At 48.0% G+C, this 124362-nt stretch overlaps 6 protein-coding genes across 12 annotated transcripts; 5 read left to right on the top strand and 1 right to left on the bottom strand.

The window, feature by feature from the left end:
- Positions 1-8061: 8061 nt before the first annotated feature.
- On the bottom strand, positions 8062-11535 carry snai1b (snail family zinc finger 1b). Its single transcript, XM_027025277.2, has 3 exons — positions 11269-11535; positions 9934-10461; positions 8062-9490 (listed from the first exon to the last, which is right to left on the bottom strand). Exons 1-3 carry the CDS (start codon positions 11342-11344, stop codon positions 9309-9311), a joined length of 786 nt encoding a protein of 261 aa, XP_026881078.2. The 5' UTR covers positions 11345-11535; the 3' UTR covers positions 8062-9308.
- Positions 11536-25463: 13928 nt separating this feature from the next.
- On the top strand, positions 25464-32419 carry LOC113586896 (tumor protein p53-inducible nuclear protein 2). 2 transcript variants are annotated; one of them, XM_027025299.2, is made up of 4 exons: positions 25464-25738; positions 28300-28663; positions 29447-29576; positions 30269-32419. In XM_027025299.2, exons 2-4 carry the CDS (start codon positions 28540-28542, stop codon positions 30528-30530), a joined length of 516 nt encoding a protein of 171 aa, XP_026881100.2. In that variant the 5' UTR covers positions 25464-25738; positions 28300-28539; the 3' UTR covers positions 30531-32419. The 2 variants fall into 2 exon arrangements, with proteins under 2 accessions (XP_026881100.2, XP_026881098.2); XM_027025297.2 differs by having other exon boundaries at positions 29075-29576.
- A 1766-nt stretch (positions 32420-34185) lies between these two features.
- On the top strand, positions 34186-50778 carry LOC113586881 (glutathione hydrolase 7). The gene is made up of 15 exons (XM_027025275.2): positions 34186-35189; positions 41745-41971; positions 42198-42349; positions 42507-42621; positions 42936-43003; positions 43430-43503; positions 43956-44149; positions 44331-44418; positions 47827-47954; positions 48110-48198; positions 48448-48600; positions 48918-49035; positions 49508-49645; positions 49918-50017; positions 50380-50778. Exons 1-15 carry the CDS (start codon positions 35018-35020, stop codon positions 50553-50555), a joined length of 1992 nt encoding a protein of 663 aa, XP_026881076.2. The 5' UTR covers positions 34186-35017; the 3' UTR covers positions 50556-50778.
- A 2375-nt stretch (positions 50779-53153) lies between these two features.
- ncoa6 (nuclear receptor coactivator 6) lies at positions 53154-65868 on the top strand. 3 transcript variants are annotated; one of them, XM_027025271.2, is made up of 15 exons: positions 53154-53332; positions 54834-55142; positions 55451-55606; positions 55943-56083; positions 56561-56683; positions 56767-57660; positions 57774-57917; positions 58136-59570; positions 59686-59804; positions 60212-63625; positions 64040-64087; positions 64244-64274; positions 64637-64678; positions 65008-65159; positions 65345-65868. In XM_027025271.2, exons 2-15 carry the CDS (start codon positions 54878-54880, stop codon positions 65395-65397), a joined length of 7017 nt encoding a protein of 2338 aa, XP_026881072.2. In that variant the 5' UTR covers positions 53154-53332; positions 54834-54877; the 3' UTR covers positions 65398-65868. The 3 variants fall into 3 exon arrangements, with proteins under 3 accessions (XP_026881072.2, XP_026881073.2, XP_026881075.2); XM_027025272.2 differs by having other exon boundaries at positions 54819-55142; XM_027025274.2 differs by lacking the exon at positions 64637-64678.
- Positions 65869-66650: 782 nt separating this feature from the next.
- On the top strand, positions 66651-72595 carry zgc:114123 (uncharacterized protein LOC569174 homolog). Of its 4 annotated transcripts, XM_035522268.1 has the most exons (16): positions 66651-67154; positions 67231-67262; positions 67338-67517; positions 67638-67763; positions 68028-68090; positions 68471-68635; positions 68909-68989; positions 69196-69334; positions 69581-69699; positions 69843-69888; positions 70026-70159; positions 70340-70447; positions 71098-71165; positions 71245-71272; positions 71395-71522; positions 71981-72595. In XM_035522268.1, the coding sequence occupies exons 1-16, from the start codon at positions 66929-66931 to the stop codon at positions 72147-72149; spliced, it is 1812 nt and encodes a 603-aa protein (XP_035378161.1). In that variant the 5' UTR covers positions 66651-66928; the 3' UTR covers positions 72150-72595. The 4 variants fall into 4 exon arrangements, with proteins under 4 accessions (XP_035378161.1, XP_035378162.1, XP_035378163.1 ...); XM_035522269.1 differs by lacking the exon at positions 68028-68090; XM_035522270.1 differs by lacking the exons at positions 67638-67763; positions 68028-68090.
- Positions 72596-93298: 20703 nt separating this feature from the next.
- On the top strand, positions 93299-123713 carry plcg1 (phospholipase C, gamma 1). The gene is made up of 32 exons (XM_035522360.1): positions 93299-94347; positions 101263-101415; positions 101915-102008; positions 102191-102238; positions 103301-103385; positions 103570-103653; positions 104204-104226; positions 104379-104436; positions 105165-105266; positions 105929-106047; positions 111912-111997; positions 112517-112637; positions 112974-113142; positions 113236-113358; positions 113438-113539; positions 113638-113825; positions 114371-114571; positions 116173-116292; positions 116533-116713; positions 116937-117014; positions 117289-117392; positions 117484-117577; positions 117902-117968; positions 118125-118288; positions 118786-118882; positions 119112-119336; positions 119519-119667; positions 119977-120091; positions 120551-120712; positions 121049-121137; positions 121557-121798; positions 121950-123713. Exons 1-32 carry the CDS (start codon positions 94131-94133, stop codon positions 121990-121992), a joined length of 3903 nt encoding a protein of 1300 aa, XP_035378253.1. The 5' UTR covers positions 93299-94130; the 3' UTR covers positions 121993-123713.
- Positions 123714-124362: the final 649 nt, after the last annotated feature.

Here is a 124362-nt window from a genome sequence, read left to right as displayed (position 1 = left end):
AGGTTCACAGAGCCTCTCCCAGACAGAGGGGGTCGCGGGGCGCTGCTGATATCCTGCAGTGTTTGTTCTGCTCATATCTGTACAGTTTTCTCCCCTTTGGTAACTCTAAGTCCTGGTGAAAGATCAAATGCATATTAGGGTCACTGGGAAAGAAAAGCCCCATTTCCCCCTCACTTAGAGCTCTCCCACCTCACCCAGCAATAACAAATCAGAGATCCTCAGTACCTGCTGATGTAGATGTGATGGAAGTGTGTGTGTGTGTGTGTGTGTGTGTGTGTGTGTGTGTTACAGCTATATAATGCCCCTGTGAACCATGTAAAATATTAGTGATATACCAGTAATTCTAAAGCTTCTTGGGGCATATGGTGACTTTTTGAGAAAGAAGAATCTGATATAGAGACATAAGTCATGGTAAGAGGACACGTCATGGATCTCTCTCTCCCTCTCTCACACACACACACACACACACACACACACACACACAGCATTTGATGAGGAGATAAGAAGCCTAAGGGTATGGATTTCAAGCAGGTGCAATTATGCGGCCATGGCTTCCCTTAAAGACATGACAGGACAAGGTAGGGAATGAGTGTGTGTGTGTGTGTGTGTGTGTGTGTGTGTGTGTGTGTGTGTGTGTGTGTGTGAGAGAGAGAGCACACACAATCTGTGCTCCTTGTGCTGGCTCGTCACCAAACCTCAAAACTGTTTTCTCTCTCTCTCTCCCTCTCTCCCCCCCCCCCCTCTCTCTCTCTCTCTCTCTCTCTCTCTCTCTCTCTCTCTCTCTCTCTCTCTCTCCCCTATCCCTCAGAGAGGTGGAATGCACCAGAACAATAGAATTCTCAGCAGGTCGGTTTGAAGCAGCTCCAGGCCTGTGCAAGTCCACGCAAGAGAACAAAAGCGCACCTTGCTCTTCTCTGCGTGTTTAACACCTCCTCCCGAGGGCCAGAATAGCTGCGGTGCAGCGGCACAGGTGAGCTCACTGCTGGTCCTTTACACCAGGTGTGTCGCATGCTGCAGAAACACGCCTTAAACTACACCTCAGTGAAAAACAGACTCGTGGTCCTTCACTCTACTGATCTGTTCTCTCTCTCTGTCTTTCTCTTTCACTCTCTTTCTGAGTGTTGCTGTGATTGTCTTTAAACAACACGATGTAGCTATAACAACATTTGAAGCTGTCGAGTAACATCTGTGCATCCTCATCCAGCTGAAATCTCCTCTCTCGTCATTATTGGTTCTGGTAATTGCCACCCACTGTTCTTTTCTTCTGCTTCTGGCCAATAAGAGGACGCATAGGGTCTCAGGCCACGCCCTAAAGCCCTTTGGGGAACATGTTGTTGGTATGGTGGATTTGTGGGACTCTTCAGGAAATGCCAGAGTGCCGTTTGTTTCATATCTACAGTAAACAAGCCATCAGACATAACCACAGCATGCAAGTACAGAACATTACGGGAGGCCATCTGGAGTGACAGCAGTAAAACACTTGTGCACACGCACACTGCTTGCACACACATACAATGAAATGACTTCCGGATGCCCTGAAAATTGTTTTACACACAAGACCACACACATACTCACAAGCTTAGTGAAACTTTGTGTTTATGCACCAGTGAATGAATGTGCATGGGTGTGTATATGCAAGTGTAAGTTATCATACGCAAATGTAAGTAGTAGATAATTTATGTAAAAATGTTTCATATGTATGCGCAAGTTGTTTCATAGGTATGTGTAAGCATGTGTGTGTGTGTGTGTGTGTGTGTGTGTGTGTGAGTGTGTGTGTGTGTGTGTGTGTGAGTGTGTGTGAGTGTGTGTGAGTGTGTGTGAGTGGGTGTGAGTGTGTGTGTGTGTGTGTGTGTGTGTGTGAGTGTGTGTGTGTGTGTGTGAGTGTGTGTGTGTGTGAGTGTGTGTGTGTGTGTGTGTGTGTGTGTTTCACTGATTTTGTCCTAAATGGCCTCCCACAGAACAGTGCAGCAGTCAGAGGAAGGAACACCAGAGCACACAGAGACCTGCACACAGAGACCTGCACACAGAGACCTGCACACAGAGACCTGCACACAGATGGACGTCCAGTATCTGTGTAACACTTCTGTCCTGCTTGTGTGTAATTATTTTTCATGGTCTCTCATGTGGCTGCATCTGTTATATGGGTAAACTGGGTTTGATCTGTTCCCTGACACAGCTGGTAGTGAGCGTGTAGAACCGTAGTTTCTCTCTTGTGTTCTGAGCAGGTTTTTCCAGGCAGCCTTTCTGATATCTGGACACCTCAGAAAACACACAACTCACTGCACTTTTGTTAAGAGAATTTCTTCTATGTTGGCAAAGTGGTAAGAAAAAGAGAAAACATGACAATGGAAATATGAAAATGTTCTGATCTCGCATGCTGATATGACGTTAGGACTTTGGGAATTCCGTGTTAGGAATTGTGCTTGGGAATTCTGCTGTGTACTGTAACATATCGGCTTAGGCGGGCTTGAAACTAGAGTGAAACATCAAAGCCATGCTGAAGAAGTGTGGCATGTGTTAGTAAGACAGGTGGTGTGTCAGTAAGACAGGTGGTGTGTCAGTAAGACAGGTGTTTTGTCTGAAATGACTTGACCTGTCCAGTGTCTGTGTCCTCAAGCTCCCCTCCATGCGTGTTAAATTTATTCTTCACTCCAGCAGTTATTTACAACTGACGAATAGTGTGTTGACTAAGCTCAACAAGCTGTGGTGAGTCTGAGTGGGGAGCTTGAGAAGGGAGACTGTCTTGGCCTCGGGCTCTCGGCAACCTGAGTGTTTCTTCGGCCGGTTACTGGTCACTCCAGGCGTCTTATGTGCACATGAAGATGTCAGCTCTTGCCATCAATCTGTTGTTCTCTGTTCTTCTCTCTCTCTCTCTGTCTCTCTCTCTCTCTCTCTCTCTCTCTCTAAACCTGAGGAGGCTACACACTCCAGCCTGCAACACACACACCTATCATGAGACACATTCAGTGCTCCATTGCCAAAACGGAGCCAAAACCCATAACTGTTACACTCATCCTCTCACTCTTCTGCTCTTCCACCAAGCGCCATCGAAGCCCCCACCCTTCACATTTCATCATCCTCCACTCCAGTTCCAAATCGCTCACGGACATCATGCACAACCTATTAGCTCACTAAGTGCAGACCAGCATGTGCTGGAAGCCCGGTGGGTGAGGATGGGTGGATTGGATTTTACTCCAACATTTAACCCCTACGTGTGGTGCATGGTATGGGCTGAGAGAGAGAGAGATTTTGTGAGAGGGGGATAGAGAGAAGGGCAAGAAATGAAAAAGAAAGAGAGAGAATCTGTATGGTGGTTTGTCTGAACTTTTCTTGTGGCCTAATGGCAGTGTCACATATGCAGAACTCCGACTTCACCCCGACCGGGAACTCTGTCCCTCTGCCCTCCAAAAGACAGACATCATGTGTCCTCAAACACAGTCTGCCAGGACCCCCGTGATGAAGACAGAAACCCCACGCGCCATCCAGATTCCCCAAATTTCACAAACTGACTCTAGTCCAGACATGGCAGGATTAGGGAGAGCCAGAACTGAGGAGTTGCTGAAGCCCCTCCACACTCTGTAGCACTGCGTCCGGGCCGCCCACACACCATGGCAACAGACACGTTTTAAAGCTTTTCACCATGACGACTTATTTTAAGACACCAGTGTCCATGTAGGTCAGTGAATCAGCTAAATGAACAGGGATAGCATCATAAAAACACAGCTCGTTACCTGTCAGTGCCAGTCATCACTAATGACAGGTGAGTGTCAGCTCGTTACCTGTCAGTGCCAGTCATCACTAATGACAGATGAGTGTCAGCTCGTTAACTGTCAGTGCCAGTCATCACTAATGACAGGTGAGTGTCAGCTCATTACCTGTCAGTGCGAGTCATCACTAATGACAGGTGAGTGTCAGCTCGTTACCTGTCAGTGCCAGTCATCACTAATAACAGGTGAGTGTCAGCTTGTTACCTGTCAGTGCCAGTCATCACTAATGACAGGTGAGTGTCAGCTCGTTACCTGTCAGTGCCAGTCATTACTAATAACAGGTGATTGTCAGCTCGTTACCTGTCAGTGCCAGTCATTACTAATAACAGGTGAGTGTCAGCTCGTTACCTGTCAGTGCCAGTCATTACTAATAACAGGTGATTGTCAGCTCGTTACCTGTCAGTGCCAGTCATTACTAATAACAGGTGATTGTCAGCTCGTTACCTGTCAGTGCCAGTCATTACTAATAACAGGTGAGTGTCAGCTCGTTACCTGTCAGTGCCAGTCATTACTAATAACAGGTGAGTGTCAGCTCGTTACCTGTCAGTGCCAGGCATTACCAATAACAGGTGAGTGTCAGCTCATTACCTGTCAGTGCCAGTCATTACTAATATGTGATTGTCAGCTCGTTACCTGTCAGTGCCAGTCATTACTAATAACAGGTGTGTCAGCTCGTTACCTGTCAGTGCCAGTCATTACTAATAACAGGTGAGTGTCAGCTCGTTACCTGTCAGTGCCAGTCATTACTAATAACAGGTGAGTGTCAGCTCGTTGCCTGTCAGTGCCAGTCATTACTAATAACAGGTGAGTGTCAGCTCGTTACCTGTCAGTGCCATAGTCATTACTAATAACAGGTGAGTGTCAGCTCGTTACCTGTCAGTGGCATAGTCATTACTAATAACAGGTGAGTGTCAGCTCGTTACCTGTCAGTGCCAGGCATTACTAATAACAGGTGAGTGTCAGCTCATTACCTGTCAGTGCGAGTCATTACTAATAACAGGTGAGTGTCAGCTCATTACCTGTCAGTGCCAGGCATTACTGACATTCTATCTATATTCTCCTCTTTCTCATTCTTTGTGTTTCTTTCCCTCTCTCTCTCTCTTTCTTTCTCTCTCCCTCTCTCTCAGGCTGTGCTGTGCTGCTCCACCCAGGTGCCTTTTATCACTGTTGCAGGATGGCTGCTGTTTATACATGGCTGACAGGCTATTTCCTGTGTCCCAGGAGCCAGGGCTCGTATGGAGCTAAGGAGAGAGAGAGAGAGATAGATAGACAGATAGATAGAGAGAGTGAGTAAGAGACAGAGAGAGAGAGAGAGAGAGAAAAAATGGGGGGAATAGGGGAGGAATAAAAATGACCCCCCCCCCCCCCCCCCCTTTAAACTAGGTCAGCAAAAACGAGTCTGCCCAGGAGACTAGAAACAGAGTGTTGCAGTGCTGTGTGTGTTAGGCAGAGCTGATGGGGAACTCTCACACACTCCGGCCGTCGGGCAGTAACCAAATCTGTCCAGGCCTCATGCTGTCGGGAGCTCTGTCATTGTGGAGAGAGGGGGAGAGATGCATCATGCACAGAAACACACTGGCACAGTTTCAAAGTCACACACACACAGAGAAACACACTGGCACAGTCTCAAAGTCACACACAGAGAAACACACTGGCACAGTTTCAAAGTCACACACGTACACAGAGAAACACACTGGCACAGTTTCAAAGTCACACACACATAGAGAAACACACTGGCACAGTCTCAAAGTCACACACACATAGAGAAACACACTGGCACAGTTTCAAAGTCACACACACACACAGAGAAACACACTGGCACAGTCTCAAAGGCACACACACAGAGAAACACACTGGCACAGTTTCAAAGTCACACACGCACACAGAGAAACACACTGGCAGTTTCAAATTCACACACACAGAGAGAGAGAAAGCGTCCAGACGGCCCAAACCCTGCGACATCAGGGGGCTCGGTTCCGATCTCTGTGGCTGTTCTTGCTCGGCCAGTCGCAGCGTCAGTGGAAAAACGTCTCTCTAAATTTAGCCTTCCACATGTCTGCCTTTTTCCCTTCTTCACCCCAATTCCCAGATGCAGAGCTTGCAGTTCAACCTCCAACTGCAAGAAACACAAGGGCCATGTTGCACCGGAGGAGGGGGTTTCTCAGCGTAGGAGGCACCTTGTGGCTGTGAGATCAGTCAAAACGTCTTTGGTGTGTGTGTGTGTGCATGTGTGCACGTCTGTGTGTACATGCAAGTGTTTAAGCTTGTGCATGTGTGTGTGTGTCTGTGTGTTCATTCAAATCCTTAACCTTGTGTGTATGTGTGTGTGTGCATGTCCATGTGTACACACTAGTGCTTAAGCAAGTGTGTGTGGGCATGTGTGTACATATGTGCATTCGTGTGTGTGTGTGTGTGTGTGTGTGTGTGTGTGTGTGTCTGCATTTGTGCGTATGCATTTCGTGAGCATGACACATGTGGTCCTTGACTAATGTGACATTCCAACCCCATTAGTGACAGACACACAATACACAGTGCCGACAGGCTCCCAGAAACGCTAGCTGCTCTTTAGTGAGTCCGACAACACACACACACACTGCAGCCTTTCTGCACCCCTCACAGGTAAGTAGGCGCGCTGTAGCTTCCTGCAAACTCCGCCCCTCACAGTGGAAGAGTTGGTCCTTACATCATTCCTTCTCATCCATCACGCCACCCACACACATTTTTTCACCCCCTCAGAACATGACTCCCGGACTGGAGGGGTTTCAGCCCCCTCTCCCACTCCCCTCCACAAGCCTCACACTCCCCTCCACAAGCCTCACACTCCCCTCCACATCTCACATGTCTGAGTCAGTGTCTGGACGACAGACCAACCACATCAAACCAGAGTAGCCAAACCCACAGACCTTCACCCACCAGAATAATGTGTCTCCCTGCTAACACACACACACACACAAAACAGACAAACAGACACACACAAACACAAACACACACACACACACACACACACACAATCCCAGTGCTCTGTGCCTTATAAGCAGCTGAGGAGCAGAATTGTTGCTCCAGCAAGACTGGCTGGCGTCAGTGAACAGGTCACCAGGGCATTGTAGATCCCACATGTGGTTCATGGAAAAGAGTGGGCGGGAGCAGGGGGCAGAGAGAGAGAGAGAGAGGGCGGAGGCGGGGCGGAGGCGGGGCGGAGGCGGGTCTACACCAGGAAAGCCCCTGAAGTTCAGGCCAGGACTGAGGCTTGGTGTGCTGGGGCTTCCCATGTTTAACTGATTCCAGCATGGGACAGGAGTAGAGCTGGATACACTGGTTTGAGTGGTGCTGGCCAGCCACACATTTCCTCTGCTTGGGAGTGTTTTATCTCTCTCAGTAACAGTACTCTCTCTGACTAACAGTACTCTCTCAGTAACAGTACTCTCTCTGACTAACAGTACTCTCTCAGTAACAGTACTCTCTCTGACTAACAGTACTCTCTCAGTAACAGTACTCTCTCAGTAATGGTACTCTCTCTCAGTAACAGTACTCTCTCTCAGTAACAGTACTCTCTCTGACTAACAGTACTCTCTCTCAGTAACAGTACTCTCTCTGACTAACAGTACTCTCTCAGTAACAGTACTCTCAGTAATGGTACTCTCTCTCAGTAACAGTACTCTTTCTGACTAACAGTACTCTCTCAGTAACAGTACTCTCTCAGTAATGGTACTCTCTCTCAGTAATGGTACTCTCTCTGACTAACAGTACTCTCTCTCAGTAACAGTACTCTCTCTGACTAACAGTACTCTCTCTCAGTAACAGTACTCTCTCTGACTAACAGTACTCTCTCTCAGTAACAGTACTCTCTCTGACTAACAGTACTCTCTCAGTAACAGTACTCTCTCTGACTAACAGTACTCTCTCAGTAACAGTACTCTCTCAGTAATGGTACTCTCTCTCAGTAACGGTACTGTCTCTGAGTAACAGTGCTCCTGATCTGTGTGGCGTCTGTCCCTTGATTCCCTTTGCCATTTTTGTTTGTTTTCTCCATCTTCTCTTTCTCTCTCTCTCTCCTCTGTGTGTCAGCTTTGCTGTGTCGTTAGTATTCAGGTAGCTGGAGTCAGAAGCATGACAGGTGTGCACAGGTGTGCACAGGTGTGCACAGGTGCTTCACACGTCACTCAACACATCTTTTGGTCCTGCATGCAGACACACACACCTACACGCTACATCAAAATCTATTAGCAAAGCCACACAACAAACAGAATACATCCAGTCATCAGTCTTTTGCTCTTATGACTCAGTAAACAGACTGTTTTCTTAAACAAACATAAATTAGTTTATTGAAAAAGAACACTTTGGTTGGCTATACAAAGGTCTGGCGATACAAAGGACCCAAATAACAAAAATAATAATTCTGCATAGCATTCCTGTGAGAAGACTGCTGTACAAACTCACTTCGCCAACAGCGCATGGACACACCAATTTATTTCACTATGGCAGAAGTCCTGAAAAGTTGCGCAAGGTTTGTTTGGCTTGATTCACAAGGTTTACCCTGCTCTCCCTGGACCAGGCGTCCTGAAGCACCCAGCATTTACTCGGATTAAAAGACATCTCCACACCATGTCTTTGGTTTTGTCACCTACAATCATACAATCGAGTTCGCCGTAGTTGTTTACTAAGAGAAAATCCAGCAATTTCGCTTTTTCAACAGTCGTGCTTGAAACACTTTAGTGCACAGACGAATTGGAGTGAAAATCACTTTTTATTGTAGCAGAAAAACAAGAAAATATTGCAGACAATGACCATCACCAAACGCCTGGGCGGGAAATACAAATACAAGCGTGTAAGTGGGGCGTGCTGGGGACTGCGGCCAGAGCGATGTGGCGTCGCTAGGCAGCGTGTGACAGCGATCCGTTGCCTTGCCTGGTGTCAGGTTGCAGCATTGCCAGAAACCAGGAGAAGAGGCTGCACGTGTGGAAAGACTCTCCCGCTCCGAGGCATCTGTCAGCACCACTCCTCCGCAACCGCGCTACTCGGACAGCTGTCTCAATACGTCGCTGTAAAGTGTGTGTGGAGCATGGTGAGAGACGACCCCCGCCCCAGCTCACACACACACACACACACACACTCCTGCAGCTGCACGGGAGAGGGCTGGACCTGCCGGTACTGATGGGCATCTTGGGAATTAACTGCAGAACATGCTGCACCTCCACCAGCAGCTCCGCCTCCTCCACCAGCAGCTCCGCCTCCACCTCCATCAGATCTGAAATCTGAAAACATTCTGAAGCGTCCAGGCAAGACACACTGCCTCTCTGTAAACAGTCTCTCAGTGTGAAAAAACAGTCAAGAAAAACACATGGAAATCTCTGCTTTGATTCGCACGCAGGCAGCAAAAGGCACTTAAGACTGTACTGATATATAAAAACAAAACAAAACATCTTTGGTGTAATCCAGCTGTACAGCTTCCTTCCAAACTCATATGTATAGCTTCAGTCAATGGAAAGTTGGTTAGATGGTTCTGACATCTCCCACTGTGTGTGTGCGCGCGCGCGAACGCAGCTAGGCAGACGAGCAGCAACCGGAGACGGAGTGTTTGTGGAGCAGTGACATGCGGCTGAAGGTGCGTGAGCAGGTGTTGCACTGGTACTTCTTCACCTCCGAGTGCGTCTGCAGGTGAGCACGCAGGTTAGAACGGTCAGCGAACGCCCGGTTACAGTGAGGACAGGAGAACGGCCGCTCACCTGCAAACACACACACACACACACACACACACACGTCACACCTGCAGTCCAGCAAGCTACGACAACACTCCTGCCTTTCAGAACTGCTGTACATTTTCTGCATTAATTATTATAAAGGATATACGTGAGCACCTGTGTAAAATTACTTCTGAAGATGCAGATTGCTGTAGTTTTTAACTGTGACAGATGAAGTTCATCCACCACAGCCCAGAGCCCAGCTGACTGTGGGTGTGTTATTACCAAGACATCATTACACCCTGAACTATGATCCACAGTTCCCACCTTGTAACATGCTAATGACACAGAAGCTACGGGCTCCACGTGAACCGTGTCTATAATAAGAATTCCAGTCGTGTGAATCATTCGCAAAACACTACATGCTGCTAATTGGTAACGTCACCGTGCTCGACCCAGCGTGTGCGCGTTCGAGTGTGTCCACTCACCGGTGTGTGTGCGAATATGTCCTCTCAACAGCCAGGGTCTGGAGAAGGCCTTTCCACATGTGTTGCACACGCAGGGCAGCGTGTGGGAGCGGATGTGCATCTTGAGCGCCCCCAGGCTGTTGTACTCTTTGGGGCAGTGTTTGCAGCGGAACGGCACCCTGCCGGCCGGGCCGGCCGGGGCGTTCTCGACGGCGCCGAGTCCGGGTTCGGCCGCCGCGCAGTGGCTCAGCTGGTGGCGCGAGAGAGCAGCAGGGCTGCTGCACGACTTCGCGCACCGCCCGCACCGGAACCGCTCGGCCGGGTCGGGACTGGGGGGGTCAGAGGTGCGTCCCTCGTCCTCCTCGCCCGAGCTGGACGGGGAGCTGAGGTCCAGCGGTCGGTTGGGGGAGGGTGCGGAGGGGGCCGAGTACAGGGGCAGGCCGACGCTCCACAGGAGGGTGGGGGAGCAGGTGGAGACCAGGGACCCATCTGTGGTGGTAGGAAGTTCAGCGAGAGGGTATCGCTCAGGCACAAGTGCACAGAGAGGACCTGGGGGAGGGAGGGAGAGAGAGAGGGGGAGAGAGAGAGAGAGAGAGAGAGAGAAGGGGAGAGAAGGGGGGATAGAGTCAGGTGGTCGTTCACTAAAGTCTAATCCACTTATATGGTGAAGTTGTTTTGATGCTCTGGTATCATGTTACAGTGGTATTACCACAAAGAAAAGCCCCCACAACAGGCATATTCGATTATTGTATTTACTCCCCAAAAAGCCACAACCGACTGACATTTGTGCCTCCAGCATGAAGTTCCAGTAACACCGACATATTTGAATTGTCCTCGGAATACGCGTTTTAAAGTGGAAATACCTGCGCGTACTGTGTGCGTAAGAGGGGCGTGGGTCTGGCCGTTCACCAGCTATGCACTAATGGGGCGTATTAACACCGCGCACTGGAGATTCAAGAGGATGTCACCTGTGGCTTAGAACAGCTCCGAGCTGGACGTGAGCCGCTTCCCTCACGAGCTCACGTAGCCACAGCACCGATTACACCGCGTGCATAATCATTACAGCTCCTGATCTGGTTACGCGATGTAAACATTCATTCCTGCTTACAAACGATTTTCTGATCTGTTCTGTTTGCAACGTCTTACACGTTTGTGGTAACGATAAGGAACAGCCGACTACTTTTTAATAAATATACACAAACTTTACTCTATTGACATTAAAATAAACGTTTGTGAAACAAAACAGCCAATACGCCCACACACACACACACACACACACACACACACACAAACGCGCGAGCGCTTTTTAAGCCCCTCATGATTTAACTTGTGGAAGTTGGGAAAGTTCTGACTCACCGTTCTGGCTCTCCAGTTCGCTGTAGTTGGGTTTCTTGTTTGTAAAATACTTCTTGACCAAGAACGAACGAGGCATTTTGCAAGCCCGATCCCGTTATTCTCGTGCGTAACGTAAATCCGCGGCAGTCCGTGCTGACCGCTCAGATCTCACCGCGGGCTATAGGAGCGATGTCAACTTCCAAGACAAGTTACAACCAAAAAAAAAACAAAACAAAACGTCTTTCAAAGCTGCTCGGACAGACGGTGCGCTCGTATTTGGCCAGTCTGAGTGCGGTCCATCCTGCGCGGGTCTTCATATAGCGCGGCCGGGTGCGCAGGGGTAGGGCTGGGGTTCTAGCCCCGCCCCTTTCCCATTGTGAGCTCGCGCCTGCAGGTGCCCCAGGGAACGATCTGCGCGCTTATTGCCCATCGATGAGTGTAAATGTCATTAATAGGCGATCATTACGCGCACCTCTAACAGGATTACGCCAGTGAGTTTGATGAGCTTTAATCAGTCACCCAAAGATCAACACAACTGTAGCGTGCAAACCATTCAAATCAGGAAAAAAAAGTTTATTGCTTTGCCATACTGCCAGTCACGAGACTGTAAATCCACTGTGCTACGTCTTTGCGTAACTAGGCCGGGTCATTATAACGTTTGTAATTATATATGCTATGCCAGAAATCAGTCAGGGCTGTTTACAACTTCACCGAAAAAAACATTAAAGCTTGACATAAACCATTCCCTTTATGGGCTCACAGCGCCCCCTGTCGGCAAATTTACTAGCAACCAGGACCTCTACTAAACCGGAGGAGCTGTCCACGCAACTCCATAACTAACACACACACACACACACACACACACACACACACACACACACACACACACACACACACACACACACACACATATATGTTCCAATTTAGTAAAGGATGGTTCATATTTTACATGTTACTTTTTTATTCTACCCGTCAACCTACCGGGTCCATAGCGCGCAAGTTTGAACAGTACGCAATTCAGTTCTCACGGAAGAGCAACTTTTACGAGCGCATGGAGGATACGCTCCCGTCTTTCCTCATTCTCTCCAACAAAGAAGCTCGCTCTCAACTCATGTGTCCTACAACAGACGCTCGCTCTCAACTCATGTGTCCTACAACAGAAGCTCGCTCTCAACTCATGTGTCCTACAACAGAAGCTCGCTCTCAACTCATGTGTCCTACAGCCGGACACTGCGGGAGTGCGTTTCACGCGCATGAAAAGAAGCGCTGTTCTCCCGAGCGTGCTCGCGGCGGGGAGCGGGTGAACATTAACGTGGCTCGCCCGAACAATGTCGCGTTGTGCACGCCTGCGTCCTGACAGCGGCCGATCGCTGCGCCATCGGTCGTGCCGGTGCGCAATCGGGCCGGTGTTTACCTTCGCTTTGAATCTTAAAAGCGTGAGATAGTTGGAAAGTGATTGACTTTTAACCGCAATGCGCCTCATTGTTCCATTGGATCTGCATGTGACGGTGTTAAGTGGTCTCGTTTAGTATTCGGGCGGCTGTGCGTGTGTAGTGGCGGAGGGGGGCTACACCTGTCTATGCGCGCTATTGTCCACGCCGCCCGGAATGTCGCGCTATGCCGAACAGTTCACACGTTGATCATGCGTGCTGGCCGACGCCTAAAAGACGGAGGTCAAACGGGCCAGACTGCTGTAAAAGTCATTATAATGAACAGAGTCATAAGCACTGGCGGAATAACTGTCGAGTCTAAGATTTCTGCCCAACTTAAACCTAATTTCGCCTTGGGCATATTTGCACGTCTAATTCGGGAGGGGACATCTTTGACACCAGTGCAAAAGCTGATGAATACACTGAATGGCAGTCACCAGTCCACAGTCAGTTAGCATTCAAACTTGCATTCAAACTGGGGTACAGAGGTTCAAGACAATTCAATTTGTGCATAAATGGCAGTGTCTACAGATCTGTGTATGGACATCGTCTGATAGTTCTGTAGTGTCTTCAGATCTGTGTATGGACATCGTCTGATAGTTCTGTAGTGTCTGCAGATCTGTGTATGGACATCATCTGCTAAATCTGTAGTGTCTTCAGATCTGTGTATGGACATCATCTCATAGTTCTGTAGTGTCTTGTATTTGATACTCCTTTATTTGATATTGTTACATTCTACAATATTGGCACATTCGCCTATATAGTCCCTTGTTATATGTTATATTTTTTAATGTGTTTTTTAATGTCTTGTATGACAGTGATGCCTACAGAGATACCTACTGTATGACAGTGACAGATACACATAACTGTAACTGATTTGATTTTTACACCTGTCACTCAGGATTAGAAAACAGCCACAGGTCACAGGTCAGAGGTCATGCTTTTAGTCCAGAGGGAGTGTGACCCCCTAGCCCGGACAGCAAGACGACCAAAAGCATAAAAATGTCCTCCGCTAAGAACAGATGTTCTCCTTGTGTTGCTCAAGGGGATACAAGGCAGCTATACAGAGCAAGCACTAATAAACTCTCTGTGGGAGCACTCCAGAACTTTAGACCTGTCTCCTGCATAGGGCTGAGTGACTGTTACTGTAGCGCCATAGCGATCAGGGCGTTGTGGCTGGAGGTGTAGCTTTGTCTTTGGTACATTTCTCTAGGAGTATATAGATGTTTGCTTAGATTCGGTTTTGCCTGTGTGTTTGCGTGTGTGTGTGTGTGTGTGTGTGCTTGTTCAAACATACATTTCTGTAAACTTGAAAGCAATTCTGTTCACACAATTAATTGTAGGCACACACTGACTGGAACGTGTGCAGTGCAGCTCAGGGGAAGGACACCGCAGGTAGGTTGGGGTCTACCACTGGCGGGCGCGCTATGCGACCCGCGCTCTTTGATGCAGGATGACTTGAGAGATGCCAGTTGCCTGAGAGAAGGTTGCTGTCTCTCGTCAGGGTAAACGATGGGCCCATAAACGCTCTGGTCTTCACGCCGGGTCAGGCCTGCTCTCACGAGACTTTCACACTTCTCCCCATCTCACAAACAAACACAAGCTTCATTCTCTTCGTGTGGGTTTTGACAAATTTAGCTCAACCAAGCTGACATCAGTCAGATAATTAATTACATTTAATTTCACTCATAATTGAATTACTTTAAATTAACACATCACATGGGTCAAATCAGTTGATTGGACAGTGGCATCTCAGTGGTTAAGCTACTTGACTTGACACTGTTGGGCCCCTGAGCAAGACCCTTAACCCTCAATTGCTCAAGTTGTACTCAGTCATAATTGTAAGTCGCTTTGGATAAAAGTGCCTGCTAAATGCCATAAATAAATGATTGCTTACTGTGTAACAAGTGACTCGAAACAAGTGCATGTCTTCCACTGGAGATAAGGAGTGTACACACACTTACAGTCACGTCTGTACACACACCTAGAGACACGTCTGTACACACACTCAATCACGTCTGTACACACAACTACAGACACGTCTGTACACACACTCAGTCACGTCTGTACACACACCTACAGACACGTCTGTACGCACTCCTAGAGACACGTCTGTACACAAACCTAGAGACACGTCTGTACGCAAACCTAGAGACGTCCACTTGGTTGTCAGTTTCCGAGCAAGTGTGAGTGTAAAGTGGCGACTCTTTGCTGGTTCGAGTTGTTTGTGGTGGACGGGGGGGAGGGGTCTGTTCCTCTGGTCGTCTCAGCAGGGAGTAGATAAGATACTGTAGACGCTATGCCTCTCACTGGCACAACCCCCTTGGAATTTAAGCTCAAACATATGGCCATCAACTCCTGCTGTTTCTCACAGGGAGTCCAGGAATTCTGGTTTAATGACCTCTGGGGGCTTAATGAACCCCCGACCTGGGCCCAAACCTTACTCTGCAAAAACAAATATACAAATACAGCCATAAGCTCAGGTGTCTTGTGGGGAGAAGGTGTTTGAAGAAGTGCATGTGTGGAAAAAGGCATTTGCAAATGTTTACAATGTGATTGTTTGCAAAGTGGTTGTTTACAAAGCAGTTTTGCATTAAGACACAAAAAACAACAGTGTTTGCAGGACAGTTGCGGAACAACTGAAGGAAGGAAAATACTTTTCAATCAGTGAAAGTACAAAACAAATGAACAGACTCCATATCTGTAGGTGTTTGTAACCATATATTTTTATAACTGTAGGTGTTTATAGTATTCTACAGGCAACACTACACATACAGGGCTTTTGTATAGTAACAGAAACACACAAACACAAGCATTGTGTGCATCAACACACAAGCACATACACACACAAGTAATGTTTATTCTTGTAATCAACTGTAAACATTAAATAGGTATTGACCCTGGTTTTGACATGCTAGGTTTTGGTCAATAAATCCTATAAAGGTCAAGGAGTCCAGCTGTAGCGTTAATTGTTGTTGTTGTTGTTGTTGTTGTTGTTGTTGCTGTTGTTGTTGGGCGCACGGTATGCAGTGGGTGAGGGTGAAGTAACGCTGAAGTGGGGGGTTGCGGGTTGGAGGTGCAGGTTTGCATTTCCACGTGCACTCTGGTGTCATTTGTACCATCCCCTTTCATCAGGAATATGAGACAAACGTGTGTCTGATTGGCAGACATTACAGGTGCACTAAGACCACAGACAGGATTAGAGACTGACTAAGACCACAGACAGGGTCAGAGACTGACTAAGACCACAGACAGGATCAGAGAGTGTCTAAGACCACAGACAGGATCAGAGAGTGTCTAAGACCACAGACAGGGTCAGAGACTGACTAAGACCACAGACAGGATTAGAGAGTGTCTAAGACCACAGACAGGGTCAGAGACTGACTAAGACCACAGACAGGATTAGAGAGTGTCTAAGACCACAGACAGGATTAGAGAGTGTCTAAGACCACAGACAGGGTCAGAGACTGACTAAGACCACAGACAGGGTCAGAGACTGACTAAGACCACAGACAGGATTAGAGAGTGTCTAAGACCACAGACAGGGTCAGAGACTGACTAAGACCACAGACAGGATTAGAGAGTGTCTAAGACCACAGACAGGGTCAGAGACTGACTAAGACCACAGACAGGGTCAGAGACTGACTAAGACCACAGACAGGATTAGAGAGTGTCTAAGACCACAGACAGGGTCAGAGACTGACTAAGACCACAGACAGGGTCAGAGACTGACTAAGACCACAGACAGGATTAGAGAGTGTCTAAGACCACAGACAGGGTCAGAGACTGACTAAGACCACAGACAGGATTAGAGAGTGTCTAAGACCACAGACAGGGTCAGAGACTGACTAAGACCACAGACAGGATTAGAGAGTGTCTAAGACCACAGACAGGGTCAGAGACTGACTAAGACCACAGACAGGGTCAGAGACTGACTAAAACCACAGACAGGATTAGAGAGTGTCTAAGACCACAGACAGGGTCAGAGACTGACTAAGACCACAGACAGGATTAGAGAGTGTCTAAGACCACAGACAGGGTCAGAGACTGACTAAGACCACAGACAGGATTAGAGAGTGTCTAAGACCACAGACAGGGTCAGAGACTGACTAAGACCACAGACAGGGTCAGAGACTGACTAAGACCACAGACAGGATTAGAGAGTGTCTAAGACCACAGACAGGGTCAGAGACTGACTAAGACCACAGACAGGATTAGAGAGTGTCTAAGACCACAGACAGGGTCAGAGACTGACTAAGACCACAGACAGGATTAGAGAGTGTCTAAGACCACAGACAGGGTCAGAGACTGACTAAGACCACAGACAGGATTAGAGAGTGTCTAAGACCACAGACAGGATTAGAGAGTGTCTAAGACCACAGACAGGGTCAGAGACTGACTAAGACCACAGACAGGGTCAGAGAGTGTCTAAGACCACAGACAGGGTCAGAGACTGACTAAGACCACAGACAGGATTAGAGAGTGTCTAAGACCACAGACAGGGTCAGAGACTGACTAAGACCACAGACAGGGTCAGAGACTGACTAAGACCACAGACAGGATTAGAGAGTGTCTAAGACCACAGACAGGGTCAGAGACTGACTAAGACCACAGACAGGATTAGAGAGTGTCTAAGACCACAGACAGGGTCAGAGACTGACTAAGACCACAGACAGGATTAGAGAGTGTCTAAGACCACAGACAGGGTCAGAGACTGACTAAGACCACAGACAGGGTCAGAGACTGACTAAGACCACAGACAGGATTAGAGAGTGTCTAAGACCACAGACAGGGTCAGAGACTGACTAAGACCACAGACAGGGTCAGAGACTGACTAAGACCACAGACAGGATTAGAGAGTGTCTAAGACCACAGACAGGGTCAGAGACTGACTAAGACCACAGACAGGATTAGAGAGTGTCTAAGACCACAGACAGGGTCAGAGACTGACTAAGACCACAGACAGGATTAGAGAGTGTCTAAGACCACAGACAGGGTCAGAGACTGACTAAGACCACAGACAGGGTCAGAGACTGACTAAGACCACAGACAGGATTAGAGAGTGTCTAAGACCACAGACAGGGTCAGAGACTGACTAAGACCACAGACAGGATTAGAGAGTGTCTAAGACCACAGACAGGGTCAGAGACTGACTAAGACCACAGACAGGATTAGAGAGTGTCTAAAACCACAGACAGGGTCAGAGACTGACTAAGACCACAGACAGGATTAGAGAGTGTCTAAGACCACAGACAGGATTAGAGAGTGTCTAAGACCACAGACAGGGTCAGAGACTGACTAAGACCACAGACAGGGTCAGAGACTGACTAAGACCACAGACAGGATTAGAGAGTGTCTAAGACCACAGACAGGGTCAGAGACTGACTAAGACCACAGACAGGGTCAGAGACTGACTAAGACCACAGACAGGATTAGAGAGTGTCTAAGACCACAGACAGGGTCAGAGACTGACTAAGACCACAGACAGGGTCAGAGACTGACTAAGACCACAGACAGGATTAGAGAGTGTCTAAGACCACAGACAGGATTAGAGACTGACTAAGACCACAGACAGGGTCAGAGACTGACTAAGACCACAGACAGGGTCAGAGAGTGTCTAAGACCACAGACAGGATTAGAGAGTGTCTAAGACCACAGACAGGATTAGAGAGTGTCTAAGACCACAGACAGGGTCAGAGACTGACTAAGACCACAGACAGGATCAGAGACTGACTAAGACCACAGACAGGATTAGAGAGTGTCTAAGACCACAGACAGGATTAGAGAGTGTCTAAGACCACAGACAGGGTCAGAGACTGACTAAGACCACAGACAGGGTCAGAGACTGACTAAGACCACAGACAGGGTCAGAGAGTGTCTAAGACCACAGACAGGATTAGAGAGTGTCTAAGACCACAGACAGGGTCAGAGACTGACTAAGACCACAGACAGGGTCAGAGACTGACTAAGACCACAGACAGGATTAGAGAGTGTCTAAGACCACAGACAGGGTCAGAGACTGACTAAGACCACAGACAGGGTCAGAGACTGACTAAGACCACAGACAGGATTAGAGAGTGTCTAAGACCACAGACAGGGTCAGAGACTGACTAAGACCACAGACAAGGTCAGAGCAAGGTCAAATGAGGTAGGTTAGGTACCTGGATCTGTTAAGTTAGGTTAGGTTAGGTACCTGGATCAGGTGAGTTAGGTTAGGGTTGGACCTGAACTTTGCTGGCCAAAAGAGAGACTGTTTGTGCAAACCACAAGACTCTCTCATATCAGGTGGCATGTCTGGTTAAACTCTGAGACTCTCTCTGAGGACTAGTGGGAATGTTGAAGTGTGAACCCTCCTGACATCCACTGGACTCCAGGAAGTTTTAGCCATAGCTGTACATGTTTCAGTGCCTCTCATGTTTATGTCTGAGACCACTGTTTTGGGATGTCCTTCTCAGACCTCTGGCTACTCATCACTGTCTATAGTGGCAAAGGGGTGCTGATAAACCACTGTTGTCATGGTTACGGTATGTAAGCCACTACTAACACTATGGATCCAGCAGGGACCAGACTATGGGATGAGCTTTATTTCTCAGCAGTGTTACGCCATCTGCTGGCAGATAAATGTAACATCCGTTTTTGACAACTAGGAGGCATCAAAACCACAAAATATGATTACACAGAGACGCTCGTGAGGTGTTGCGTCTCTCAGCGAGTCTCTTTTCTGTTTCATTCCATGCTTGGTTTTTACCTTTCATTTGATCGTATGTTATTCTTTGCTTTATCTTTTATTTTCCGTATTTTCGTAATTTATTTATCGTCATTTTATTCTAGATTTGTTTTATTGCTGTTGTATCCTCTTGTAAAGCACTCTGGGAAACCGCGTGCTGTGCGTTTCTTGTCAGTGAAACGTGACCTGAACAGCACGCGCTTCTAATTAAAGCTTCTGCAAGCGCGCATAACTTTAGTTTTGCATGTTTGGGCTCGTGCCGCGTCAGTATATTGATCAGGTTGTACGTCTTGCATATCGGAAGGTCACAGAGCTTTTAGTATGACAGGCACGCGAGGAGGCGCGAGTGTCCTGTTTCGTACCGACGTTACCACGGCGATGGACATGTTTCCGGTATGGCCGGTCAGGTTAATCATCAGTAGTGTAATGATCACAGGGTTTGCCCTTCTCACGCCTTCCTCAAACACATTATTCTACTTCATGAGTAGATCCCTGCTTGTGAGCGTACTCAGAAGCCCCTCTGTACCTGCGTACACACCTGCGTACACACCTGTTTATAGCCTGCAGCACGCTTGTGGGTAGGAATCAGGCCGGTATGCAGATGGAGCTGGGAGCGGGCGAAGGCGGGGAAACTGGGAGGCAGAAAATATTTCAGGAAGAGACAGACAGGCAGTCATGTAATTTCAGACCTTCGTGCCACTTGTTAGTGTGTTTAAGTTTTGTGTGTTTGCTCACATGCACGTGTGTGTGTGTGTTGCGAAGGGGACGTAACCCGTAGTCATGTGCTAAATTTGCTTAGCTACTTTGCATGTTGGCTCTTGGTGGCCACTGTTAACTCATGTTTCAGAAAACAAAGGGAAGTTTGTTCTTCTCATGATAAGACAGGGAACAGTTTCAACCTTGTGCTTGATTTAAGATGCTGAACAAACCTGTTAGCAGAATTTAAAGCAGATTAGTTATTTTTGATTGCCAAGACACATTTCTTACAATTATGGTCCATTTCCCAAAAACTAAGCACAAATGCACAGCTGCTCACTCATATCCACAAACATCAAACTATCCACAAACATCAAACTCTCCACTCACAACCACGTCACCTCTCATTTACACCAAACTGTCTTCAGATATCACAGAAAGGCCATAAAATACACAAATACATGCCCACAACACACTGGTGAGATCAATACAACAACCTGCTACTGCTACAGCGAGTAACAGAAACTACGATCCAGAACAACCTCTTTACATGACGAACGCGGTATAAAAACACAACGTGTACAAATTTTCAAAATCTCTAATTCCTCAATATACTGTAGTAAACTGAAATTGGGTAAAAGACAGCTGATAAAGAAGATGGAATTCAGGGAAAATAATCTCCAGGCATTTACATAAACCAAAGACAAACAGTACATACATAATGAACCTCGCATTTATTCTGCCTCACCTGCCAAACCAGAGAATTTCATTAACACCACAGGCAACATTAGATCCAGACAGGCAGGGGTAAAACCCCCCACGCTTCCACACCGCCCCACAGCGTCCTGCAAGGCCCAGAGGAGAGGGCCACTCGGTCGTGGACTGTCCACCACCAGGCCAGAACGGAGAGCGCTCTCCAGGGTTCGGAGGGGAGAGAACACAGGTAGAAAGATGCCAGTGAATGCAGCCTCAGTCGTGAACCAGGACGCAGTGCAGACAGGTGTTAGCTGATACTGTCCCAGATGCCATCACACGGCCTACGCTACAGTGCATAGCGCTGTGATACACAACTGCACTCAGACACCTGATACCATGTCTGAGAAACTACACTTGCACATACTTCAGTCACTGGGTTTTAACTTTTGGCGTTTCATTGGAAAGGAACACGACAGGCCCGATTCATTTTCAACTTGATCCGTCGAAAAATGTGGTCGGTGGTTGAGATGCTGACTGCAACAACACCCTGGACCAGTCCTTGATCCTCAGCAACTCTCCTCTGTCTCCCTTGTACACGATGGATGTTGTTATCAATGATCATATTGATGATTTCCAGCTCCTCCATTACGTGGCTGTCTCTCAGTTCTTCTAAAACAGAAGTCCAGTAAACCAGGCATTTTACAAAATAAGAGCATGCTGTAACTCCAAATGGACTGTATGTGATATGAATTTCAGACAGCACACAGGATTACAGAGCAAACCGCTCACTGTACATGTATGTGTTGTAATAGCACAGAGTGCAGCACGCCAACATTACAGTAGGCAGTAGACTGGTACAGATTCCACTGGCTCAGATCCTCACTCAGCTTCCGTTACATCCCATAGACAAGGATATGGTCCAACAGAGATGCACAAAACTCACAAGAAACTATCCATCTCCTTGTCCTACATATATGCTGGTTCTGTCTTTTGGTAGGCTGCATCATGGTTTAATAATAATTTGTTCACCATGGCGGTGTAGGGTGGAGGAAGGAACAGTGCACAGCCCAGCTGAGTACTGAGCATGCGAGTAGGTTTGTGAGGAAGATCAGACCGGTGTGAAGGATCGAGGTTATTCAGGGCTTTGTAGGGGTGTAGGTCGTGAGTATACAGGGTTGAGATGTTTCCTTAATAGGCTCAGTCAGAGTGTGTAAGAGACTGAGAAAAACACATAAAATGCAAAGCGCACACAGACTGATGGAACGAAGGGAAACTCTCTGTTCACCGAAGGGTTATTTTTAACCCAAACACAGTGTTTTGGTTCGCAAAGTTCATCTTCCCACAGAGTACAGAGTGAGCCCTCTGCACAGTTTTAGTTTCTGTTCCAGTTGTTTCTCCGTGTGTGTGCGTGTACATGTGTGCGTGTCTACACTCTCCTCTTTAAAGACTCCGTGCTGTCTGCTGCTTCAGAGTCCCTCAGCTGGGACTGTGTTTGGTTTATGTAAACACACATCATGATTTTTAATGTTGTCTCATCCGGGATCGTGTGTGTGTGTGTGTGTGTGTGTGTGTGTGTGTGTGTGTGTCTCACCTTGGATCTACACCACTCTCGTTGAGTCAGCAACAGCCAGTGTGTTTACAGTTGCTCCTCTGGAGAAGGTAATTCCAACAAAGGTAATTCCTGACCGAAGAAGAGGCAACATAAATATATCCCTCTCCCCACTTCTCTCTCTCTTGTTACTACAGAACTAAGTAGCAATGGTATTTACTGGAATGTTGTGTGTGTGTGTGTGTGTGTGTGTGTGTGTTACACTGGACTACATGGCAGGATGTCACTGGCATGGAGTCTCTGGCTCACTGGCACCATTGGAAAGCCCTGGTACAGAATGTCCCATTCTGAGACAAAACACCGAGACAAAGCAACACTGAAACAAAACAACTGTAATGTTTCAGGCAAGAAAGAGGCAAGAGGCAGAATGCAAATGCAGGAGACTATTTAATGAGCGAGAGTAACAAAAACACTGAAGGCTAATAAACAGAAGCAAGGGGAAAACACTGAGGAAAATAACACATGAATTAAGCAAACAGACGCACGGGCGAGGACAGTATAGCGAGCGTACTCTAAACATGACGGAACAAACCTAGCTTACCACAATAACAGACAATATGGATGACAAACCCCAGGGCTTAAATAACCAAAACAATTAAGGACTAACCAGACACAGGTGAACATATGACCAGGGAAAACCAAAACAAGGACTGGACTTGAGGAACAGACGAGGGGCGGAGAAAACGAAACCAAGGAAGAGAACAAGAAAGTGAAGGAAAACAGACACGACAGGGAAACTTTGGAAACAGGGATGTCAGGAGGGTGGCCAATCGTTACAACACTGAGACAAAACAACTATTACATCTATTTAGCAGTCATAAGGATCACCTTGGTCAGTTAATAGCCATTATCATGTATACAGTTATCCATTATCAATATATACACAGTTAGTTTGGCACATGCTGTGCTGTGGGTTTAGGGCAGAAGATGATTTTAATACCATTAAAGCTGGATTCCAGGATCACCATTTACATTCATGTTTGGCCAAGCCCCATTTAGAAACTGGCCTTTGGCCCTGATATGGGATCAGTTTCCATTATACACACTCTGATCTCCACTGTAATTAGGAGAGCCTTAGATATGGTCCCAGATCAGACTCCATGTGGCCATTATGCCATGAACTTGACAGAGAGGAATGCTAGCTGCTGGTGTTGTGTTGCACCTGGTAACCATAGAGGCCAGAGTCGGCCAGCTGATTAGTTCGAGCTTGAATATCACATTCCACAGGCGAGGAGGTTGATGCGAAGTTCAGCTGGGCTGGTGTCCTGCTCTTTTAACGACTGACGTCACGTTCGCTAAAAGTTTAAATCCAGGTGTGGTAGGGGTAATAACCTGTTTGGGTGCGTTTGCACTCAAATTTGTACTGTTTGAGGATCTCAGGTATTCATTGGAACCACCTGGACACGTGTATCATATGTTCACAGTATATACCTCATTAGGTGTGTCGAGGTCTTTCCAACACATCTTAACCCTGAATATGACTTTGGAAATGAAGAGGGAGAGTTCATTTTAGGCTGCTTAAGACTATGCCTGTTGTAAAAAACTCTTTAAATAAATAAGTAAAATAAGCTTAAAATAGGGTCCTGCAATGGACGGCCGTCCTGACCGGGGTCGGGTCCCGCCTTTCCCCCTGTACTGCCGCGGTGGCTCCGCCCCCCATGACCCTATATTGAGTTACGAGGGTTAGCAGACGGATTAAACAGGTTCGTAGGTTGAAGCGTGTAGAGACGTACGTGTCTCCAACAGCCATGAAGCTTGACAAGGAGCTCGTCCTGCAGTCTAAGGGTGTTACTCCTAAACCAAGTATTTACAAAAATAACACAACCAATCAGGGCGCATCCTTGGTATTTTTGTCAGATGTTCAGGAACATCACAGGGTGTCACAAACATGCACCCATCGCATACCTTGCATTCAGGTCAGCCCTGAGGAAATGTATCTTTGTTTAAGACAGTCCACATTCAGGTAACAAGCATAGCCCTGTGTCAGTCAGCTCTCTACCCACTCACTACAGAATTACACCCCAGCACCCCCTTCTGCACGAGCTGTAAGAGGGCAGCGTCTGTGTCAGCCCGACACTGCGATTAGCATCCACCCAGGTCCGGTGACACACTCCAGCAGGGTGTAGGGCGGCTGTGATGAGAGATGAAAGTGAGGAGATCTCGCTGAGACATGAAAACATTCTCACTGTAGATTATAATTTTTTTTTTTTCCCAACAGACATTTTTTCGTTTTACATCAGAGGGCCGTACCCTGAATTTCAAGTGGGGTCTATGCATATTCAAGAGATGTTTATTAATTTTTAATCATTCTTGTTATTTTAACTGTATTACTCCACTGTGTAAAAAAACATGCCATTTATCTGCACAATTCCACACTCCAGAATGAGGTTAAATCGCTTTGATGTATCATTCCTTAATTATTTACAGCAAAACAATAGGTTAATGAATTTTTGAATGGCCTCGTTAATGTATTTGTGGATAGTCGAAGTCAGCAACCAAGGGCTTTAAAATTCCTGCGAATCCTATTGGCTGTTGAAATACTGCATACGGATCATAGTGCTGTGATTGGCCGATTGCAGGTGCCGCTGTGGCAGCGAAAGCTCCTCCTTCGCTAAGAAGGGGTGGAGAGGGCGGGGACAAGCGATATTTACAAACAGCACTTAAAGAGACAGGACACACGTCCCACTGGCTGTACTGGAGTCACTGGACCGCCTTGCTGGCATTGGTAACACAGTATAGTATCGCAGACACATCAAAGGGAACTGCAGCGACCACAAATCGTGCTAACGACGGAACGAGCGTGAGAAATACAGGGCGATGCCTTACAGTGCCTCTGCTTATATGAGCAACAGTGAATCAATCCTAGTTTATATCTTATCAACCCTGTGAACACGGTGACAAGTGTCCCACCCCCCACCCTGTTACCCTGGGGCTCGGTCGGGATCTTGTGTAAAATTCTGATTGGCTTACCACCCCCGGTGGGCGGAGACGGGGCGTGGCTAAGGGCACTGTGACCTCACAATCAGCTGTTTTGTGCGTTCTGTGCTCTGATCCGGGGATCAGCTGGGCGAAGCAATAACAGCAGGAAAATCATCTGCAGAAAAACATCAACTTGGCGGATACAAACTGCAGATATTCTAGTAAAGTTTAACGTTTACACGGAACACTTCTTCTAAGAAGAAACGCCGTTGTATTTTTTTTTTTTTTATCGTGGGGCACTTACTACCTCTCCTAAAGCTATGCTTTAAGATTTATTTAGTCCTTTTTACTGTGTTTCGTCCACACGTTTAGCTACAACTTTTTTTTTATTTTTTATTTTTTTAACAAAGGCAGGTAAGATGTGTACGATCTCCAGTTTCTTTGTGTCTAGTCGTGTGAAACATGGTTTTGTATTCTAACGGCCCCGATGTAAATGCATCTAGATGAAAAGTACTGAACTCTAGTATAATATCCTGGCCGTAAACGTTCAATGTACGGGTCGAACGCTCTTTTTAACGTCTGCCATTAAGAATCTAACCATAAATGGATGGGTCGGGCAGGATTTCGTTTGTCGACATACCTTTTATAGGTCAGCTCTGTCATTCTGATACCGTCACTGCCTTGCCCTACAATAGCCTCGTCCGACATTAACTTTACACTGCTGCATGCATGTTGTTTTTCCTTAATTTCAGGCTAAAGATTCCGAAACAGTAGATTTTATTTTGGTGAATGATAGACGTGTGGGTATGACTGGTGTTTAATCGAGTGTTTGACGCGTCCTATTGTTTTGCTCGCTGTGATGGCCACCCTGGGGTTTAATTAAAGCCCCTAGCCCGAGCCTGGATGCGGTCCAGAGCCCACGCTCGGAGCCGAGTCCCGTCACTGTGTAGCCTTCCCACTTCCATATCGTGGATATGCGGCTTTCTATCGCGTCGTTTCCATTTCATTTCCGTCGTTTGACAGCGTCCCGTCTGTTTGTGCTTTTCCCTGTCTGTCACTCGAGCCCAAGGCTTCCCTCGACACTTCAGTCGTTACACCTCTCGACTCGACGGCTCTGGCGTCCAAACGCCGTTAACACGACCCGTTAGCACACGGTCCGGTGAAGTCCGGTCCAGGTTTTTCTTTTGTCGTGTATTTTTCCGTCCTCCGGTCTTGAGGAGGCGGGGCCTAGCTGCGCGAACCACGTCAGTGACGTAAACGCGCACCCGCCCCGCCCCCGTCCACGTCGTAGGCTCCGCCTTACACGGACGCCTTCGAGAGTGACGATAGGCCAGTGAATTGATGGACAGCTGATACAGGCGTTCCAAATCACACATGGACATGTTTACCTCACGAGCACGGCGCACGCTCGGAACAGGACGCGCGCGCGAACGCGTGCGCGTTAGTCATTAGCGATACGGGTTCATGACGCACAAATGACGCCATCTCTGTCTGACGTCACAGGAGGATACCATAGTTTATGTATGAGATGTAATGTCAGATATTAGGAACTGTCATTAAAGAATAAACTAATTAATAAGTGACGTGCGCCAACAGAACCAACCCCAAAAATGACCAGTAAAAGAAAAGACAGCTTTGTTCTTCTGGACATGAGGGAATGACAAAAAATAGTTTAGCAGGCCAGCATGAGAGGACGTCCTACATTCGGTTGACATAAAGGGCAGTTACAACTTCACATGAAGACGCAAAGCTCAGAACAGTAAACAATGACATTCTACTGTCATTCCATGTAAGACGCTATATAGATCGGACCGTGTCAGGCCGTAATATAGATCAGTTAGCCACTGTACTAGTGGTCAGCCTACAGTCTCACACTTAGCAGATGTTCAGAGGTCCTCTACGTTACTTGTGTTCAGAGGTTAGAGAATCTGAGTTGAGATGTTTCCTTCTCTTACTGAAGTAAACAATAGTGTTACTGTTACTGTTGTCTACTGCCATGATGTCGATCAATTCAAAGCATAATTTAATAAGCTGTGGCTGGTATTTGTGTATCTCAGGGGCAGGTCCAACATGTGTAATGTGGGTGTGCGCTGTGACCTTGGCGACCAAAAATATTGATAGCATTTATGAATAACTTAACTGTTAGTATACGTCCTGGGACACTTTTCCTGACTGGCCAGTTTATTTATACACAGTGGGGTGGGGGGTGGGGGTGGGTCTAAACAGTGTGTCTAAACACATACATGGACAGTGTCTGAGATTCAGAGATTGTTTCTCTTTCTTGTGAGATGGCTGTTCCTCCACTGTGCTTGTTTGCACTTCAAGGTCAGAGTGCACTTTTAGGTCATGACAGAAAAAGACACACAAAAAAAGACAGAAAATCTGTGTTGCTTACTCAAAAGTTATGTAAATGGATGGTTGTATTTAATGGCTCTTATAATACTGCAGTAGATCTCTTTAATATAATCTATAATATGTGTGGTAGGACGTGTCTGCGTTGGTGTAATGTAACAACATTTTAAAAAAGGTCAGAGATGATAAATGTAAACCCACAAACACATCCTGGAGGAAACTCAAGAGCAGATGTTCCTGTTTATACGGGAAACAGAATTCGCCACACAAGATATCGCAGTGGAAATATAATGTCTTTTCTTACTGATTTTCTTTCTGGTTGTTAGTGATGTTCCATGAGAGCGTGCAGGACTAGACTGGGTGGTGCCTCACACGCCCACGCCGCTCCAGACACAAGATGAACATGTTCACCATAGACTGATTAGATCACCTGAACCACAGCTGGGCAAACTAGAACTGGATGCTGGTTCTGTTTTTACGGGTTTCCAGAACCAGAGCGGTTTCCAGTAGCAGGGAAATTACATTCCAGCCCACAGACAATTCCGATGGTGTGACATGTGAATGTGCTATCATTTCCATTCACTTGCTCTTTCTCTGCTGTTTGTCTTTTTTTCTTCCTGCAGGCCTTTGTAGTAAAAGAAAGACCATAAGTTTGCACTTTGACAGTTGGACAACTCTTCCAGGACTCCTCGGAGACTTGACGAGCATCCAGTCCAACACACCGTGCCACTCAACAGCCTCAGAAGACCAACAAAAACCAGTGACTGTAAATACGTTATTGCATTTTTTTCTCTAAGAAAAATTCCACGGCAGCTCACGCTCAGGACGCCTTCGGATTCTGCCCTTTGACCTCAGCGTCAGCAATGTTCCAGCGCCTAAGTAACCTGTTGTTTGGTGAGGTGGAGGTCGTCTCCGCTGACCTTAACGGGCCCAAGCCCTGCGTCACTGAGGCTGATGAGGAAGGATGGCTCCTAGTAAATCTACCTGGTAAGTGTGTGAGGAACCATGGGAAATGTAGTCAGTAGGGTTCATACTATAATGTAAGTTTATGTATGAAAAGGTTTTAGTGTGGATTTTGATTTCCTTATTTATTTTGCATGTCACATCTTCAAAGTCATGAAATATTTACCCAAGATGTATGCAAAGTAGACATACGTACATAAAACTAATGATAGTATTCCTATGTTTTTATGTCCTGTTTTTGTTTTTTACCTTCTTCCAACCCTGCTCCATATTTCGCTCATATCCCGTGACTGGTGTGTGCATGTGCGCTTTATCCCCGCATGGCTTTTTATGATGGTTTTGTCCATATTTTCCCGTGTATTATTTGCTCCACCCCTTCCACACCCCCAATTTCTTTCCACCCCTCTGCGCCCCCACCCTGCACCATGTGCCCAGGTAAAGACTGTACCATGCTGGGTGAGGGCGGGGCAGGGGCACCAGCTATAGCACAGTCGCTTCCCCACAGTGAATTCCAGAGGGCGGAGTCAGAATGTGACGCATTCAATCCCTCTCGGACACACGGCCCCGCCCCTTCCCGGTGCAGGAGCCGCAGGACTAGAGTGGGCAGGGCCTTGGCGGCCCGCCCTCCTTCCCCTTCCCCCAGCTCCGCCCCTTGCCTTGGCTCTCCCTCCCCTCACGTCTCGGAAGCAGTGAATGCGCTGTCCGGCCCCGCCCGCTGCATGCGGGGCTCCGCCCCTGTGTCTCCGGGCTCCCGCGGCTGTATGGACGAGAGCTGGTTTATCACGCCTCCCCCCTGTTTCACTGCAGAGGGCGCTCCGGCCCAGGCTAGCCCCATGGAGGACCTCCTCATCGAGCACCCCAGCATGTCCGTCTATGTCGCCTCTGGAAACCTGTCGGTGGTGGAACAGAGTGCAGCCAGCTTGGCTGGCAGCGTGAGGTAGGCGCCCACTCCACTCCTGAACACGTCCCTCTACGTGGCCTAATATTACACATGTTGTTACACATGTTGTTACACATGTTGTTACACATGTTGTTACACATTTCGTTACACATGTCGTTACACATGTCGTTACACATGTTGTTACACATGTTGTTACACATGTTGTTACACATGTCGTTACACATGTCGTTACACATGTCGTTACACATGTTGTTACACATGTTGTTACACATGTTGTTACACATGTTGTTACACATGTCGTTACACATGTTGTTACACATGTTGTTACACATGTTGTTACACATGTTATACCATCACATGCCTTTACATATCTTTTTCACTGTACATGTATCACGGCAATATCATGTCATATGACATACTGTTATCATTAGTTTACTATATGTACTGCAATATTGCTGTATACCATGTAATCTCTTTACAGTCTGAACTTGTGTGTCTATCATGGTTTCATGGACTTGGCCCGTTTCTGACTCACTCATGTTGAACATAATTTGTCACAAGTGGGGCGCTGTTAGCCCTGAAATATCTCTGTCCCAGGGACGCTGTGTGTTTTGTTCTAGATCTCTCACTACATGTGTGTTTTTAGTTAGTTTTTTTTTTTTTAACTTCTCAGTCTCCTCTTTTCCCATGTTATTTTCCATCTTCCTCTTTCTTTCTGTCTTTCACAGCACGATGTCTGAATCAGCACTGCCCCCTGTGGCCAGGAGCAGCAAGCCCACCAGGATGGCCCGCGGAGCTGCCCACCAAGCGCTCGCCAAGGTGACGCAGGCGTCCCGCGTGCAGAGAGCCAAAGCCCGCGTGGAGCGCCGTCCCCTGGGACGCCACCGTATGCAGAGACAAAACCACGTTTGCCAGCAAATCCCGCGCCACTCCGCACACACCCGGAATGCCTTCCTGCACCAGCCGTGCCAGCGAGGTCTCTGCCATTAACGAGCGCCAGCCTCACACTGGGGGCATTACACCATCCTCCTCCCAGACACCCCGTGGTCTCTCCACGCCACCCACCGTGTCTCTCCTCTTCTTACCTTCTCATGTTCCTCTGTTTAGATGGTGAAGTAGCTTAGCCCACAATATTACTGTTTCACATAATTTAGGAGTTTTAGTTTAAGCACTCAAAACCATTCATTAAGGTCTCATCTCTCTCTCTCTCTCTCTCTCCCAATCATGCCACACACATCTGATCACCAAGGACCTTTTTAGCTTTTCCAGTTAGTGAATGTTGCTCCATCATAAACAGTAGCAGGTCTGTGGTATCTTTCTCATGTTGTTTATGCTCAGTTCCTGGCCAGGACCATCTGGCCTGGTGAGGCCCTCTAGTGGTGAGAGAACGTCTAAGCCTAACACCAAATCCACCTGAAGTGTGTGCGTGTGTGTGTAGAAACGCATATATATATAAAACAGTATAGTTTTAACACTTCTGGATCAACTCAGGTGCATGTTTTAACTTCTAACACTGAGAAGTGGGCACGTTTTCTCAACACACTGAATGGAAGAGAGAGATAGAATGTAAAAGGACTTTAGTATTGGGAAAGCAGGCACGGAGGCAGAATTAGAGAGGATATACTTCAGTAACATATCCGAACCTGAGCATTTACACACTTGCCGCTTGACTAAAGACTGAAACTGTATATTAGCTTGGCTCTTTTGTTTCGTGTTCTTTTAAGACGGCTTTGGGTGGAATATTTCCCTTAAGACACTGTTCCAACAAAAGGCCCCAAAACATTTCACATTGTGCTACTCTGAAAACATTTGTACTAAAAAGGCTTTTGGTTGAGACAGAGTATTGTTATGACACAGTGAAACAGTGATAGTACACTTTAATGAGTGTACTGAGAAAACAGAGACATTATCTGCTCCAGGGACAGTCAGAGGTTGCTATGGGTTACAGGGTGTGGTGGTACATATGTGCAGGATGGTTAATGGACAGCGACTCTAAGATGTTTTGTTGTGTTGTATTTTGGGATTTGTTCCATCCTCGGACCGCTGCTGTCACTGTCGAGCAGGTCATAGCCTCCTCTCACCACTAGAGGGCCTCACCTGTGCAAAACACAAAAAAAACCAACGACAAAAAAAGCAAAAAGTAAAATTCACAAAAATCACTGTGATCACTCAAGGAGGAGCTGGAGGAGAAAGGTTACTTCTTTTCTAGCTTGTCGAGCAACACTGGAGCGCCATCGCATTGCAGCTCCATCTCCATTGCAGAGCCAGTTGTCACCGGGCTGACATCCATGTTAAAGATCCATGCAGTCAGACGCCAGAGTAAGAGTACTCCAGAAAACCTTAGTGCGCGCGTGTACTTTAGTGTTAGCAGGGAAGATGCCCACCTCTGCCCACACACACACACACACACACACATATACACACATACACACGTGTCCTTAGTGCGCGCGTGTACTTTAGTGTTAGCAGGGAAGATGCCCACCTCTGCCCACACACACACACGTGTCCTTAGTGCGCGCGTGTACTTTAGTGTTAGCAGGGAAGATGCCCACCTCTGACAGCTGGAAACCTCTGCCCACACACGTGTACACACACACACACACGTGTCCTCATACACAGTCTGGTGTGCTCTGCACACACACGCATGTCCTCGTGCACAGTCTGGTGTGCTACACACACGCGCGTGCCTGCTGTCCTTCCTGGCTCAGTGTTCTCCACATCGCGCTTCCGCCTCAGTGTCATCCTCACAGGTTCTATTTAACTCTGGTGCTGAAGGTATATGAACATATACTGTACTACTGTCTGTATATTGTTGAGACTTGGATGTACGTTTGCACTGTCTTACATTTTATGGTAAATCAGTTTTTAGCTGTGTGCAATTTTTTTTTTTGTTGGTTTGTTTTTAACAAGCGGTAAAGAGGTTGGAACGTAGCTGCAGATGCTGAGGTGCATGAGTTAGAAAAGTAGTTAAAAGACAAACGATTTGAAATCACTAGCATTAATGTACATAATGCGGAGCTCTTTAAAGTGCAGCGTTTGAATGGCGTGCGTGCTGACGTACTTTAGCGCTAAATGATGTCACCATGTTTCGACTGCAGAACTGAGCTGAACCGGTTGGTCAGATTCCCTGAACACCGCTTCGCTTACCTAGAGATCTTATTATTAAGTGAACCTACTCCTTAACGGTCAGAGATTAAAGTCCTGTGACCAGCCTGTTAGTGAACCTTTAGCGAAAGACCGAGAGCTCCCACGTGTCCTGTACTGTAATGACCTGCCCTGATTGCTGACGCCTTCAGACACGTCAGGAAGTAATGGAACACCTAAAGAATATCCAATAACTACATTTATATGTATGAAACGCATTTAGTTAATATATATTTTTGGATTTTTTTTTCCTTTGAAAATAAGTGTATGAAATGGATGTTTATTTTACAGGGATGACTGTCATGGGCGGGTTTTTTAGTCGAGACATCAATTCCGTTTCCTGTCACATGGTGCTTCTCACCTGCTGGTGTAACAGCTGTATGCGAGTGTAGAGACATCACAAGGGAAGCGAAGTAGGACGGGCGGTAGCACGGCCCAGCACGGTTAACGTTGCGGTTGGAATCGGCTGGCCTGCGTCCTCCAGCCCGGGACACCGCGTTCACTGCTGGTGGTGTTTGGAGATTTAGTTTTGTCTCTTTGTGCGTACGTGGTTAACGCAGTGTGCGGGGCAGCGGTCTACGCTGCTGGGGAAATCGCGGGGGGGCAGTGAAGTGTGATGTGAAAACGGAGAGGGGGTGAATTTAAAACGTATATAACAAAACATACTGATAAAAGAAAACTAAAAAAAGAAAGTTTATGTGCTTGTATTTTATCCCATATTATTAGAACAGTTCACTGTATTCTATTGTCAAAAACAGGGGGGTGGACTATCAAATAAGGAGACTGCTCTTCTGTTTGATCCTTGCACCCTGAAACTATGGCAGCTTTTGAAACGTAAGGGTTCACCTGTATGGAGGTATCCCCTCCAAAGAGTACACCCCCTTGAAAAAAAATACAAATAGATTATATTTAAAAAAAGAATGGTGTATCTTATATTTATGGTGGTTGTGCCTTTCACTGTTCTGCATGGTTTTTGTGATATGCTGACTTTTTTATCCCCGTGGAGTGTGATCAATAGGTCTGTAACTAGTAGAGGCCTGTGTCGGTAGGTCTGTCTGTAGTAGAGACCTGTGCAGACCACAAAGATGGGGCTCAACAATCCATTCAGAAATGCAGGTACAAGACAAAAAAATGTAATAATAAAAAGCACTCAGGATGAAACTTCAAGCTTTTCTCATTTTTCACACCCCACATCGGGATGTGTGCGTGCGTGCATGCGTGTGTGTGCGAGTTGAATAAGAAGTATGTCCTGAATATCGTTCAAGACGAAATACGAGAACTCCCTATGATTGCAGTAAAACCGGAGCTGCAACTTTAAATGCAAGCTGTGCGCTCAGTATCACTACATCAGCTGTGAAGACGCATGTCAATCCCTTTACCCGCTCTCTCCCCTCAGCTAACCACACACACACACACACTACCTCTCCCCTCAGCTAACCACACACATACACTATACACACCACCTCTCTCCTCAGCTAACCACACACACCCCATACACGTTTACACGTTTCTCGCGGATAGACTCGGAGTGATGACATTCGAGAGCCGCGAGGTTAGCGCGACAGCTGCGCCTTTAAGGAGGCCACGCGCGATGATGTCTGGTCTTTAACGTGACCACTGCATCGCTGTATAGCTCCAGCTTTTCACCACGACAGAACCTAAATGCAGTGCCTGCAGCAAAGCTAGTCCGTGGATCCTGCTTATTTTGCCAGAGTCGACATGCGATGAGCATACCTTGCACAAGACGCGTCTGTCGGCCAGATTACAGGAGCGTTAAGAGAGTTCATGCTTGCTTGTAAACGTGACCGGCGCTAATTAATTTTAGTATGATTTTGTAATTGACAAGTGCAGTTTCTTTTGGAAATAGCTTGCGTCTGCCCTCGGGACACCCTGCATTTACGTTCATCTCGCGCAACGCGTAAGCAGGGAACGTGTGGCATTCACCAGCTCGCGTCATTATAGACGAATGCACGGAATTGAAGAGATTTCCCTCTCTGTGCACAGGCCGACGCGTTTGCGCTGTCCAGGGGGAGTCACGTCTGATGTCACGTGGAGCGAAACGAGCGTCGCCAGACCAACCACCGGTTCCTCGCGCTGACAAACCTGCTGTAAACGCCGTCATAATCACAGGCTGCGCGGAAGAGGCTCGGAGCCTGGCGCACTTTCCCTGGGCGTCTAATCTAACGACGTCCTGTTGAGGATTACTAAAAGAAGCAACCCCGCACGAGACGTATTTGCGTTTGGTCCTTTTGTGATCGCGAGCTCTAGGGTTTTCCACGCACGCACGCACGCGTCCGCCGCTTGCTGCCGGAGAGCGCTCCTCCATCGGCGCCATGGCCGATGAACACGCCGGGCTCGAGGCAACGCTGGGAGGCGCGTACTCGCCGGTCGACTACATGAGCATTACGAGCTTCCCTCGCTTGCCCGAGGATGACGCGGTGTCCGGAGAGCACGCACTCAAGTCGAGAAAGGACGAAGATCACGTGCTCGGCGAGCAGGACACAGGTAACGCCCGTGAGCCTACGTTCAGTATCACTGAACGCGAGCGAGTCAGTGATGCGTATGGTCCGACAACTCATTCTACAAAATGAATGTATACAGGCCCTACCGGTGCCGCCTCAGAGCCGATATGACCACGCGCCCTACCGGTGCTCCCTCGGAGCCGATATAACCACGCGCCCTACCGGTGCTCCCTCAGAGCCGATATAACCACGCGCCCTACCGGTGCCGCCTCAGAGCCGATATGACCACGCGCCCTACCGGTGCTCCCTCGGAGCCGATATAACCACGCGCCCTACCGGTGCTCCCTCAGAGCCGATATAACCACGCGCCCTACCGGTGCCGCCTCAGAGCCGATATGACCACGCGCCCTACCGGTGCTCCCTCAGAGCCGATATAACCACGCGCCCTACCGGTGCTCCCTCAGAGCCGATATAACCACGCGCCCTACCGGTGCCGCCTCAGAGCCGATATGACCACGCGCCCTAGCGGTGCTCCCTCAGAGCCCATATGACCACGCGCCCTACCGGTGCCGCCTCAGAACCGATAAGACCACGCGCCCTACCAGTGCCGTCTCAGAGCCTATATGACCACGCGCCCTACCAGTGCTCCCTCAGAGCCGATAAGACCACGCGCCCTACCGGTGCTCCCTCAGAGCCGATAAGACCACGCTCCCTACTGATGCTCCCTCAGAGCCCATATGACCACGCACCCTACCAGTGCTCCCTCAGAGCCGATAAGATCACGCGCCCTACTGGTGCTCCCTCAGAGCCGATATAACCACGCGGCCTACCGGTGCCGCCTCAGAGCCCATATGACCACGAGCCCTAGCGGTGCTCCCTCAGAGCCGATAAGACCACGCGCCCTACCGGTGCTCCCTCAGAGCCCATATGACCACGTGCCCTACCGGTGCCGCCTCAGAGCCGATAAGACCACGCGCCCTACCGGTGCTCCCTCAGAGCCCATATGACCACGCGCCCTACCGGTGCGGCCTCAGAGCCGATAAGACCACGCGCCCTACCGGTGCTCCCTCAGAGCCCATATGACCACGCGCCCTACCGGTGCCGCCTCAGAACCGATAAGACCACGCGCACTACCAGTGCCGTCTCAGAGCCTATATGACCACGCGCCCTACCAGTGCTCCCTCAGAGCCGATAAGACCACGCGCCCTACCGGTGCTCCCTCAGAGCCGATATAACCACGCGCCCTACCGGTGCCGCTTCAGAGCCGATATGACCACGTGCCCTAGCGGTGCTCCCTCAGAGCCGATAAGACCACGTGCCCTACCGGTGCTCCCTCAGAGCCGATATGACCACGCGCCCTAGCGGTGCCCCCTTAGAGCCGATATGACCACGCACCGTACCGGTGCTCCCTCAGAGCCGATAAGACCACGCGCCCTACCGGTGCTCCCTCAGAGCCCATATGACCACGTGCCCTACCGGTGCTCCCTCAGAGCCAATATGGCCACGTGCCTTACCGGTGCCGCCTCAGAGCCGATATAATCACGCGCCCTACCGGTGCTCCCTCAAAGGCGATATGACCACGCGCCTTACCGGTGCCCCCTCAGAGCCGATATGACCACGCGCCCTACCGGTGCTCCCTCAGAGCCCATATGACCACGCGCCCTACCGGTGCCGCCTCAGAGCCGATAAGACCACGCGCCCTACCAGTGCCGTCTCAGCCTATATGACCACGCGCCCTACCAGTGCTCCCTCAGAGCCGATAAGACCACGCTCCCTACCGATGCTCCCTCAGAGCCCATATGACCACGCACCCTACCAGTGCTCCCTCAGAGCCGATAAGATCACGCGCCCTACCGGTGCTCCCTCAGAGCCGATATAACCACGCGGCCTACCGGTGCCGCCTCAGAGCCGATATGACCACGAGCCCTAGCGGTGCTCCCTCAGAGCCGATAAGACCACGCGCCCTACCGGTGCTCCCTCAGAGCCCATATGACCACGCGCCCTACCGGTGCGGCCTCAGAACCGATAAGACCACGCGCCCTACCGGTGCTCCCTCAGAGCCCATATGACCACGCGCCCTACCGGTGCCGCCTCAGAACCGATAAGACCACGCGCCCTACCAGTGCCGTCTCAGAGCCTATATGACCACGCGCCCTACCGGTGCTCCCTCAGAGCCGATATAACCACGCGCCCTACCGGTGCCGCTTCAGAGCCGATATGACCACGCGCCCTAGCGGTGCTCCCTCAGAGCCGATAAGACCACGTGCCCTACCGGTGCTCCCTCAGAGCCGATATGACCACGCGCCCTAGCGGTGCCCCCTTAGAGCCGATATGACCACGCACCGTACCGGTGCTCCCTCAGAGCCGATAAGACCACGCGCCCTACCGGTGCTCCCTCAGAGCCCATATGACCACGTGCCCTACCGGTGCTCCCTCAGAGCCGATATGGCCACGTGCCTTACCGGTGCCGCCTCAGAGCCGATATGATCACGCGCCCTACCGGTGCTCCCTCAAAGCCGATATGACCACGCGCCTTACCGGTGCCCCCTCAGAGCCGATATGACCACGCGTTACCGGTGCTCCCTCAGAGCCGATATGACCACGCACCCTACCGGTGCTCCCTCAGAGCCGATAAGACCACGCGCCCTACCGGTGCCATCTCAGAGCCGATATGACCACGCGCCCTAGCAGTGCTGCCCCTGAGCCGATATGACCACACGCCCTACCAGTACTCCCTCAGCCAATATGACCACGCGCCCTTGCGGTGCCCCCTCAGAACCCATATGACCACGCGCCCTACTGGTGCTGCCTCAGAGCAGGTCTGTGTTGCTGCTCCACCAAGATCCAGTGACTTCATACACTTTGTACACAATTATTAGGCAAGAGAGTATTTTAGCCATATCATCATTTCTATGCATATTTTCCAACCAAAGCTGTATAAACTTGACTGTTTATTGGCTTTAAGCACATCTGGTGATGTGTATTTGTGTAATGAGGGAGGGTGTGGCCTAAGGAGATCAACGCCCTATATGAGCCAAAAAAAGACTGAGCCAAAAAAAGATTTAACTGACTATGAAATGGCAAAAATTGTGAAAAGGCTTTCAGAGGGTTGCAGCACTCTTAAAATTGCTAAGATATTGGGATGTGATAACAGAACTGTCAAACGTTTTGTTGCAAATAGTCAACAGGGTCGCAAGGAATGTGTTGAGAAAAAAAGACAAATTAACTGCCAAAGATTTGAGAATCAAACGTGAAGCGACCAGGAACCCGTTATCCTCCAGTGCTGTCATATTCCAGACCTGCAACCTACCTGGAATGCCCAGAAGTACAAGGTGTTCAATACTGAGAGACATGACCAAGGTAAAGAAGACTGAAACCTGACCACCACTGAACAAGACACACGAGGTGAAATGTCAGGACTGGGCCAAGAAATATCTGAAGACAGATTTTTCAAAGGTTTTATGGAGTGATGAGACATATGTGACTCTTGATGGACCAGATGGATGGGCCCATGGCTTGATCAGTAATGGGCACAGAGCTCCACTTCGACTTGGATGTCAGCAAGGTGGAGGTGGGGTACTGCTATGGGCTGGCATTATTAAAGATGAGCTAGAAGATGGAAGATGGATTCAAAATGAACTCCAGAAGTTGTTTAGAAGACAATTTCTTCAAACAGTGGTACAGGAAAAAGGCTGCATCTTTCAAGAAGACCATGATTTTTATTCAGGACAATGCTCCATCGCATACACTGAAGTACTCCACTGCATGGCTAGCCAGTAAAGGCCTTAAAGATGAAAGAATAATGACATGGCCCCCTTCCACACCTGACCTAAACCCTACTGAGAACTTGTGGGCCCTTTTTAAATGGGAGATTTACGGTGAAGGAAAACAGTGCAGCTCTCTGAACAGTGTCTGGGAGGCTGTGGTTGCTGCTGCACAAAAAGTTGATCGTCAACAGATTAAGAAACTGACAGACTCCATAAATGGAAGGGTCCATAAATTGGTCAGTTTTTTTTAAATGTCAGAAATGTTTATTTGTAAATTTTGAGTTGTTTATTTATTATTTTCACTTTAACAGATGAAAATAAACAAGAGAGATGTAAAAATGTCTGTATTTCCTTTAGTTGTATGATAATTCTAATAGTTGCCCAGTAATTCTGCACACACATATATTCTCCTAAGAAAGCAAAAACCTCACTTTGACATTCTTAAATATTCAGGTTTGAGGTTTATTAATATTTTGGACTGACCAAGAGCACTGTAGTTGTTCAATAACTAAACGAATCCTCAAAAATACATCTTCCATAATAACTGCACACAGTATATGTTTCTTTTTTGCTGCACTTTTTGGCAAAGCCAAGTCAGGCTATAGCCTTATGATGATGAAGAAGATTTTGACTGTAATTGTTGCCTAAAGCATTTGATGTTTGCAAGCTGTATGAATTCTTGACCTTTTAGTTTTTAAAGTGATGGGATGGTGAGGTGGGAGGAACTCAACAACCACGGGATGTGTGTGAACCGTGTGTTTTACTTGGTAGCAATCAGAGTTGCGTCTTTGAAGAGATGTGGTCGTGTGTGGAGGATTGTGGGAGTGAGCACGTTGAAGAGAGCGTAGAGACGCTAAACCAAGGAAAGAGAGGATGGAGAAGTTAAGCTTTTCTCAACTTTATGCAAATTAGGCAAGTTTGGCAGGACTGCAGCCAGTCAGCTCCGCGTGAGATGTTTTCGTCATGCTGCAATGAGCCACTAGCCGAATTCAAGATGCTGTGTGGGTTCGTGCGTAGACCGTTTTTGACACTGTAGGAGTAGAGAGATGTATTTCAAAACGACACTGCTGCGTGGAAGGAGGCTCCTTCACCAAAAAATGCCTTTGTGTTTTAGTGACACACCCACAGGGTTAGACGCAACAGGCGAAACAAGTTTGGCTTCATTGCAGTGGTCTGTGGTTTTGTTTTGTTTTTTGTGTTTTTGCTGGAGTTGTTTAGTTCAAGTTGAAACATCAATGCCTTGTCATTATATATGAGTTAAAATATTATTAATATATATTATATATTTATTAACCAGTGGTTTACTTAAGGCTGAATTGTTCAGTTTAGTACTATTAGAAATTGTTTAGCTTCATGTGCTCAGCAGTATGTAGCCACATAGAAAACCAAAACACCTCAGCACTTTTCCATTCGTACAGCCTGGGTCACACTCTGCTCACACGTGTTTCCCCAGACCCAGATGGGTAATCACACACGGGTGTCTCCCTCAGTCCGGTATGGTGTCGCACACGGGTGTCTCCCTCGGTCCGGTATGGTGTCACACACGTGTGTCTCCCTCGGTCCGGTATGGTGTCACACACGGGTGTCTCCCTTGGTCCGGTATGGTGTCACACACGTGTGTCTCCCTCGGTCCGGTATGGTGTCGCACACGTGTCTCCCTCGGTCCGGTATGGTGTCGCACACGTGTGTCTCCCTCGGTCCGGTATGGTGTCGCACACGTGTGTCTCCCTCGGTCCGGTATGGTGTCGCACACGTGTGTCTCCCTCGGTCCGGTATGGTGTCGCACACGTGTGTCTCCCTCGGTCCGGTATGGTGTCGCACACGTGTGTCTCCCTCGGTCCGGTATGGTGTCGCACACGTGTGTCTCCCTCGGTCCGGTATGGTGTCGCACACGTGTGTCTCCCTCGGTCCGGTATGGTGTCGCACACGTGTGTCTCCCTCGGTCCGGTATGGTGTCGTACACGTGTGTCTCCCTCGGTCCGGTATGGTGTCGCACACGTGTGTCTCCCTCGGTCCGGTATGGTGTCGCACACGTGTGTCTCCCTCGGTCCGGTATGGTGTCGCACACGTGTGTCTCCCTCGGTCCGGTATGGTGTCGCACACGTGTGTCTCCCTCGGTCCGGTATGGTGTCACACACGGGTGTCTCCCTCGGTCCGGTATGGTATCACACACGCATGTGTCTCCCTCGGTCCGGTATGGCATCACACGCGTGTGTCTCCCTCGGTCCGGTATGGCGTCACACACGGGTGTCTCCCTCGGTCCGGTATGGCGTCACACACGTGTGTCTCCCTCGGTCCGGTATGGTATCACACACGCATGTGTCTCCCTCGGTCCGGTATGGTATCACACACGCATGTGTCTCCCTCGGTCCGGTATGGCGTCACACACGTGTGTCTCCCTCGGTCCGGTATGGCGTCACACACGGGTGTCTCCCTCGGTCCGGTATGGCGTCACACACGTGTGTCTCCCTCGGTCCGGTATGTTATCACACACGCATGTGTCTCCCTCGGTCCGGTATGGTATCACACACGCATGTGTCTCCCTCGGTCCGGTATGGCGTCACACACGTGTGTCTCCCTCGGTCCGGTATGGCGTCACACACGGGTGTCTCCCTCGGTCCGGTATGGCGTCACACACGTGTGTCTCCCTCGGTCCGGTATGGCGTCACACACGGGTGTCTCCCTCGGTCCGGTATGGTATCACACACGCATGTGTCTCCCTCGGTCCGGTATGGTGTCGCACACGTGTGTCTCCCTCGGTCCGGTATGGTGTCGCACACGGGTGTCTCCCTCGGTCCGGTATGGTGTCACACACGCATGTGTCTCCTCAGAGCCGGACCTGTTCCTGAAGTCGGCACGGCTGCAGCGACTCGCCTCCTCCGCCTCGGACCTGGCAAGCCCCGACAGCTTGCCCCTGCAGGAGACCACGCAGGACCCCTTGGCTCAAGACTGCACCTGCACTCAAGACGGCCTCACGGTCATCATCATGGCTTGCCTGACCTTTGCCACAGGGGTCACCGTTGCCCTCATAATGCAGATCTACTTCGGAGACCCTCAGGTACCGACTGGACTGGAGACTGAAGGAACTGTTTTGTGCTTCTACTTCCTGTTTGGAGTCATGATCATTGCAAAACACGTGCAATTAAACTATGAAATGTCTTTTAAAGTCATTTTCCAAAAATCAGCAGCAAATATCACATTATATTGCACTTGCATTGTATGTAATATACGTATGCTCATAGAGCTGTGCTTGTGTTCAGTTTTCACACTGTTTGTTCTGTCAGATCTTTCACCAGGGCGCCGTGGTAACGGACGCCGACCGGTGTACGTCGCTGGGCCTGGACGTTCTGGCGGAGCAGGGCTCCAGTGTGGACGCGGCCATCGCTGCTGCGCTCTGCCTGGGCATCGTGCACCCCCACTCCTCCGGGATCGGCGGGTACGTGAGAAAAGGGCTCCGCACCATCGAAACCGGCCATGTCGGCCAGAACGAACTTGCTGATGCGTGTGACGGGCAGGGTGCGTTGCGGCACACGTACAGGGAGGAAGCGGCGACTTTAGGGCGGAGCTAAATGTCTTCTTTTCTGGCTGCGCAGTGGGGGAGTGATGCTGGTTCATGACATCCGGAACAACAAGAGCCGCGTCATCGACTTCCGCGAAACAGCGCCCTCTGGTGTCCGGGAGGAGATGCTGCTGAATCTGGAGCGGCAGGTAACGCGAGCGCTGTTGTCAGATATTCAGTGACAAGAAAATAAACGAAAGGAAAAGGTTCAGACGCACCTCAGCTGAACTCAGGACACGATATGAGGTTTCACTCTGGGACCTACACGGCCCCAGTTAAAAATCTAAATTTGTAAAAGTAGCATACAGCCCTAATTTACAGGTCGCAGTTCTAGTTGTTCTGACCTCCTGAATGGAACTTGTCTTTTGAGTTGGCTGATGTGTGTCTGGCCCTCGGGGAGCTTGGTGCGTCCCCATGCCGTAGGGTGTCCGCTGTGACGACTCTTCTATTTGTGTTCCTCCAGCCAGGTGTGCTGGTGGCTGTTCCGGGCATGCTCAGTGGCCTTCTGCAGGCACATCAGCTCTACGGAAGGTACACACACACACACGCACGCACGCACACACACGCACGCACACACACTGCCTTTGCTGATAATCGACCTATTTATAATAAACAGGAAATGCAGTGTCACTGCTAATGACCTGGACAGGAAATCTGTTAACTGTGGATTCCCACCTGTTTTGTGCGTAGAGTCTTTTGCACAACTGTCCCCAAAAATCTGAAACAGTATGTATCTTGCAGATCGGATATCTTTTAGGTTTTCAGTAACTCACCCGTGACTTACTGGACCTGTGATTCAGGCCAAGACCAGGCTCTGGACAATAAAGAACATTCTTGTTTAAGAATAAAGACCATTACACCAGCTGTAGCAGAACTAGGAGCAGGTGACCTGTCTGTGGTCGTTAAACGAAACGTCAAGTCAGACTGACACTCTTACACTGCTGTCGTCTCCTGCAGAAAGCCATGGGAAGAGGTCATCGCTATGGCTGCAGAGGTCGCCAGGAAAGGATTCAACATTACCCATGATCTGGGTGAGTAGTCTGTAATAGATATTTACATTAAACACACACACCCACATGCACGCACACACACACTTATAAAACTTATCTTTGAGGAGTGTTATCAGAGATTGTTCATTAATGTTCTTTTTATAAAAAAGCAACAAATACACAAATTTTCCAATATTGAAAAATATTTCGAAAACCACTTGTCATCAGGGGGACCAACAACACAACAAAATGTTGATGTTTGTATATCGTATATCCACTATGTGGACATTAGGTTCCCACAGAGAGCTTAACACATGCACCTATCTACAAAAACACCCCCCCCCCCACCACACACACACACACCACACCTATAAACCAATCCACACACACACCCATCCACACATACAAACACAGACATACGTGTGTTCGTAAGAATGATTTCAGAAATGTAAGTGTAACCTAAGACAAAACCTGTTTGTTTCTGCCCTCCTTAGCGGACGCTCTGTCCAAAATAAAGGACCAGAATGTTTCGGACGCATTCCGAGAGCTCTTCCTCCCGGACGGCCACCCTCCTCCCCCTGGTCTGTTCACCACACGGCCTGACCTGGCGGCCATTTTGGACAGAGTTGCGGCCAATGGGATCTCTTCATTCTACAAAGGAAACCTGACCCAGGAAATGGTGTCCGTGGTAAATGACCAATCACACAGCACGTTGCTCTATGCAGCTAGTCAAGAAGTATTGATTTATTTATATATATATAGGTGATTAGATATTTATTATAATATTTGGATGATTAGATTGTTCTCAGGCCACACTAGGTGAAACGTCATTAATCCTGCTTTGAATATGGATATGGTTCTGTGAGCAGGTTCAAGCTAACGGCGGACTCTTGACTGAGGAAGACTTCACCAACTACACCACTGTCCTTGATCAGCCCGTACAAAGCCTGTATCAGGGTAAATGTCACTCGCCTTCATATCCAGCGTTAGAGTTATAGTAATGTTATCATTAGTGTAGTGTTATATATTTATATTTATATTTATATTTATGGCATTTAACTGACGCTTTTATCCAAAGCGACTTACAATTATGACTGAGTACAACTTGAGCAACTGAGGGTTAAGGGTCTTGCTCAGGGGCCCAACAGTGGCAACTTGGCAGTGATGGAGCTTCAACCAACAACCTTCCTATTAAAAGTCAAGTACCTTAAACACTGAGCTACCACTGCCCCTTTGTTATCATTAGTGTGCTATTAGAGTAGTGTTGTAATTAGAGCTAATGGTAACACTACTCTAATGATAACACTAAACTAATGATAACACTAATGATAACACTGCTCTAATGATAACACTAGAGTAGCGTTATTATAGTAGTGTTGTCATTACAGCAGTGTTATCATTAGTGTGCTATTAGAGTAGTGTTGTAATTAGAGCAGTCTAATGATAACACTACTCTAATGATAACACTAAACTAATGATAACACTAATGATAACACTGCTCTAATGATAACACTAGAGTAGCGTTATTATAGTAGTGTTGTCATTACAGCAGTGTTATCATTAGTGTGTTATTAGAGTAGTGTTGTAATTAGAGCAGTCTAATGATAACACTACTCTAATGATAACACTAAACTAATGATAACACTAATGATAACACTGCTCTAATGATAACACTAGAGTAGCGTTATTATAGTAGTGTTGTCATTACAGCAGTGTTATCATTAGTGTGTTATTAGAGTAGTGTTGTAATTAGAGCAGTCTAATGATAACACTACTCTAATGATAACACTAAACTAATGATAACACTAATGATAACACTGCTCTAATGATAACACTAGAGTAGCGTTATTATAGTAGTGTTATCATTAGTGTGTTATTAGAGTAGTGTTATCATTAGAGCAGTGTTATCATTAGTGTTATCATTAGAGTAGTGTTATCATTAGAGCAGTGTTATCATTAGTTTAGTGTTATCATTAGAGTAGTGTTATCATTAGTGTTATCATTAGAGCAGTGTTATCATTAGTGTTATCATTAGAGCAGTATCATTAGTGTTATCATTAGAGTAGTGTTATCATTAGAGCAGTGTTATCATTAGTGTTATCATTAGTGTTATCATTAGAGTAGTGTTATCATTAGTGTTATCATTAGAGTAGTGTTATCATTAGAGCAGTGTTATCATTAGTGTTATCATTAGAGCAGTGTTATCATTAGTGTTATCATTAGAGCAGTGTTATCATTAGTGTTATCATTAGAGCAGTGTTATCATTAGTGTTATCATTACAGCAGTGTTATCATTAGTGTTATCATTAGAGCAGTGTTATCATTAGTGTTATCATTAGAGCAGTGTTATCATTAGTGTTATCATTAGAGCAGTGTTATCATTAGTGTTATCATTAGAGCAGTGTTATCATTAGTGTTATCATTAGAGCAGTGTTATCATTAGTGTTATCATTAGTGTTATCATTAGAGCAGTGTTATCATTAGTTTAGTGTTATCATTAGAGCAGTGTTATCATTAGTTTAGTGTTATCATTAGAGCAGTGTTATCATTAGTTTAGTGTTATCATTAGAGTAGTGTTATCATTAGTGTTATCATTAGAGCAGTGTTATCATTAGTGTTATCATTAGAGTAGTGTTATCATTAGTGTTATCATTAGAGCAGTGTTATCATTAGTGTTATCATTAGAGCAGTGTTATCATTAGTGTTATCATTAGAGCAGTGTTATCATTAGTGTTATCATTAGAGCAGTGTTATCATTAGTGTTATCATTAGAGCAGTGTTATCATTAGTGTTATCATTAGAGTAGTGTTATCATTAGTGTTATCATTAGAGCAGTGTTATCATTAGTGTTATCATTAGAGCAGTGTTATCATTAGTGTTATCATTAGAGCAGTGTTATCATTAGAGCAGTGTTATCATTAGTGTTATCATTAGAGCAGTGTTATCATTAGTGTTATCATTAGAGCAGTGTTATCATTAGAGCAGTGTTATCATTAGTGTTATCATTAGAGCAGTGTTATCATTAGAGCAGTGTTATCATTAGTGTTATCATTAGAGCAGTGTTATCATTAGAGTTATCATTAGAGTTATCATTAGAGCAGTGTTATCATTAGAGTTATCATTAGAGTTATCATTAGAGCAGTGTTATCATTAGAGTTATCATTAGAGTTATCATTAGAGCAGTGTTATCATTAGAGTTATCATTAGTGTTATCATTAGAGCAGTGTTATCATTAGAGTTATCATTAGTGTTATCATTAGAGCAGTGTTATCATTAGAGTTATCATTAGAGTTATCATTAGAGCAGTGTTATCATTAGAGTTATCATTAGAGTTATCATTAGAGCAGTGTTATCATTAGAGTTATCATTAGAGTTATCATTAGAGCAGTGTTATCATTAGAGTTATCATTAGAGTTATCATTAGAGCAGTGTTATCATTAGAGTTATCATTAGAGTTATCATTAGAGCAGTGTTATCATTAGAGTTATCATTAGTGTTATCATTAGAGCAGTGTTATCATTAGAGTTATCATTAGAGTTATCATTAGAGCAGTGTTATCATTAGAGTTATCATTAGAGTTATCATTAGAGCAGTGTTATCATTAGAGTTATCATTAGAGTTATCATTAGAGCAGTGTTATCATTAGAGTTATCATTAGAGTTATCATTAGAGCAGTGTTATCATTAGAGTTATCATTAGAGTTATCATTAGAGCAGTGTTATCATTAGAGTTATCATTAGTGTTATCATTAGAGCAGTGTTATCATTAGAGTTATCATTAGAGTTATCATTAGAGCAGTGTTATCATTAGAGTTATCATTAGAGTTATCATTAGAGCAGTGTTATCATTAGAGTTATCATTAGAGTTATCATTAGAGCAGTGTTATCATTATAAGATGATGAGAAGGCCAGTGTCTCAGGTAGTAAAGATGACATTTAACAGCACATGCTGATTCAGGACAAGTGAGTCTTAAATGTCAGTTTATCCATATTATATTACATATGAAAATATTTGTTTGTTTAAAGTATATTTGAGTAATTGCTGTGCAACGAAATGCACAGAAACGTGAAGACGGTTTATACACGTCAGTACTTAATAAATGGAATATGAATATTCATATATGAACATGAACCCGTGGTACGCACACACTGGACACATGTAAGATTCATCTTGATGAGGGTCTGTACTCTACTGCTTAGGGTGCCATTACTATACCAGCAGATAACAGCTTTAATCATCATTATCCAGGGTAGATCTAAAAAATCTGCTTCCTGAATGTGTAGCTCCTTGTTAAGGCCAGGGTTTGGAGTAGCCATAGGGGGAAAAGATTTCTGCTTACTGCTGCTTTTATCTGGTACTGTGTAGATTACCAGATAATGACTCCTCCACCACCCCATGCTGGGGTCGCTTTGCTCACTGCCCTCAACATCCTGGAAGGCTACAACATCACCAGTCAGATGCCGAGGAACAGCACCCACCTCTGGATGGCTGAGGTACTGTGGCTTTTGGGTTTACCTATATGTGATGCTCTCCCACAAGTGCTGCATGATGGTTAGTTTCACGAATGCAGCATGTTCACATGTCTGAATAATCACAACAGTGAGATAACGGTGTCTTTTATTTGTCACGTTTTCTGTTTCCTGTGTAGTCTCTTAAAATTGCCCTGTCCCTGATTAGTGAGCTCGGAGACCCCTTGTACAATTCCTCTGTCTCTGAAGTTGTGGCCCAGATGCTAAGGTGATGTTCACAGTAGCTCATCACACCTTACATACAGAGAAAAGACTTTACACTTCAAACACAACGAACAATAAGGTGTGAACATGTAGGACAATATAGGAAATTTAGTTTATACTTTTCCTTTTAATTTTGTAATATATTTAATGGAAGCACTTTTGTTGTTGAACGTTGAGGAGCTACCAGTATCCTATAACAATGAGGACACTTTACCCACAGTGGGGAAAATAACACATTGTTTTTGTGTTCCAGTAAAAGCCAGGCGAGTGTATACCAACAGACGATCAATAACAGCCAGGCTTCTGCGCCTGGCCAGTACCCTCCTAGCCAGTCCCTGGAGGAGGCCTCTCTGGCCAGCCAGGTCATGGTCATGGGCCCGGATGACTTCATAGTGTCTGTTATGAGGTAGGTGGCGTACAGAAGCTGGTTTCCACGCTTCCCTTTGGACATCGTGGAACCAGCTAGTGAGGGAGAATGAAAGGTTGGGAATTAGTTTACTTTTCTGACAGTGCAGAATGCTGACATTTCACCAGGGCTGGGTGATATGGATTTCAACTGAATTGACATTTTTCCAAAAATGTGATATGATATATCATGATTGGTCTTGAAGATCGAAGCTCAGGACCAAATTGTGTGTTTGTTTGGTTCCCAGATTGGTTCAGCTAGCCCCTCCCCTTTAACGCAGTGTACTCAATACCACAATGGCCTGTTCTCTCACACAGCTCTCTGAATCAGCCCTTTGGAAGCCGCATTGTCACTCCCTCTGGGATTGTCCTGAACAGTCAAATCCTGGACTTCTCCTGGCCCAATAAGACCGGAACCTCCCTCCCACCCAACCCGGTACAGGACCCATGTCATTCACTCTGCTAACTTCAGTATTAACTCATGCTGGAAAACTGCAGTCTATCCATTCCAGTACTTTTCCCTGGGTGAATAACACGATGGGCAACACATGATTTTTATTGTTTAGCTTTACATTTTTACATGTTCAGCATTTAGCAGATGCTCTTATCCTGAGCAGCTTACAAAAGTGCTTTGTCATTTCCTCATAGATACATCCTGGTACAGTACAATAGGTTAAGAGTCCAATATACCAAAGAACTAGAATACTGTAGAAATACAGGGATCAATACTGATGCCTAGAAGACCTGCAGAATTATTTGGCCTATTTCAAGTAACCTTTAATGTCATTCCTTCTCATTGTTCCACTATACTGACACTTTCTATTCAGAACAATTACTAGCATAGTAGTTTATATTACTTTTCTGTAAATTGAGATGTTGCCTCTGCTGCCCCCTGTGGTCATCTCCAGCACAACAGCATCCAGCCAGGGAAGAGGCCACTCTCCTTCCTGACGCCCACGGCCGTGAGACCCTCGCTAGGCGTCTGTGGGACCTACATGGCCCTGGGGTCTTCCAGTGGGGACCGAGCCCTGAGTGGCATTGCCCAGGTCCAAACTTGCAGCTCTGTGAGGCTCCACAAGGGGGAGCTATTACAGCTATTGTGTTGTTATGCTTTTGTGCGTCACCTGAAAAGTAGGAAATTGTAACCTATGTATTTTTATTTTATGATAAGCACAATGCTTAATGAAAGATTACATAAATGTAGTTGAATAATAATAAAAATAATAATAATAACTATTTTCAATAATAACAATTATGTTAGTATTCACATACAAGTGGAATCATTAAAAACTCATTCAGTTTTTGTTTTCTGTTGCAGGTTTTGCTGAACGTCCTGTCATTGCATAGAAACCTCAGTGAGAGTCTGGCGTGTGGACGACTTCACCCACAGCTACAGCAGGACCTTCTCCTGGTGGACGGTAAGTCTTTCATTCCTACGTTTTCCTTCATTCGGCTCCAGGGAGTTTTCTGATCTCCGGTAATTGCCCTCGAGTCCTGCTTTCTCCCCCAGAACGTGAGCACTGGACTGCTCCAGAGGTTCTAGCTTTTGTGAAACCATCCTTTTATTCTTCTGCACTTTACTACTAACAAGCGTTCTCCTGCCTGTCTGTTCAGCAGCATGAACACCACAGTTGAAATGAAACATGGAAACAGTGTTGCACTGTGATGTTGCACTGTAATGCTACACAGTTGTACTCCCTCTTTGTAACATTCTACTTTTAATGATCAGGTAGATCCAGACAGCCAGTTACTGCCTGACCCTAACACTCTTTCCCACCAGCTGAGTTTCAGAAGGCAGACGTGGATGCCCTCCTGCAGAAGGGGTATGAGGTGGAACAGGTGGATGTCATATCGCTGGTAGAGGGGACGAGGAGGACAAATGACCTGATCGTTGGAGTGAAGGATCCCCGTAGCACAGATGCCTCTGCCCTCACTATGTCCATATCCATGCCTTAACCCCGCCCCATCTTACATGGCCCCGCCCACCACACCAGCCCCACCCCCTGCCTTTCCTGTGAGTGGAGAAGAGAGAGGCAGGAGAAATGGATCATAATAAACCCTCACTTCTTCATGTGTCCTTGACCTTAGGGTGGTCAGAGCATGTCTGCTGTTACACACACACACACACACACACACACACAGAACATGTCTGTGGGCCACACACACACACAGTGTAATAGAACATGTCTGTGGGCCACACACACAGTGTAACAGAACATGTCTGTGGGCCACACACACACACACACACACACACACACACACACAGTGTAACAGAACATGTCTGTGGGCCACACACACACACACACACACACACACACACACACACACAGTGTAACAGAACATGTCTGTGGGCCACACACACACACACACACACACAGTGTAACAGAACATGTTTGTGGGTCACAAGCTACACACACACACTGTGTAACAACGCATTTGTGGGCCACATGCTGCACGCGTGCGCACACACACAGTGTAACAGAACGTGTCTGTGGGCCACATGCTACACACACACACACACACACACACACAGTGTAACAGAACGTGTCTGTGGGCCACATGCTACACACACACACACACACATTGTAACAACGTGTCTGTGGGCCACATGCTACACACACACACTGTGTAACAATGCGTCTGTGGGCCATGTGCTGCACACACACACACACACACACACACACACACACACACACAATGAAACACAATGCAACAGTGGGCCACATGCTGCCCACACACACAATGCAACACAATGTGTGGATGTATACATTTGAATACTGTTCAGAGCGTGTGTGTGTGTGTGTGTGTGTGTGTGTGTGTATACACTTGAGTGCTAATCAGTGTGTGGTCCAGGCCACAGATGTGTTTACATTATGGTTCTCCACAGTCACACCCTTAACATGCTGTTCACCTTACCTACTGCACACAAGTTCAAAATACTTAATGTGTACATCAAGAAATATTTAATATTAGCTTACTTTTTTCATTTTCTAATGATCTCTGTGATCTGAGCACTAACACCCTGTGAAACTGGACAGATAGTGACCAAAATGATTCGTTTGTTCAAACTACACTGGTGTGCTGTGCTCAGCATGAACCAGTTATATGGAATATTTGAATATCTTGGAGGACTGGGCTGGGAGTAAAAAGTGACATTCAGTTAAGCCCATGTAAAGATTCCTATGGCTGTAACACTGTAAAAATACTTGTAGTGATGGCTAGTTCTCACTCAGAATGCTAAACATTATGTGCTGGTCATTTTAGTGGGTGTGTCATGGTATTGCTGGCTGAAATGTCAAGTTTTTCCTCAGGAAAGATCGAAATCTTTACGGTTGAATAAAGTAAGCAGCTGCTTTTCCCATTAAATGATTGAATTAGTCTTTTAACACCTTTGTGACTGTTGGCATGACTTGTTCTTGTTTTATTTTTGTAGATATTTGCACTAAAGATTTTTTTTTATATAGTTTTTTTTTTCCCTCTGTCTGGGGATCCTCATTCAACTAACCATACTATAAAAGGCAAAATGTTACATTTTTGTATACAGATTTAGTAAAGTGTGTAGTGTTTAAGATTGTATCATGTATTATTTTTTAGTGAGTCAGTTGATAATGTGAGTTGCACTTGGGCAATTGTTTGGCTTGGTAATCGGTACTTTGGCTTGAATCCTGCCTGCCTGATTAAACTGGTGATGTATTTACACAGTGGGAGAGAGGTCCCCAAATCAACAATATAAATGTTTAAATTAAAATGTGCTTTTTTTAAAATGTCACAGTCATTACAACATCCTTGTTCTGCCATCCCAGTATGCCTGAAAGAGTATTGCCTCATATTTGCAACTGTACGCCAGTGTTTTAAAATTTATGATTGTGCGATATTTGTAAAGCTTGAATTTCTTGGTAAGGATCATGAACAAAGAGAAATAAACGCTTTACCTGAATTAAAATGAACGGTCACTCACACCTGTAGAGAATATTTCACTAGTTAGGAAAAAAACAAACATCTGACCTGTTCACTTGAGATGGGAGTGTGAAAAACATATTCACGCACTTTTAACAAACGTTTAGTGACTATAGCCCATTCGTGGCCGTGTAAATCTCGCTATAGTTGGTACGCTTTGGACTACAGTTAAAACAGCCTACGGCTTCCCCACCAAGTGGACTTTTTGTGTGTGTGTGTGGCTGGGAGTCAGCGCGCTGAGCTCACCTTTATAGGACAGCTCCGAGAGCCTCTACCATTAGGCCAATTTGGGGGCATTTTGCGAGCTAGCTACGTTACATAAGAGCAGACTACGTGCAGAATGTTGGAAGCCATCATTTGTAGAAAAACAAATCCGCGCAGATCTTTGTGAAATCTGCAGTACGTACTCAAACGCCCTTGATTCACGAAACGGTCACAGAAAAGACTACAGCCAATTGCCTTCCTTTACACTAGGTGGCACGGCGACATTTCTACGCATACGCAGCCGCCAGTTCCGTAAGATACGGCGTATTCGTAGCGTTGCCGAGGCGAATAGGGCGTTACGGTACAGGGTCCTCATATGTATTCACAGTAAATCACAAACGGTCGTACACTCCGCAAGTCATTTCGTGAATACGGATGCATCTCGATTCAGAAAGAAACCCACTCGCTCAGACTGCGATTTGTAAATCTCTCCCGTTGGCGAGCTGCCGCGTCGCTAGCGCTAGTTAGCATAGACGGCTTTCTTGGAGTCACTTTCCAAATGGACTGATAAGGTAAGGTCCACGCAGCCATGTTTTGACTCGCTTACCGTTACGGTTAGTTCCCGGTTACCGTGGGAATGAGAGCCTCGTCAGACGTTTCGGTGGCCAACGCTACGAGCTAACGCTAGCGGGCTAACTCAGTCCTGCACAGTGACCGAGCTCAGCCCCGTTAGCCAGCGCTGCTAACGCTAAGATATCTGTTTAGATAGCAAGTCAGCTAGCGAGATTAAACCAGCTAACGTTACGGAGCATAAGTCGTTCTCACGAAGAACTAGTTAAATAAACAACTTGGCTAATGTTGCTCGCTAGCTAAACCACTCTAATATGCGTCCTAGCACTAGTTAGCCTGCTCTATGACTGTGAGAGGATTTGTTCTCCGTTTCTGAACAGCTTTGTCATTATTTGTGAAACCGTCGTGTAGCCCGCTAACCTAACCTACCTGAGATGAAAGCTCTCCTCAGACTATACGGCAGTTAGCTTGTGCCGGTCGGTGATGGCTGGCTAATTTAAAGTCTTCGCACTCCACCTGCTTGGTTACTGCGCTTCAGCAGCTACATGCACCCGAGAAGGCTGGCGGCCTATTTCACCATCGGACTGGTTGACTAACACTATTTCACCATCGGACTGGTTGGCTAACGTCACCTCACCATCGGACTGGTTGGCTAACGTTACTTCACCGTCAGACTGGGTAGCTAACCTAATCAGACTGCGTAGCAAATGCTAGCTGTCAAGTCACACGATGCCTCTTTGGCTTGCGGCTGCATCTAAAGTAGTTACCACCTGTTTGCAGTACTGTTGCCAATTCCTGTATTGTACTTTTGGAAGAGGCTGTCGTCCGTGCTGAGGAATAGGTTAGTAGCTTGGAGGTTTTAACCACAAGATGGGAGTTTTCTCTCAACGAAACGACTGCTCTGTGCTTTTTACGTAGCAGTTTAAACAGTGGTGCCTGCTTCTGAACCTTAAAAAGACATGCACAAATGGGGCACCTCCTTGTAATATAGTCTACATTCCTGTTTAGATGCAGAATTTCCATCTTTTAAAATCTGATCATCTCTTTTCCTTAGCCACAGGATAATCTTTATTTTATTTTTATTTTTTTATTTTTTTAATTTTCAGGCCTTATTTTTGTCATATGGTTTTAATGCACATATGCTAACTAAAACCTAGTGGTTATATAAGAGTTTTTTAACCCCTTTTTTTGATGTGTGGCTGAGGAACCCATGTGCTACCATTTGAGTTTTTGTCTATCAATTGAATGGTTCATTCAGTGAAAATATTGGATGTTTGTGTTTGGGCACTAAGATTCTCACTGGCTGTTCAAAGGAGGGGAGTATAATTAAGGCTGTGTGATCAGAATCGAGTTGATTGCTGTTTCTTCTTCAAAGGCGGGCTTATTCTGTTACTGCTCAGTTCTGGTAGTAACGAGTCATGTTATTGTGTTTACTGGTAAATCATAAAGCAATGTGAACTCCTCCTTTTTCCTGGTTGGTTCTGAAAGGGGTTGTTTTTCTAGCCGCAGCAGAGTCTCAGGAGACCGCAGAGCTCTACGTAAGGTCGATGGCACAGCAGCCTGGCCCGTCTGAGACCTCCTGGTGCACAGGATCTCGTGGGGTCCACTTACCCTCGGAGCAGGACTCTGGAGTAGAGGACGGAGATGACTTCTGCAGTCGCAATGGCGAGACCTGCCCGTCTTGGCCTCCGAGTCCACATGTAGAGGATGCCACCACTATTTTTGTTGCTTTCAAGGGGAACTTGAATGACAGTGACTTTCAGGAGAAGCTTGACATCATCTTGAATGGGATGCCTGAGTTGCTTTCCTTGGGTGAGAACACTTCAGGGTTCTTAAGGCCTCAAAACATTTTGTCAGCATATACATATGTAGATCTCTGAAATGCTAACATTTATGATGTCCAATGAGTTAGCACCACTTTTCTACTCTACAACAAGAGATTTGTTTGTGGGATTAACTGAAGTCCAGATCTCAGAAGTGTCCAGGACACATCCTGTCTGTTTCTAATATGTAGTTCCTGTCCTGATTACACCCCCCATTAAGATGGCTCTGCCGCTCGCGTGCCTTTCACCCTGGGACTCTTCATCTACTCATACTGCTCTGTTTGGTTTTTGGAGAAGGTCCTGAGAGGCTGTCACTTCAGCGAGTGGAGCCATGGAACAGTGTGCGCGTCACCTTCAACTTGCCCCGGGAGGCTGCTGAACGGCTCCGCCTCCTCGCACAAAACAACCAGCAGCAGCTGCGAGACCTGGGCATCCTCTCTGTGCAGATAGAAGGTGCGCTGTGGTATTTGCTGGTAGCTTCAACAGTGTCTAGATGAAGAACTGTGTAAACACACTGTCCTCAGTACATCATGTATTTGCCAGCCCATGCATGCTGGCTGTGGAACTCTTTAAAATGAAAGTGTCTGTGTCAAAGTATAAGTGGTGATACTTTCTTTTAAACCTTAATGTGAAAAAATGTTTTAGATCTGGGTTTTTTTTGTTTGTTTGTTTGTTTGTTTAGTTAGTTTGTTTACAGTTAACACTTTGCTTATGAAGTCATGTTGCATTTTTAGCGTGATGTCTGCAAACTGCCGCAGAAGTTGATGGGTCTTTGGTTTATCTACATAGGTGAAGGACCCATCAACGTCGCAGCTGGGCAGAACAGAGGTCAAGAAATGAGGGTGAACGGGCCACTTGTTGCACCTGGCGCACCTGGCACACCTGGTCAGATGAGAATGGATGTGGGCTTCCCCATACAACAAGGCCCTGGTAATTTTACTTAGGAGAATATTAAGGGGGGAAAACTTTAATAATTGAAATGTATATATGTATATTATGTAATTTGTTTGTTTATTTTATAGCTTTTAGTTATTTTAGTTTTCCAAACTGTATCCAGTTATATATTCAAGTTCCAACCTTAATATAAAATAAAAACCTTCTGTTATTATTTTATACTTACTACCACAGTTATGCAGTGGTCAAAATGCATACTTCTGTCAGAGTGTTTAAGATTGGTCTGCTGCCACAGTGTTAGATCTGTTTGTTAAAGACCAGGTAACTGAAGGAGGCACTGCACAATGCTTTCAAATGTGTAACTTTGTCTTCTGGCAAATGGTAATCATGTTTTCAGTAGGTTGATGTGTGTCCTGACCTTGCTGAATGAGGTTGGGGACCTTGATTGACAATACTGTGTTTTACTCACTGAAGTTCTGTAATCATATTCCATTACGGTTTTAAATGTTTTAGGGGGGATAAGGATGAGCAACCCCTCGATGGTGCCATCTGGACCTGGCATGGCTGCACAGGGTATGGTGCCAGGTAGCAGTGGGCAGATGCATCCAAGAGTGCCAAGACCACCAAACCAAACAGGTGAGAGGGTGACAGAAGTTTGAACTATGACCCTAACCACGTCAGACTGAGCCATTCAGCTGAACATTTTTCTCCTCTACCAGACTCGATGGATCCCATGCTGTCAGGGCTAGCTCTGCAACAGCAACAGCTCCAGCACGCGCAGGTGCCCCACGGTCCCCCCAGTGCCATGGGCCCGCAGGTACCTCACGGTCCCCCCAGTGCCATGGGCCCGCAGGTACCCCACGGTCCCCCCAGTGCCATGGGCCCACAAGGTCACCACCTCCAGACCATCCAAGCAAATCGGCAGCTCAACCCAGCTGCCATACAACAACTTCAACAACAGCAGCAGCAGCAGCAAGCCCAGCTGGCACAACTAGGCGTTGCTCGGGGCCCTTTTAACCCCTCTAGTCAGATGTCTGGCCCTGCTGGCTGGAACCAGATGCCCCCTGGTATGCTTCAGCCACCGCCTGCCCAGGGTGCAATGGGACCAAACTGGAGGAAAGGTCCCCCTCAGGCCCCTATGGGTCAGCGCCCTCCTTCCTTGGCCTCTGTACAAACCCCAAGCCATCCGCCACCTCCGTATCCCTTTGGCAGCCAGCAGGCTGGGCAGGTCTTCAACACCATGGCTCAGCAACAGCAGCAGCAAACCGGGCCGAACCAGTTCGCAGCCCCTCAACCCAAAGGTCCCCAGGGAGTGCCAGGAGTGGTTGGTCAGAGGGCACCTCCTCCCTTGCCTCCTGTGTCTGCTCCACAAAGCAACCTTGCTTCCAAGTCCCCTGGGTCCTCGTCCTCTCCCTTTCAGCAGGGCTCACCCGGAACACCCCCTATGATGGGACAGGGCCCAGGTCAGCTGGGTCCACGTCCCACAACTCCACAGGGGTTCCCACAGGGAGTGGGATCCCCAGGTAGGGCTGTGTTGGGACAGCAGGTTAATGTTCAGCCAGGATTCATGGGTATGCCCCAGCATGGACAGGTTCCCCAAGGTGGCATGGGAGGTATGCTACCTTATTCTTAATATGAAAACTACCCTATTGCTTTTGTAATTAAAGGTATAACTGTAGTGTGTAGTGAAAAGCACTATAAGGGATTTTTGTTGCTGCTGTTCCAGGTATGCAGAAGCGTATGCCAATGGGTTTTCCAAATGTTCCTGTAAGTCAGAGCTTTGTGCAAGGACAGGGTACGGCTAGTGGAGCAGGAACCCAGACCGCTCCAGCACCACAGCTACAGAACACTCAGAATGTGGCACACCCAGGTGGGAATATGTATAATGCTTTGGACCAGTTTCCTTTATGTTTGGCTTTGGGCTAAATTGTAATGTCAGTTGTGATAGACCATAGAAAGCCATCATTTAGTCATCATTGATCTTGATCTCTTTTTGGTTTATAGGTTAAGCAGATTAAGACATCGTAATGTCTTGTTTTTTGTAAGTTTAAAATGTTCTAGAAAGAGTCTAACTCTTATTTGTTACAGGAGTTCAACCTTCAGTCTCAACACCAAACCACATGCAGTCCAGTTCCCTCCACCCTGGTGGAATTGGCCACCACAGCGGAATGGCTCCCCAGACGCCAGCCACCTCATGCGGCACCATGGGGCCGTCTCAGTCAGGCTTGCAAACCCAAGTGATGGGCATGCAGTCACAGCTTCAGACTCCGCCTGCAGTGTCTTCCCAAGCTCAGATGGTGCAAGGCCAGGTTGGGGGTCAGACTGTTTTGTCTCGACCCATGAGCCAAGGTCAGCGAGGAATGACCCCCCCTAAACAAATGATGCCCCCGCAGGGGCAGGGGTTGGTGCAGGGGCAGGGGCACCAGGCTTTATTGATACAGCAACAACAACAGCACCAACAACAACACCACCAACAGCAGCAGCAGCAGCAGCAGCAGCAAAATGTGACAATGGAGCAGATGACAGCCAGCCATATGCAAGGTAACAAGCAGGCTTTTGTACCCAAAGGTCAGCCTGGGGTCATGCAGAGTCCAATGATGCGAGGCCCATCGCCAAATTTGCAAGGTAACATGGTGCAGTTTCAATCTCAGCAACAAATGACTCCACAACAACAGCAGCAAATGGCTCAACTACAGCAGCAACAGCAGCAGATACAGCAACAGCAACAGCAACAGATACAACAGCAGCAGATACAGCAGCAGCAACAACAGATACAACAACAGCAACAGATACAGCAACAACAAATACAGCTGCAGCACCAGCAGCCACAGCAACAGCAGTTGCCACAGCAACAGCTTCAACAGCAGCATCAGCAAATGGCTCAGCAGTCGCAACAAATCCCAATGAACGGCAATCCCGGCCAAACGTTGGGCATGCATGGCCCTCAGATACGACTTCCAGGACATCATCTGGTCCAGCAGCAGCTACAGCAACAGCAGCAGCAACAACAGCTTCAGCAGAAACAGCAGCAGCATGTGATGCAACACTTACAGCAGCAGCAACAGCAGGCGCCTGGCCAGCAACACCCACATCCGCTGGTAGATGGCAGTGGAGGCACAGGTGACATAGGTCAACAACAAATCCTTCCTGACATGCAAATGCAGCAGCAACAGCAGCAGCAGCAGCAGCAGGGCATGATTGGAGGACCTCAACACATGCAGGTGGGCAATGGCCATTTTCTTGGTCATGGTATGCCCTTTAATCCTCAGTTTGGTGGCCAGATGCCAATGGGTGGACCCTGTGGGCAAACAGGTGTCTTTCCAGTGAGTAAAGATGTGACTCTGACTAGCCCCTTGTTAGTCAACCTTCTCCAGAGTGACATTTCTGCCAGTCAGTTTGGTCCAGGTGGAAAACAAGGAGCCAGTGGGGTTGGTGTTAACCAAGCCAAACCAAAAAAGAAGAAACCACCTCGTAAGAAGAAACCCAAAGTAGGTGAAGGACAGCAATCTGTTGAAGGACATGGGTAAGAGTCCAGTGCATCCTGTACACTTCGTATGCAAGAAACTTTTATGGGACATATTTTAATGATTCCTGTCATGATGTTCAAATAACTTATCCTTTTCTCTCCACTTCTATAGTGGTCTGGATTCAGTTCCTCAAGGAATTGAGGAGTTAGATATGCAAGGGACAGGCACTGATCAAGGAGTCAGTATAGACTCTTCCAACTCAAAACATCCAGAATTCACCAATAGACCAGGTAAGAGAGTCCACGGATGCTGGCCAGTAATAATGTCAGGTCATGATAACCTTGCTGGGCTTCTTAATCTCTTGTGAAATTGTTTGAGAATTTTCAAGTTTTGAGCTCATGACTATATGCTGATTTTTTGGCTTTAACCATCACAATGTTCATGATATTCCTGCAAAATTGTCAGCATGCAGGCTAATAGTGATCACCCTTTATTGTTATCTAGGAATTATTACATGTAAAGTGCACTTGGGTAGTATCTTATGAAAGAACACACAAGTGTGTATTTCATGTGGTGCATGTGATGAACAGGCTTTTTGCCATGTTAATCCCCATGCCTGGTACATTTTATCTTATTTTCACTTAATATTCATTATGTTCTGTACTATTAAATGATTAATAATCTATTCCCATTTTAGGATTCTCTGGCCAGCCAGGAGACCAAAGGGTATTACAACAAATGCCTATTCAGTTCATGTCCCAACAACAACAACAACAACAACAACAACAACAACAACAACAACAGCAGCAGCAGCAGCAGATGCAGCAGCAGTTACAACAGCAGCAGCTGCATCAACAGCAGCAGCTGCATATGCAGGGTATGCAGATTGCCACAGGTCAGTCTGGAACCCCACAAGGACCACAACAAGGACAGCATCAAATCCATCCACATCAACTACAGCCACCACAGCACCTGCAGCAGCACCAGCAACCACAGCAACAGCCACAACAACAAGCACCACCAACAACACAGCAACAGCAACAACAAATGATGATGCTTAAAATGCAACAGGAACAAGCAAAGAACAGAGTTCCTCTTCAACAAGGCGGACATCCCGCCAGAAATCTGGTGAATCCTAGTGATCCCGCACAGAGAATGCCTGTGTCCCAACACAGCAGCATGCCAGTGATGATTAATTTACAAGGACATGGTGGTGTCCCTCCTTCTCCAGATAAAGCTAGGGGGATGCAGCCAATGGTGAACTCGCAGCTAGCTGGAGCAGGAAGGAGAATGCCCCATCCAGACATTGGACAAGGGAACCCAGGAATGGCAACAGAGGAAACATCAGGGGCTCCTAACTTGCAGGACAGGGCATCAGTAGAAATGACACCATCTCAAGCTGGGAATGGCAGCCAACAAAATGTTGTTAGCCAAGGTCCTAATACTCACTTGTTAAAGTCTGTGCCTTCATCGATGCCTCAGCAACCAGGAGCTAATGCACAGCAGCAGCAGTCCCAGCAAGTAGCACCAATCGCCAGCTCACATAATCTTCACTTTCCCAGTGCCCCTTCAACTTCGCAAACCTCTCGCCCCAAGACCCCAAACCGAGCAAGTCCTAGACCTTATCACCATCCTCTGACCCCCACCAACCGTCCGCCCAGTACTGAGCCTTCAGAGATAAATCTCTCTCCGGAGAGACTGAATGCATCGATCGCTGGCCTTTTCCCTCCTAAGATTAACATCCCTCTGCCACCCCGACAGCCTAACCTAAATCGAGGTTTTGATCAGCAGGGTCTAAATCCCACCACTCTAAAAGCTATTGGACAGGCTCCACCAAGCCTAACGTCCCTTACAAACAACACTGCTACCAGTGGCAATAATAACATCCAGCAGCCATTTATTACAGGTGGTGGTGTAGCAAATGTAGGTGGGAAGCAAGAAAAGCCGCCTGGAGGGGCTCAGGCTAAGCGGGCCAGTCCCAGTAACAGTCGACGATCTAGTCCTGCCTCAAACCGGAAAACGGCCACTCCGAGCCCAGGAAGGCAAAAGGGGACAAAGAACCCTCTAACTTCACCATCACATCAACAACAAATGACCGGGTCCCAAACGACGACGACTGGTTCTTCGGTGCCGCCCAGTACCAGTGCACCCATGCCATCTGTAGGCACTCTAGAGCAACAACAGAGCCTAAATCCTCTGCAGACGCTGGCTAGTAATTCTGATGCAGTGAGGGACAGCCAGGGCCAAGCAACACAGCCAGAACAGCGTCAAATAGTCCAGGCGCCAAGGGATCAATCCGCTCTCAGAATGGCAAGTCCGCGGGTACCATCTCAGGAACTAAAAAGTCAAGAGCCCGGTAATGTGCTTGAGCCTCCGTTATCTGACGAGATGCACCAACCTCAGAATCCACCACCACAGGAGCTTGGCTCTGTAATTTCACCAGGCTTCACGGATGCCCCAACATCCCTCAATCAGTTGTTGGACAAGACAAACCCTCCATCCTTGTCCATGAAACCACCCAAAGTCACTCCTACAGGAGGTGGAGAACTGGTGCAAAAAGAGAGCCCTCGATCTTTAGCAGATCAAGAATGCCAACATAAGCCTGGTAACCTGCAGAACATTGAAAGTGGGCATACTTTACCTGTTGGTGAACCTGAACAAAAGCCCAAGGTTGCCTCTATGCCAAGTCCAAATTTGGTCCAAAGTAGTAGTCCCAGCTGTCAGTCACCCTGTGTAGTATCCAGCGTTAGTTCCACTTTGCTTATTAGTCCTGCCACAAGTTCTTGCCCACATCCCAACCCTTCTGTTAGTCCAAGTCCCAATGCTAAGTCTATGGCAAATATGTCACAGACAGTCCTGCAGAGACCCACATCATCTGGACCCACTCAAAATAAGATAACGGTCTTTGTGACATCCAATGCTATTAGTTCTGCTGCCAGCACTGCATCTGCAGTGCCCCCAGTCACAGCCTCTACAGTGCCCAGTAAGAACATAAGAACCCCAGAAATGCGCCAATCCACTCCCACTCAAACCCGACCTCCCCAGTTCATTACCGCACCCGTGTTCATCAACCCGATATTTCAAGTCTCAACTGCTTCTGTCTCATCAAGCCCCAATGTGGTGTCTCCATCTGTCACTGTGGTAAGGCCCATACAAGTGCCTGCAAATATTCAGCTCGCTACTGCTCCAGTTTCAGCTACGGCTTCTGTTCCAGCACCTGTCGCTATGGCAACACCGCCTTCTGCTGTAAGCATTGCTACTAGTCAGCAGGGCCGCACTATGATTGGACAAATACAAGTGCAAATGTCTGCAAGTCAGGCTTCCCCAATAACCACAGTCGCGCTCCCTCAGCAAACAATCCCTGGAATTCCGATGCAAGAGAGCACTTCTGATGCTTCTGCCTCAAAACCGAGCGCCATGGGACAACCGTCTCTCCAGTCCGGCTCGTCCACGTGCGTGTCTTCGTCCTTTCAGATATCACTGTCCTCTCCGCCTGTCTGCTCTAGCCCAGGCGCTGCATCCATTGCTCGCAGGAGTCCCCTCTCACCAACAGTAACCATCACCAAGAGTGGTCAAGTCCAGACAGTTTTGAGCAAGACGTCCATTCCCCAAAGTGGTGACAACCATCAGATGCAACAGCAGGGTACAACCCAGGCAGGAAAAAACGCAGACATCACGTCGCAGGTCTCTTCTCGTGTGATTACAACCGAATCCCTTTCCTGTCAACAGCCTCCTCCCACAACCGTCTCTTCTGCACAAACAACACTTCAGCAAATAGCACCAGCACCCCCAGTTCCTTCCCCTGCACCTGCACAGATCCCTGCACAAGTTTGTTCCTCTTCTCCCACACCTAAGCCTTCTGGGTCCACCGGTACTGTCACGGTACCTCTGGCCAGTCCTATTACCACTTCACCCCCCACTAGTGAGTCTGCAGCAGCACTTCCACCACCTCCTACTGTCCCGGGGAACATTGCACCTTCCACCGGCCCTTCAGTAGTGTCGTCTCCACCGCTCCCTGTCATGGAGCAGACACCTACTGCAGCAATGGAGATGACATTGCCTGGCCCAGTAGAGTCTGTGGAGGCCTCTGCAGAAGTGTCAAATCTCTCAGGTATTTACATTTTTCTGGGATGGAAAATATTTTTCCTTCGTTCCTGTAGAAGTCCTGTTCACACAGCAGCCACCGGACAGTCTTGTAGGTGTACGGTTAAGAGTCAGTGAGTAAGAGTGGGCAGTGGTAGCACAGTGGTTAAGTTACTTGACTTGTAATTGGATGGTTGCTGGTTCAAGCTTCACTGGCATGTTCCCACTGTTGGGGCCCTGAGCAAGACCCTTAACCCTCAATTACTCAAGTTGTACTGAGTCATAATTGTAAGTCGCTTTGGATAAAGGCATCAGCTAAATGCCATAAATGTAAGAGTATGTAGCCTAACCGTTGTTTGTGTTGGCCATCGTTTTGTTGTGTGTGCAGTGTTGTAATACTTTTTAAAGTTTTAAAGACTTTGGTTGTATCTTCTAAATCCAGCCGAGCCTGATGTTACCCAGGAAGAACAGCGTTTGAGTGACCAGCCTGGTAAACAGCATAAACATCTAAACACAGTTAACATGATCACACAGTCACCACAATAACAAATAATATTTGCACAATTGTGTAAAGATCCTGCTTTTGCTTACCTGAAGCTGTGGTAGCTGAAGGCAGTAATCTGTGTATGTATATTTTTTCTTTAAGGAGAGGCAGCCACGTCTGTGGCAGAACAGGGGTAAGACAAAATCTCAAATTTTAAACAGCTAAAAATCTATCAGGCATTAACCTTTCATTCTAATGTCATAATCGTCTGCTTTCACCCTTTCACAATAACCACCGTCTCACTTTTGTGTTCACACTCTAATGTCTAACCGTTTCTGTAACTTGTCTTTTTGTCTAATTCTTGAACTTCAGTCCGTATGTTGTTATTCACTCTGATTGGCCGATCTTATTTCATGGGAATCACTAACTTTGGTGTCACAATCATTGAGCTCATTCTTTGACCGAATCACAACTCAAATTTGGGGATTAAGGAAAAAAAACCATTGTTGTCCAGCATCAAAGCAGTTTACCGCTGTTTTTCCACTTCTATAACAGATGGGCAAAGAAAAGAAAGACGCCCATCGACTTAGTCCCAAGGTATGTATATACCACACCTGTAGATCACAAGAGTGTGTGATCACAAGAGTGTGTGCTCGGGCCAGTGGCCCGGGAGCAAACACGGCCGTGAAGAGGACGGACATGATCTGTGCTAGATGAGGAAAAACAGCAAGTATCAGTACTCTCTTGTAAAGGGGCCCCTTTTGCTAGTATAATCCATGTCCAGCCTTAGACCCACTGATACCGATGACCAGGCGCTGCGTGTTGACTGCTACCTAAGAGTACAGCGCGCACTGTACTCTAGCTTGAAAGACCACGCCTCGGGCAGACTCGCGCGACTCTGCCTCACCACTGCAGTGCTCTTTCAGGGATACGAGGGCCAGCACCGAAAAGGCGAAAGGGCCCAGCCGTCGGAGCTCGCGGGCAGAGAAGGACGCCGAGGAGGAAATGTCCGACAACGGGCAGAGAAAGAGGGCGGCCAGACCTGGGTCGGCATCTTCCAACACAGGGAAAGTCGCAGGTGAGGTGTCCGGCCAGCACACTCGGCTGGCTTTTTTTTTAAAGGTTGGAGTGTGTTGCGGTTGGTTTTTGGAACCACAAACGCAAACAAACTGATTGCCACGTTCAGACTGCATGCAAAGAAATGCAGCCAATTGTGTTTAACCCAGATGATCAGACCCTGACTTCCTCTCTCGTGTTTTTTAGAATCGAACACTGGTGCCCCTCCCACACAGGCAAAGAGGAGGAAGTCCAAATGAATGAAGCTTAACACACCTGTGAAACGTACTTTTGTTTTTCTTCTTTGAACTGTTTTATCTGCTGTTTCTCCTGGTAATCATGTCTGATAACCATGTACAGAAACCTGTTTTTAAAAAATAATGTTTTTGTCCCTTGCTACTAAGTAATCTATTTAGAATTGTGTGTATGGTGTGTGTCATGTTTTTATTGTATGCTGGATTAATCATGAACCCTGATAATACAATTATGTCCATTGTATAATAATATTGCAGAATTGGATTAAATTTTCTACTTCTCGTCCCTTTACACGGTTCAGTAATTGACTGCACACTTCTCATCTCCCTATTATAATGCTATATTTTGATCATAATGTCCGGTAGCTAAGTGTTTGTTTTTTTTCTTGTGTAGGCTATAATCTTTCACACACCCTTCTAACAAGAATCTCAGTTATGAACCAGAAACGGAAAATAAAAGCTTGATTTCATAAGTGGTCACAGTTGCTATAATCTGAATGTTTTGTTTTGTAGTGAATAATCGCGCTTGCATATAAAATGCTGATGTCGCAAGGTTGGACGTTTCATATGTAGTTATAGCTAAGATCTGCCACACTCACTCACTTGTTTGATTGCAGTTCGATCTAACCTACGTTCAGGTACAGTTTTAAAAGATCTTAAATCAGCCTGAACCATGTTTTAATCCTTGTCGGACGGAGAGTTTGATGCAGGCTGCCACACGTGTATCATGTAAATAATAATAAAAAACCCAAAACAAAAGGGTCTCCACAGGGACCAGATCCAGGGGTGGTGGAGAAAACAAAAGATCAGAAGAACACCAAAAGTGTTACAATAAAGGGTCTGTGTCTGGGGTCTTCCTTTTATCCCTGCACTTTTCCCGTAGAGGGGTGCTAAGTGCTGCTCATTACTTTCATCACATTGCTCTCCCACATCCTCAGAAGTACTTGGGATAACGCCACTGTTCCTTGAGCTTCTTGCTCAGGCTTCGCTGCCGTGCTGTCCTCATCCCAGGGTGGGATCCCAGCTCAGCGCTCCGCCTCATGCAGCTCACACTCAACGTTAGGATGGCTCCAGCCCATGCATGTGTTCAAGGGGTACGGAAGGGACAGGCGCACGTAAAGACGGAGGATAACGGAAAAGCGCAGCGCTGGGTTGGTTTTAAAAACGGACACGCTTGCACGTGGAGAGCGCCGTCGCGTCATGAAGGGGGCGTTTACCGTCGCGAAGGCAGAAAGTGGTGTCGCGCGTGCTAACCGGGCTACACGCGTGTCTCCGGTCCACCGGGCTTCCGTGAACGGGTGAGTGGGCGTGAGCTGGCGGGTCTGCGCGCGCTTAATTAGAGCTCGTAGCAGGTGGCGGCGGTTACGCTTATAACGGCCTGTTGCGTAAGAGGGCGCGTTTTCCGCCTTTATTTGGTTCGTGGCCTCCGGATTCATGAGATCTTTAGATCGCTGCGTATTCACGCACACAGCCTGAAATATTTCTTACTCGAGACGCAGGTGTGGTTATTATCTAAAGCGGCCGCGCGCCTACTATAATGGAGCGGAACGGTTCGGCACCCGGCGCGTGTCAGATCTCGTTGAGCGACATCCTCGCGCTGCAGGGCAGGCCCGCGTGCGAGGAGGAGGCGTGGGCGCTGTGCTACCAACTCTGCTCGCTCCTGGAGCCCGGCTCGTGGAAGACTCTGCGCGTGCCGGGACCTGATGGGGTTTTATTCTCCAGCGACGGCAGAGTCACGCTCAGGACGGACGGCGGCGAGACCGGTGAGCTCGCTCAACGGTGCGCGTGTCCCCGCCGCGCTCGGCGTGCTGACATTCTCGTTTGTTCTTTTCGCAACAGGCGAGCAGTTCGTGATCGAGACTGAGGATCAGGTAAGCCGCCGCTCGCGGTTCTCAGGCACCCGAGGAGCTCGTGGAACCGGGGGAAACTGGGTGTTGTTTTGACAGACTGTGGACTACGTGGGCCGTCTGGTCTACTCCTGTCTGGACTGGGGCCTTGGAGCAGACGTAGAGAGGGAGCTAAATGAGACACTGGAGCTGCTCGTGTGTCAGATGACCAAAGTAAACATCAGCCTGGGCGCAGAGCACTGCCTGCAGCCCGTGTGCAGCATCTCCGAGGTCCTGCAGGTACGCCACGAGTCTGCAGACACGTGTTTAGTTCCAGGACCCAAACAAATGACCTCACGCTGGTGTTGCGTGTACAAAAAATGCAAAAACGGAGTAAGCTTTGATTTGATGCTCTTGTAGGTGTGCGAAGAGCGTCTTTATAAACCGAGCCATGCAGCTCAACACTACCAACAAGTGTGCGCCATGTTGTACTCGCACACCGTTGAGCTGTGCCACTGTCTCCAGATTATTCAGCAGACCAGAGAGGTGAGGGCACGTTTGACTGCTGTTCCTGAATTTGGTCTGTAGACGAAGACTAAACTATAAACAACCTAATTCTGCCTGGGCTCGTGTAAGGGGACAAGCTTGTGGGACGTCCCATTACCGTCCGGGAAGGTGCTGGATGTTCTAACCCTGTTTACCTGTTTCAAAACCGTCATACTGCGCATCGCATCTAGAAGCAATTACATTTAGGGGTGTCTGTCTTTTTGGATTTGGAGGGAATTGTTGACATTTATTTGCTGTAAACAGAGTGTGCAGAAAATGATCCTGGAATCAGAGACCAGCCTCTTGCCTTTTACGACCACTAAGTGGGTAAGCAATTGGACTGTTTCCTGATTCAACAAGTCTCCTGAGTCAACAAGTCTGATTCATGAATTCTGAAAATTTCTTGTTAGTTTTGTTTCTAGGGCCCAAGTGCCTTGTTCTTGTACTTTTAGAGTAAATTTCAAAGTTTACTTCACACAAAGTTGAACAAGGATCATGGTGCTTTACAGCTATCAGGCACTGACCTGTGCTGCATTTGCATAACTGTAAAGAAACCAATTTTGCGAGAGCTGGTTTACATGTGATGGGGTACAAGTTAATGACATTTATATAAACATGCAGAGCAATAATTTAGGAAATGCAGATATCTTTTAATTTAGAAATATTGGGGTTCTTCTCCCTGTATACCTTGACTGACTGGCATCTAGGAATTTGCATGGAAGAATCTGGTAGAGGAGTTCAGCAGGGGTGTTGTCTTGCGCCCCCTTAAGGCCTCGCTAAGCACTAGCGCCCGTCCGCCAGCAGACCGGTCCCCCTTTAACCAGCTGCTGCAGGACATCCAGCGCAGACGCTACAGTCTCCGCAAGGTCCCGGTGAGTAGTGCCACCTGTCTGTCTGGAGATGAACTGTGGGGTGGTTCAAACTGCATGACTTGGAAAAATGCCTCGTGTCTTGGAATGTTCACCAGTTTCTCAATATCCAGTTCTGTTTCAACGGTCTCGCAAGCCTTTATGTTGATTAACACATGGGTGTAACATTTACTAGGACGGTGTATAAACCGTGCATGAGCTTGACTGCGGCCTCGGGTGGCCGTGGAACGGTTTTGGTTTGTAAAAATGGAGATGTGAGACTGCTCTTGCCAACAGGCAGTGGGGCACGGCCAACGGAGAGTCGACCCCCACCAGGCTCTTCTGGAGGTCATACGCTCGGGCCCCAAGCTGCGGCCGGTGCGTTACTGGGCGTTGCACGCCTCGCGATTTCTGTGACGCTTGGTTCTGAACCCTCAGTGCTTGCTCAACACTTGCTGCGTTCTGTAGGTCAAGTATTCTAAGTCTAAAAAGTGGTAAAGTAATATCGGTTTCTTTAAATTTGCAAGCTGCTGCAGATGGAGCTCGTTTTAGAAGATGAATCTTTTTGCCTCTCTTTCTCTTAGGTCTCTGAGCGAAGCCTTAAACCCAGAACCCAAAACCCTGAACAGGAGACAAGTCTGCATGAGCTGCTCATGCGTGAGATTCGCTCAGTGGACCCGGTGAAGCTACTGTCCTCGCACAAGAGACGGCAGTCCTGCAAAGGTACACAGCTATACTGATGTCTTCCCTAGTTCCAGCCCTGGGGATCCAACGCTCTGTACAATATCCGCAATGTCAGACTCCCTTCACCAAGCCCAAGAAGGGCTTGAAGTGACAATATGGTGCGTTCTGTTGAACGAAAACCCAGAGGCGTTTGTGGTCAGCAATTGGATGTAGGAGTGTGACCGTGTTTGAGGATCATCTGGAACGGTAGTAAGTGGCTCCTTCTGTCTCGGTGTGTGTGGTTAGTGCACAGCTGCTCACATGTGAACTCCCTCATGACCATCTGCGAAGACTCTACAAACGAAGAGGCTTCGTTCATTCTGAATCCTGTTCCCCACCCCAGCCACCAGGGGGTGCCGGCCCAGGTAAGGCCGAGCAATCATGACTAATGACATGGATGGAATGATTGACTTTCGATGTCAGACGTGTATAGCTGTTGACATTTGGGCCAGTTATTCAAGAAAGTATTAAAGTTGTGGAAGGTCTCCAACGTGGCTGGTTTCTACAGGGTGGAGAGTGTAAAGGTGTTATTCCCCAACAAGACAGTTTTACAGGTAATGGTCACAGTTTTGTAAAAGTTCACCTTGGACTGAAATAAGCATGCCAGTATGGAGGTGTAAGATTCACCACATGACGTGTGGATGCTGTCTTGGGGTGTGTGGGCACGCACATCTGTCTGTCCACCTTCTAGGTTCTGCTGATGGATATCTGAAGTTCTTCCCTGCCCTGTCTTCAACTCCGCAGAATCCGTCTCTGGGATGCAGGCTTTCCCACAGAAAGCGCCGGGCAAGATCCTTCGCAAGTTGCCGGGACCTTTGCCAGCTCGTGTGTTCTCCTTGTTTGTCTTTTTGTTCTTTGGGGTATTTTCAGGTGTCTGTTTCCACTGGGTATTTTCAGTGTCTCTGGGTATCTTGACCTCCCAGTGACTGCTCTGCACGTGCTTAGAGTTTGTGTGTTCAGACTGTGAGGTTATTGAGCTGTGATGTTGGTCATTCTTGTTGAAAGGCTCCGAAAAGCAGGGCTTGTGTCCCCATGACGATTGCTGATGTCATTAACATGCACTACGCCAAGGAAGGAAAGTTGAAGACCATGGCTTGCGAGGTGAACTGGCGGGTAAGTGGGTGCAATGGGTGGGGCCTCACTGGACAAGGTGTTATACTGGATGTTCAGATGGAAACATGCAGCATCTGAAGGCTTCCTCGTGTAGCGTGGCTAACCTTTCATTGCCAAAAAGGTCCTGAAACTCCATGAGAAGTACTAGAATGCTTTCGGTTCACTGTCAATAAACGGGAAACTCCAGTCTAGTCCAGACCCTCTCTGACTTATTTTATGAACATCGTTCAGTCCTGTAAGCTCCAGTGCTTTTTGCTTGGCTAACGCTCAAACCCTTGAAGTGACTCCAGCACGAACATTTAGGGAAGACACTAGTGTGTCTGGTCTCCCCATGAATGGCTGACGGTGCAGTACGGCACCAGAGGTGTTCACACATGAACCTCACAAAATCCATGACCAGGTTTTGGGGTTGGTCACCTGTGGTTAATGAAATGCAAGGGTTTGTTTCACGATATGAGCTGCAGGTTCCACAGTGTCCCAAATCTCTTGGCCCTCAGGAGGTGTGGCATAGTAGCAACCTTTCCGTTCACGATCGGAGTTTGCAGAAAAGTTGAGCTCAAGTGGAATGCTTCTGTATGTGGTGTATGGCTGCATGACTGATGGCAACTTTTGCCTGTAAAATAAATTAATGGCCTCTCTTCTTTCCCTAGGTTTGTTCATGTTGTAAGAAAAAGAGTGTGTATTTCACCTGGCACATGGTGTGTTCTCTCTGCAGTAGGTATGAGTCCATCTCTGTTTAAACCAGATGTGCCGAGCTTGGTGCATGCAAAGCTATTTATGGCCTGTTTTGTTGATAGGATTGTGTGTCCAGAGTGCTGTGTGGAGGTAAGTTGTTTTGGTTTAATCAGTTTCACTTAACAGATCATGGAGGAAGACTAGATGTCAGCACGAATGATTAATTTGATGTCCTCGTATGAATATTCATGCACCTCTCTTCTCCTCCAAAGATGCGTTTGCCGTTTAAATGGTGCGTGAACCTTCCTTTAAGCTTCTTTAAGAAGATTGTGTTGAATAAAGAAAGCAAACGTAGCCAGAGAAAGTTCTGGAACGAGCGCTGGTCCTGGGACCCCTTGTGGTGAGTTACCATTACAAATGTCCATACACACCCCTTATGCATGTCTGGGGTTGTAAGATGACGTGGCACACAATTACCAATGTCCATGAAGAGGATGTGGTGTATTTAAACTCCCGCTCCTACTCAGAGCTGTGAGGGTGACCGGCCGGTGACGTGAGGAACCATGTTTATTGTGGAGGCTCTTGCATATCTGAGCCCCAAGCATTTCCTACCATTTACACTTAAGCATTTAGCTGGCACTTTTATCAAAGTGACTTTAGTTCTGACTGAACACAACTCGAGTAATTGAGGGTTAAGGGTTTTGTTCAGGGGCCCAACAGTGGCAACGTGGTGGGACTTGAACTGGCAACCTTCTGATTACTAAATACACACGACTACTGAATAGTTTGATTGGTAGTAGTGTTTGACTCGTCTGCTCAGTCACCTTCATTCATGGTGCGTGTGTCTCTGGTGTTCAGGGTCCCTCTGGTTCTAGAGTCTCCTGTTCCCACATCCGCCGGTCCACACAGCCTGGCTATGAGGGGCTGGCACAGTCAGGCTGTCTGCATAGGCTGTAAGGGCCTTCTGCTCCAGGCTTTGGACTCTGTGCTGTCCCGTTACCCAATCAGAAACCATCAGGAGGTATGACTGCCTGGCTAGCAGTGGGCTGAGTTCTGACCCAAGTTCTTCCCCCGAGTTCTCCCTTTCACTTTGTTCTGACCCAGCAGTTCAGTGTGCTGTCGCCACTGTTCCGAACCTGTTCGGGCATATGGACCCTGAAAATGGATGCTGGGCCAATATTTTTGGTTTTTTTTTTCCCCCCTTTTTGTAGTATTTCTTATGAGTGATTGATTGGATGGGCTGTTTTGTTGTTGTTGTTGTTGTTTTAACTTCCACACCTGATGAAAGCTTTACAGGCTCCATCGGCACTGTTCCTTTAGCTACGTCACTGCATGTGTTTGTATTGTTGTTGACGGCTGGAAATTCACAGCGGCATTCACTCATGGCAGCGTTCGAGTTCTATTTAAAATGTCTTTTTAAAAAAATTTTTTTTTAGTCCTTTAGAATGGAAATAAATATTTAATCTTTTCATATGGGGTGTACTGTCTGCTTTCTTGCAATGCTGTTCTGTTTCTGCCTGTACATGCAGTAAAGGGAGCTGTATTTAAACACCGTCTTACACACACAATATGTTTTGTAGTGGTTACACATGGCAAAGCTGTTTACAATCTTAAAGTAATATGTAGGAATATGTGCATTAGTATTTGCTTATAGTTTGACTTACTAATGCTTTATTTTAGAAAACCTTGCTCCACATGGAGGACTGGTTCCAGTCCGACACCAGTAAGCTGTAATGGTTTGCACAGCTCTCATTAAAAAGCTCATTGGACCTTTTTGGGTTGCAGACAAAAATTGTCATCTCTGCCAGTTTCTAGAAAACACTTTCGTCAAAAACTGGTACAGGAAGATATTTATGTAGGACAGACCACTAGAGAAGGAAGACGCCTGATCAGCAACGCCTCCTCCTTTGAGTCTTGACCCCTGGGAGAACATGTGCTCTAATCCAGTGAACCCTCAGAGCAACACCACACAGCAGTGAGCAGGGTGTGGGAGACTGTGGGCTCCCCAGCTGAACTCGACCATGAACTTGTCCTGAAAGCCCCCAAGTCTGCAGGGGAAGGTAGAGGGGTGTCTGTGCTGAATATGAAGATTTAGGAAAAGCCAAAATAAAAATATTTGCTAAGTTTTTTATATTGATAATTTTGTACAGCAATATTGTCCAATATTTAGGAAACAGTATTTTTCCTCTTGACAGCTAAAAGTCACTTTTCTGCTTAACATTTAAGTTTTAATAGTAGCTAAAAGCTTCTGGTTCACATTCTGTTCAACAGAAAAATAATCTTGATATGCAGTAATTTCCTAGTCAGGATAATACTCTAATCCTGCCACTAACTGTTTATGTTTACGGCATTGCATGGATCAGATGTTGATGATTCAAACTTCTCTCTGTAGTAGGATGACTTTGCAGATGTTACTTCCAGGGAGAACTTGGAAAGGAAAGCCTTGCATGAGCTGAGGTCTGAATCTACGTGAGATTTCCTCCACCACCTCTCTGCAGTCCTTAGTTCTCTCCCATGGCAGCGAAGTGTTTCTGATAGTCAAGGGGCAGGTGGGGAGGACTTAGCGGGTCTAGAGGAGAGAGGGCACAGAAGATTCATTGATGAGGAGAGTGTAGAAATGAAAGTATTTGTAACTATCCAAAGAGAGAGAAGATAGTCAGGGTGAGGAAGGGTGGACAAAATGGAAGTAAGGGAAGAAGGAGTTATGGAGGGAGGAGGAACATGTTGGAGAGGACTGGATGGAAAGAGAAAGAAGGGAGAGAGAGAAGGATAGAAAGTGATGGTCCGAGAGGTGGAGGGGGATGACTGTGATGTCCGATGTTGTGGTGGTGCGGGTGAAGATCAGGTCCAGAACATTGCACGCTTTGTGAGTCGGAGGAGAGTGGTTGAGGGTGAGGTCAAATGCTGTCAACAGCGGAAAGATGCAGGAGGAATGCAGCTTGTCTGATGGAAGGTTGAAGTCTCCAAGGAGAATGAGTGGATTTCCGTCAATGGGGAATTGATTCAGGAGGATGTCAAGCTCATCAATGAAGTGATCCAGGGAACCTGGAGGCCGGTGGAGGGGGATGACTGTGATGTCCGATGTTGTGGTGGTGCGGGTGAAGATCAGGTCCAGAACATTGCACGCTTTGTGAGTCGGAGGAGAGTGGTTGAGGGTGAGGTCAAATGCTGTCAACAGCGGAAAGATGCAGGAGGAATGCAGCTTGTCTGATGGAAGGTTGAAGTCTCCAAGGAGAATGAGTGGATTTCCGTCAATGGGGAATTGATTCAGGAGGATGTCAAGCTCATCAATGAAGTGATCCAGGGAACCTGGAGGCCGGTAGATGACAATGATGAGAAGTTTGGTGGAGAAAGACGCTAATGGCATGAAATTCAGAAGAGGAAATGGAAAGAGTAGAGAAGGTAAGGAGTGAAACGCCACTCTGGAGACATTAGTAAACCTGAGCCACCACCCCTGCTGAGACGCCTCGGAGAACGTGTGGATGAAAAGGCAGAGGACAGGACAGCCGGAGTCGCCGAGACGCCTCGGAGAACATGTGGATGGAAAGGCAGAGGACAGGGCAGCCGGAGTCGCTGAGACGCCTCGGAGAACGTGTGGATGGAAAGGCAGAGGACAGGACAGCCGGAGTCGCCGAGACGCCTCGGAGAACGTGTGGGTGAAAAGGCAGAGGACAGGACAGCCGGAGTCGCCGAGACGCCTCGGAGAACATGTGGATGGAAAGGCAGAGGACAGGACAGCCGGAGTCGCTGAGTTCTCAGGGGTGATCCATGTTTCTGTTAGAGCCAGGAAGTGAGGGATGCTAATGCTGAGATGAAGTCAGACTTCTGGACAGAAGATTGGCAGTTCCAGAGCCCTCCTGCCACCACCATATGTGATGGTGTGAAGCGTTGTGAGTCAGTGAGGTTGCTGAGATTGCGACGTCTATGATAGCGTCGCGGAGATCTGTGGGATATGTGGACAGGAATTGAGAAACGCATTTCAGATGCTTGATTTGTGGATGTATGAGATAAAAGATTGAGATAATATGGGAAAATACTTAGCTGAGTTTGGGAAGTCCTGTAGGTGAGATGTAGATGAACTGATTGAGAGCACCACCAAACCTTCTCCAGATGTTGATGTGGAGTCGTCCTAATTTAACTCAGTTCAATAAGTGCTGAGCCCGCCCCTCAATTCACACCTAACCAGTTGGGTATGTCTCTGTAACGAAGTCCCAGACACAGGTAAGTGAGGATCCAATAGCATGAGTTTATTAAGACTGACAGGAATGGGTCTGTGGCAGATCTGAGCAGCTCTCGACGCAGGGGGAGTCTGAATGAGGAGAGCCGTGGTTACTGTTCCCACTGCACGTTCGTAGGTACGAAAAATCCAAGGGGCTAGGAACGAGGCGTAGTGTGATGAGAAGCAGAGGTCAAAAGCTGGGTAATCAGAAGAAACAGAAACGCTTGGTATGCAGATAGGGATACATGAGTAAACAAAACAAAAACAAACAAGGGAAATGGGAAAGCAGGCTCTAACTAAAGGCTAGGAAACGCAAATTACAAACCAACAACCATAAGAATAAACATACAAACGCAATGAACTAAACACATACAATAATTCATTCAATCAACAGCCGTGACCAAGGCACACAACAGTGTTTAAATACATCAACTTCATAAAACTAGAAACGAGGGAGCGGTGTAAGCAATCAAACAAGTTGAGGACAAAACAAAATTAAGGAACGGAACTAAACACAAGACGGGGAAAACATGGAAGATGGAAGGGACTGAATGTGAGGGTACCCCCCGCCACCCCCCAAAGCGCGTAACACTGTCACTGTATTTCACTGTCACAAACACCACAGCTGAGACCCAGTTCTGAGAGTTCTCAGACGGGCCAGAACACAAGTCACTAAATCCAGACTAAAACCTCCACATATCTGCTGCCCTTCAGCTGTTTGTTTTTGTTTTTTTGTTTTGTTTTGTTTTTTTAAATGATGACAGTTTCTCTTTTATATATTTTAATAAGCACATTCATACTGGGTGCTTTTAATTTGTATTTAAAGTGTGTATGTATGTATGTATATATATATATATATATATACACAATCACAACACTGTCGTAGACTGCATAAACTACAAATTAGAAACTTTTTTTTTTCTCCACGGCCAAACTATAGCTAAAATATTTAAATGAGATGTGCTGTGAACATCATGATCAGGTTGATTTGAGCCTTTTCCAAACTGCCAGGAGCACACGCAGTTGGAGTAAACACTTGAGTGATACTCTATTCAAGTCTTAATCCCACAAATCTCTCTCTCTCTCTCACAGACAATTCTTGCATATCTTTTCTTTATCAAGTCTCTGAACACTGAGTGGGCATTATCGAAACACACTATCAGGTGTGAATATGGTGAAAAACCTTTACATGTTCACTATAACAGTTTTCAAGATGTCTCACTGAATAAGACTAGAGTTTCAGTAAATATTTATTTAAGAATACAGATAATTTAATTTGGATTAGGTAAAACCTGTCCATGGGACCAAGGCACCAAGGCTATACTGTAATTATCTTGTAGCAACTTTGCATATAACTTGTCTTGAACATTTTTGATGTCAGCTTTCCTTTGTAACAATGTGTCATTTTGAACTGAAAATAAAGTAATTAATCTTCCATATCAACACTATAGGCAAACTGGCACTCTCTCTCTCTCTAATAAATGATGTCAACTAAGATATGGAGCCACTGAAGAAGGTGTTGCTACTTCGCTCTCTAAGCAGCCAAGACTGTTGGCTTTTCTAGAACAGAAATGGTGTCCCAGAGACTGTCCCCTCACTCTTAACAGTCTCACTCTTAACCGTCTCACTCTTAACAGTCGCACTCTTAACCGTCTCACTCTTAACAATCTCACTCATAACCGTCTCACTCTTAACCGTCTCACTCTTAACAGTCTCACTCATAACCGTCTCACTCATAACCATCTCACCATCACTCATAGCGGTCTGTTAACACACACTATTAACACACACTGTTAACACACACACTGTTAACACACACTGTTAACACACACACTGTTAATACACACACTATTAACACACACTGTTAACACACACACTTAATACACACACTGTTAACACACACACTGTTAATACACACACTATTAACACACACTGTTAACACACTATTAACACACACTGTTAATACACATACTGTTAACACATGTAACAATGTTAACACACACTATTAACACACACTGTTAACACACACACTGTTAATACACACACTAACACACACTTAACACACACACTGTTAATACACACACTGTTAATACACACACTATTAACACACACTGTTAACACACACTATTAACACACACTGTTAATACACATACTGTTAACACATGTAACAATGTTAACACACACTTTAATATACACTGTTAACACATACACTATTAACACACACTGTTAATACACACACTGTTAACACACACTATTAACACACTGTTAACACACACTATTAACACACACTGTTAATACACATACTGTTAACACATGTAACAATGTTAACACACACTATTAACACACACTGTTAACACACACACTGTTAATACACACACTAACACACACTGTTAACACACACACTGTTAATACACACACTGTTAATACACACACTATTAACACACACTGTTAACACACACTATTAACACACACTGTTAATACACATACTGTTAACACATGTAACAATGTTAACACACACTTTAATATACACTGTTAACACATACACTATTAACACACACTGTTAATACACACACTGTTAACACACACTATTAACACACTGTTAACACACACTATTAACACACACTGTTAATACACACTGTTAACACACACTATTAACACACACTGTTAATACACATACTGTTAACACACGTAACAATGTTAACACTCTGTTAACTGTTAACACACACTGTTAATGTAAATATTCTTAAATGTATTTATATAATTTATATAATAGTGCTGTTTAAATCAAACATTATTATTAATAATATTTTTTTTTATTAGTGGTAGTAGTAGTATTGTTAGTCACATTTATATAGCATCTTTCTAAAACTCAAGAACACTTTACAGACAGAAATCAGCTTTTACAGTCAAATTACTCACACACATGAGAAGCAGCAACCAATTTCCACACAGCGTACTCTCTATCAGAAACCACAGGGGAGGAGGTTAAGACCAAGCTAGAGAACCACACACAGCACCAACCACCACTGGATATACACACGCACACACAGCACCAACCACCACTGGACATACATACACAGAGCAATAACCATCACTGCATATACACACACACCGCACTAACAGACATACATGTTTGTCTTATATGAGGACCTCATATATCTATTATTAAGTGTTTGTATTTAAAGTGTTTGGTGACAGGGTCTCTTTGTCTGGGCTGGTAGAGAGGTAAATGTCAGAGTGAGGCGTGTGTGGGTGGTCTCGTCTCCTGTGGCGATCCTGCTAGTGTGTTTGTGTTTGTTTGTTTGAGTCACTGTGACAATGTCGCATGTCCCTCTGCGCATGTAGCACTAGAGGGCGCCCTCTCACTCTGCGGTGCGGTGCCCGGAGCTGATCTCTCCAGCACGCTGTCATCGTGGTTCCGTTGGGGCCACGCCGACTTGAATAGAAGGATGAACACCCAGCAGTGCTGAGGTTTGTGCGCAGGCGCAGACACCCGGGTTCTGGTCATAAGCATGTGGTCCAGTCACGTAACTGTACGTAAACACGCCGTGCCTGTCTGCCCTCACAACAGCCCGACGTCAGATAATGATTTTACCATAAGGGAGGGCCGTGAGCGTCCCGGTGTCCCAGACGGAGGTCTGGACTGTCTTTATCCTCAGTGTCGCATGCTATCGCGCTCTGAAGCCTCCGCCTTCATCTGCTTGCTCTTCCTTTCTCTGCCCATGGTGTGTTTTCTCGGTCCCTGTAAACTTCCTTTCAAATGATGGTGTTTATATCTCTTGCCCTTTCACTCTCTCTCTCTCTCTCTCTCTCTCTCTCTCTCTCTCTCTCTCTCTCTCTCTCTCAGCTTGTTGTAATTACCGAATATATTTTTAGCTCTGCGGTACATTTTTTTAATCCGCACTCAACCGCCAAACAACAACAACGTATGTGTGTGCGTGTGCTTCTGTGTATGATAGTCTAACCCATATGGTGGAGTTGTTTATGTTGTGCCACTGTGAGTGTGCTCACGTCTCTCACACACACACACACACACACACACACACACAAACTGTGTCACTGCACTGTGTCCTGGGTGTGTTGTGGTCTGGGAGTTGTGGCTCCGCCTTCTTCATAGCCAGCAGGGAGAAGGAAACTACAATAACTAGTTTGACATTGTCAAACATCTGGGGTGGAGTTATCATAAAACCTATACAAAACTTTTTAATAATACAAAAAATATATATAAAAAATGTAACAAAAAAAGCAGTGAGAAAAAAAATTGAGATATACACTGCCTGGCAAAAAAAAAAAAAAGTCTAATATTCACACATTCTAATATTTCGTTGGACCACCTTTAGCTTTGATTACGGCACGCATTCGTTGTGGCATCGTTTCCACAAGCTTCAGAACATTTATTTCTGTCCAGGGTTGCATTAATTTTTCCCCCAAGAAAAATTCTTGTATTGATGATGGGAGATTTGGACCACTGCACAAAGTCTTCTCCAGCACATCCCAAAGATTCTCAATGGGGTTCAGGTCTGGACTCTGTGGTGGCCAATCCATGTGTGAAAATGATGTCTCATGCTCCCTGAACCACTCTTTCACAATTTGAGCCCCATGAATCCTGGCAATGTCATCTTGGAATAGTTCCGTGCCATCAGGGAAGAAAAAATCCATTGATGGAATAACCTGGTCGTTCAGCATATTCAAGTAGTCAGCTGACCTCATTCTTTGGGCGCATAACGTTGCTGAACCTAGACCTGACCAACTGCAGCAACCCCAGATCATAGGACTGCTCCCACAGGCTTGTGCGGTAGGCACTAGGCATGATGGGTGCATCACTTCAGCCGCCTCTCTTCTTACCCTGATGCTCCCATCACTCTGGAACAGGGTCAATCTGGACTCATCAGACCACATGACCTTCTTCCATTGCTCCAAAGTCTAATCTTTATGCTCTCTAGCACAGGGACAGACAACACAACAGAAGCAAAAACAAAACCAGGCAATAGACAAGGCAAAAAACAACAGGGCAGCAGGAGCAGGCAACATCGGAGACGCAGGTTGAGTTGGGACTGGCAGGGAACATGAAGCCTTCAAGACAGGAGGCAGGTCTGAGGACATGGAAGAGACTGGAGAAATGGCAATGGCAGACCTTTGAGGCACAGGAGAGCTTCGAGGAACAACCAGTTGGACAAGTCTAGCACGAGGCATGGGGACAGGCCTGGCATAAGGCACGGGGGATCGTGGAGAGGCTTCTTCCATTCCATGAACTGGAGCTGAAGGGTCCAGGGGATCCAGATGTTTGACCACAGGAACAGACCTGGTAACAGGACAGGCGGCATCCACTATGCCGGGAACAGGAACTGGATCAGGACGGTCATTGTCTCTCACGCCGGGAAGAGGAGCTGGATCAGGACGTGATCCTGCTTTTTCTGGGAACGACAAGATTCCCGTGTACCCACTCCTGTACCCAGGAGGCGGATGCATGTGCGGAGAAGAGCGATATTTATTATGGGCAAATTCAAAATCAGAGTCATTGTAGCAGTCCAGGGTCATAGAGCCAACATGGAGAGCATGGGGATACATGATTAATTAAACAAACAAAACACATGGCAAACAGGGGAAGCAGGCTATAACAAAAGCTAGGAAATGCAAAGTCTCAGAGTACAAACTTAAACACATGCATACACAGGCTTTCAAAAATCCAGACATTAAACCAAACACAATGAACCTAACACAAATGCAACCATCAAACGCACTGTGTTCCAAGAAACACAACCATTCAAATAAACAATGAACAGCTCAGACACAGGAAACACAACAGGGTATAAATACGTGAACGTAACAAGGTAGAAACGAGGGACAGGTGTAAGCAATCAAACGAGGGGCGGGGAAAACGAAACTATGGCATGGAATTAAAATACACAAGACAGAGAAAACATGGAACATGGAAGCAGGGAGGGACTAACCATGACACACATATATATAAAGATTCTAGGTGAGTAACTGTATAGAGATATTGACAGTTGCAGTGTAGTACACAGTTTCCAAAGAAACAGGACTTTTGTTCCTGTGCCGTCCTTCACACGGGACATGATTACCGTGACGTTTATACAGTGCATCCGGAAAGTATTCACAGCGCTTCACTTTTTCCACATTTTGTTATATTACAGCCTTATTCCAAAATGGATTAAATTCATTTTTTTCTCTAAAAATTCTACACACAATACCCAATAATGACAAAGTGGAAAAGGTTTGTTTGGAATTGTTGCAAATGTATTAAAAATAAAAAACACAAAAAATCACAGCCTTTGCCATGACACTCAAAATTGAGCTCAGGTGCATCCTGTTTCCACTGATTGTCACGGGTGGTTGGCTGGCTAGCAGGAGGGACATGCCCACTCCTGCTAGGGATCACACCCCTCACCTGCCCCGCTCACAATCACCGGAGTATTGACTGAACTCACCTGTTCGTAGTTATAATCTACTTATTTAAACTCACAGATCCCAAGAGACTGGGCTGCACATTATAAGACATAGGACGCCAGTCTCATCTGAGATCTGTGTTCACTGAAAGGAGACCTACCGTTTGAGTTTTGGTTTAAGTGTTATCATCGCTAGATGCTGATGGAAAATAAAGAGCACTTTGTTGCAACCCCGCCTATCGCTTCTTCCGTGCCGCAAACATCACAAAATGTGCAGCCACCTGGAAGGGACGCAGGTAGCCCTGACTGGGCTCAACTGCTGGCTGCCCAGAAGGTAGCAATGGAGCAACAGACGCAGGAGATGGGGGAGTTACGCTCACTTGTTATGCACCTCGGGCAATTTCTTAATCCCCTGGCTAATAGTCCCGAACAGCGAGCAACTCCTCCCATTACCCCTCCTGTACCGGAAGGGATAAAATGCCTCATCGCTACCCCCGAGATGTATGGAGGAGACCCAGAGGAATGTGAGGGCTTCGTTGTGCAGTGTGAGCTTTTCTTTGGATACCAACCCCGACTGCCCGACCACGCCAAGGTTGCTTTTGTAATCTCCCGGCTCACAAGGCTGTGTTTTTTCATCCAGGTCAGGGGAGTCTTTGTGGGCACTCCTTGCTCCGCCTAAGGCAAGGAATCCGAACAGCGGTGGATTCCGCAATGAAATTCCGGACGCTAGCTGCAGGAGCTCGTTGGAACGAGTCCGCCTTGGTAGACATGTCCGTCAATGGACTAAGTGCTGATCTACAGGCGGAACTGGCATGTAAGCAGGAAGCCGCCTTGCTGAATGAGGTGGTTCATCTGGCTATCACCTATGACCATCTCCTACAGGAGCAAAGATTGCACCAGAGGTGGTGCAAGTGGAAGCTCCGGTAGAGCCCATACAGCTAGGTGAGGCCAGGGTAAAAGACAAACCGGGGAACCAAGGGAAGAACCGCAAATTGGTGAATCGTTCTCTGACCCTTTCTATGTTCAAAGTGTCAGTTGCAGTGGTATATCGGAGTCGTTGACTCTCCACGTCGGCTATGGTGGACTCTGGTGCAGACAAGAGGTTGGGAATAAGAGCTATTACCCTCCCCACTCAGTTAAGCATGCAGACACTTAACGGGGGACTCGTCGGGTCAGGGTTCATAACATATTACTCCTCGTGAAGGTAGCATGTGGAATGCTTTTTACCTCCTTCCTTCCCTCTCTCAGTCGATTACGCTAGGGCTCCCATGGCTAGAGACACACAATCCCCACATGCAGTGGATGGAGACACCAGATGGTGTCTCTACAGTCCACGTCTATCGAGAGTCCTGAAGCCAAGATCAACCTCACCGTGCCCCAGGAATACAGCGACCTGGTGCAGGTATTTACCCCCATGAGAGCCGCACAGCTGCCTCCGTGTCGGGACTGGGACTACGCCATCACGCTGAAGGAGGACGCGGTTCCTCCCCAATGTATGGTTTACCCCCTCTCCCAAGAGGAGGGATGAGCAATGGGGCAATACATGAAGGAAGCCCTCCAGCAAGGCTTCGTCCAACCCCCCACCTCCGCGGCATCTAAAAGTGTCTTCTTTTTTAAGAAGAGGGACGGAGGGTTGAGGCCTTGTGTGGACTATCGGGGACTCAATAAACTGTTGGTGCACTATCTGTAGCCCCTCCCCCTTGTCCCCGCAGTGCTTGAGCAATTGAGGGGAGCCCGGATATTCACAAAGTTGCACCTCCGCAGCGCATACAACCTCATCTGGATCAAGGAGGGCGATGAGTGAAAAACCACCTTTAGCACGGTTTCGGGGCATTACGAATACTTGGTGCTCACGTATGGTCTAGCCACTGCCCCTTCTGTTTTCCAGGCCTATATCAATGAGGTTCTATGGGAATACCTGGGTAGATCTGTTGTCGCATATATAGATGACATCCTGATCTATTCCTCCTCCCGGGACCAACGTGCGTGACGTACGGGCTGTCCTCCACACCCTCCTGCAGAACCACCTGTACTGCAAACTGAAGAAATGCAAGTTCCATCAAAAAGAGGTGAGTTTCCTGTAGTATATCATCCGCGAGGGCAGTGTATACATGCAACCGTGCAATGTAGAAACAAGAAAGGGTTGGCCTAGACCTCAAACTCGCAGGGAGCTACAGCGCTTCCTGGGATTTACTAACTTTTATAGGTATTTCATTAAGTCCTTTAGTACAGTGGCTAGACCTCTTACAGACCTACTCTGCAGAACAGCCAAGAGGCTAAGATGGGAACCCGAGGCGGCGCTAAGATGGGAACCAGAGCCTCAGAAGCCTGCCCCTCAGAAGCCTGCTCCTCGGAAGGCTGCGCACCAGGAAGCTGGCGGGGTTTTCGGGGTGGTGGGGTTCTGTCACGGTTGGTCGGCTGAATAGCAGGAGGGACATGCCCGCTCCTGCTAGGGATCACACCCCTCACCAATCACCGGAGTACTGACTGAACTCACCTGTTTGTAATTATAATCTGCTTATTTAAACTCACAGATCCCAAGAGACTGAGCTGCACATTATAGAACATAGGATGCCAGTCTGAGATCTGTGCTCACCAAAAGGAGACCTACCGTTTGAGTTTTGGTTTAAGTGTCATCATCGCTAGATGCCAATGGAAAATAAAGAGCACTTTGTTGCGACCCCGCCTCTTGCTTCTTCCACGCCGCAAATGTCACACTGATCATCCTTCAGTTGTTTCGATAACTTGACTGAAGTCCAATTGATTGAATATGATTTGGAAAGGTACACAGCTGTTTATATAAAGTCCCATAGTTGACAGTACATGTCGGAGCACAAACCAAGCCATGAAGGAATTTTCTGTAGACCTCTGTAGACCTCTGAGACAGGATTGTATCGAGCCACAGATCGGGGAAAGGGTTCAGAAACTTTTCTGCAGCATTGAAGGTCCCAGTGAGCACAGTGGCTGCCATAATACATAAATGGAAGAAGTTTGGAACCACCAGGACTCTTCCTAGAGCTGGCCGCCGGCCAATCTGAGTGATTGGGGTAGAGGGGCCTTAGTCAGGGAGGTGAACAAAACACAAGGGTCACTCTGACAGAGCTTCAGCATTGCTCTGTGGAGAGAGGAGAACCTTCCAGAAGGACAACCATTCCTGCAGCACTCCACCAATCAGGCCTGTATGGTAGAGTGGCCAGACAGAAGCCACTCCTCAGTAAAAGGCACGAGATAGCCAGCTTGGAGTTTGCCAAAAGGCACCTGAAGGACTCTCAGACCATGAGAAACAAAATTCTCTGGTCTGATGAAACAAACATTGAACTCTTTGGCCTGACTGCCAAGCGTCATGTCTGGAGGAAACCAGGCACCACTCATCACCTGGCCAATACAGTGAAGCATGCTGGTGGCAGCATCATGCTGTGGGGTTGTTTTTCAGCAGCAGGAACTGGGAGACTAGTCAGGGTCGAGGGAAAGGTGAATGCAGCAATGTACAGAGACATCCTTGAAGAAAACCTGCTCCAAAGCGCTCTGGACATCAGACTGGATCGAAGGTTCATCTTCCAACAGGACAACGACCCTAAGCACACAGCTAAAATAAAAAGGAGTGGTTTCGGGACCACTCCGTGAATGTTCTTGAATGGCCCAGCCAGAACCCAGTCTTGAACCCGATTGAACATCTCTGGAGAGATCTGAAAATGGCTGTGCACTGATGCTCCCCATCCAACCTGATGGAGCTTGAGAGGTTCTGCAAATAAAAATGTTTCAAGTTTCAAGTTTGGTTTATTTGTCACATACATAGTCATACACAGTATAACTCGCAGTGAAATGGTTTGAGAGTGCTCTGTCCAAACTGAGGGGAAAAACAGGGGTGCATAAGGAAATATGTATCGATATATATATATATACAAAATATCTATAACAATGTATGTACAATATATGTATGTTTATATACACAATGTACAATGTATATATGGATATGTGAATGTATGTATGTAGATGTAGATGTAATCACGTATTACCATTTTTTAAAAACAGTATGTCTTGCAATGATACAGTCTTTAATTTGATTACCATGCTTGGAAACTGTGTTTCGTAGTTGGTAGAATTGAAAGAACAGACTTGCAATCAATTCTAATGTGCACATTGCAAATGTTTTAAAGCATCTTGATTTCACTTGCATATACTATTTTCACTTGAAGTGGGTGTATACCACTAAACTGAGTATTGAAGTATGAACTACACCTCTGAACTGAGTACTATACACATTGGTGGTGGCCTTAGAACCATATACCTGTGAATAAGGCAGGCCTACAGTAAATAATAAATATATTAACGATTTTTTTGTATCCTGAATGACTAAAGAGGTTAGTCAACACTGAGTTTGTTAAAGAATAAAAAATCAATGTATTAACTTTCTTTTCAGTTACTTACAATATTTAAATGAGTAAATAATAAAAATAATAAATACTTGAATGTCTTTTCTCATCTTAATCATTCTGGCCTTGTATGTTCTCTCTGGTTTTTCATTCTATCCTCCCCCCACCCTCTTTCTCCCTCTCTCCATCCCTCTGTGTCGCTGGCACTCAGGGTGGGTAATAAGAAGGACAAAGGTCAGATCTAGCTGGTCCCTCTGGGTGGAGCACACCAGACTGTCCCCACATCAGTCTGTCCCCACATCAGTCTGTCCTCACATCAGTCTGTCCCTACATCAGTCTGTCCTCACATCAGTCTGTCCCTACATCAGTCTGTCCCCACACCAGACTGTCCCCACATCAGTCTGTCCCTACATCAGACTGCACTCACACCAGACTATACCCACACCAGACTGTCCCCACATCAGTCTGTCCCCACATCAGTCTGTCCTCACATCAGTCTGTCCCTACATCAGTCTGTCCTCACATCAGTCTGTCCCTACATCAGTCTGTCCCCACACCAGACTGTCCCCACATCAGTCTGTCCCTACATCAGACTGCACTCACACCAGACTATACCCACACCAGACTGTCCCCACATCAGTCTGTCCCTACATCAGACTGTACTCACACCAGACTATACCCACACCAGACTGTCCTCACATCAGACTGTACCCACACCAGACTGTCCTCACATCAGTCTGTCCCCACATCAGTCTGTCCCCACACCAGACTGTCCTCACATCAGACTGTACCCACACCAGACTGTCCTCACATCAGTCTGTCCCCACACCAGACTGTCCTCACATCAGACTGTCCCCACACCAGACTACCCCGAGTTGGATGCACACGACTGTGTGGTGGAGTTCCTGGGCAAAGACCCCATCCACAATTACAACACAATCCCTGTTGAGAAGTGGGGGTGTGATGTGTGTTTTAGTACATGTGGGTCTGGGTCTACGTGTGTGTGCTTGGGTGTGTGTGCGGGTGTGTGTGCGTGTGTGTGTGTGTGTGCGTGCGTGCGTGCGTGTGTGTGTATGTGTATGTGTATGTGTGTGTGTGTGTGTGTATGTGTATGTGTGTGTGTGTGTGTGCGCGTGCGTGTGCGTGTGTGTGCGTATGTGTGTGTAGAGGATGTTTGTACAGACAGGTGATCCAGCCCTGTATGATTCTCCCAGCTTTGTCTTAAGGGAACTCTATTTCCTGCTTTTGCTGGCAGACACGGCAGCGCACACACACACGCACACGCACACACACACACACGCGCACACACACACACACACACACACACACACACACACACACATATACACATGATTTCTCACTCATAAATACACAATAATAACTTTTTTTGGAATCTGGCAAACAAGACAAGACAGTATTTCTGTACAATGTACACATTGACACACACGCACGCACACACACACATACACACACACACACACACACACACACACACACTTTCCACCTGGTGTTGGAATTTAGGACAGGAAGGATTGGTCACCTGGCTCTGGAACGTTGTTCAGTTTTGTTTATCAGTGGGGTGTAGTAGTTTGTAGTGGTGTGTAGTGGTGTGTAATGGTGATTGTTACTCTATGTTGTCTTGTTTTAGTTTACACTGTGGGCTCAGACACAAGTGTTTCCTCTCTCTCTCTCTCTCTCTCTCTCTCTCTCTCTCTCTCTCTCTCTCTCTCCTTCCCTCTCTCTCTCCCCCACACACACCTCTTCTCTTTCTTAATTTCTATTTTTAGTTTAAATGAGCTTTACTGGTATGACTAAATCATATTAAGCCTTTAGGTAACATGCACACATGCACACACATACACTAACATTAAGACATAACACGCTGCTCTATCTTCTCCTATCATATGACAATGTGTATATGGCATTTGTGTGTGTGTTTATATTGAGCAGAACACTGAATATCCCAGAATTGTGCTTAACTGTGGTTCTTATTCCTGTAACGTTATTTTCATTTACTCACACTCGCTCTGTTCTGTCTGAATGTCTTTAATGCTGGGTGTACTCACACTCGCTCTGTTCTGTCTGAATGTCTTTAACGCTCTCTGTTTCTCAGCCTTATTCCATGATGCTCTCAAGTGCAAAATTGTCAAAGCATAGAAAATATAGTTTCAAGATTTTAAACTGTAGCTGAATATTCAGAAAATATTAACAAAAATGTGTAAACAACAAAGAAATCCCAACAACAACAATAAGAACAGTGGCATTAATTGAGTTTAGATGTTTTATTGTGTCTCCCTCTGTTAATCTCTCTGTAGCTGAGAATAATAATGTTCCAGCAAAGATCCTACACCAGAGCTAACTGAGCTGTTGCTACCCTCTGTAACCACCAGAGGGCACCACCCAAACCAAAGTAAGACTCACTACCTCTCTATGTCCAGAGTGTTTGAAGCTTTAACTTTGTTTTTGTCTGTATTTTGTCACGTATTCTGCCAGCAGCTATCTCACGTACATATATAGCGACAACCCAGTGTAAACTGTCATGTGCAAACATAACGGCAGCTGAGTGTAAACTATCACACGTGTGTATGTAGCGGCAGTTGAGTGTAAACTGTCACACGTGTGTACATAACGGCAGCTGAGTGTAAACTGTCACGTGTGTACATAACGGCAGCTGAGCGTAAACTACATCACTCAGACACTCGTCTCCTGACATCAACAACATGTTGTGCATGACAGAGATGCCCGACTCTTACAGAGCGCCTCCTACTGGAGTGCTGCTGTATTTACATGCTTGGTGGACAGTATTCACCCCACTAAACATGTGTGTGTGTAAATTACAGACTAGGTCCATGAGACATTTCATATGTAAAAAGATGTAATGTAATAAGACGTTTCGCTCCTCATGTGAATCCAGCTGGGCTGCTGTCTCACTCTCTGGGTGCTGTCTCACACTCTGCGCTGTCTCACTCTCTGTGTGCGGTCTCACACTCTGCACTGTCTCACTGTGTGCTGTCTCACGCTGCGCTCTCACACTCTGTGCCATGTCTCACTCTCTGTGCGCTGTCTCACACTCTGCGCTGTCTCACTCTCTGTGTGCGGTCTCACACTCTGCACTGTCTCACTCTCTGTGTGCGGTCTCACACTCTGCACTGTCTCACTCTGTGTGCTGTCTCACGCTGCGCTCTCACACTCTGTGCCATGTCTCACTCTCTGTGTGCTGTCTCACACTCTGCGCTGTCTCACTCTCTGTGCACTGTCTGTGTGATCAGGGCCGTTCAGAGGTCCAAACAGCTGATGAAACCGGAGGTGCAGAACACCAACCACGAGGAGAATTAGCAGATCTCCCTGAAAGGCACGGTCAGCGCTGTGTCCTGTGAGGGATGGCACGGTCAGCGCTGTGTCCTGTGAGGGATGGCACGGTCAGCGCTGTGTCCTGTGAGGGATGGCACGGTCAGCGCTGTGTCCTGTGAGGGATGGCACGGTCAGCGCTGTGTCCTGTGAGGGATGGCACGGTCAGCGCTGTGTCCTGTGAGGGATGGCACGGTCAGCGCTGTGTCCTGTGAGGGATGGCACGGTCAGCGCTGTGTCCTGTGAGGGAAGGCACGGTCAGCGCTGTGTCCTGTGAGGGAAGGCACGGTCAGCGCTGTGTCCTGTGAGGGAAGGCACGGTCAGCGCTGTGTCCTGTGAGGGATGGCACGGTCAGCGCTGTGTCCTGTGAGGGATGGCACGGTCAGCGCTGTGTCCTGTGAGGGATGGCACGGTCAGCGCTGTGTCCTGTGAGGGATGGCACGGTCAGCGCTGTGTCCTGTGAGGGAAGGCACGGTCAGCGCTGTGTCCTGTGAGGGAAGGCACGGTCAGCGCTGTGTCCTGTGAGGGATGGCACGGTCAGCGCTGTGTCCTGTGAGGGAAGGCACGGTCAGCGCTGTGTCCTGTGAGGGATGGCACGGTCAGCGCTGTGTCCTGTGAGGGAAGGCACGGTCAGCGCTGTGTCCTGTGAGGGATGGCACGGTCAGCGCTGTGTCCTGTGAGGGAAGGCACGGTCAGCGCTGTGTCCTGTGAGGGATGGCACGGTCAGCGCTGTGTCCTGTGAGGGATGGCACGGTCAGCGCTGAGGTTGGGCTTTGGGCCATGTCTGTTAATGCTGGAATGAATGTGGCTGTTATACATTTGAGAACGGTTTGAGTTTTTAAGGAGGAAATATTTTATTAATATGTATAAACTGAGCAAGGGAAGTAGTTTAGAGTTGAGATATATGTAGCAAGTGTACTGAATGATTGCGTATGTAAGTGTACTGAAGTACTGAGTATGTAAGTGTACTGAATGATTGAGTATGTAAGTGTGCTGAAATATTGAGTATGTTAGTGTACTGGAGTTTGCGACGATGACTATGTTACTAAGTGCTGAAGATTTGGTTGATCTGGTTCACCACTTGGCTTCAGCCATAAGACACCACCAAGACAACTCCAGCAGGTGAGACATAAATCCCATGACACACAGACACTGTTCCTAAACGTCAGCGGGCTAATAATTTAGTTCCTGGTTATGAACTTGCCTGGCAGCGTATGAGTGTGTGTTTGGTCTGCATATGCTGATTGTGGGTCGTCCTGACCAGATCCGTTACAAAGCTGAACAGTCGCACGCACGCCGTGGACTTGACCACGTCAACAACGACGCATTGTGTTAAAATCGGCGGGCCGAGTTACTGTAGACAAACAGGGTCCTGAGAGGGAAAGTGCTCCTTTACTGTGGGAAACCACACGGCCGAGCAGCTGCAAGGAAAGGAATGGGCGGGGCCAGGAACAATCGGGTTTGTTTGTGTGCCACGGCGTATTGTGTTCCCCGCGGTTTTCCCGTGCGGAGGTCAGGTGGAGGGAGGAGGAGCTCCAGGTCCCGCTCTGTCCCGCTGTCGTCAGCACACCTCGGGGACTATTTTGGGAGAACGTCCCTGCCGCAGGGACCGGCACGGCCTGCAGGGGGCAGTGTGGGTCAGCACTGGCGCTCTCTGAAGGGGAATGTTTTGGAAAGGCAAAGGAGAACTCGGCTCTGAACTTTTCCCCTACACTGGTGTGTGTGTGTGTGTGTGTGTGTGTGTGTGTGTGTGTGTTTGTATGAGAGAGAGAGAGAGAGAGAGAGAGAGAGAGAGAGAGAGAGAGAGAGAGAGAGAGAGAGAGAGAGTACACCAGGAGAATAATTTATTCTGTTTTTCTACATGTGTACTGGAGTTTTAAAGCTGTCTGTCTTACTGGATTTTCTATTGTTCTTTTGCAATCTGAAGTGATGTGAAGGTTTAGAATTTACTGAGTCCTCACAACTTGATGAGGGAAACAGAGGTGTGAGGCAGTTGGAGGGGGTCAGGAACGAGTGAGGGTGAAAGGGCCCTGGACAGTGCCGATTTTAGGAAACGTGTATTGCGTCCGTTCACCATTTTATCTCTATGTAAGCATATGCTTATGTTTTCCTGATAACTGAAGATGTCTTAGAAATAACACCTTCCCATGTTTTGTCCTTTAGCATACAGCAGTCATATGTTGTTGTTTTTTTTTTAACATTTTCTGTTTCCAGAATTCAAACCACGAAGTCGCGCTGCAACAATCTGCCTGTTGACGAGTATTCCGTTGGGTCACTGTTGAAATGTCTGAATATAACGTACATATTTGCCGCCCTGTTTTTGGACCTGATGCTGTCTAAAGCTGCTTGAGCTAGTGTGATAATGTTAATTTTCTCAGTGAGCGCCGTTAGCCTACAACAATAGATTTTGAAGAGAAAAAAAAATACCATAGCGTTTGTCATTTCACAGATTGCAAAGTCTGGCCCTGTAACTCATCCCACCTAAGTTAAGGGTTAGAGAGGAGTAAGTATGACATCTTCACAATATGAAACAGCCAACATGTTTTTCCTAGTGTGTCCACTGAAGGGTCGTGCTGTTGCTGGGGTAACGGGGTCACGCGTGTCAAAACCACTTCTCACATGACGGTGTGCAGAGTGCAGGAAATTATTCCAAATTACACGGCCATTAATAAATTCACTGGCAAATCACAATTTGTCTTAGGATGCCTTCTGAAGGTAAAACCTCAGCAAGTCCTTAAAATCAGACACTAACTCCACATTTGAGCTTGTCTAACTTTCATCTGATTTTTCAAGATTGCCTACCAGTGCACATCTGTCTTAAATGCAGTTTTTCTCTTTCTTCCCGCAGTGATTAAAGAAGGTACCGTGCAGTCAACTCTGGATCGTTTATTGGGAAGAATTCCGTCGGTGCCAGGTGAGCTCACACTGGCACAAGTTGAACGTTTGCTAACTGCAGGCTGTGATGCATTATAACGTGCATGCGTGCCCCCCATATCCTCAGTGCCACTCGCCTTCGATTCCGACAGGTGGGCGCGCGAAGGTTTCGCAGCACATCTGCGGTTGTGGTTTGACTTCAGTTTTCGTCAGATCTGTTTGCAAAGATGTGCAAACAACTTTTGATGCACCGGGGAACATGCCGCCTTACAGACGTGCTACAAGTTAAAAATCGACTAAGCTGGCAATCCAAATGAGGAGAAAAAGATTCACACAAATATGTCTCATGTCCGTCCTCACCGCTGGGAAACGTCTCCCTGCATTATTACCGAGTGAAGCTGTACTTTGGTGATTTTAATGTTTTGGCCCCTTTAACGTGAAGTTGGCCCCTTAACTAGATCCAGACGCCAGTTGCAGGTTTTTGCTCGTTGCTGGCTACTGTAAATCATAATACGCTATTAAAACTGAAGCACGTCCATGTCACAGGTCACACGCGCTGACCTCACAGGGCATAAACAGAGTTCGCACGCACGGATCTGGCCATCTCAGAGTCTTTCTGCTCGCGCGCTGTAATGGACGTGCGTGGGGTTTTCAGAGCTACACTTCTGCTTGTTCAGCCTTTAAAATGTTACACCTCCACCAGAGTAAAATACCTCCAGGGGCCATTTCAGGTATTTTGGGTCTCGTTGCATTTGGCGAAACGTCACCCCCGGTAACCGCGCAAGCAGAATGTTAATTTCGCAGGTTAAGGGTCAAATCTGTAGAATAAAAAAAAGCTGCACGGGCTGCGTTTGTGGTCCCGAACGAGCCTTCGAAGGCGCGAGCTGTGTCTTTAAGAAGCCGCGCGGAGTCGAGCAGGAGGGAATGGGGGAAGGGCCGCGCGCGTGCGCGCGCGTGCCGCGTCTCAATCTGACCCGCTCGCGTATGGCGGAGAGCAGCACGCACCGCTTTTCCCGGGACTGAGACGCGTCGCGCCCCGTCGCGAGACAAGATAGTCGCGCGGACACGTGAAGCGGGCCCGGGGATGTGCCGGACTGAGATTGCGGCGATACTATGCGCTCTTCTTTTGTCGTGCCAGTTCCGTTTTAAACGGTAAGGGAGATTAGAAGATAAAAGCCAGCGGAGCAGCTCGCTCGCGGAACTGTCCCACTTCTTTCACGCGTAACGCAGCATAAATCACGCGCCACGGCCCCGTGCAGGCAGGCGCACGCTGTTCGTTTATTATTCGCCGTTAAACACGATTCCTCGCTGCGGCGGATTACGTTCATCCCGAGCTGAGGTCATGTTCGTTAGCTGTTAGCCGTTAGCCTGTCACGGGTTAGCTCCCGTCCCGGGATTATCACGGCCATCCTCGCGCGTGGTGTCGCCTAACGTCGGCGCGAGAGGCCGTGACGGGCTCGGCGTGTGTGTTTTCTCCGCCGTCTGGCGCGTTTTGTTATGGGCTGGAGCCTCCGCTGCGAACACACACGCTACTGTTCGTGTAGCCGTAGGCTAGCGCGAGCTGCGACCTACCGGGTTCGATCAGCGCGAGCACCTCCCGTCGCTTCGCACGCATTCCTGTCCCGACACGCACGCACCCAGAGCGGCGCGGACTAGCGCGCGCGCCCGCCGGTCTTGCGAGGCGTCGTAGTCTTGTTGGACCCTGCAGCTCCGCGCGCTCTCTGTGCTCTCTTAGGTGTCCCGCTCACGCCCCGGGAGACGCGAGCTAGCCTCGCGCGGACGCGTCCATGGCTGCGAGCGCCGCCTTCTTCTCCAACGGACCCGTTCCGTGGACCCCGAGCGACACGGAGATGAACAACGTCTACCGCGACCTCGAGCTGGGGACCGTGCTCACGCTCTTTTACGCCAAGAAGTCGCAGAGGCCAGAGAGGAGGACGTTCCAGGTGAAGCTCGAGACCCGCCAGGTCATCTGGACCAGGGGCACGGACAAGATCGAGGGAGAGAGTAAGTACCGCGCGCACTGCCGGTGCCTTCCCGGGCCCCGTAGCCTGTGTGTGCGTGATGCGAATCTTGCACGTTTGCTCGCTGCGTTGAGCGCCGCTGCCCGTCCGGACGGCTCGTGCCGAGGCTGCCGCGGCGATGACACGCAAAGGTTTCATTCCGGACGCGAGATGTCACAGTAGAACCGGTTTCCTCTCACTGAACTGGTCTGTTCGCCGGTTTACCAAGATGGAAACATGTGGGACATGCCGCGTGGGCAAACGCTCCGTCATTCTAAGGGGCGTGCAGACCGCGAGGGCTCGTGGGTTTCCATCATCGTGGAGGATCACAGGCCTGCCGACGCCCGTGCAGGCCCGTGCTTCTGTGCAGGGCACGACGCGCGTGCGAAACCGTGCAGAGACGCTGACGTCTATGGGGTTTGCGGTCGCGTCCAAGGCGCTCGGTGAGCATCACGAGGCCCTTTCTGTAGACGCGGGTCCCGCGCGCCTCGAGCAAAACGCTGCCGTGCGGCAGGATGCCTCGCTCACAGCTGCACTCTGCTCCGGATGCAGCAGCGGCGCAGGAAAATGGCTGGAGCGATGTGGGTTTTTTCCCCCCTTTGGCGTTTCTGTTGTCTGCTCGGACATGGTGAGGTGGTTCTGCGCGCAGACGCAGGCTTGAAATAAACAAAGAAACCTGGCTCTTAAGCCAAACTGTTCCGCTTGTTGTTGTTGTTGTTGTTGTTGTTGTTGTTGTTGTTGTTATGAATCACCATTGGCTGGCCTGTGAAAGGGGAACGTGGTGCATTTGGGAGCATGCTCCGGAATGGCACACACCTTGGCGTGCGCCAGGCGCGCCCGGAGAAGTGGCCCAAAGCGCCTCGGCTGTCACACGGTCCCCGCCGAGGCAGTGAACGTACCTGCGGGACACTTCGTCTTTACTTTTAAAACCACCCGGAGCTCTTCTGCCGCTAACGTCTAGACATTTAGGCTCCATTTATTATGCCACCTTTCAGTGTACCGTATTGACGCTCTTCATGGAGCTGTGTGTGAGCACTCTGCCGTGGGCTGATCTGCGATCCGTTCCCGCCGTGTCGCGAGCACGCTGGCCGCGCGTGCCTTTCCGACGGTCCGATGGACCTGCCACGCTACAGGTGACGTATGGGACCGAACGGCACGCGCTCCTGTTGTGATTGAGTTGTACGAGGCCTGTGGTACGCACCGGTAGGCGTCGCGGCTCTGTGCTCTGAGGTCAGTTCTGCTACAGTTGTGAATGTGCTTATTGTTCCGAGTCTTGATGCAGATGACCTGCGTGTGTGTGTAAGCTGTGCGAGTTTCCCACACTCCCCATCCGGTTGCCGCCCTGTGCCCGCTGTGCCAAGCGGAGCTGGCATGACATGCCCTGTGCCGTGCCCCCTGGCCTGGCCCGGCCTGACTGCTGAGGGGATGCAGCCTTGCTGGACGAACTCCTGAAAGAGCTGAAATCCAGACCTGATGCTACAGTGCAAAGAGGCTGTGTGTGTGTGTGTGTGTGTGTGTGTGTGTGTGTGTGTGTGTGTGTGTGTGTGGGTCCTGTAGTTTACCTGGTGGAGATGGATTCTTCTATTCTATGGATTCTGTTTATCTTGTTGACAAACATGTAAGTCACTCTGGATAAGAACGTCTGCAAGATATTCTGAAAGAGTGTGTGTGTGTGTGTGTGTGTTTGTGAGACAGGAAGGGTCTTGGCTGTGCTCTGCAGTCTTATTTCCTGCTGCCCTGCTTAGACTGAACTGCAGCTTTAGCTGAGAGTGTGTGTGTGTGTGTGTGTGTGTGTGTGTGTGTGTGAGTTCATTGTAGGAGAAGAGCTTCCCTCCATGTGTTCACCTTTCTGTGCGTGTGTGCGCGTGTGTGTGTGTGTGTGTATTCATTGTAGAACAGCTTTCCTCCATGTGTTCATTTCAGAGTGTTAGCTGGAACCTCTATATATATACACACACACACACACGCACATGCACGCACGCACACACCTACCTGCCTTTTAAACCCAGTTGTAGGCCTTGTTTGTTGAACCAACTCCACACATGTAACCCGCAAATATACAACCCGAAGGATTTGGGTGAAATGTTGCCCAATATTCCAGAGAATTCCAGAAATCATGTGGATGGACTCTGGAATGTTGATGTAAAGTGTTTTTTTTGGAAGTGAGGAAATAGGTGTGAGGTTTCAGTTATTAGGAAAGAAAGTGGAGAGGAAACCCCTCGTTAGTCTGTTTGTGTGTGTGTGTGTGTGTGTGCCGGGAAGGGCCGGGCCATGGATGGTCATTTATACAGGCCTGGCTGAGTGTGGGGTGGGGGACGAAGATTTTATGACGTGTGTGTGTGTGTGTGTGTGTGTGTGTGTGTTTTTGTTTGTTTGTTTTTTTTTGGAGAAGTTGTGGTTTGTATAGTTTAATTAATAGATGTGCATTATGTGTAGTGGAGTTTATGCTAATTGGATGGCTCTGTTAATGTTTTGCGTCACCAGGTGATATTTGGGATTTCCTGGGCCCTTAAGCAGAACACTCCAGACACCTGACACTGTGCGTGCGTGTGTGGCGATGGTAGAACCATATCTGTGCTGCGGAGAGTAATGCACATCTGGAAATGTCCATCATGGACACACTGCTGCCATTTTAATGCCTCTCACCAGGTCTGACAGAGGAGTGTGTCCAGTCAGAAACACACACCTTTGCTCAATCTAGAGGTCTGACTACGTCCTGCTGAGGGCCCGGGTGTCCTGATACTGTTACTGCACTGTATGCTCCATGTGCTAAAGACGGACGTGCGCGCGCACACACACACACACACACACACACACACACACACACCTGTCCCATCACTGTGCTCGGAAGTAAGAGACGTCTCTTGATTTGGGAATTGATGCTTCCAGCATTTGTGAACGTGTGCAGAACTCAAAACACTGCGATGTTGATCAGATGACAACGTTCAGTGTTCACTGTCCAAACGTGTGTGTGTGTGTGTGTGTGTGTTAACCAGACTGAAAAATGTGATGGCAGCAGGATTCTGATCTTCTGGAAAAGAGTTTTGCGGACATAAAGTATCTGCAACATGTGGATGGAGGTCAGCAGGTCGCTGGCGGGTGTCTTCTTCCAGTGTTGCTATGGCGACCCTGTGAGCTCTGTGGTTTTGGGGGTTGTGTGTCTCGGGGCGCACGCCCTTGGCGTGTTGGTGTGTAGGACGCTTGGCGTCCCCAGACCTGGCGTGTGTGCGTGTGCGCGTGCGTGTGCGTGTGTGTGTAAGTGCTGGAATGTTTTATTGTCATGAAAATGAAAGTGTTTATTTGTCAGTGACAGAGTTGACTAGGCTTTCTGTCTACTTTGAGAGGTGTATCTTACCATTTTGTTTTTATGAACATTTTAAGAGGTGCACAGTGTATCAGTAGCAGGTGTATTATTTGCTGATGAGGATGATTTAGAGTTGGAATTTCAGCCCATAATTAGAAGTGATGATGACAATAATCATCATCGTCATCGTGTCCAAAAGATGAACCCTTGTATTTAATTCCAGGTAGAAGAACAGTGCTAATGATCAGATGGGTGTTTGTACAGTGCAGCCTGTGTGTGGAATCGCATCAGATTTAATACGCTTGTTTCTTTAGTCATTCAGAAAAGTGTCTGGTTTGGTGACACTGTAGTTTTGGTGATGCTGTGTAGTTTTGGTGCTGTAGTTTTTGGCACTTATTTGAGGAAGGGTAGCAAATAGTGAGTTGTGTTCCCCATTGTGTTGAGATGACTGCAAGTTTACAGTAACCGCGATGTCTGCTGTAGATCCGTTTGTAGAATTTAATATGGCTTACACATACATGTAGATTATAGATGAACTTGCTTTAAAACGCATAAAGGTAAAATGATTTGTTATTAATATCCATATCTTCCACAACAGCAGGTGGTGTGTGTGTGTGTGTGTGTGTGTGTGTTCAGAGGAGCTGGCTGGAAACTGCGTGTGTTCAGTACCGGAAGCCTTGCAATGTCACTGTCAGGCAACTGTGTGTGTGTTGTTTTTTTTTTTTTTTAATAACCCTTAAGAACTAGCTGTCCAGAACTAGCTGTGCACTCGGACGGTGTGTAAGTGAAAAGTCACCGTCTCATTCTGGTGTGTCTCCGTCACCACAAAAATAAATAGAAATACAGTGGATGAGACCTGGGCTGTGTGTGTATTAATTAATGTGATTACTTCATTAATCAGATATATGTTTGCGTTTTTAAGGAGAAATAGAAAATATACAAAAGGGATGATAAGGCAGGTTTCTTTAAATTAACAACTCATTGGTTTCTGTTTATTTTATTACTGTCAACTAAACTTAATGTATTTTATTCAAATACAGTATTACATTCTGGGCTTTGACTAAACCTTTTCTGAAATGCAGAAACAAATAGCAATTAATTTTTTTAAAAACCTATTTAATTTTTAAAAAATCCCTGCTGCCTTCCATAGGAAGTCTTTTTTATTTATTTTTTCGTGTTTTTCATATGAGCAGAACGTTCGTTTGTGAGGTTGTTAAACATTATTTTGATGACGCTGGTATAGTGATGCTAAGGGACTGTCGATATAAACAACAAACACACAACAAAACAAAAAACTTTGGTTTACACACGAGAAAAATCGACCAGGTAAAACCAAGTAATTTTCCACCTGCTACTGCCCGTAACGTTTACACTCAGAGGCCCTCAGCGTGTGTGTGACAGCATAAAGCGTTTGAGAACAGTAGCTGGTTTGAGTTGTCAGAACACAGCAGTGCAGTACAGGAGGAGATCCAACACGACCCTCAGCTCATTCAGGCAGTCGAAATACGATTGTACATGACGATTTGATTTTGAACGGACATAGTAACTGTTTTAACCCAGAAATCTGCGCTTATTTACATGTAATGAAGTGACTTGTTGATTTAGAGAGTTTAGAAAATTAATTACAAATCAAAAACTCCTGTTGGCTTTGGTGCTTTTTTTTTTTGTGCGTGCGCGCGTGGACATTAGTCCAGCTGTCATCTGAAATGAGACGGACTACACAGTTTGTAAGGGTTCCCACCAGTGTCTGTAAGGGCCCACAGTCCACACACTACGATCAGAGCAACCAGATCGTGAAGCCTCAGGAACCATGCGTAGATATCTGCACAGAGGTGGGAGAAAGTGTTGGACGCCCGCCACGCTCACCTCTGCTGTGTTTCATAAACCAGGCCTGGGTGGAGTGGCAGAATAGAAGCCACCATGGAGTTAAAGGAAAGGACTTGGCAACACGTGGAAACGTTTTGTCTGGTCTGAGAACTTTGAGAAGAATGGCCAGCACCGAATCTGGTGAAAAACGGACACCACACCGCACTGCACATCACCTGGCTAATGTCCTACCCCTGGCCTTAACCCCTTAACTCTAACCCTATTGTGAAACATGGTGGAGGCAGCATCAAGTTATGGGGGAGGGACCAAAACAACCCTGGAGAGGCACAGGAGTGTGAAGGTCAGTGAGCAGCCCCGCCCATCTAGGCTCCAGCCCCGCCCACCGTCTGTGGCGTGACCTGACCATCACCATCTGCACTGGCGAACGTGTCCAGATTGGAGAGTGAAGCCAAGTAGACATCTCCAAATAAACGGGCTGATTAAAATGTTTAGTTCTGCGTGAGGAAGTGTGGGATGATGGGTAAAAATGCCAATTATATCCACTCAAATTCAAACAGAATAAAGCAAAATAAAGTGTGCAACAAGTAAAGAGATTTGAATACTTTCAAAATTTGGCGAGAGAGAGAGCGAAAGAGAGAGAGAGAGAGATCGTTTCCGCTCAGGACACTGCGGTCGTGGAGCGGCACAGGAAGTGTGACGGAGTCAGGTGGAGAACATGTGCGGGGGCGGCGGGGCAGCACCTCCGTGTCTTGTGCTGAGGTCAGTGACATCGCTGCAGCCGTCGGCGGCCCGACGATGCCTTAATCCCGTCCGCGGCCATACGGACTGTGCGGGAATCTGCAAATTGGCTTTCTAAGAAGTTTCCCATGTGTGGAGAGCATCCGGACGGTTGTGGGCTTCTGGGATGCGTTTATGGGGCTGTGTGCAAGTGCAGAGCGCCGAGAGAACAGGGAGCTAATCTTGGTCTAGGTCACGCAGACCTGCTACAGACCTGTACCCAGTTCCCACACCACACACACACACACACACACACGTCTTTGTCTTGTGTGCCCCTCCGGACTACGTGCTTCTGTCCTGGGATGGGCCTTGAAAGAAAGGCTGTGCGTGAACGTGATTTAAAGATGGACCTCAGAGTGTCCCACAGAACTGTGCTCGTCAGGGGCAACTGAGAGGACTGGGCGGGACCCTCACAGCATGTAGTTAAAAAAAATCGGATTATTTGCTGCTTATTTGTATGTTATAGAAAGTATCCCAGTAATGAGTTAAACACTGCATTTTGTGCACTTCTAGATTATGAATGCACAACAATATGCTTCTCCAGTGAATGGCTGGATATATAATCCTGCTCCAGTTACTGTATGGATATGTAATTCCCTCAAGCAACTGTATGGATATATTATCTGGTCCAGTTATTGTATGGATTATATAATCCGTTCCAGTGACTGTATGAACAGTTAATCTGCTACAGTAACTATGGATTTCACTACTGTGTTTTGCATTAGTTTGTAACTTGTCTGTTGTTACAGTCCAACTAAAAGGCTTTTGGTTTGACGTTAGAGGTCATGAGATGGGATTAGGGAAAAGGTTAATGAAGAGTTCAGATTGAGTCCATTCTGTGTGTATGTGTGAGAGAGATCCGGCGGTAGGGTATCTGGTGAGCAGAAGCAAAAAGAAACGCATTCCTCACTTGGAGAACACACTGAACAGGTTTGCGTTATTTTTTAACGGGGGTTGGGCGGATTGTTGTGAATCCGGATTACTGAAGCGCCGCCCCTCTGTTTTGTCCAGTTGACATCCGGGAGATTAAGGAGATCCGTACGGGTCAGAAGTCGCGGGACTTCGAGCGCTATGTGGAGGATTCAGCGTCCAGACCTGACCACGCCCACTGCTTCGTCATCCTGTATGGAACAGAGTTCCGCCTCAAATCTCTCAGCTTGGCAGGTAGGCCGTGATGCACGTATACACACAGTCTTGTATTACTACCCTAGTGGGGCGTTTCCATTAGCCTCGTGTGTTAAAGTGGCTATATTAGCTACACACACACACACACACACACACACACACACACACACACACACACACACACACACACACAGATGAACTTCACCCCAGGAACCAAAAGGAACTTCCCCTGTGCAGACAAAGCAAGTATCTCCAGCAGCTTTAAAGGTTCACATTTTCCTATCATCATTGGATCATTTGATCCCGACAAGGAGATTAAAACATGACCACACACACAGAAGCACACACCACAGTGTAGATTGACCTACAGCCCATATTGTGGATCTAAGCTCAGTGAAACACACTTTTAAACGTATTACTGCAGTCATATGTGATACACCACCACAGGACAGTTCAGTGACCCTCTAGCACGCGCACACACACACTTCCATAAAATGTTCTCCCTAACCCCCATCCACTCTGTGTGTGTGTGTGTTAGCAACATCAGACGAGGAGATGACCATGTGGGTGAGGGGTTTGACCTGGCTGGTGACCGACACGGTGTCCTCCCCTACTCCTCTGCAGATAGAACGGTCTGTACCTCTTTGTGACCTCTCACCTTTAATCTCAGTCTAACAATAACACACTCCTGGTTTTGAACCAAAATCACATTTAGCACCAAGTGGCTGGTTATAAACCAGAACAAGTCTTCAGTGTTCAAGGAAATGACTGTAGTTACATGTTTTATTCAATTGTTCTGTCTCTCGTCGTTTAGGTGGTTAAGAAAACAGTTTTACGCTGTTGATCGCAACAGAGAAGATAAGTAAGTCTGAAAACATGGATTTTCATCTGTAAAAGTGTTTGTGGGATATTAATATATCATACTTTGTAGTTTAAACGGTCATTTTAATCCATCATAGTTGGTAGTTTAAAACGGTTTGTGTAATTTTAATCCAGCATAGTTTAGTTTCATTGCCATTCAAAAGCCTTTTATCTTTGTGGAAAATCTGGCACTGTAGGCCCGGTGTAGTTGTGTGTGTCTGTGCATGCCTGAGTGTGAGTGTGTGTGTGTGTGTGTGTGTGTGGGGGGGGGGGGGTTTCAGAGTGCTGGGTTCAGTGTGCTTCTTTGCTACATGTCAGTCTGTCTTGAGGGTTTCTGTGTTGGTCACAATGTCCCAGATGTGAGGAAGGCGGACAGACGGACACGCAGGCTTAGCAACATGGCGCTTTCAAACAAGTGCCCTAGTTCAGGTGAAGTGCCCTAGCACAGATGAGCACTAGGGCACTTCATGTGTGCTTGAAGCCTGATTGTAGGGTTTGTTGTGCTGACTTGCTCTCACCTTGCAAGAAGCTAACTACACACACACACACACACACACACACACACACACACACACACACACCTGTCAGGCGGAGAGAGATGGAGTAGAGCTTCTCAGCTGGGGGTTGCAAAAGCAACTATACATCCTGCAACAGGAAACGAAGCTCACACTCACACACTATCACTCACACACTCACTATCACACACACACACTAACACACACACTACAGCAGAGTAAAGGAAGCCTGTAGCAGGCTGTGTTGCGCAGCGACTGCAGAACCTCTCTGTTCTGGGACCTTCTCTAATGTAACTGGCAGGTTTATAACCAGGCTGACCCAGAATGCATTGCCTGGCCCTGCGTGGCACAGGGAGACGAGACTGCCTCCTGGCTGTGATTCATTTGGCTTTGGGAGGGCAACTGCTGAATTCAAACACGCCCGGGACTGTATATTACGAGCCTAATATGTGAATGTAAAAATGTTTTAGCCTCATGAATGAATGCATCGTGTGTTTGAATTTAGGCTGTGTGTGTGTGATCGTTTTTCTCTCTCTTTTTTTTTTTAGAATCTCCTGTAAAGATCTGAAGAACATGTTGTGTCAAGTCAACTATCGAGTCCCAAACATGAAGTTCCTACGAGAGAAGCTTCCGGTAAAACCTACACACACGCACATACATACACTCGCACACTCCACCGTTAGTGCTTATTGTGGCCCCCCCGTGTGTTTTTAGTGCTGTTACTGGCAATGTTTTATTAAAATCTGTGTGTTAATGTAATTTATTAAATTGTGGGGGGAGGGTAAATGTCCTTTTTATTAAACGTTGTGTGTTCTAGGACAGTGATTTAAGAAGTGGAGACGTCTCTTACAGTCAGTTCGCCCAGCTGTACCGTAGCCTTATGTATGACGCCCAGAAATCTGTGAGTGTTCTGGCTTCTCCGTGTGTGTGTGTGTGTGTGTGTGTGTGTGTGTGTGTGATATGAAAGAAATGGCTCTTTCTCTCCTTCTCCTCCCTCTCTCTCTCTCTCTCTCTTAAAAAGCAGGCCATCCTTAGGCCGTGCTCACACACACACACACCACAAACACACACACACAGATGACCTCTGTTCCCAGTGACTAAACAATTATTCAGTCGTGTGTCTGTGTGTGTCTAACTTTTGTCTTTGGAGATTTAATTACTGAAGTGTGGGGCGGATTATTCCTGTTTTGAACATAACTGACTGACTGACTGTGGAATGTTGGAATGTGGATGTCTAATGTGAACACACTTGAGTGTGCTAGCTGTCAATAACGGCTAAACCGAGCCGCAGGATTCTGTTAAATGTGGCCATTAATCTAAGATGATGGATTTGGGTTAATCTGGGCATTAATTCTGATGTATTGTGGCTGTTATGGGTACTGTGTGCACTCGGTCTGCTGACTGTGAAGTCCAAACTAAACTGATCCATCTCTCCTAATCTCTCTCTCCAGATGGACATATCACTCCTACAAAGGTACTTTCTACTTCTAATTCTGCTCTCCGATTGGTTGTATATTTTTAATTTGTTTTAGTCTGCTCTCTGATTGGTTGTACATTTTTAATTGGTCTTATTCTGCTCTCTGATTGGCTGTATGTGTTTTGCTGGGTGCCTTGCATCGCACACAGGCCTGACCAGAAGGTTTCATTGGAGGATTTCCAGGGATTTCTGATAGATTGTCAGAAGGTGAGAGGGTAGTTTTGTTTATCCTGCATCTGCAAAGTCACGTTCAGAGTTCAGTCAGCTGCACTTGTAGGTATGGATAACCAGTGTGTGGTAAACAGCATTGCGGTATTTGCATAAAAGCAACAGTCTGGCAGTGATTGTGTTTTATGAGGCTACACAGGCCTCACTGCTCAGTCACGGCTGTTTCCTCATCCCTGGTTTAGTGTGTGCACAGATCCCCCTGTGACTACAGAGAACCAGGAGGTGTATGCCCATAAACTTCATATTGCCACTGTAATGTAGGATGGATTATTATTTTTTTCCCGATATCAGTATCGTAAATCCCAGTACCGCAATAGTGATTAACAAACGATGAATCATGCCATCCCAGAGAGGAACTGGGGCCAGGGTAATGAGGTCTGCACGTGTGCAGTGAAGACCCAGCACGGTCACAGCAGAGAAGTGTTCAGGACTGTTGTGATGTGTTTGTGTTGTGGTTTGGGCCAGGTCTCTACAGAAACTTCTCGCATTTAGAGGAAGTCTTTTCATGGTGACCCCTTCAGTGGTGATGCTGTGTGTTTTGGTAGCTCCATGTGTAATGTAGTCATTATTGTGTGTGTGTGTGTGTATATGTATATGTACATGTATGTATGTGTGTGTGTGTGTGTGTGTGTGTGTGTGTGTGTGTGTGTGTGTGTGTGTGTGTGTGTGTGTGTGTGTGTGTGTGTGTGTGTGTGTGTGTGTGTCAGGAGCTCTGGGCCACCGACAGTAACAAGGTGCAGGACTTCATGTTCAATTACCTGAAGGATCCACTAAGGGAGATTGAGCTACCATACTTTATTCAGGAAGAGGTAAAATGCACACACGCACATACAGCATCGCTCTGAAAGGATCTTCTCCTAGGGGTAATTTAGACTTGGCATTGGTTCACGCCGCTTGGCCTCCTGCTCCATTTTCGTTCAGTACTGCTGTGTCCTGCTTTGAAGTTTTTGGAGTTTGTGTGGTTTCTAAAGAGGTCGATCTGCATTGCTGATGACCTCAGCGCTTCGAAACTTTTGTGAGACTTTCAGATAATGCAGCTGTAATTGTTTACAGTAAAGGTGAACCGTACCTTACGAAGACCAACCAGATCACATGAGGTTGAACCCTGGTTATAACCCTGGTGTGTGTGACACACTCACTCACTCATGCTCAATGTGTCAGTAATGCTGGTGTGGCATTGAAGGGTTAATCGGTCGTGGCGGTGTGGTTGATGAGTAGTTTACGTAAAAAACTTGCAAGGATTGAAAAGTTCTGCATGACGGGCATAATGCCCGGAGTCCGCGCAGGGTCAAGGGGTCACACCGCAGAGGGTCATGGGTCACACTAAATTAGTAACTCACTTCAGTTGATTTGGCACAAAGTCGTTAAAAAGGACGTTTTGCCAAATATGTAAATCTGCTTGATTTATTTGATTTATTTAAAAGAAACCTGTCGCATAATTAACATAATTGCCCCCCCCCTCTCCCCCCAGTTCCTCACGTACCTTTTCTCCAAGGAGAATTCCATCTGGGATTCCACACTCAATTATGTGCGTCCAGAGGACATGAACAACCCTCTTTCCCATTACTGGATTTCCTCTTCCCATAACACGTAAGTGTTTGGTCCGGCGAGGGTCACGTGAGTGGTGTCATTTCTGCGCAGGGTTCTATAGGGAAGTGCTCTGCAAAAACACCACAGTGCTCCCCCAGCGTAGATGGAAGCTGCATAAATATTAGTGCACTCATAAATTATCTGCATAAATAATAGGACACACAAATATTAGTACAGGTAGACGTAAGCTGCGTAAATAGTAGGACACGTTAATATAAACTATTAGGACATGTAAATATAAACTGCATATATATTAGGACCCATAAATATAAGTTGCATAAATATTAGTAAAGGTATACATAAATACCTAACTATTAGTACAGGTAGGCGTAAGCTGCGTAAATAATGGGATGTGTAAATATAAACCATCATGACCTGTAAATATAAGTTAAAGGGGTGTGTGTGTGTGTGTGTGTGTGTGTGTGTGTGTGTGTGTGTAGGGGGAGGTATTCAGGGAGGTGGAGGTGGGGGGGTGTTCAGGGAGGTGGAGGTGTGTGTGTGGGGGGGTGTTCAGGGAGGTGGAGGTGTGTGTGTGGGGGGGTGTTCAGGGAGGTGGAGGTGTGTGTGTGTGGGGGGGTGTTCAGGGAGGTGGAGGTGTGTGTGTGTGGGGGGGTGTTCAGTGAGGTGGAGGTGTGTGTGTGGGGGGGTGTTCAGGGAGGTGGAGGTGTGTGTGTGTGGGGGGGTGTTCAGGGAGGTGGAGGTGTGTGTGTGTGGGGGGGTGTTTAGGGAGGTGGAGGTGTGTGTGTGTGGGGGGGTGTTCAGGGAGGTGGAGGTGTGTGTGTGTGGGGGGGTGTTCAGGGAGGTGGAGGTGTGTGTGTGTGGGGGGGTGTTCAGGGAGGTGGAGGTGTGTGTGTGTGGGGGGGGTGTTCAGGGAGGTGGAGGTGTGTGTGTGTGGGGGGGTGTTCAGGGAGGTGGAGGTGTGTGTGTGTGGGGGGGTGTTCAGGGAGGTGGAGGTGTGTGTGTGTGGGGGGGTGTTCAGGGAGGTGGAGGTGTGTGTGTGTGGGGGGGTGTTCAGGGAGGTGGTGGTGTGTGTGTGTGGGGGGGTGTTCAGGGAGGTGGAGGTGTGTGTGTGTGGGGGGGTGTTCAGGGAGGTGGAGGTGTGTGTGTGTGGGGGGGTGTTCAGGGAGGTGGAGGTGTGTGTGTGTGGGGGGGTGTTCAGGGAGGTGGAGGTGTGTGTGTGTGGGGGGGTGTTTGTGTGTGGGGGGGTGTTCAGGGAGGTGGAGGTGTGTGTGTGTGGGGGGGTGTTTAGGGAGGTGGAGGTGTGTGTGTGTGGGGGGGTGTTTAGGAGGTGGAGGTGTGTGTGTGTGGGGGGGTGTTTAGGGAGGTGGAGGTGTGTGTGTGTGGGGGTGTTTAGGGAGGTGGAGGTGTGTGTGTGGGGGGGTGTTTAGGGAGGTGGAGGTGTGTGTGTGGGGGGGGGGTGTTTAGGGAGGTGGAGGTGTGTGTGTGTGTGGGGGGGTGTTTAGGGAGGTGGAGGTGTGTGTGTGTGGGGGGGGTGTTTAGGGAGGTGGAGGTGTGTGTGTGTGGGGGGTGTTTAGGGAGGTGGAGGTGTGTGTGTGTGGGGGGGGGTGTTTAGGGAGGTGGAGGTGTGTGGGGGGGTGTTTAGGGAGGTGGAGGTGTGTGGGGGGGGTGTTTAGGGAGGTGGAGGTGTGTGGGGGGGGTGTTTAGGGAGGTGGAGGTGTGTGGGGGGGTGTTTAGGGAGGTGGAGGTGTGTGGGGGGGTGTTTAGGGAGGTGGAGGTGTGTGGGGGGGGGTGTTTAGGGAGGTGGAGGTGTGTGGGGGGGTGTTTAGGGAGGTGGAGGTGTGTGGGGGGTGTTTAGGGAGGTGGAGGTGTGTGGGGGGTGTTTAGGGAGGTGGAGGTGTGTGGGGGTGCTCAGGGAGGTGGAGGTGTGTGTGGGGGGGGGGGGTTTAGGGAGGTGGAGGTGTGTGTGGGGGGGGTGTTTAGGGAGGTGGAGGTGTGTGGGGGGGTGTTTAGGGAGGTGGAGGTGTGTGTGTGTGGGGGGGTGTTTAGGGAGGTGGAGGTGTGTGTGTGTGGGGGGTGTTTAGGGAGGTGGAGGTGTGTGTGTGTGGGGGGTGTTTAGGGAGGTGGAGGTGTGTGTGTGTGTGTGGGGGGGGTGTTTAGGGAGGTGGAGGTGTGTGTGGGGGGGGTGTTTAGGGAGGTGGGGGGGTGTTTAGGGAGGTGGAGGTGTGTGTGTGTGTGTGTGGGGGGGGTGTTTAGGGAGGTGGAGGTGTGTGTGTGGGGGGGGTGTTTAGGGAGGTGGAGGTGTGTGTGTGTGGGGGGTGTTTAGGGAGGTGGAGGTGTGTGTGGGGGGGGTGTTTAGGGAGGTGGGGGGGTGTTTAGGGAGGTGGAGGTGTGTGTGTGTGTGGGGGGGGTGTTTAGGGAGGTGGAGGTGTGTGTGTGGGGGGGGTGTTTAGGGAGGTGGAGGTGTGTGGGGGGGTGTTTAGGGAGGTGGAGGTGTGTGTGTGTGTGGGGGGGGTGTTTAGGGAGGTGGAGGTGTGTGTGTGTGTGTGGGGGGTGTTTAGGGAGGTGGAGGTGTGTGGGGGGGTGTTTAGGGAGGTGGAGGTGTGTGTGTGTGTGGGGGGGGTGTTTAGGGAGGTGGAGGTGTGTGTGTGTGTGGGGGGGGTGTTTAGGGAGGTGGAGGTGTGTGTGGGGGGGGTGTTTAGGGAGGTGGAGGTGTGTGTGTGGGGGGGTGTTTAGGGAGGTGTGTGTGGGGGGGGGTGTTTAGGGAGGTGGAGGTGTGTGGGGGGGTGTTTAGGGAGGTGGAGGTGTGTGTGTGTGTGGGGGGTGTTTAGGGAGGTGGAGGTGTGTGTGTGTGTGGGGGGGTGTTTAGGGAGGTGGAGGTGTGTGTGTGTGGGGGGGGTGTTTAGGGAGGTGGAGGTGTGTGTGTGTGGGGGGGGTGTTTAGGGAGGTGGAGGTGTGTGTGTGTGGGGGGGGTGTTTAGGGAGGTGGAGGTGTGTGTGTGTGGGGGGTGTTTAGGGAGGTGGAGGTGTGTGTGTGTGTGGGGGGGTTTTTAGGGAGGTGGAGGTGTGTGTGTGTGGGGGGGTGTTTAGGGAGGTGGAGGTGTGTGTGTGTGGGGGGGGTGTTTAGGGAGGTGGAGGTGTGTGTGTGTGTGTGGGGGGGGTGTTTAGGGAGGTGGAGGTGTGTGTGTGTGTGTGGGGGGTGTTTAGGGAGGTGGAGGTGTGTGTGGGGGGGTGTTTAGGGAGGTGGAGGTGTGTGTGTGGGGGGTGTTTAGGGAGGTGGAGGTGTGTGTATGTGTGTGTGGAGGTGTGTGTATGTGTGTGTGGGGGTGTTTAGGGAGGTGGAGGTGTGTGTATGTGTGTGTGGAGGTGTGTGTGTGTGTGTGGGGGTGTTTAGGGAGGTGGAGGTGTGTATGTGTGTGTGGGGGGGTTGTTTAGGGAGGTGGAGGTGTGTGTGTGTGGGGGGGTGTTTAGGGAGGTGGAGGTGTGTGTATGTGTGTGTGGAGGTGTGTGTATGTGTGTGTGGGGGTGTTTAGGGAGGTGGAGGTGTGTGTGTGGGGGTGTTTAGGGAGGTGGAGGTGTGTGTGTGTGTGGGGGGGTGTTTAGGGAGGTGGAGGTGTGTGTGTGTGTGTGTGGGGGGGTGTTTAGGGAGGTGGAGGTGTGTGTGTGTGTGTGTGGGGGGGGGGTGTTTAGGGAGGTGGAGGTGTGTGTGTGTGTGGGGGGGGTGTGCGTGTGTGTGTGGGGTTGTTCAGGGAGGTGGAGGTTTGTGTGTGGGGGTGTTCAGGGAGGTGTGTGTGTGTGGGAGGGGTGTGTGGGGGTGTATTCAGGAAGGTGGGTTTGGGGGGGTGTTCAGGGAGGTGTGGGTGTGTGTGGGGGGGTGTTCAGGGAGGTGTGGGGGGTGCTCATGGAGGTGTGTGGGGGGGGTGCTCAGGGAGGTGTGTGTGGGGGGTGCTCAGGGAGGTGTGTGTGGGGGGTGCTCAGGGAGGTGTGTGTGGGGGGTGCTCAGGGAGGTGTGTGGGGGGGGTGCTCAGGGAGGTGTGTGGGGGGGGTGCTCAGGGAGGTGTGTGTGGGGGGGGTGCTCAGGGAGGTGTGTGGGGGGGGGGGTGCTCAGGGAGGTGTGTGTGGGGGGGTGCTGAGGGAGGTGTGTGGGGGGGGTGCTCAGGGAGGTGTGGGTGCTCAGGGAGGTGTGTGTGTGTGGGGGGTGCTCAGGGAGGTGTGGGTGTGTGTGTGGGGGGTGCTCAGGGAGGTGTGTGTGGGGGGGGTGCTCAGGGAGGTGTGTGTGGGGGGGGTGCTCAGGGAGGTGTGGGTGCTCAGGGAGGTGTGTGTGTGTGGGGGGGTGCTCAGGGAGGTGTGGGTGTGTGTGTGGGGGGGTGCTCAGGGAGGTGTGGGTGTGTGTGTGGGGGGTGCTCAGGGAGGTGTGTGAGTGTGGGGGGGGTGCTCAGGGAGGTGTGGGTGTGTGTGTGGGGGGTGCTCAGGGAGGTGTGTGTGTGGGGGGTGCTCAGGGAGGTGTGTGTGTGTGGGGGTGCTCAGGGAGGTGTGTGTGTGTGGGGGGTGCTCAGGGAGGTGTGTGTGTGTGGGGGGTGCTCAGGGAGGTGTGTGTGTGTGGGGGGTGCTCAGGGAGGTGTGTGTGTGTGGGGGGTGCTCAGGGAGGTGTGTGTGTGTGGGGGGTGCTCAGGGAGGTGTGGGTGTGTGTGTGGGGGGTGCTCAGGGAGGTGTGGGTGTGTGTGGGGGGTGTTCAGGGAGGTGTGGGTGTGTGTGGGGGGGTGCTCAGGGAGGTGTGGGTATGTGTGTGGGGGGTGCTCAGGGAGGTGTGGGTGTGTGTGTGGGGGTGCTCAGGGAGGTGTGGGTGTGTGTGGGGGGTGCTCAGGGAGGTGTGGGTGTGTGTGGGGGGTGCTCAGGGAGGTGTGTGTGTGGGGGTGCTCAGGGAGGTGTGGGTGTGTGGGTGGGGGTGCTCAGGGAGGTGTGGGTGTGTGGGTGGGGGTGCTCAGGGAGGTGTGGGTGTGTGTGTGGGGGTGCTCAGGGAGGTATGGGTGTGTGGGGGTGCTCAGGGAGGTGTGGGTGTGGGGGTGTTCAGGGAGGTGTGGGTGTGTGTGTGGGGGTGCTCAGGGAGGTGGGTGTGTGTGGGGGTGCTCAGGGAGGTGGGTGTGTGTGGGGGTGCTCAGGGAGGTGTGGGTGTGTGTGTGGGGGTGCTCAGGGAGGTGTGGGTGTGTGTGTGGGGGTGCTCAGGGAGGTGTGGGGGTGTGTGTGGGGGTGCTCAGGGAGGTGTGGGGGTGCTCAGGGAGGTGTGGGGGTGTGTGTGGGGGTGCTCAGGGAGGTGTGGGTGTGGGGGTGCTCAGGGAGGTGTGGGTGTGTGGGTGTGGGGTGCTCAGGGAGGTGTGGGTGTGTGTGTGGGGGTGCTCAGGGAGGGGTGGGGGTGGGGGTGCTCAGGGAGGTGTGGGTGTGTTTGGGGGTGCTCAGGGAGGTGTGGGGGTGGGGGTGCTCAGGGAGGTGTGGGTGTGGGGGTGATCAGGGAGGTGTGGGTGTGTGGGTGTGGGGTGCTCAGGGAGGTGTGGGTGTGTGTGTGGGGGTGCTCAGGGAGGTGTGTGTGTGGGGGTGCTCAGGGAGGTGTGGGTGTGTTTGGGGGTGCTCAGGGAGGTGTGGGGGTGGGGGTGGGGGTGCTCAGGGAGGTGTGGGTGTGTGTGTGGGGGTGCTCAGGGAGGTGTGGGGGTGTGTGGGGGAAGTTCAGGGAGGTGGGGGGGGTGTTCAGGGAGGGGTGTGTGGGGGAGGGTGTTCAGGGAGGTGGGTGTGTGGTGGGGAGGTGTTCGGGGAGGTGTGGATGTGTGTGTGTGTGTGTGTGTGTGTGTTGGGGGGGGGTGGTGGTCTATTACAGTGCACAAACCTACTGGCCCTGACACAAGTGTGTGTTTTTAGCTACCTGACGGGAGACCAGTTTTCCAGCGAGTCGTCACTGGAGGCGTATGCACGCTGCCTTAGGATGGGGTGCAGATGCATCGAGTGTGAGTGGAACACACACGTGCACGCATTTCTCTGCTCGGGAGACGCCTGGCCTTTGGAACACTTTCCATCTCTCTGTTTGCCCAGTATGACAGATACCTCAAGATAACATCTCTCCTACCAAGAATGTTCCACTCACACTAACCTTATGGCATATCTGTCCTCAACACCGACTCTTAAAGGGACGCGCATGTACACACACTTCTTCTCATGACCAGTTTCTTTTCGAACCACTTTAAAGATGGTTTAGGCGGTTTATGTAGTTTTTAAATCAGCAGCTGTAATGATTCTCAGACTGCATCCCTTCACCCCACCGGTCCTGTCATATATGGATCTGTAGTTCCAAGCTCTCCTGCCGAGAATCAGATGACATGTCAGGCCAAACCCCGCAAGAAGCCAGTCTGCATGTGTGAACATTATTACAGCTGCTGAAACTTTCACAGCCCTAACGTGTGTGTGTGTGTGTGTGTGTGTGTGTGTGTGTGTGTGTGTGTGTGTGTGTGTGTGTGTGTGTGTAACAGTGGACTGCTGGGATGGCCCTGATGGGATGCCTGTGATCTATCATGGTCACACCCTCACCACCAAGATCAAGTTCTATGACGTCCTGATGACCATCAAGGAGCACGCCTTCATCACGTCCGAGTGAGTCCTGGGAGCTTTGCTAGAACGCTAACTAGGGGCTGGTGTTTGGAGTACAGACCTGACGCATTTACACCGTGTAGCTCACAGTAAAACTATCTTCTGGAACAGGAAAATTAAAATTCTAGTCAAACTGATGTTCCTTTGTAATATTTCTGTTTTGTTTGTGTAATGGCTTTATTTTGAAGGTTGTTTTGGTTTGGGGAGGGTTATCTTTGTTTATGTTTAATCTTCTGGCACTGGATTGTAAATCAGCCATTAGGAAACCCTCCACCAGGTGGCGGACCTCGCTGACCCTGTGTGTCCTGGTTGGTTGTTTTTTTTTTCCCCCTCTCAAAGCTATCCCATCATCCTCTCCATCGAGGACCACTGCAGTATCGTGCAGCAGAGGAACATGGCTTCCTACTTCAGGAAGGTCTTTGGAGAGATGCTCCTCACCAAAGCTGTGGACATCTCCGCCGATGGCCTTCCCTCACCCAGTCAACTCAAGAGGAAGATTCTCATCAAGGTGAAAGCCGATTGGCCGCTTGGTAACAGACACGGAGGTTTGTGGGTATTGGAGTCCTGTAGTGATGCGATGGTGCGACTGGTGTCATAACAGCACAAGAAGCTGGCGGAGGGAAGCGCTTATGAAGAGGTTTCCACGTCGACTCCCTACTCGGAAAATGACATTAGCAACTCCATCAAGAATGGAATTCTCTTCCTCGAGGACCCCATCAACCATGTAAGATTCTCCTGGATTTTCCATGTAAGATGTGCCTGGTCTTGCGCTGTGTGTGTAACATCACTCTGTCCATTTACAGGAGTGGTATCCTCACTTCTTCGTCCTGACGAGCAGCAAGATCTACTACTCTGAAGAGACCACCAGTAACCAAGCCAACGAGGATGAGGAGGAACATCGTGAGGTGAGGAAGGCCCTGGAACGTTTCCTCCATGTAGCTGTAGTGCTGCGACACCTCCATCCTGCTCATCCTCTTCTCTTCCTCCTCATCCCTCGCTCCAGATGGGGAACGGCATGGACCAGCACGTGAGTGAGAAGTGGTTCCACGGCAAGCTCGGAGCGGGCCGCGACGGGCGCCAGATCGCCGAGCGCCTGCTGTCGGAATACTGCCTGGAGACAGGAGCGCCCGATGGCTCCTTCCTGGTCCGAGAGAGCGAGACGTTTGTGGGAGACTACACACTGTCCTTCTGGTAAAAAACAATAAAACCTAAAGGCTGGGACAACCGTACTCGGCTTGGGCGCGACCGCTCTCCATTAGCATGGCGACCGCCCCCTATGTTAGCATAGCTTTGGCACTTTTCCAAGATAACAGGATTGAGGAGCAGACAGAAATGACCACAACATCTATTTGAGAACTACATTCCAAATATAATTGGTCAACAAAGCGTTGAGTGAAGAGGACGTTAAACTGGAGGGACTTGATCTCCTGCTTCTGTAATTGGTCTGGTGTAGCTAGTTAATGATGAACCTCTGTGTTCTTTCTGTCCGTGGTTGGACAGACACTGGCAGAGCAGTGAGATTATGTCCATTCACTGGATGCTAAAAGATCTCGTGTCTCTCTTGGTCTCGTAGGATTGGACAGAGGCTTTTCTAGAGGTGATGTTTTAAAGGAATTAAAATGTTGCAGTAGAAGAAAAATAACATGGACATGCAAGTCTGCTGGTTGAAGTGAAAGGTCAAATGTAAAGGTCAGATCACGGAGCAGTGGTCTGATGGTGGGTGTGGTTTTCCGCAGGCGCTCTGGGCGAGTACAGCACTGTCGAATCCACTCACGCCAGGAGGCTGGGAGCCCCAAGTTCTACCTGACGGACAACCTGGTGTTCGACACGCTCTTCGCCCTCATCACACACTACCAACAGGTGGCACTGCGCTGTAACGAGTTTGAGATGAAGCTGACTGAGCCCGTACCCCAGACCAATGCCCACGAGAGCAAAGAGTGAGTCTCTAGCACACCACTGATCTGAGACCAGTGTGGCAGGCTAACGGGTGGGCTCATTTCTCAGGTAGTTTAATGAGATGAAGGGAGGGTTGTCCAGCACTGTCCAGTAGGAATCTCCAGCTGAAATGTTTTCACATTTGGCATCAGTTATCTGGTTAAGATAAAAATTAATTCAGAAATGTACTAAAAGTCCTAAGATAAACACCAACTAATGCGTCCAGGGTGGAATTAGGCTGATTTCTGTCGATTTTACACATTCATAAAAGATCTGTAAAGTTTGGCTGCATGTAAACTCCAGCAATCAAAATACAGGATGAAGTCTCTCAAACCTAAGAGCTCAGCGCTAAACCCAGTCCCCTCTTCTGGTCCCCTCTTCTGGTCCCCTCTGCTGGTCCCCTCTGTCAGCTGGTACTGAGACTAACTAACCTACTGACCCCTAACACACAACAGCCTCAGTCCAGCACTTGTAAACAAAGTCCAGTCAGAGTTAACAAACACTGGGACAATGAGACCAAATCTCAGTGTGAATCCCAGAACTATCAGGCCCTAAACAGAGAATATGAATGATCAGAATATAGAATATATCAGAATCTCTACACGGTCAGAGATCCACAGCAAAAACAGATCCTCACCAAGTACAGACTCAGTGACCACAATCTGACCAGAGAAACACACAGATATAAACAATCCTGACTGTAGAGAGAGAAGACTGTGTGGTCACTGTGAAAGTGGTGAGAAGACTGTGTGGTCACTGAGAGTGGTGAGAAGACTGTGTGGTCACCGTGAGAGTGGTGAGAAGACTGTGTGGTCACCGTGAGAGTGCTGAGAAGACTGTGTGGTCACTGTGAGAGTGCTGAGAAGACTGTGTGGTCACTGTGAGAGTGGTGAGAAGACTGTGTGGTCCCCGTGAGGGTGGTGAGAAGACTGTGTGGTCCCCGTGAGGGTGGTGAGAAGACTGTGTGGTCCCCGTGAGGGTGGTGAGAAGACTGTGTGGTCCCCGTGAGGGTGGTGAGAAGACTGTGTGGTCCCCGTGAGGGTTATACAGTGAAATAATGTATATTATTATATATAATGTTAACACACCCACCACACCTTTCACTGTATAATAATAACAATAATAATAATAATAATAATAATAATAATAATAATCTATATACTATTAACACATCTCTGTGTAATCATTTTTAATAATGTAGTTATGTTACCTAGTTTATTATAACTTGTCACTTATTTATTTTTATTACTTGTATTTTGTTGCTTGAATTAATGTTGTCATGTTCAGTTCTAAATTATTTGCTCTGCCAAAATTGTACCTGGTATAGTTATGCCAATAAAGCTACCTAGAATTGAACTGAAATTTCAGTGGTGTCTCAGTGGTTCAGGTACTGGACTGGTAATCAGGAGGTTGCCAGTTCAAGTCCCACCACTGCGAGGTTACCACTGTTGGGCCCCTGAACAAAACCCTTAACCCTCAATTACTCGAGTTGTGTTCAGTCAGAACTGTAAGTCGCTTTGATAAAAGCATCAGGTAAATGCTGCGCACGTAACTGAAAGAGCACAACCGTTCTTTTTCACGTGTGTCTCTCTCTGTGTGTCAGGTGGTACCATGCGTGTTTGTCCCGTAGCCAAGCTGAAAACATGCTGATGAGGGTTCCACGTGATGGTGCCTTCCTCGTGAGGAAGAGAACAGAATTGAATTCCTTTGCCATCTCCTTCCGGTAAGTTCTGTTCTAGCTGACTCCCCCACCATCATGCCTCTTTTCCCATGTCTCCCTCTTTTAGACGACGGTTCTTAGTTTTTGTCAGTAGTTTCCATCATTATGGATTATGGCTCAGGTTACGGTGGGGAGGCCGTGCTTGGATTGACTGCGTGGCCGTAGGGAAAAGCTTTCCTGTTGGATCCAGGCTGCGTATCCATCCGATGGCCTGACCGCGTCCTGTGTGTGTGTGTCCCGCAGAGCGGAGGGCAAGATTAAACACTGTCGAGTGCAGCAGGAGGGGCAGACGGTGACGCTCGGCAACTCGGAGTTCGACAGTCTGGTGGACCTGATCAGCTACTATGAGAAGCACCCTCTCTACCGCAAGATGAAACTCCGTTACCCCATCAACGAGGAGACGCTGGACAAGATCGGCACAGCAGTGGGTGGAGCAGGGCCGCGCGCGCACACACACACACACACACACACACACACACGTGCGCACATCTGCGTGCTTGTGCAGTCCACCTACAGGCCAGATCTAGCTCCTCTAGGAGGAACGGCTGCTGGGAGCCCGTGGGAGACCCTTCACCTGTAGACGCCTCCTTTCCTTCTCTCGTGGGAGACCCCTTAACCTGTAGATGTCTCCTTTCCTTCTCATGCAGGAGCCGGACTACGGGTCTCTGTACGAGGGACGCAACCCCGGGTTCTACGTGGAAGCTAACCAGATGCCCACCTTTAAGGTGACCACCACTCACCTTTTACATAGTGTGTTTGTGTGTGTAGATTTACCACCCTACAGGGTTCCATCCTCACCTGGAACACACCTGATCCAGGTAATCCAGGCTTGACAGGGGTGTTGTTTTGGAACTGGACTCTGCATGGTGCCATCAGTCCAGGAATTTCCCGCTCCTGCTGTAGTTTCAGTGATTGAAGTGTGTGTGTGTGTGTGTGTGTGTGTGTGTGTGTGTGTGTGTGTGTGTGTGTGTGTGTGTGTGTGTGTGTGTGTGTGTGTAGTGCACTGTTAGAGCCATGTACGAGTACAAGGCCCAGAGGGATGATGAACTGTCCTTCAGTAAGAATGCCATCATTCAGAATGTAGACAAACAGGAAGGAGGCTGGTGAGTCACAACAGCTTACGCTCCACCCCCAGCGCCTGTACCGCCAGTGGAGATCTAAGAGGAAAAAGAGTGTGTGTGCGTGTGTCTACAGGTGGAAAGGTGACTTTGGGGGCAAGAAGCAGCTATGGTTTCCTGCCAACTACGTGGAGGAGATCAGTCCCACAGCAGTGGAGCCCGACAGATCTGTGAGTGACTCGCACACTCACATCACAGAATCAGAAAATATTTAAATATACCATTTAAATAAGCGTGCTGCTGATGACCAACAGCAGTAATAATAATGACAGCGACAACAATAATAGTGGTAGTGAAGATGAGTAAACATCAACAGTATTAATTGCAGCTAATGGCTCATTAAGACTTTAACAGGATGTTAAAACGACACTGTTTTGGCAGTGTTTTTCGGGGGAGTGTGCAGTGGGGCGTAGGTGGGTTACTCTTGCACTGTGTTGACATTTTTTTTTGCGCTCTGTCCTCTGTTCTTTCTCACACACACACACACACACCAGGCGACAGAGAACAGCCCTTTGGGAGATCTCCTGAGGGGAAGCATGGACGTGTCTTCCTGCCAGATCGGTGAGTGTGCAGCTACCAGCATTTCCTGTCCTCTCCACCTGCTGACGCCGACTCTAGCGCCCTCTGTTGGACGCGCTCCTCAAATGCAGGACGATCTGATGTACTATATCACCGAAGGAGGGAGGCCGTTTAACCGGCGCGTGTGTGTGTTTGCAGTGACGAGGCACGAGGGAAAGGGGGCTAGGCCGTATGTCTTCTCGCTGATGTCCATGGGCTCTCTGCAACCCGGCCCCGTTCTGGAAGTGTCCGCCAGTTCTCAGGATGAGCTCAAAGACTGGGTCCATAAGATCCGGGAGGTCACCATGACCTCAGAAGCCAAGGTCCGTATCTCCGGAGTCATCCAGGGTCGTCTCAACACATACGTAAACACTTTGTCACCGTTCAGGGAAACTGGCTGTCCTGCATGTAAAATACACCGTCCATAGAAACTGTGTCCAGTCCCCGCATGCTGTCTTGCAGTCCAGCTAGAGCTGTGTTTTGTGCTGCTAAGGCTGAAGATTTGATGAACTGTCCCTTCAGGTCTTTGTCTGTGCCTTTGGGAAAAACCTGAAGTGGATTCTTTTAACAAACCTTTTTGTAGTTTGTAGATTTGATGCCTGTATTTTAATTTGATGCCTCTGTTTAAATGTTGACTTCACCATAGATAAGTATACCACTAGGTCTGTGTTCATGGAAGTCCTCTAACGTGCTTCCTCATGGTCTGGGATGTCGGGTAGATTTCTCCAGACCCTGGCACAGATGCACTGGGTGGGAAGGGATGTAACTTTGAGGAGAGAGTTTCTCAGCGTTGATGTTCTGCTTCTTCCCCCTGGCTCAGCTGGAGGAGGGGAAGATGATGGAGAGAAGGAAGAAGATCGCCCTGGAGCTCTCCGACCTGGTGGTCTACTGCCGGCCCGTGCCCTTCGACGAAGACAGTAAGAGTTCCCTCAGCACACCTCAGAGGGGCATGCTGGGAAGGATGGACTGTACATGTCCCATAAGGCTTTGTGGGAGCCTCTCCCTGTGCTTTTATTTTGAAATGATTTGATGCAAAAATAATTTAACAGTGCGACAACAACTCATAAGACTCCTGGTGTAATAAACCAGACTAAGTGTGTCCAGATTCATGAGCTGCGGCATCTTGCATGTGTGTGTTTTTTGCAGAGATTGGGACAGAGCGAGCCTGTTTCAGGGACATGTCCTCGTTCCCGGAGACCAAGGCTGAGAAGTACGTTAACCGGATCAAAGGCAAGAAATTCCTGCAGTACAACCGGCTGCAGCTGTCTCGCGTCTACCCGCGTGGCCAGCGCCTGGACTCCTCCAACTACGACCCCTTACCCATGTGGCTTTGTGGCAGCCAGCTGGTGGCGCTGAACTTCCAGACCGCAGGTAGGGGGCGGAGACCAAACGGCGCTGCTTCTGATTGGCCAAGCCAGATATCCATTACCACGGTCTTGGGTAGCAGGGGCGCGGAGGTCACATCCTCCTTCCTCTTCCAGACTTCCTGTTTCACTGGTGTCTTTTTTTAAAAAAAAAAAAAAATGTAAAAAAAATTTCCCCCCTCCACACAGACAAACCCATGCAGATGAACCAGGCCCTCTTTATGCTAAACGGAAGGAGTGGCTACGTGCTGCAGCCACCAATCATGCGAGACGACAGCTTTGACCCCTTTGACAGGCACTCTCTGAGAGGGGTGGAGCCCGTCACACTGATCATAGAGGTACGAGAGTGTTGAGTGGCGTAGTGCAGTAGTGTCTCTGGAGCCCCGCCTCCCTGCAGAGTTCACTCACACGCCCCGTGTCCATGTGTTTCTCCAACACCACTCAAGAACGGGTCCTCGAGGAGTTTCTCGGACCTCGACTGCCTTCCGACATCAATAACGCCTTTATTTTAAAGCTGCGCTTTACGGAACATCACTTATTTAATGTTATTGTTTCCTGATTTAATTTTTTTCTCTGAGTGGATTTTTATTTATTTTTTGGGTAGAAACTTGATTTGTGTGTGTGGTTTTTTTCCCGTATTCGTGAAGGTATTGGGTGCACGCCACCTCCCCAAGCATGGCCGTGGCATCGTGTGCCCACTCATCGAGATCGAGGTGTGTGGTGCAGAATACGACAACGCCAAGCAGAAGACCGACTCTGAGGGTGAGGATGATGAACGCCCTCCCCCACGCCAGACGTTTGTTTTCATTAATTGTGATTAGAAGCTGGTGTCAGGTCCAGTCTGTTCCCCCGGGACTGGAGCCCATAGTGGAGCGAGTCATTTGTAAAGAGAAGCGTGTAACGTGTAAACGTGAACATGCACTCTCACAGTGGGAGCTCAGTGGTGAAGTTACTGGACTGGCCATCAGGTTACCAGTTCAAACCCCACCAAGTTAAGGGCAAGACCCAGTTACTCAAGTTGTGTTCAGTCAGAATTTAAAGTCGTTTTGGATAAAAGTGATTAAATACTGTAAGTGTGAACGTAGGTCACAACTACAGCACTGAACAGCATCCGTGTTATTAAAACACAAAATGCATGAAGAACAGAATAAACAAGTCTACCCCCAAGATGTTTCCATACGATAACATACACACACGATGCCTTGTGCTGTGTTTTTGTAGCGGATAACGGCCTGAACCCCACGTGGCCACGGAAGTCCTTCCGGTTCACCGTGTGTAACCCCATGTTTGCGTTCCTGCGCTTTGTTGTGTACGAGATCGACATGTTCAACGACCAGAACTTCCTTGCACAGGCCACCTTCCCCATCAGCTGCCTCAAAACAGGTGAGGTTCCCCCTGCCGGGCGGAGGGGTGGAGATCGTGTCGTCACGGTAATCGCAGTAGGGACGCTACATACCGCTGAAGTCAGAAGTGCACCAGATATGCGAGGTACAAGGGACAGGTGGTGCGAGGACGCATGGAGCAGAGTGGGGCTTATTTTTGATGCTGAGTGGTACTCACACGCACCATGCTGTCCTGCACAGGGGACCGCAGAGCTGATCGGTGTGGGGGTGGGGGTGGGGGTGGGTGAGTGTGGGTGTGCGCGTGCAGCCCTGTTGTCTCTTAGGTGTGTTTTCACATCCACTTTTGTGTGTGTGTGTGTGTGTGTCACTCTCCCAGGCTTGAGGTCAGTCCCGCTGAAGAACAGTTACAGTGAAGATCTGGAGCTGGCGTCTCTGCTAGTGCACCTGGACATTAGCCGAGGCAGGGTGAGTGTCCCGTTCCTGAGCCCCTGGATCTCGGTGCTGCTGTTGGTAAAAATTCCAATAAATGATGCTGATTCTTTATCATGTTCGTTCACACACACGGTTGTGTTTTTTCAGTTTTCACTCACGTGCGCAGCATTTATCTGACACTTATCAAAGCGACTTACAGTTCTGACTGAACACAACTCGAGTAATTGAGGGTTAAGCGTTTTGTTCAGGGGCCCAACAGTGGCAACTTGAACTGGCAACCTTCTGATTACCAGTCCAGTACTGACACCACTGCCAGAACATAAAAAAGAGAGTGTGTGTGTGTGTGTCTGGGACACACAGCACCTGCCCCTGTACAAGAGCGACTTATATAAACTGCCCTTCTATAATTACGCTGTAAATTATATAATTCTTTCCTTTTCTCTCTCTCTCAGCATGAAAACGGGGAGCTCTCTCCGTTCCTGGGTCCGATGGCAGGAGCGGTTGGGCGGGAGCGTCTGGGAGACGCGGGCTCGGTGTCCTCCGGCTCCTCCATGTCTCCGCTGCCCTCGTCTCCGGGACAGGCAGGACACAGGGGACGCGAGGGCTCCTCTGAAGCCCGTTACCAATCCCCAGTAGAGGACTTCAGAGTATCGCAGGAGACCCTGCTGGATCACGGGGACCCCCAGAGCAGGAGGTGTGTGTGTGTGTGTGTGGGGGGGGACCTTTCTTTTCGCTGCTGTAGAACTACTGCAGAGGTCTCGAGTGTAATTTGTTGACTATGAAAATGACCTTGAAGTAATGTGCAGGTGAGAGGAGGATGATGATATTATTGACTCCGCCTACAGGGTGATGCGGAGAACCCGGGTCACTGCAGACAACCGTGTGTAGGCTCCGCCCCTCAAACGCCTACCCAGAGCTCAAGGGTCTGTCAGTGCTGATGATGTCATGGACTGCTGTGAAACCTGTTTCCATGGAAACGTCACCAGCGCTTTTGGCCTACATTTCAGGCAGAACTCCTCCCCCCCTTCTCTCTCTCCCTCTCCCCCTCTTTCTCTCTCTCTCTCTCTCTCTCTCTCTCTCTCTCTCTCTCTCTCTCTCTCTCTGTGTCTCTCTGAGAGGGGAAGCAGAGCTGGGAGTGAAACATTTGGTTTTGGAGAGCAATGAGAAACTGTTAAGCAGCCCCCCAGATGGCCAGAAGGGGGCGGTTGCGAGTGCAGGCCACGCAGCAGTCTGGAGGCCACTGGTCCAGACCTGGGAGGGGACGCTGTTGCCCACATCTGTCTGAAGCTGCTCTGCGAAGGTCCCCCTGTATGTCCCCTCTCTCTGGCATGTAGAAATATGTGGGTTTATTTATTCCAATGCTGCTGTTGTCCAGAGAACGACTACAGCTTATCTGCTCTCAAAGAGCCTCTCTTTTGTTTTGTTTTTTTGTTTTTTGAAAATTATTTAAACAGCAATTTTTAACTTTCATAATGTGACTTGTTTTATTTCCTTCTTTTAATTAACGCGTCTAACATCTAATTAATGTGTCACAAAGGGCTCACGTTGCCTTTCCCTGACCTCTGCTGTCTTCTCCCCCACCACCGAGTCTGCAACGCTGAGTAAACACGACCCAGTTTTGGTTTGTTTTTTTTGTTTTTAAGTCGGGCAGAAACGGGGGCAGCCACAGTTCATGTGTTTTGAATTCTGGGGTCCTTCAGGAAAGTACAACAGGCTCATCAAAGTCACCTTTCACCTCACTGATTTAAATGTCATTATTAATATTTGTATTATTATTATTACTACACGACCCGTTTGTTGTGGAGTTTTTTGTTTGTTCCACTTCCTAATGTGAAGGTTGTCATGTAGACCCAAGGGCTTGGCGGGGAAGAGATTCGCTTTTATGTTGACTCGACCTGTGTCCGGCTGGTCCACCCAGCCTGCGGCGTTGAAGCATTACGTTTACTGCGTTCTTTCTGTTCTGATTATGAAGACCTCGACTGTCTGAGCACATCTGCCCTCTCTCTCTCTCTCTCTCTCTCTCTCTCCTTAATCTGCATCACAATCCTGCAATATTTTAGACGTTATTATTTTTTAATACATTCCTGTGTTTTGTGTAGTTTTAAGTTCTTGTGCTGTACACGTGGGGTCCACTTCTCCTTTGTGTTAACTCCGTGTCTCCCAGACTGGTGTGGAGGACGAACCCTCCACTGCTGGTTTATTTTTTTTGTTTGTTTGTTTGTTTTTGTTTTTTTTAACTCAAATGAACTCAACACTTGTACCATCTCAATGCTGGGTCTGTCTGTGCTGTGTAGGTCTACAAGACTGTGCTATACTTGCTGAAATATTATTTATGTTTTGGTTTTGTTTTTTTTTTTAAACTTTTTTACAGTCCGCAGTGTCGTGTTTTTCCCTTTTATTTATCTTCGCGTTAATGAGGCCCCAGTTTCAGTTATGGAAACACTGAATGTTACAACTGACTATATTTAGCGCTGTACAGACCAAAGTCACCTGAAAGAACAATGGAGCAGAGGCGGACGAAGTTCCAGTAGTCCGCCACTAGAGGGCATAACTCCAACACGCAGGTCTTCACACAGTCAAGTACATTGCTGCTCCATACACACACATTTAAAAAAAATAATTAAAAAAATAATATATATATATATATATATATATATATATATATATATATATATATATATATATATATATATATATATATATATATATATAAATTTTAGTTTAACTCCCATGCATCACTATGCTATGTGTTAGTTTAGGCGATGCTAGAATGTTCTCTGGAGTTCACCTTTGACCTGTTTTGGTTCTGAGTGCAGAAGAGTTTTGGGAACACTTGTAGGAAGGGGCAGGGTTGCAGGCCCCAGATCTCTACAGGTTTCCGTAACTGGTTATTTTTATTGCATCCAGTGTGATGTTTCTCACGCTGAGCAAGGAATGCTGGGAAAAGGGTCCAGTAATAACAGCGGGTTGACTCTCCCAGTCTCATCGCGCCGAACCTACAGCCGGGAACCGCCAACGGTTCTTTTGTGCAATATGAATTTGCGTAATCTTGCGTAATCAGAGTTCCAGACAGTCCGGTTCCAGACGTGCAGGCTTCCTCGACGTTTTAGTCACAAAGGAAGTGGGAAAGTTGTAGTCCCCGCCCACCAGTACCAACTCTTATGCCCTCTCGGCCGGCGCATGCGCTGACCCCCGACCCTTGCTGCGTACCAGTCCTACTTCTAGCATGTCTCTGTGTGTCCCGGTGTGGGGGCGCGC

Source organism: Electrophorus electricus, chromosome 24 (genome assembly GCF_013358815.1).
Source record: "Electrophorus electricus isolate fEleEle1 chromosome 24, fEleEle1.pri, whole genome shotgun sequence".
Taxonomy (NCBI): domain Eukaryota; kingdom Metazoa; phylum Chordata; class Actinopteri; order Gymnotiformes; family Gymnotidae; genus Electrophorus; species Electrophorus electricus.
This window is presented reverse-complemented; position numbering and strand designations above follow the sequence as displayed.

What these genes read in the sequence shown, in the direction of transcription:
- plcg1 (XM_035522360.1), top strand. Translation starts at nt 94,131, where the DNA reads ATGGCTGCGAGCGCCGCCTTCTTCTCCAACGGACCCGTTCCGTGGACC. An exon ending in CCATGACCTCAGAAGCCAAG is followed by an intron (nt 118,289 to 118,785) that starts GTCCGTATCTCC and finishes CCCCTGGCTCAG; the next exon opens with CTGGAGGAGGGGAAGATGAT. An exon ending in TGGACATTAGCCGAGGCAGG is followed by an intron (nt 121,138 to 121,556) that starts GTGAGTGTCCCG and finishes TCTCTCTCTCAG; the next exon opens with CATGAAAACGGGGAGCTCTC.
- ncoa6 (XM_027025271.2), top strand. Translation starts at nt 54,878, where the DNA reads ATGGCACAGCAGCCTGGCCCGTCTGAGACCTCCTGGTGCACAGGATCT. An exon ending in GCCTGAGTTGCTTTCCTTGG is followed by an intron (nt 55,143 to 55,450) that starts GTGAGAACACTT and finishes TTTTTGGAGAAG; the next exon opens with GTCCTGAGAGGCTGTCACTT. An exon ending in AAGACCACCAAACCAAACAG is followed by an intron (nt 56,684 to 56,766) that starts GTGAGAGGGTGA and finishes CTCCTCTACCAG; the next exon opens with ACTCGATGGATCCCATGCTG.
- LOC113586881 (XM_027025275.2), top strand. Translation starts at nt 35,018, where the DNA reads ATGGCCGATGAACACGCCGGGCTCGAGGCAACGCTGGGAGGCGCGTAC. An exon ending in CCCAGGAAATGGTGTCCGTG is followed by an intron (nt 44,150 to 44,330) that starts GTAAATGACCAA and finishes TTCTGTGAGCAG; the next exon opens with GTTCAAGCTAACGGCGGACT. An exon ending in GGACCTTCTCCTGGTGGACG is followed by an intron (nt 50,018 to 50,379) that starts GTAAGTCTTTCA and finishes CTTTCCCACCAG; the next exon opens with CTGAGTTTCAGAAGGCAGAC.
- snai1b (XM_027025277.2), bottom strand. Translation starts at nt 11,344, where the DNA reads ATGCCTCGTTCGTTCTTGGTCAAGAAGTATTTTACAAACAAGAAACCC. An exon ending in CGAACTGGAGAGCCAGAACG is followed by an intron (nt 10,462 to 11,268) that starts GTGAGTCAGAAC and finishes TCCCTCCCCCAG; the next exon opens with GTCCTCTCTGTGCACTTGTG. An exon ending in ACATATTCGCACACACACCG is followed by an intron (nt 9,491 to 9,933) that starts GTGAGTGGACAC and finishes GTGTGTTTGCAG; the next exon opens with GTGAGCGGCCGTTCTCCTGT.
- zgc:114123 (XM_035522268.1), top strand. Translation starts at nt 66,929, where the DNA reads ATGGAGCGGAACGGTTCGGCACCCGGCGCGTGTCAGATCTCGTTGAGC. An exon ending in GCATCTCCGAGGTCCTGCAG is followed by an intron (nt 67,518 to 67,637) that starts GTACGCCACGAG and finishes ATGCTCTTGTAG; the next exon opens with GTGTGCGAAGAGCGTCTTTA. An exon ending in GAGACGGCAGTCCTGCAAAG is followed by an intron (nt 69,335 to 69,580) that starts GTACACAGCTAT and finishes GTGTGTGGTTAG; the next exon opens with TGCACAGCTGCTCACATGTG.
- LOC113586896 (XM_027025297.2), top strand. Translation starts at nt 28,540, where the DNA reads ATGTTCCAGCGCCTAAGTAACCTGTTGTTTGGTGAGGTGGAGGTCGTC. An exon ending in GCTCCTAGTAAATCTACCTG is followed by an intron (nt 28,664 to 29,074) that starts GTAAGTGTGTGA and finishes CCATGTGCCCAG; the next exon opens with GTAAAGACTGTACCATGCTG. An exon ending in AGCTTGGCTGGCAGCGTGAG is followed by an intron (nt 29,577 to 30,268) that starts GTAGGCGCCCAC and finishes TGTCTTTCACAG; the next exon opens with CACGATGTCTGAATCAGCAC.